Raw genomic sequence first — 132416 nt, forward strand, 5'->3', positions numbered from 1 at the left:
CACATCATCCTTTTCTGTCTGCTCTTTATGATTTTCATTTTGTAAATTCCCCGTCCCTTTTGATTTCTTTTTCCTTTTTAAATCCAGGGTTAAATTCCTAGGCACAGAAAAAAAAGTTTCTTGACTTTTGCACTGAAAAAGTTATCGTTTGCATTCCTCTTGATGATTACTGCTGCATCTTTTTGTCTGAGCCATTCCTCTGTTTTTTTTTTAAGCCCTGGACTGTAATTTGTAAAAGCAACTGTTTTGAAGAAAAAAAGGGAAGTTTAAATTGAATCAGAATGTTGCCCTGGAGGTTTGACAATATGCTCCAGACCCTCAGTTGCCCACTAGTTACAGAAGCCTTTGAACAGGCTGATGGACACCACATGCTTCCTCTCCAAGGACACCCAAGCACATATGTAAGGAAAATGATAGGCAGCTGGAATGAATGACTCCATCACCAGCTTAGCGTTGTCCTATATAGATAACAACTATAGATTTCCCATTTGTGTTTCGTAGTGCATAAAATTAATATATGGGAAGCAATCTGGAGTTTAATCTCGCGTGCAATTTTTTAAAAAAATGCATTTAACTATGCACATTTAAACTATCTTTATAAAATCTGTAGTTTTTTATTGAATTGCGTTTGTCTGGGAAATGTGCTTATTGGCATGCTGGAGGAATTTTCATGTGAGATAGACGTGGAATTTTCTTTATCTCCTTTGTTTCCTTTTTTGATGGGGAACTGAGTTATGTGGAGACTGGAGAGGCTAAGCTTGTTCTTTATGGAGCTGGAAATGTTAATGTGAGCTTTAATAAAGGCATTCAACAGGAGAAGAGAAGCAGGTTTCATAAAATCATAGAAATTAATGACGTGCAAAGAGCCTATTCTGTCCATCATATTAACCGATAAAGCTACTCGGACTAAACCTACTTTGTAGTTGCCAGATTTTTATTGGTAATTGGCGTCTCGTTGCCAGATGTAACGAGATATGGTGAAGGGGCAACATTCCAAACAGTACCTCGAGGCAGTTCAAAGGGTAATAACAATAACTGGCTGCAATATGACGTTGCAGCAACGGAGAAAGTGCAGTGCAGGTAAACAAATGAAGTGCAAGGGCTTTGACGAGGGAGTTGGTTAGTGACCATGATGAGTTCATCGGGTTTTTTTTTAAGTAGGATGATTTTTTTCTACCTCCATTATTACCCTTAGTCGCAGTGAGATTCCACCGCCCCTAGAACTCCCCTTTAATCCTTCTCTTTATGGACTCCTCCCAAGCTTCTGAAAGGAGGAAGGTCCACCGGCAGGAGTTTCACAGAGTGTTGGAGGGTTGCGGATACAGTGTCAAAGGCAGATGCTTGTTACAGTGCCTGTGCCTTTAAAAGTTTGCCCGTTGCGTAGAGCTTCATGAATGAAGCCACATGACAAAACATCATCTGACGTCTGGCCTCGGCACAAGCGCAAACAACGAGTGGGGGGAAATTCCTTCAATTGCAAAAGGGGGAAAAACAGGCCTTTTGGCTGTCCAGGTCTGCTTCAAACCCACTCCGAAGGGTCGGGGAGCTTCTCAGGAGTCGGTGAGTAAGCGAAAGGTGGGGTTTGGTGGGATTAAGGGGACAGAAAAGGCGCGGTGTTTTGCTGAGTGTGCAAACGCAATGAGTGTGTGTGTGTGTATGATAGGGAGGGAGGGAGGGAGGGAGAGAGCTGCTGACTCATCAGCGGATCACAGCAGCCTGAGTCAGGCAGCCTGGCCACTGGGTTTTGCAATGGAGGCAGAGCGGGGATTGAGACTGCTTCACACAGAGGGGCTACTCCTCACCACCCCGTGCCCTCCTCTCTCGTTTCCTCCCCTTCCCGCTCTCTCTTCCTTCTCCTGTCTCTCCCTTCCTCTCTCTCTTTCTCTCATGCCTCTGCTCAGTCTGGAACACACACGTTGGACGAGAGGCTGCTGCCTGACTCCCGAGTTCCCTACACACTGAAACCAGTTACCATTCCCGATCTTCAGTGGAGAGAGAGTAGGGCACAGACAATGTGTAATGTGATAGCACTTGCCTGAAAATACATAACGTTCACAGGAGAGCTGCTGACTCAGGGTACCGACTCTGGCAGCAGACTGTTGTCCTATTCGGGATTAAAAGGGGATATGATCATTCCGGTAACTGATGTGCATCTGACTGGGTTCCTTATCTGTCAGGTGATTTTTGAAGTAACTGCACGGAATAGTTAATTTTTGAGAATATGGAGTTCCTTTAGGGAAAACAAAATCATTCCTTTATTGGGAAAAACACACCACTTTCTGGTGTAAAACTGATCAATGGGTTATGTCTCAGTGGGGGATTTTATGTGAGCAAAATACACCAGCTGACTCAGCACTGATTAGTGAAGGTACACTGAGTAATGGATTCAGTTAGATAGTTCTAGATTTGTGACAATGGCACAAATATGAGGGTGGATATTGGATGGGGAAACGTAACTTGTCTGCTGGGTCTTGTGATAATATGCTGTAATTGGTACGGAAATGTGACCCAGTGCATGTCTCAGTTCAATTATTATTGTGACTTCAGTCTGGCATTTTATAGTGCCAAAGTGAAAATGATTAATTATTTGTGTCAATACTTCAAATGCACTTTTTGGTAGATACAAGAAGTGATTCTCACTAAGATTTCAGGATCCTCTTACTTAATCAGAAGCCTTGTTGTAATCAGTGAACAGGTAAAGCTTGTACCAGTTCAATAACTTTTGTGTGTAATGAATTCTCTTAATTGATGCATGTTACAATTTTACACTTCTGTGTGTATTTTGAAGTTGCCTTTTCATAAAAGGTACTCCCAACATTTTGATTCTTAAGCCTCCGGTGTGCCACATGTTGGCAGCTATTAAACTCGATGCCTTTTTTTTTGTGTAGCACGTGTTCCATTGGTATGCAAGAGTAGTTTTGGGAAGTCTTAAGAGATTCTATTATGGATTTGTAAAAGTATACATAATATATTTTTTCAAAATCTAACTATAATGGTGAGGGAGCTAATTGCTGTAATTAGATCTGCAGATTTTGCTGACACTAGTAAATTACATGTGTTTCACTTGATCAGTTTGATATAATCCTTTCCACTGAGTGAATTACAGCCTTATAAAATTTCCAAAGCATCTGCTTTTTGAAAATGATGGTGAGGAAACTGATTGGTCTGAACAATAGCAAAACTTAGTAAATTCAGGCAAAGGGGGAAAAAAATTGGTTATGGCTGGCAATATATCAAATATCATCCCAGGCAATATGTTACTTCCGTACAGAGCCATAATGCTGTGCAGCTTCATATTGACAATTGACGCTCTTTCTGATTTCAAATCTTAGAATTGTATAAATTGTTTTCAAAATTAATGTTAGCTGTACTTATTGCACGTGAAATTGATAATAGATTTATAATTTGTTCTTAATATTATTATAGCTTTAACTAGAAATGATCTGTACCCCAAATTAGGCATTTACATTTTGACATGGAACCAAGCACATTTAGATTTAAAGTGTAGCATGGAGCTTCTTAATTTGCCTTCATACCTTTTAAAAAAATTTCTGTTTGGGGCGTGGCTGTCACTGACATGGCCAGCTGTAGTTGTCCAGCCCTTGAATGTGCTGAACTGCCATTGAAGAACCACCATCGTTGCTGGTCTTGGAATGATGGCATTCTGATGATGGCGTTGGTAAATTACAGGATTTGGACTCAGTAACTGGGTGAAGTCCGGCAGCTGTTCAGTTTGGAGAGCAGCCTGCAGGTCACGGTGCTCCTGATAGCCTCTTGGCGTTGTACTTGGCCTTCTTGTCCACCTGTATCTTGGTCAGCCTGTAATTCTGTAATGCACTATAATTCTGGTTATGCGGTTGGCGAAGAAGCCTACGTGATGATGAGGTGGAGGAATAAGTTAAATGGGCAAGGAAGGAAAATTCCCAGGAGTGCCACTCAGAATTGCACTGGGAGGGAAAAGATCTTGTGACTGAACTGTTGGTAGTAAGTGAAGGAAAACTCTTAAATGGCTGAATAGTAGCAGTAGTATCCCAACTATAATTGACAATTGTATTTTGAATTCTTAGTGAGAAAAGATGGGGGAATAAATAGGGTGTAGATAGGGTTTCATTTTGGGCCTGGTGAGAGTTTTGCAACCCTCTGTTGTTCTCACATAATCCATTTGGCTAATGGACTAGGGTGTGATTCTGAATGTAAAGTTTGGACTTTGCCCATGTGAAGGAGGATAATATTGAAATGAAGCTATTGAGAAACTGAAATACAATAAAAGGCAATTAATAGTCACCCTTTATGTAAACATAGATGAGGTAACTGAGCAAGAACTAAAACAGTAGTTATTCATTGCAGCCATTGGGGTTGAGTCGGAATACCTGAATCCCAGCCAACAGGGTGTTGATGTTCAGCAAAAGGATTGGAGGATATAATAACCCTGGTAACATTTCCCTGACAAATGTCAGCATCTACAGTGGAATAAGGAAGTTGCAGAGAAATTAAACAGTTGCCTTTTGTCTTTGCAGAAAGTACAAAGACCTTGAATTAATGGACAATTGGGGAATCTAGTGTAAATAAGGAAGTAAAAGTCAATAGTTGTTGAAAAAGCTACAAGAGGAGTTGATGGCGTTGATAAAACAGAATTTCAGAATCCAGTAATCTACAGTATATCCTAGAGCAGAGGTCCCCAACCTGGTGTCCAAGGACCCCTCGGTTAATGGTATGGCTCCATGGCATAAGAAAGGTTGGCAACCCCTGTTCTAAAGTTTTGATAGAGATTATGGATGCACTGGTTAAAATAATTTAAGATTCTACAGATTGTAGAGTAACTCCTGTAGATTGGACACTAGCAAATGCAACTCACTGAAGGGTAAGCCAAATTGGGAGCTACTGACCTGTTGGCCCAGGGGTTCCCGACCTGGGATCCACAGAGCCCTCGGTTAATGGTAGGGGTCCATGACACAAAAAAGGTTGGAAACCCCCTGATGCATATGGTTGGGCATACGTTAGAGCCTATTGTAAAGGATGTGATAACATTATAGTTAAAGATAATTGAGCTGAGCCAGCATGGGTGTTTTTGAAAAGGAAATCGTATTTCACTAATCTGTTGCCACACAAATTACTGGAGGAACTCAGCAGGTCAGGCAGCATCTTTGGAGAGGAACAAGCAGTAAATTTTGAGCAGAGATCCTTTTTCAGACTAGGAAGGAATACCAGTTGGTAGGTGATGAGTGAAACCAGGTGAAGGGGAGGGCAGAAGTGAGAAGCTGGGAGGTGATAGGTGGAAGAAGGAATTTGATAGTAGAGAGGACCATGGGAGGAAGGAAGGAGAGGGGCACCAAAGGGAGGTGATGGGCTGCTACTGAAGAGGGTTAAGAGGGGAACCAAAATTGAAAAAGAAGAAATTACTAGAAGTTAGAGAATTGTTTAGTCAGAGATCAGAGGAGAAGCAGTGATAGAGGTCTTACTGAACTCCCATTGAAGAGAAGATTTAAATTTTGGGGGGGATAGGCATGCCTCGAAGAGACTTTGGAGTGGAGCAACAAATCAAGCGTGAGATTTACATCAGCAGAATCTCGTGTTACTAATCTGAAGACAGCTATAGATAAGGTTAAGCATGGACTTTGCAGGGGAGTTTTAAACTAGAGCAGGGCAAATTACAATAGCATTAAGCAGGAACTAGGGAGAGTTATTTGGGAATAACTGTTTTTGGGCAAATTCTCATCAGATGCGGATGGTGTTGAAAGGCCAGCTGCTTGGAATACCGAACAGGTATGTTCCAGTCAGTATGAAGGACAAGGACGGCAAGCTAAGAGAACCTTATGTGGAATGGGGTGATGAATTTTGTCAAGAAGGAAAAGTATGTAAAGTTTAGGAAGCTAGAATCAAACAGAGTCCAGGAGGATTATAAAGAAGTCACAAAAGAATTTAAGAATGGGATTAGGAAAGCCAGGAGGGGGCCATTGAAAGTCCTTGGCAAATAAGATTAAAGAGAATCCCAAGACCTGCATCCAAAGCAAGAGGATAACAAGGGAGAGGGTAGGTCTGCTCAAGTAGGACGGGGGGGGGGGGGGCAGAACATTTGCTTTGATGCGAAGCACGTGAGTGATGCCCTTCATGTATACATCATTATTTACAAAGAAGGACATGGAGGATAAGGAGATCAGTGCTGCAACTGTAAATATCCTGGGGAATTTAAAGTCAAGGTGAAGGTACTGTTGGGTCTCTTAAAGTGCATTAAGGTGGATAAGTCCCCAGGGCCTGTTGGGATATACCCCAGGTTACTGAGAGAGGCAAGTGACGAGATTTCTGGAGCCTTGACCAATATCTTTGAGTCCTCTCTAGCCATAGGCGAGGTACCGGAGGACTGTCGAGTAGCTAATGTTATTCCGTTGTTCAAGACGGAAACCAGGGATAATTCTGGAAACAATAGACATGCCAGTCTCATGTTAGTGGTGGGGAGGTTAATGGAAAGAATTCTTGGGGGTAGGATTTATGAGCATTTGGAAAACCATGGCCTAATTAGGGAGAGTCAGCATGGCTTTATGTGGGGCAAGTCCTGTCTTACTAAATTGAGGTTTTTTGATGTGATGAGAATAATTGATGAAGGTAGAGCTGTGGATGTTGTCTCTGTGGATTTTAGTAAGGTGTTTGAGAAAGTCCCTCGTAGGAGGCTTGTCTAAAAGACTAAGATTCTTGGGATCAGTGGCGCATTGGCTGTTTGGATTCAGGACTGACGTTCTCATGGACAACAGAGGGTGGTGGTGGTCAAAGGGACTTATTCTAGCTGGAGGTCTGTGATTAATAGTGTCCTGCAGGGATCTGTGCTGGCACCTTTGTTATTTGTGATATATATAAATGACCAGCTGAAAAGATAAGATAGGTGTTCCACAAAACTAATACCCAATAAGAATAACCGTGATGGGTGGATGCTGAGACTATCTGGTTTCGTTTGAACAAATGGACCCAGACTTGGTAGTTCCTTCAAAACACACTTTATTGTTAATACAGAGAAGAAAATGGAGAGTTGCGAGAAATGCTTTATATTGTACACTACCTAGACCACTAATAAGTAGGGCTAATTTAAGCAACCCCTAGTAGTTTACACCGCTGAGTATACTTAGCAATGTCTGCGTGGTCCCTGAAGCAGGCGATTGATCGTGGACTGGCTAGGGTGGTGGTCCTTGGCGCCAGTTCAGCTGCTCGGCCTGAAGGTGGGACCCAGGCGAGTGGTCTGCCCAAGAAAGAACTTTCCCACTTTTATAGCACTATTGTCACCTCCCAGTCCAGCTGGAAGGGGCTAGGCATCCAATCCAACGCTTGGTCGAGTGATCTGTTAAAAACCGGCCTTTGCCCCCTCAGGGACAATGCATCCTATTAATCTCACAACCAAACAATGTGAAAAAAAACATTCTTTAGAGACAAGGTGATTAATTACTTTTACACAAATCAGCACTTTTAGTTTGCTCTCAGGCATGTTATCCGGTAGACCAGAGTCACATATTGTTCTCCCCTTGTCTAGTATCAAGGGTTAATCTGCCCAGCAACCTAACAGGCCCACAAATTCCTAATTGTTAACCATTTCCCTGCCTTCCAATTTTCATACCCATACACCATACACTTACCTATACAATAGGTTTTCAGATGATAGAAAGTTTGGTGGTGTTGAGGATAGCGTAAATGGCTGGCAAAGAATATAGTGGGATATAGATCAGTTGCAGATACGAGTTGAGAAATGGCAAGTGGAGTTTAACCTGGCCAAATGTGAAGTGTTGCACTTTGGTAGGTCAAATGTAAAAAGATGGTACATTACGGGCAAGACCCTTAATGGCGATAAGCAGGGGGACTTGGGGTCTAAGTTCATAGCTCCTAGGAAGAAGCTGCACAAGTTAGTAGTGGTTAAGAAGGCTGAGGGCAAGCTTCCCTTTATTAGTTGAGGCATTGAGTACAAAAGTCAGTGTTGCAGTTAGGGTGCATCTGGAGTATAGTATACAGTTCTTTCCTCCTTTCCCACCCCCCCAATATAAGAAGGATGCAAAGGCTTTGGGGAGGGTGCAGAAGAGGTTTGCCAGGACACTATGTAGGTTAGAAGGCTATAATGAGAGCTTAAACAAACTTGGGCTGACTTCTGTGGAGTGGAAGAGACTGAGAGGAGATCTAGCAGAGGTTTATAAGAGTATGAGACATAGATAAAATCTTTTAGTATCTTTTTCCAAAGGTTGAAATGTCTAATACTAGAGGGCAGCATTTAAGGTGGGGGGGGGGGGGGGAGAGTGATATTTAAAGGATATGTGAGCAGCAAATTTTATACACAGAATGGTGGGTGCCTGGAATATGTTGCCTAGAGTGGTGGTAGGGGCAGATGCATTAGATCTTTTTTTAGATAGGCATGTGAATGTGAGGAAATGGAAGGTTATGGACATCATGTAAGCATAAGAGATTAGTTGGCAATGTGATTACTGATTTATCTGGTTCAGTACAACATTGTCGGCCGAAGGGCCTTGTTCCTCCACTGTACTGTTCTATGTTCTTTATATTTAGTAGAGTTGATAATGGGGGACAGATCTATATGGTATGTTTGGATTTAGAAAGGTTTTTGATAAGACCTCGATTAGGAGATTGGTGAGCAAGGTTAGAGCATGTGGAACTGGTGGTAATGATCTGACAAGAGTTGGTAAAAATTATCCATATTGGTAGGCTGTTGCAAGGTTTGGTGCTTGGATCCCAATCGTTCACACTGAATATAGTATGTACAATTTTGATAACATTAAACTGTGAGAACTTGAGTCCCGATGAAGATACAAAGATTCTTCAAGGGAATACAGACAGACTAAATGAATAGGCAGCAGCCTGACGAATGAAGTGTAATGCAGAAAAAGGAGATGTTCACTTTGGAAGGGGAAATGGTCAATATACTTAATTGGTAAGAGATTTGTGATATGGTGCAACTCAAACTACCTGCGTCTCAATGTCACCAAGACCAAGGAGATGGTGGTGGACTTTAGGAGATCTAGGCCTCATATGGAGCCAGTGATCATTAATGGAGAATGTGTGGAGCAGGTTAAGACCTACAAGTATCTGGGAGTACAGTTGGACGAGAAGCTAGACTGGACTGCCAACACAGATGCCTTGTGCAGGAAGGCACAGAGTCGACTGTACTTCCTTAGAAGGTTGGCGTCATTCAATGTCTGCAGTGAGATGCTGAAGATGTTCTATAGGTCAGTTGTTGAGAGCGCCCTCTTCTTTGTGGTGGCGTGTTGGGGAGGAAGCATTAAGAAGAAGGACGCCTCACGTCTTAATAAGCTGATAAGGAAGGCGGGCTCTGTCGTGGGCAAAGTACTGGAGAGTTTAACATCGGTAGCTGAGCGAAGGGCGCTGAGGCGGCTACGGTCAATTATGGAAAACCCTGAACATCCTCTACATAGCACCATCCAGAGACAGAGAAGCAGTTTCAGCGACAGGTTACTGTCGATGCAATGCTCCTCAGACAGGATGAAGAGGTCAATACTCCCCAATGGCATTAGGCTTTACAATTCAACTGCCAGGACTTAAGAACTTTTTTAAAGCTATTATTAATGCTTTTTGAGTTAGTGATTTAGATGCATATCATATTATTACTGAGTTAAGTATTGTATGTAATGAGTTTTTGCTACAACAAGTGTATGGGACATTGGAAAAAATGTTGAATTTCCCCATGGGGATGAATAAAGTATCTATCTATCTATCTAATGATGTTCAATGGAATGAAGGTGTCATTGAAAGTTAGTGTGCAAACACAGCAAACATTTATGAAGGCAAGTGTCATGTTACGCTTTACTACATGAAGTTTTGAATGCAGGGGTAAAGCTATAACAATACATTGCCGAATTGCGATGGTATCGGAAGTACTGTATATAGTCTTTGTCTCATTGTCTAAGGAAAGATGTACAAGACGGCATGCAGAGAAGGTCCAGGATTGGTTTCTGGGATGGCAGGTCTGTCTCATGAGAAGGAATAGAACGGGTTCTCTGGAATTATCTTTTCTGCTTCGTGAATGTCTGCAAAGAGTAAGGTTGTATGCATTCACTGATATTAAATTGCACCATAAATTCTTACTTCGGGAGAGCTGACCTCACTGAAATGTACTGAATTCTTGGAGGGCTCGATGGCATGCATGTGCATTCTTAAAAGCTTAAAAGCATGTACCAACAGCTTCAAGGACGGTTTCTATCCTGCTGTTATAAGAATATTAAATGGCTTCCTAGTACGATAAGATGGATTCTTGTCCTTAAAATCTACCTTATTGTTCACCTGCACTGCACTTTCTCTGTGGCTGTGGTACTCTATTCTGAATTGTTCTTGTTTTACCTTGTTCTACCTCAGTACTGTGTAATGATCTGATCTGCATGAGCAATATGCACGACGAGTGTTTTATTGTATCTCAGTACATCAAAGTTCAAAGTAAATTTATTATCGAAGTACACGTGTATTGATTTCCAACCTTGTAATTCATTTTCTTGCAGGCAATCACAGTAAATATATGAAACACAATAGAATCAATTAAATCTGACTCTTGAGAAGGTGGGTCAGAGACTCTATGTGTAGGCCATTTATGATTGCGGGAAGAAATTTCTTGACTGAGATGGGGGTAGGAGGTAATGTTGGTAATCCTTTACCCCAGAGATCTGCAGAGCCTCAATCATTGTTAGATTGTTGGAGGAATTAAGGAACATGGGGAATACTAAGAAGATAGTGTCAAGTTAGAAAATCTACCATGACGTGCTGAATGGTGGTATCGGCTTGTTGCTGCTTCAATTTCTGATGTTTTTAAAAAGCTAGATTATTTTCCAACACCTGTACAGCTGCTTGTTAATGCAAATGCATGAAAGCATGCAGACATGGTCAAGATGTTCAGTAGCTTTTTTAAATAAATATCAGAATGGAGAAGAAATGCAATCTAAGTGATTTTGACTGTGGAACGATTGGTGCTGGATGGGTGGTTTAAGTAGCTCAGAAGCTGCTGTTCTCTTGAATTTTTCATGCACGTTTTTAGAATTTGCAGAGAGTTGTGTGTGAAAACAATAAAACACCAAGTGAGTGGTTGTTCTGTGAACAAAATGCCTTGTTAATGAGAGAGATCAGAGGAGAATGGCCAGACTGGTTCAAGCTGACAGGACGGTGACAATAACGCAATTGACCGCGCGTTACAACAGTGGTGTGCAGAAGAGCATCTCTGAACGCACAACATGTCGATCCTTGAGGTGGATGGATGACACCAACAGAAGACCTTGAACATGCACTCAGTGGGCCCTTTCTTGGTAACAGGATGTAACTAATAAAGTGGTCACTGATTGTATCTCTGCCATTCACAGCTTTACGTCCAGCAAGCTTTCATTAAGGAGATTACTTAATCATCTTCATTCGAGAAGCACTGAAAATCTATATAGGCTTTAAATAAAACGGCAGGATATCCTGAATGTGCAACTTTGAAGATGAACTAGTTTGGTAGTGTTTTCAAAGTTGAAAGTAAAGGTCAAAGTACATATATATCACCATATGCAACCCTGAAATTCATTTTCCTGTGGGCATACTCAGCAAATCTATAGGATAGTAACTGTAACAGGATCAGAGTGCAGAAGTCAATCAACTTTGCAATTTATTTGTATTTGCAATAATTAATGAGGACATGAGCTAATGAGATAAAGAGTGCTTAAAGTGAGATCATTGGTTGGGGGAACATTTCAATGATAGGGCAAGTGAGTGTAATTATCCCCTTTTATTCAAGAGCCTGATGGTTGAGGGGTAGTAATTGTTTTTGATCAGGGTGGTGCGAGTCCTGAGGCTCTTGTACCTTCTACCTGGTGGCGGCTGTGGTGGGATCTCGGATGATAGATACTGCTTTCCTCTGACGGTGTTTCATGTAGATGTGCTTAGTGGCTGAGAGGGCTTTATCCCTGATGGACCGAGCTAAATCCACTACCTTTTGTAGGACCATTCAAAGGCATTGGTGTGATGCATATCAGAGTGTGATGCAGCCAGTCAATATGCTCTCCACCAGACAAGGATGGAAGTTCGTTGAAATTTACTATTCTGTTTAAGAATGTAAAATCTAAGGTGTGTAAATGTTTATCAGTTTAAATTCCGTGAACTAGATTACAAAATTGGCTTTTGTAGATCTGGTTTTGCTCTTGAGTTTTGTTTTGGAGAGATCTTTGATTTGGAGAAGGTTTGCAGACTGAAGGTGCTATATCCTACAAGTGAAGAATTGATGGCCACCTATGCAGAGCTTGTGCATTTTCTGTGGTTTTTTTAAATCCATGTGAAAGGAAAAATCAATTTTTGGAAGTTTGATTAATGAGAAAAGCCAGAAGATAGGTGATGAGGAACCAGAAAGTCTCACCTCAGAATCAGATTTATTATCATTGACATATGTTGTGCGATTTGTTGTTTTCTGGCAGTAGTACAGAGCAAGTAAAAAAAAAATCGCCAAGCTAAAATAACTAAGTAGTGCAAAAAGAGGAATAGTGAATTACTATTAATGGATCATACAGGAATCTGGTGGCAGAGGGTAAGAAGCTGTTATTAAAATATTGAGCATAAGGTTTTCACGCTCCTGTACCTTCACCCTGATGGTAGTACTGAGAAGAGGGCAGGTCCTGGATGTTGAGATTCCTTAATGATGGATGCTTCCTTCTTGAGGCAGCACCTCCTTGAAGTTACAGTTGAATGTGTATGTGTTTGGGGGGGGGGGGGCGGGGGGTTGTGCCCGTGATAGAACTGGCTGAGTCTACAACTCTCTGTGGCCTCATTAGAGTCCCTACCAGATGGTGATGCAACCAGTCAGAAAGCTCTTAATGGGTCATTTTAGAAACTTGCTTAAGTCTTCGGAGACATACCAAATCTCCATGAACTCCTAACGAACGCTCCTGGTGTGCATTCTTCATGATTGCATCGCTGTGTTATGCCGAGGATGGATCCTCTGAAATGTTGCCACCCAGGAACGTGAAGCTGCTCATACTTCCCACCACTGACCTCTAACTGGGGACCGGTGTGTGTCTGAAACCTGAAATCTGCAGTAGTGCTGTCTGTATCCTCACCGACCTTCAGAGTGTTTCCAGCCTTTCATATCTAACGACTTGCACGCTTTTTGCATTTTGTTTGCTTCCTGCAGGTTCGAGGTGATTGGTCGAAGCTTCTATACAGTATGTGGTATATGTAAATTCACTGCAAAAACACTGGTATTCATGGAGCGAACATTAAATTTTGCATGTGTGCAGTTGATAACTGCCTTTGTCTGTCCTTCCTTCCTTCCTGAACAGCAACAGATAGCAGTTTCTGTTTGGAGGTTTTGCATGTTGAGCTACAGAAACTAGATGTGCTATTGTTGGGGCCCCATTTTCAGTTTGAGTTCAGAGAGGGTAGTAGAATAATTCTTCTGGATTCCAGTACTTTCTTTTTATCCCCTTACTGTCCTGCTCCCTATTATTTCAAGTTTTTATAAGATGCTGGCATGCTTATCTTGCTTTTATTTGAAATGTAGATGAGGTGTTCAGGATCTCCAAAAAATATCTGTGCAATCCACATATCATGCTTTCAATGTTCTCACACCAGAGAGCGTAATTATAAAACATGTATATTTTACTTATTAGATAATATTGACTTATCTAAAGTTTAGTGCAAGTTTGTTTTAATTCTGAAAATTCAATGGGAAACCTGGAACGAATCACTCGCGCAAATAACAGATACAGAATGCTGGAGGAACTCAGCAGCACCTATGGGAAGAAATAAACAATTGATATTTCAACCCAAGGCCCTTCACTTGTTTATTGCCTGACCTGCAGAGATCCTTCAGCATTCTGTACGTGTTGCTGTAGATTTCCAGCATCTGTAGAATCTCTTGTGCTAATGCAAACTAAAGTACATTCTTGTCATAGTTGCTGTACTATTTCCACTTCATCTCATCTGTATGGCTGAGACAGGAGAATGAAATACCTGTGCACTATTTTCACTTTGCCTCCTGTTTCTTGTGTATTTATATGCCAGTGAAAAATCTATTATTTTCTCCCCCCATTACCACTGCTTTCCCCTTGCAGTGAGACGTGGCTGCGGTTTTCTGACTCGAGCAACACTTGATGGATTTTTTTGAAATCACTTGACGGGCTTATTGAAGCTACTCTCATTTTATGACTGATCCAGCTAAGTCATTTCACTGCTCGAACTTTGCTATGTCTGGTATCAAATTTGGTAATTGGTGCATCATGAGAAAATGTAATGTAGTCTGTTGGAAAAGCCCAGTATTGGTGTTGTAGGAACTGGGAAGGGGCATGAAAGAGATTTTAAAAGTCTGTAATAATATTCTAGTGATTTAGATGTCTTTGTCTTTTGCTGCATCATGTTGTTCTGAGCAAAAATAATTTGAGGAGCATCACAAAAATACAGTACTGTGCAAAAGTCTTGGGCACATACATATAGCTAAGGTATACAAGACATTTGCACAGTATTGTGGTAATTTTATGTATTGCACAGTATTTCTGCCACGAAAGAGAAATTTCATGACCTATAAACCTGATTCTGATACGGGTTTCTGTTGTGGACTGAACGGGAAAGGGGGATCACGGATGGGAAAAGGGGAGGGGAGAGAGTGTAAGCGCCAGAGAGAGATCCTGTAACAGTCAATAAACCAACTGTTTGGAATCAAAAAATGACCTTGCCAGGTGTCTCGGGGCTAGATGAGTCTGTAACCCAAACCATCATCTGCCCCTGCCACCTGTCCCTCACCCCTTCTGTGGCGCTCCACCCTTGCCATTTCCAGCATCCTTTGCCCCCGCCAGATTTATGAACTTGCTATCTGCTCCACATTGACATATATAGTACTGTGCAAAAGTCTTGGGCACTATATATATTTAGAGATATATAATCTCTAAATATCTATCTCTAAATATGTATCTCTAAATCTTAGACATTTACAAGGTATTTTATCTTTTATATTTTCTTGTCAAGTGTTGGCATACCATTGTACTATATTTGCGGGGATTGCCTCCAAAACACAATTGAGGATGGGACATAGATACAATATTACCCCATAGCGAAGGACTCTGAATCGTTTTCTGTTAATGAGCTAGTGTTTCTATTATAGTTATAGGGATCAGCTTCCTTCCTTAAAGTGGAAGAAAGGACAATCTTTTCATTTGAGAATATTCTAACATTCTTCTTGCCCTTTGATCTTGACTCTGCATCTAAGGTGTATTGGAGAGAATAGGTTATGTTTGTGTGTTAATGGAACAGTAGATGCGAAATAGAATATTTAGGTGGAGTTGCTGATTCATTTGGATTGCACAATTCAGCAAATGCCATCCAACACTCCACCCGTTCAATCTGCACTGAAAGATTGCACAGTGTTTGGAATGTGATGGTGTTCATTTATGTAGAGTCTGTTGGAGCCTCTTGACCCTCCCCAGCTTCACTGCGGGGTCCATCTTGCCCCATCATTCTTTGTCGACGCGACTACAAAACCTCCTTTCCAATCTTCTGGACTTGAGGGCAAGTACCATTCTGTCACTTGTTAATGGTGGGTGAGATTGCTGATACGGATTGAGGTTGAACGACGAATAAGCAAGCAAAGGAAGTCTTCATTTTAAGGGTGAGCTCATGTAAGGCATATTGAAGTAGTGGTTTTAGGCTTTGCAGGAAATTGGCTTCCTGTGATGCATGTCGCTGGCTTTCATGTAAACTATTGGGTGCAACGTGACTCCTTTTTTTTTCCACAAACATTTGGTTAAAGTTTAAATGTTTACCTCAGATTCTTGTGCGCTTATTTTCAAGCGAAAGTGTTGCTCAGTCTCAGTGGTTTTAAGACTAAACTATGATCAATAGTGGAGTTAAGTTCATCTGCTGTGATATTACTGAACGGTGAAGCAGGTTGGATGTTCAGATCTGGCCCTACTCTTTTGTATGTAATACAATTTCTTTTTCTGAATCCCTTGAAGGAAATGTTTGATTTGAAAATTATTGAATGACTTGTTGTGATGATTGTGTGCAAGAGGTAAGATATTGCCGTTGCTGTGGGGCATTTGAACTCGTGGTTTTACTTGTGTTATTTACTTAGATTTGGTGCAGGGAGTGTCCCTTGGTTGGCAGGTTTGCATTTTGTCATAACGTAGCCTTAAACGTGTGTTCTAATTGTTGTGTGGCATTTATTTCTGAATTCAAATTTCAGCTTCGAGTAGAAATGCAGTTGCTCAGCCAAGCCTGTGAGTCAGCAGATTGTGGTTTAAGACACAGGCCAGGTTTTGAGGCCATAATCAGAGCTGACCCTTCAATACCCAGGCAGTTTGGACATGTTAAACCGAGGCTCTGTCTGCTCAATCAAGTGGACGTAAGTTCTGCTTTTCTGAATGGTCCCACAAGAAATGCAAAGAAATTCAGGTCACATGGAGAGCTTTTGGAAAATTTACTTTGCAATTCTTAAATGTAAAATAAAAGATATGGCAGACAAATTTGTGCATAGGAAGCTCTCCTAATATAAGATCAAATTCTGGTTTAGTAAGATGATGGTTAAGTAATTAGAAACATAGAAACAGAAAATCTACTGCTCATTACATGCCCTTTGGCCCACAATGTTGTGCTGACCATGTAACCTACTCTAGAAGCTGCCTAGAATGTCCCTGCTGCATAGCCCTCTATTTTTCTAAGCTCCATGTACCTATCTAAGAGTCTCTTCCAAGCACCTTAAAACTATGCCCCCTCATGTATGCCAATTCAGCCCTGGGGAAAATGCCTCTGGCTATGTACACAGTCAGTGCCTCTCATCATCTTGTACATCACTATCAGGTCACCTCTTATCCTCCGTCACTTCAAGCCAAGTTCACTCAGCTTACTCTCATCAGGTGCGCTCTCCAATCTCAGCAACATCTTTGTGAATCTCCTCAGCACGTTCTCCACAGCAAATTGCTCAGATTAATTTTTCAAAAGAATATCATCAGGTGTAAGTGGCAGAGACTGTTAAACTCATGAGTAGAATACAAGAGTTGTGCTATTAATTGGTTTGTTCACAGAGTAGCACACACTTAACTGGACTGACAGATATCCCTCAACTAACAGATTTTTCTGAGTCTTTTGTCAGACTTGGCTGCCACATTTCCCTTCAGCACAAACTACTGAGTGCCCTACATCTCTATTCCATTTTATCAAATCCCAAGGTTAACGTAAGCATCTTTGATGTGAGTCCTCCTCGAGGCTCTGTTCCTGAGATCCATTCAAAATCTGATTCTTTCTCAAGTTGGAAGCAAGACCACGAGCTGAGTTCCCACATGGCAGAAGATGCCTATAGACCCTTGGCAGCTGGCAAATCTATTCGGCCAGTCTCCCCAATGCACAGGCTGAACGTGAGGTGAGGGCATCCATCGGTCAGAGTTGACCATGCATATGGCACCCTAGCTAGGGTTTACTCCTGAAGCCTTGCCCGTGAGTGGATGTAGCCACAAGACAGCAGAGGTTTGAGATCAGAGTTTTCCTTCCAGGTGAGCTGTCGACCATGGCTGCCAAGTCCCATCTGCCCGAAGCGACTGGTTTTAAGCCGCCAGTAACCCACCGTTGCCCTTTCTCCTGTCAGTGGAGAGGGTACCACCAGGCGTAGTAGCTAAGCTCCATGTGAAGGCCAGGAGCTGGACTTGCTTGTCGGAGGCTATTTGAGGTGCATGCGATTGGGAGCATTTAATAGGTAGTGGGAGCTTGACCCCATTACCACCACCAGAGGAACAACAGGCTGAATGCAAGTTAGACATCTGTTGGCTGGGCAGGACCTGTAATTACTTCATTGAAATTGCACACATTCTCATCATTATTAAAAGTTGGTTAACTGATGGAATTATTTTGATTTTTGCTGTAAAAGTCTCAGGTTGGAGGAGAAAAGGGCTAAAGAAATTGATAACCTGTGTATGTGTGAATATGAGGGCATGAGATAAAGCTGTGACGGTAATATGCAATGCTGTTCCACTGTATTGGTAACCCACACTGGGCATGTGCTTGTCTCTGCCACCCTGTGGCCATAATGCTTGAGTATTTGCATGCTTAATAAATAAGGCCCTCCGTTAATTCATCATTAATGAGTAATGCTATATTATTATCATTGTCGCTTGATTCATAATGAAGACAGTACAATTACTTATCAATATAATCACAAGCCACTTGTTTCTGGTCATTTTTGTTTGACTTGAACTGTTGAGAAGATACAGTATGGCTCTTTGAAAGTGTTAACTAATAAAAACAGGACTCACTGTCAGCTAAGTTACAATTTAAGCTCCCCAGGACCCCACAAATATTTGAAGATCCTGATGCTTTGAACTGTTTTAAAGTCTCTATGTAAAGAAATATTTTTTTCGCCAGTTGAAATTGAGAAGAGTTGACACTGATCTAGATTTTTTGGTCATTTTGCCTTGAGCAGTTTATTAACCGCGGTTGATTTGGGGAGTGCTGTGCAGCTGGGAAATTGTTTCAGATCTTTTGTGTTTAAACGGAGATTTGCTACAAGCTGCAATCCCCCCCCCCCCCCCCCACCACCACCACCTTGTGTTGCTTTTGTAATTGAGACTGTTGCTTTCAAACAGATGCTTGGTGTTATCTACAGTACCTTTTTAAAGTGAGCTTGTGTAGGTAGCCTTAGCCAATTTAGACATGTGGGCATTAATTATATTTGTCAGATCAGTTAATGAACAGGTGGACTTCCCTGTTTAAAATTGTTTTTTTTAAAATTTGGCACAATTTTGCACCAGAGGCCTGGATTTGCTGCTAAAGTGATCTCCGAAGCAAAGTTTCAGTTTCATTTGACAAAGAGTACTGTAGGAAAAGACACGTGTGCAAAAACACAACCCCACTTAGGGTTGTTGATCTGCTGGGCTGTTTCTGTGCTGTAATGTTCCGGCTACTAAAATCTTTCAAGGCTTATTATACAAGATGCCAAAGCGGAGGCACATAAATGTTCCATTGATGGATGATATATCCATTCTAAGCTTCTAGTAATATGGTGATTTTATTTAATTATGTTGTTTATGGAAACCTACAGTTGAAAGGGGGTTGAATTTTCCCATTTTCCCCCTTCCCCTGCTGTTCCAATTACTTCATCCCCTTGAATCTTTTGAGTCTTCTACTGCTTCTAGATCAAGTGAACCTAATGCTTTTTCAAAAAAAAATCTGGTCTTTTTGCTAAAGCATGAAAATAAAGTCTGCATTTTTATTTTGAAGCTATTGATAAAGTTGGAATTTTCTCAATGATTTGACTTGGGTGTGCATTTTAGATTACGTTTCCAAATTTCGTTGATATGCTGGGCAAATGCCCACACACTTTTTTTGTTGTTAATCCTCCAGTTCAGTGTGTTTCCTGTGGGGATTATTGTCCTGGTTTAATTTGAAGTTCATTCATTTATTTAACAGGATCTGTGTGCATGTAAATTTTACAGCCCGAGTCGCTGCAAATTAATGTTAGAATCTGTAATGTGAACATTTTTGCTCTGTGTTCATGCAAGTGCACTTCATTTGGTGTTTCCTTAAAAGCACATTTGGGATCTGCTTGTGCTCTTTGAATTCAAAATTAAAAGCACCTTGACCCACTTCTCAAAACTGCAATGTCCTATTTTAATAGCTTAGATGTCCTGCTAGGCATCCACTTTGCCTTCAATCAATATCGTATAGTTTTTAAACGTGTTATACTGTCAGTGCTGGTATTATATTCTTGAGCACATTTTGGCAATTTTAACTTGTGGATATCATGTAGCGTGGTGCTAGTAACATTCCCAGTAGAGTATACTAGGCTATTCTTAGTAACTGATGCCATCTTTTCCTTGTGGATCCAGTGTTCTATTTGGATTTTGAGTTTGAGCTGCATTTTGGCCTCTGTTTTCTTTTAGTGGATGTAAATTTTGCACACTGATCCAGAATAATTCTTTATAGGCTGATTGTACCATAAGGCATAGGAGCAGAATTAGGCCATTTGGCCCATTGAATCTGCTCTGCCATTCAATTCTGGCTGATCCTTCCCACCAGCCCCACTCCCCAGTCTTCTCCCCGGAACCTTTGATGCCGCGTCCAATCAAGAACCAATCAATCGCTGCCTTAAATACACCCAACGACCTGGCCATTCTGAGGAGTTGGGTAATCTGTCAATATGCCCTGCCATCCCCAGGTCCATAACTGGACCTTTCGAACAGAAAATGTGGCGCCAACATCCAAAACAGGATTTGAGGACAGCAATAAGTATTGAAGAGCTTTAAGTGTTCACAGGAGAAAGTGACACAGGCAAAGCGTGTTTGGAAGAGCAATCTAGAGCAGGACCCTTACCATTAACTGTTGGGAACCACCGGTCGAGATCTTAGAACCTTGAGAGTTGAAGGCACGGTGTATGAAACGGCACAGTATGTGTATTGCAAATCCATCAAAATTGAAGGATTGCAGGTATCTGGGATTTGGAAAGAGTTAGATTTGTTTTATTTCTCACATGTATGTCGAAAAACAATGGGGGGAAAAAATGTCATCTGCATCAACAGCCAACACAGTCGGAGGATGTACTTACTGGAGGCATTCCGCAAGTGTTGGCGCTAGAGTCACGGTGACATGGCATGCCTACAACTTACTAACCTGACCGACCGTCTTTGGAATGTAGATGAAAACTGAAGCACCCGATGGAAACCCACGTGGTCACGGAGAACTCCTTGTGGGCAGTGCTGGGAATCGAACCCCAGTCGCTGGCCCTGTAAACTGTTCAATTGAGGAATGGAGAGGTTTTAAAATTGAGGTATTGTAGATCATGAAAGGAGTGTTGGCTGAAGGAAATTTGATATGGGCTACAAGAAGCTGTATTGTTTGCACTCATATTTATGGAAGAAGATCAGCCATGATGGACTTTTGCCCAAGAGTCTTTTTCCATAGTGTATCATTCAGTTTCCATGGTGGAATAGTCAAGGCTTGGATGGAGGTTTTACCAGCAGCTCAGCAGAGGGCAAGATGGTAAGACAATGCTATGAAGGTGAAGGTTGACCCCTGGTGCTAGTGCTGATATGTGGGTAGGGGCTTCTCTTGGGATCTGTGCATACTTGTACAGAAGATGGTTCTATCTCCCATTTGCCAGGTTTGGGGATGAAGCTGCTGGTGTGGAGCACGTATTGTGTAAGGTTCCAGTGAAAACGGCTTTGACCTTTTCAAAATCCTCAGCTGAAGAGAAGTATGTGAGGAATGGCAACTGGATTTGTTAGTGAGAGATGATGCATTTGGGACATCCAAAGCTGGGTAGGACTAGTACAGTGAATGGCAAAATACTGTCGAATGTTGTGGATTAGAGTAAATTGGGAATTCACTGCAAGTAGACAGTGTTGAAGAAGGCATTTAGTATGCTAGCTTCCATCAGTCACGGCATTAAGTCGGAACATGATGTTGCAGTTATACAAGTTGTTGGTAAGTTTGCACTTAATAACCCTGTTATAGGAAAGATTTTGGCAAGCTGGAGAGGGTGCAAAAGAGGTTTACAAGGATGCTACCTGGACTAGAGGGCCTGGTAGGGTTTGGCCACTCTGGATCTTTATTCCTTTGAACATAGGAGAATGAAAGGAGAGCCTCAAAAGATTATAAAATCATGCGGGGTATGGAGAAGATGCATGATTATGGTCCTTTCTACCAGGGTTGGGGAGTCCAAAGCTGTAAGAAAACGGGGGAGAGATCGAAGAGACCTGAGAGGTAACTACTTTACACAGTGAGGTGAGTACCTGGAATGAGCTGCCAGAGGAAGGGTTGAGGTGGGTACAATAGCAAGATTTATTAACAAGCCTTTGGATAAGTACCGGTACTTCATTTGGAGGGATGGGGGCTGTGCACAGGTAGCTGGGACTAATGGCAAATGCTGTATTTGACACGGATCGGTTGATCCAAAGGGCCTGTTTCTGTGCTACGACTCTGTAAGGTTATCCATTAGTCTGTGACTCTATAAGAATATTCATACTGGTCAGCTTCGCCAGAAGGGAGTGTTGGGTGTTGGTTCACTGCGATTGTTGCGGGAGAAGTAAGAAGTGCGTCTGATGGACAGGTTGATGTGAAGCGAGAAGGGGGAACAGGGTGACTTGGGTGTGAGTGCAGTGGGTAATTCTATATAATTTTACCAGAGTGTGGGGTAAGGGAGAGCAATAATGGCCATTAAGCCACTTGTTTCCATGTGTAAGAAATCCATAAGCTCCTTGTAATTGTTGATGAGGGAAGAAGGGGCAGAGAATGGGGACTTAAAGGTTTTCAGTAGAGGAAAGAAGCCAGGAATTAGTTTTTCATTCCAGGATGATCCAAAATCAGCGATCTTGGCAGACAAGGGCAGGATCCATTACTGCTTTCTTTGTGTTCCAGCCAAATCTGATGGGGGGGGGGGGGGTGGGGTGGGAAATGGCTGCCATTTCTTCAGGTCTTAGCCTTGGTCTTGAGAGAACTGAACTGAGGGTTGTACAGAGGAAAGGGCCGAGGTAAGATCAAGTGGTTTAATTGGATCAAAGGAGAGAGATTTGGCAGATGCAGAAATAACATAATGACTGAAGGGCCCAAGTTTGGAAAATAAGGATTTTGAAAATACAGTTCCTAGTTGGAGAGATTTTCCCCTGGAGGCTACTGAAGCAGGTATGGAAATAAGTGGTCATGGTAACCACATAAATAATCATCATAAATTCATTCTTCTATCCCCTTAACTAAACAATCATAATTATTCTGTTTCATAATGTGGTGATAAAATAGTCAATATGCACAAACGATGCATCCCATACTTAAAGCAGCTGCTAATCTGCACGGTGGGCTAAACTCTACGTGTTAAACACCCAAGCATTCTGAGATTTAACAACTTTCACCATTCATTTTGTATTTCACCATCTGCATTGCGGATGCACAAGCCATGAGTCTTTTAAAAAAAAAGTTAAACCTTTTTGAGGTTGAAACAAATCCTGTACATACACATCCTTACATAAAGATGTTCTGTTCGGAGAGAACAGCATTAACCCTTTGTGCCATGGCACTGGCTTTGATATGTTTGAAGAGTGTCTGGGTGGTCTCTGGCAGACAACTGTAAGGTTCACACTACGTGACCTGAGAGCAAAGTACATCGCTCAGCAGAAACCCCCAATCTAGATTGTTGAAGAAAACAGATTTTTAAGAAAAATCTCCCTCAGCTCTTGAGAATAAAGTGAAAACAATTGTTTATTTGAGCTTTCTTGTTCATTTTAGTTTCGAAGTTTGATGACCCAACTTGAAGCAACTATTGGTCGTTTTCAGGGGTGTATGGAACTTAGCATCAGTTGTCCTCTGAACTCATCAGATTATCCATCTGTGCACTTGGCAGACCCGCATTTTACCTTTCTTGATTAATTCCGTTAAGTATAAAAATCATTGCTGCTTCCTTTTAGTTTCAAACTTCTCTTTTTCTTTCCCCCACTGAGCAACCAGCTGCATAAGCCAGAATAAGTTTTTGAAAGAACAGGATTTTTGCTATAAAGAATTTTTACATTTTAATGCAATTTATTAAAATGTCCTTGGTTCCGCAGGAGCTGTAAACAGTTTGAGCAAACTAAAGTTTCCATTTGGCAGTTTTTTTGGGTGGAAATTATGTGAGAACCCTTTGTAAGCTGTGGGTGCATTTTTGTTTTGGGGAGATGTTTGCAAGAAGACATTTAAGAATTCTTCATTCCTCCTTGTATTTTGCCACACTTTAAAAAAAAAATTAATTGTGCATAACTCTAATGTAAAAAGTGAAAAGAAAAGGCTTTGCTAAGTTTCTCAACAACATGCATTTGTATGAATCAAAGGGAAGCAATTGTCCTAGTTAAATTTCCCTTGGCCCAGATAGAACCAATCTGTTGTCAGACCTAGAGATACAGCATAGGAAATAATTTTGAGGAAAGGTACTCAAGAAGACTGTTCAATGTCATTTCCATTACACAAGTGTAAAGGAGAATAAAATAATTTGTTATTCCAGATCTGATGCAGCACACAAAGAACACAATAATAAAAATGATAAATATAAATACATAAGATGGCTTGTTATACGTTGACTGTGTGTCCACGAAGTGATGCCAGGCACAGGGGTGTCTGTACATAGGGTGACTCGGACAAGAAATGAAGTAGTGGTGTGGAGGGTGGGTTAATGGGTGGAGATGTGTAGTGCTATAATTTAGTGAGAATGTATTTAATCGGCAAAAACCAGTTAGTCCTGTGGCACAGATTCCATTTTGTGTGTAAAATGTTGCAGATGAGAAGAAGAAAGAAATTAATTGCAAAGGCTTTGCTAAATTTGTGACAGGGCTACATCTTTTCCTTGCTTCACTGTGAATTGAGCCATTTAACTTATATAGATGTCTGATGTTAATTACTTTCATGGCTGTAGTGCTGAACTACTTACCAGAAACTAAAGATCTAATATGCTTCAATGATAGAAAAAGTGACATTTAAAACTTAATTTTTTCCCCTTGAATAATGAGGATGCAATATTGACTCCTGCAAGTGGAGAGTCGGGTGATAACTCAGTTATTCTGAACACTTCTCTTAAACTGGGATACCTTGGTTTAAAAGTGATTAATACTGTGATGTGGTAGTGTGCACAGTTTATATAATCTGCATAACCACCAACCAGCTTTCAACCACAGATACAAGTTTACTGCCCTGAACTTAAACTGTCCTTGGGAGTTTTTTTTTAAAGTTCTTGCCTGAGCCAACGCTAAGCTCCCTGTTTGTTTCCTTGACAATATTTATTGCAACTGCTTAAATGCATGGCAAACATTCATCACTGAACACAATGGTAAACAATATTTTGTTGAGTTTGGTAACAATGATTCTTGTCATTTGGAAAACCGAGCCAGGCCGATCTTGAATCAAATATCAATCTCTGCACGATGGGATTCTTGCTTGAATGGCAACAAAGGCTGTTCCATTAATTTTGCAGCCCTTTTATTGTATCGGGTCAAAATGAAACGTGTTGAAGAGGCTGACGTGATAGAGCTGTATAAAATTATGAGAGGTCTAATCCTCTGGTTAGACACACTTTGTGTATATGGGCTCAGTTCAGGAAATGCTATGGTTTCCAGGGGTTTTCCATTTCTAGCCCTGTCGCACATAATCACCTTTTTTTACCTACCACGTTCGATTCAGCATTCCATGTTTGGTACAGGAAGGGCATTAGACATTTTGAAGATCTCTTCATTGATAACCGCTTCGCTTCTTTTCAACAGCTCTCTGTTAAGTTCAACCTGCCTAACGCTCACTTTTTCAGATATCTCCAAATCCGACACTTTACTGCTCCTTTAATTCCTAACTTTCCTGAAATGCCTGCGAAAAATGCTATGGACCTATTTCTCTCCATTAATCCACTAGGTAAAGGTTTAATTTCAATTATCCAAGATAAACTAGCAGCCTTACGACGGGCCCCTGTGGATAAAATTAAAATGGCCTGGGAGCAGGATTTAAATATCTCCTTATCCAAGGAGAGCTGGGACTCAGTTCTCAAATCGGTTAACTCAACCTCTCTTTGTGCTCGCCATTGTCTCTTACAGTTTAAGATTGTTCATAGAGCCCATATGTCTAAATCTAAACTATCTCGATTCTACCCTGGCATTAGTCCGCTCTGTGATAAATGCAAGAGGGGCGTGGCCTCTCTCATCCATATGTACTAGCTCTGTCCTAGCTTGGAGAAATTCTGGAAAGATGTCTTCACTACGTTATCGGGTATTCTGAATCAGCACCTAGAACCTAACCCCTTAATTGCTCTGTTCGGTTTTTGGGGCGAGACAGATTTATGTCTGGGACAGACCAAATGCCGAATACTATCCTTTGCCTCTCTCCTGGCGAGACGCTTGATCCTCCTTAGATGGAGAGATGTTGCCCCGCCCACTCATGCGCAATGGCTTAACGATGTTATAGCCTGCTTGGACCTCGAAAAAATTCATTATTCAGTTCTCAATTCGGATTTAAAGTTCCATAAGATCTGGGGGCCTTTTATCGAGTACTTTCATAACCTTCCTCTTGACTAGGGTTTTTTTTTCTTTTCAGTCCCTTGCTTTCAGCTCCCTTTTTTTTCTGGTAGTAGGCATTATTATCCTCTGTTGCTAAGTGTATCCACAGTCTGGGAGTTTGATTGTCCTGACTTATACTCTCTATATTGTGTGGTGGTTGGTCTGGAATTGTTTTTTTTTCTTGTGTTGTGGGGTTTGGGGAGGACACTCTCACTTGTCTTTAATTTAGGTGCTTTTTTGTTAAATTCTCTTCCTGTGTAGCATATTGTTATTGTATGCTTAACCTTGCTCTGTATTAATGCTCCTCATTGGGATTTGGGGTTTTTAATTTTGTAAAATGTTTTGAAAAACTAATAAAATTTAAAAAAAAAAAAAAATAAATTATGAGAGGTCTAAATAGGGTAGAGAGCCAGAGTGAATATCCCATGGTAGGGGTGCCTAAGTCTAGATGGCACAGGTTCCAAGTAAGACAGAGGCAGTTTAAAGGGGATCTAAGGGGTTAATTTTTCATACAAAGTAGTTGGTATCTGGCAAATGCTGCAAAAGGAGGTCATGGAGGCAGGAGAAGGAATAACACTTAAAAGGCACCTAGACAGGTACATGAAAAAGTGAAGTACGGAGAGCTATGGGATTAATTCCGGTTAAGTGAGATCATCACAGTTAAGCAGGCATGATGGTAGGCACAGACCAAGTGGCTGGAAGACCCTTTTTCTAAGCTGTACAAATCAGTGACCCTTGTCTTTTTTCCCCAAGTTTTAAAAAAGAACTGGTGTACAAATTTGCAGGATGCTGAACGAAAGGGGGCTTCTTACTTTGGGTTTAAAGTACATGGTTGAGTTTGTTTATTTGGAAAGAAACTGATGACTGATCAATGTGACATAGGAGAACAATGTGTCAGCTGGTTCAGTGCTTTAATACCCTGAAAGCTTTTTTAAATAGATGACGAGATGTGCCTTGCATTACAAATCTAAGCAAGGGACAGGCTTTTGGAGGGCGTCAAAATGTTCAATTTTGCAACCTCAAGAAGGGGACCTATGAAGTTGTACTTCTGAAATACTATTGATGTAGTGTTAATGGAATGTTGCTATGTCTCTGTAGAATTCAAAAATGAGCAACCTATGTAGCTCAGAAGCAATATGAATGTTGTTCATGTATGTGCTCCATTGTAAAGTACCCCCTCCCACCACCACCACCACCATTCTGTCACAATGAGCCTGTGTTACTGCCAGCTATTTTTAAAATGTATTAATTTCCTGTGGCCCTCCCAGAACATTCCTTTTGTGAGCTGTGCACCAGGTTCTCAAGGAAGCAAGAATTTCTTCCATTAGGAAAGGTATTAAGGCCATTTGGTCCATCGTATCTGCTCTCCCATTTGACCATTTTCCCCCACAATCCTGTTCTCCTGCCCTCACCCCATAACCTTTGAAGTCCTTACTGATCAAGGACCTATTAACCTCTGCTTGAACGTACCCAGTGACGGCCTCTGCGGCCATCTGTGGCAATAAATTCCACAGACGCACCACCTTCTGGCTAAAGGGATCCCTTCCCTTGGCCCGTGTGCACTTGATGTTCCAAACAAACTTTGACAGACATTTGTGAGTACTTGTGTCCTTTGCCAACAACTGAGCTAAAGTGTGAAGAGGCAAACAGAATGAAAAAATTTTTCAAAATGAAACGAGATGCTTATTGCACTAGCATAAACAAACACAATTGAGTACTTTATCATACACAGGACCATTTAAAATTGACATGCAGCTTAGGTTTGGGAATGTGTATACATTCATGATCCAGCAGTGATAGGGAAATGATTGAAAAAGATTCTTTGGAATAGGATATACTTGAATTGGAGATAGTCAGCATGGCTTTCTGCAGAGGAGATCATTGTTATACAAACCTGAGTTTTTCAAAGAGGTAATAAAGATGATTCGGGGCAGGGCAATGGATGTTGTATTCATAAATGTTACTAAAGCACTTGACTCCTTATGGAAAGGTGTTCCAGAAGATTAAGGCACATGGGATCCATGGAGATTTGGTAAACTGAATTCAACATTGGTTGGCTTGGCCATAGAAGACAGTATTAATAGAAGGCTGTTATTCTGTCTGTTGGGGCGGGGGGGGGGGGTGGTGGGTGGGTGTCTGTGATCAGAGGTGTTCAGCAAAGGTTAATGCACATAAATGATTTGGATAAAAAGGTAGGTGGTCTGAACAGTAATATTTCAGATGTGTTTCATCAGGCACATGAAAAGTTGTTAGAGTTGTGCATTGTCAGGGTGGTTTTTTTTCCAAAAGGTCCCACAGGCTATAAACCATTTGGGAATGGGGGCAGAGAAATGGCTGAAGTAGTTCAGTCATGGCAAGTATAAGATGTATTTTGGGAGGGTCAGGGGTAAGAGGAACATATCTAGTAAATGGCAGGACCTTTAGGAGCATTGCTGTAAAGAGGATCTTGCAATGCAAATTCATAACTTCCTGGAGCAGGCAGAAGACGTGGATAAGGTGATAAAAAGACAGCATACTTGCCTTCGTCAATCAGAATGCTGAGTACAAAAGTTGAGAAGACATGTAGTTGTACAAAACTTTGGTTAGGTCACAGAGTTCTGCATGCAGTTCTGGTTGTTGCATTACAGGATTAGGGGAGGTGGAGGGGTTTTGGAGAGAGTTCAAGAGGTTAAACACAATGCTGCTTGGATTAGAAAGGATTAGCTGTGAGGAAAGGTTGAATAAACTTGGAATTGTTTTCACTGGAACATCAAAAGCTGAGGAGTAATCTGATACAAGTATACAACACTGAGAGGCACTGGTAGGGTAGATAGTCTTTCTCATGGGTTTGAAATGCCAAGTATTTAAGGGCGAGGCTTTAAGGTGAGGGGTGGGGAATTTTTTTTTAAAGAGTGGTATGTGTCTGGAATGTGCTGCCTTGGGAAGTGGTGGAAACTGACTGAACAGTAATATTTCAGATGTGTTTCAACAGGCACATGAACATGCAGGCAATGGAGGGTAGACCAATTGAGTTAGTATCCTGGTCAGCACAGACACTGAGCCAAGGGGCCTATTCCAGTGCTTGTTCTATTTTCTATTTTATCACTGGGTTTCCCTTGCACAGAAACAGAACTAGGTTCACTCTGGTGTGTGTTCCATGTGTGTCTTCTGTCATTGTTTAACATTTTAACTCACTGATTGGCCTCTTGTTTCTTTCTTCCAAAGACTTGCTACTCTGCACCCTCTTTAAGCCACTCGCGTTATCGCTGTTACCAAGTGTGAGTACACAGTGGCCACTTTATTAGGTACATCTGCTCGCTCACACAAATGTGTAATCAGCCAATCGTGTGGCAGCAACTCAGTGCACATAAAAGCATACAGACATGGTGAAGAGGTGCAGTTTTTGTTCAAACCAAACATCAGAATGGGGCGGAAATGTGATCCAAGTGGCTTTGACCGTGTATTAATTGTTGGTGCCACATCAGGTGGTTTGAGTATCTCAGAAACTGCTGATCTCCTGGGATTTTCACATGCAACAGTCTCCAGAGCTTACAGAGAATGGTGATGGGAAAACAAAGACATCCAGTGAGAGGCAGATCTGTGGCCGAAAGCGCCTAGTTAATCAGAGAGGTCAGACTGTTTGAAGCCAACAGGAAGGTGGCAGTAACTTAAGTAATCACGGTACAATAGTGGCGTGCAGAAGAACCTCATTGAACGCACACCATAGAAACAGAAAACCTACAGCACCATACAGGCCCTTCAGCCCACAAAGCTGTGCTAAACATGTCCTTACGTGAGAAATTACCTTGGATTACCCATAGCCCTCTATTTTTCTGAACTCCATATACCTGTCCAGGAGTCTCTTAAAAGACCCTATCATATCCGCCTCCACCACCGTTGCCAGCAGCCCATTCCACGCACTCACCACTCTGTGTTTAAAAAAAAAACTTACCCCTGTCATCTCCTCTGTACCTGCTTCTAAGTACCTTAAAACTGTGCCCTCTCATGCTAGCCATTTCAGCCCTGGGAAAAAACCTCTGACTATCCACAGGATCAATGCCTCTCATTATCTCGTACACCTCTATCAGGTAACCATTCATCCTCCGTCGCTCCAAGGAAAAAAGGCCGCGTTCACTCAACCTGTTCTCATAAGGCATGCTCCCCAATCCAGGCAACATCTTCGTAAATCTACTCTGCACCCTTTCTATAGTTTCCACATCCTTCCTATTAGTGAGACATGTCAAACCTTGAAGTGGATGGGCTCCGGCAGCAGGAGACTGCAAACGTACACTCAGTGGCCACTTTATTAGGTACAGGGGGTACCTGATAAAGTGATAACTGTGTACGTTTGGCATTCTTGCTGTGCTCAGAGTAAAGAGTTCGTCCTGATTAGTTTATGGATGTATTTGTGATTGTGGCGCATTGTTCTACAAGCAGAAATGGCCCCCTCGCATTTTGCAAATCCTTTTTACATCTGATTTCTCAATCCAGACACTTTTCTGATCAAAGCTTTCCTGATTTGTGTAACTTGTTGTGTAGGTCTATTAACTGGAGACAAGGTGTTAGTAGTTAAAATGTAGTCCAAGATTTTATGCAAGTTTAAACATAATTCTTGTTTTGAACCGCTGTGGAAATCAGCTGGCTGATAAGTTATGCAAATATAACGTTATTGTATAGCAGAATCAGGTGACTTATTTCTATTATTTTTGTAAGTGTGTAATTAAAGTGTGGAGGGGATTAGTAATCAGGTTATCAGCATTCCGCTCTGGGGGTGGGGGAGAAAATGAGCCAGCTACTAATTAGCAAACAGTGGGCAAGTTCTAGACTCTGTTATTCAAAGTAATGGCACACTAAGAAACCAGCAACAGAATTGGGCAGAACCTCGCTGATTTGTGAAAGGGAAATCATGTTCGGCAAATCTGTTAAAATATTCGGAGATTGTAATCAACCAAATAGATCAGTGTGAAAGTGGATGTGGTGTACTGATCTTCAGAAGGCCGCCAATTGGTTGCCAAACAAAATCAGAATCTGGTTTAGCATCACTGACGCATGTGGAGAAATTTGTTTTGCAGCAGCAGTACATCGCAATGCATTAAAAACTATAAATTACAAAATAAAAAAATATATAAATAGCTCGTGCAAAAAGAGAGCAAAAAAGTGAGGTAGTGTTTGTGGGTTGGTTCAGTGTCCATTCAGAAATCTGATGGCGGAGGGAAAGAAGCTATCTCATTATCCCTGCATTGTGTCTTCAGGTCCCTGTACCTCCCAGATGGTAGTGTTGAGAAGACCGCCCGTCCTGGGCGGTGGGGGTCCTTAATGGTGGATTCCACCTTTTTGAGGCATTCACACACAAAATACTGGAGGAATTTGGCAGGTCAGGCAGCATCCATAGAAATCAATAAACAGCTGATGTTTCAGGCCAAGACCTTTCTTTGAGGTATTGCCTTTTAAAGATGACCTCTGCTGGGGACACTGGTGCTAATGATGGAGTTGGCAGTGTTTGTAGCCTTCTGCAGCTTTTTCCAATCCCGTGTAGTGGCTCCCCCCAAGCCAGACAGTGATGCAGAATGCTCTCCACAGTACATCTGTAGAAATTTGCAAGTGTGTTTGGTGACATAGCAAATGTCCTCAGACTCCTAATGAAATATCCAAGTTCAAGTCACTTTTTATAGTCATTTCTACCATAACTGCCGGTACAGTGCACAGTAAAAACGAGACAACATTTTTCAGGACCATTGTGTTACATGAAACAATACAAAAACTACACTGAACTACGTAAAACAACACAAAAACTACACTAGACTACTGACCTACCTAGGAGTGCATAAAGTGCACAAAACAGTGCAGGCATTACAATAAATAATAAACAAGACAATAGGCACAGTAGAGGGCAGTAAGTTGGTGTCAATCCAGACTCTGGGTATTGAGTTTGATACAGCCTCTGTCATGCTTCACGTGGTTGTATCATTATGTTGGGCCCAGCATAAAGCTTCAGAGCTGTTAATGCCCGGGAATTTGAAACTGCACACCCTTTCCAATGCTGATCACTTGATGAGGGCTGGTGGAGTCTACCCTCAGCTTCCCCTTCCTGAAGTTCTCAATCAATGTGGAATCAAAAAGACCAACAATATGCCGGGGTTGGATCTGTTGCAAATCATTTTTGGGAGGCTGTGAAGAATGAGGTGCAGAAGGGACCAATGTCCCAGTTGTTCACAATCAGTTTCAGTAGTGTGGATGAGGCGATCAAGTGTAATATATCAAGGCTTTGCTATGAGGTAGGTACAGAGGCTTTGAGGAGTGCAGAATGAATTGGGAAGGATATAAAGTGGGGAGAATGCCTCCATCAGTTTTAAAGAAGGAATTTCAAAGACATGACCCTTCTGTGAGAAGTACCGTAGATTCCGGATTTTAAGCCGCTACTTTTTTCCCACATTTTGAACAGCTTTGAACTTTGCGGCCTTTAATCCGAAGCGGCTAATGCATGATTTTTTTCATGCCGCCTCGTAAACATTTTGCCTCATAACAGTAGACCAATAAAATTGATGAGTAGTTCACAGAGGTCCAATGAAATTGTACGATAAATCAAGCGCACTTTCACAATTAAATTATTGTAAATCAGTCATTTGTACTCACCCTCATCAACATGGAAAACACTCGAAGCATTGTGCTGCCTTATGGCATACTTAGTTTATAATATTTTCGCTTAGTAATTCATTTTCTAGTTAAAGTTAGAAGAGTTTTAACTATATTTGTTTTCTGTACTACATCGCGGGATGCTATGACGTCACACCCGGTTTCGCGGTGTCTTGTGGGAAAATGCCGGTTTGCGATGAAACGGGACGGAGGGGGGGAGCGCATTACGCGAGCGGCTTTGGATCTGAGCGAACGCTGCTTTTAAGTTAAAGGTGATCAATAACTTTTCCTGGTAGGCTGTAGTATATATATTTTTTACCAGTCGTTAGGAGATATTGGAATGTTGTTCAGTAAAGAAGTATACGCAACGTATTTAAAAGTAGCCGCATTACGGGCACGGTTCGAAAAAAAGCATTTGCAATATGTATTTGTTTTTGTTACCATATGGATTTAATTAAAAGTTAAAAAATCCTCACGTGTAATATCTTTCTGTGTAAATATCTCATATTACAACGTGGGACACCTGCGGCCGAAAATCCGGTGCGGCCTTTACAATTAAAAAATTGATTTTATTTCTAAAATTAGAGCCAGCGGCTTTTAATCAGGTGCGCTCTGTAGTCCGGAGTCTACGGTAATCACTTTATCACCTACTCAAGTAGCCTTGCCCTCTGGCAGTGAAGTTTCAGGTTGTCCCACAAGACAAGTGTCTGCAATGTCAAGACCCTCGTCTTGTATGTTTTACTTGGTGAAAGGATAAATAATGTTTACGGTACAACTTTAGGATTTAATTTGTCGCTAAAGTGACATTTCAATTCAGGCATTTGCATTGAAGTTTTTTTAGGTTTACAAGGGATTTAAATAGGAATTCTTGAGTCTGAGCAAGCAACTAGAACCATTACATTGAAACTAATGGGTAACATGCTTAATGTTTTCCTGGATGGGAGCTGCCTCGAGGAATGCCCATATTTCATGTGTAATGTCATCTAGAGTGTGGTTCTGCTGTTATTGGTGAAATCCCAAAGTTGCTCCGAATGAATCATTGCTTCCAGGATGTGCTCCACAATAACCTCCACAAATCAGCCAAGTAACAAGGATTTTGGGTATTTTAAATTATTCATGATTCCAAAAAAGTATACTTTATTGCATGAGGTTTTAAAAGCCAGTCAAAGCAATTAGCAAAGCTTTATGGGATTAAAATTATACTAAAAGAAGCAAATGCCTAGGTGGTCGCTTTCTAACATTATGTCAAAATTTTATTCTTGTGAGTGGTTTGATTCAGGATTATGATATTTAAGGATCTGACTTGTTCTCGTTTATGCCCGTTTCTACTTTGTGAGACTTATTCTGTGCAACTCAATTAATGATTGCACTGTGGCTGGGTCCCAGAGACTGCTTGGAGCTGGTAGCTGCTGATGTCATGGGAAGGACTCCATCGCCCAGAGATCACAGGATCTCTGTAACACAGGGCAACTGAATAGGAGGCCGGCAACTCGTGCTAATCATAGAACCAGAGCCAGAAGCTCTTATTCAAACTCAATTGGTGAAAATGAAATTCACCCTTTACTCTTGGCAGAGGATCGAGCAATGTAAATAGTCGTATGTTCAGAAATCTCTCCTCTACTTGAGGCACCTGATATGTCGCCTTGTACATTGTTGGCTCCGAAGTGACTAGAATTTCACAGGCCGAGTTTAATGTTCAATAGCGACGTATTGTCCGTCTAGGACATGCTAGTTATTACTCCTTTGTCATTTCAAACTTAGTGTTTTTTAAAACTGGAATTCTGCAGGTAAGTCTGTCCCAGGGGAGGGATATAGCAGCCTGAATCGAATTTACTAATATCCATCAGTTCTGATGGACTATCTGCTCGCTGGCTGTTCCCACCTCTGCTCTTGAGATCCAGTGCAGGCCCAGCCAAATGCAGAAGTTCTATACAAGCTGGTGGTGAAACGAGTGAGCATACAATTCTTGCTGTGACACTGGATTTGCCATCGAACCCAGTGGTGGACCAGTGGCTTGCTTAATGAAAGATCTTGATGCGTTTGGCATTCAGGTCCTCATCTTTATGATAAGGTGGCTGGGGTACATACAGCAACCTCTGCATTCTTGTTATATTACATCTGGCTGTCCCTAACACAGCTGAGAAAGGTAACTGTATCTAAGTTTTGAGTTATTTCGACCTTCATTGTATTTTAAATTAGAATAAAATAATTACAAATAATTCGATTGTTAGACACATTTAAAAAATTAATAGCCATTGTGATGGTGAGAAGCAAGGAATTCTGGGTGTGGGACCACACCAAAATACATGGTGGGCCTAGTTTCCTGGTGGATGAAGATCAGCTTGCTTGGTCTGTGATTATATGGAAAAGGTAGGGGTGAGTGGTGAATATCTGCAACAAGCAGATTTTACCACTGTCTTGCCCGAGGGAATGAGAGGTTTGGAATATTAAAGTACCATTGAGTGACCAGGAATATTATTTTTACAACAGTACTCCTTTCAAGATCCTTAATTTTTTATCTGTTGCAATACTGATTTGTGTTCTGAATAGGTTTGTGAGCAGGCAACAAAGTTGTGTATTTGAATAAAGAAATTATATTTAATGTTGTGATGAGCAGGAATATTGTGCTCTGAAGATTGTATATTTTTAAAATTTATTCATTTATGGAATGTGAGTGTTGCCAGCTAAGCCAGCATTTATTGCCTTTGAGAAGGTGGTGATGAGCTGCCTTCTTGAACCGCTGTAGTCCCTGAGGTGTAGGTACACCCGTAGTGCTGTTAGGAAGGGTATTCCATGATTTTGGCCCAGCAACAATGAAGGAACAGCGATATGTTTCCAAGTCAGGCTGGTGACTGACCTGGAGGGGGATTTCCAATTGGTGGTGTTCCCAGGTATCCTTCTGGATGGTAGTTGTTGTGAGTCTGGAAGGTGCTGCCTTGGGAACTTTGGTGTGTTGTTGCAGTGTATCTTGTAGATAGTACACACTGCTGCAACTGTCTCAAGTTCTTGATGCTAAAGCAATTCTGTATTATTAATTGATTGAAGTGGCCATTGGTCTTAAAAACCAGGTCTTGGGTAAATTCAGTCCATGGAATTTAAAAAGTAAACTTTCAACCTGGCAACAAGGAAGGGTACAAGAAAAGCTCGAGAGTTGCTACGCCTTCAAGGGGAGTATTGATGGGATATGAGGGCTGTCAACAGACAAAGAGCATCCAGGAAATCTTGATTTATTCAGGGAAAAATATTTCGGGTGTCAGACTCGCCTAGCCAGCAGCATGTGTGGTGAGAGAATCATCAAACATTTCTCTTCCTCAGATGATGCTTCATTTGCTCACTATTTTCTGGGTTTTTTTTTTGTTTTTAAATTTTTGTTTTCTGGCATCCAATTTTTTTCAAGTAAAAATATTTCTATTGCTTAAATGTATGGGTTATTCTGTAATGATTATATTATTCTTAAAATGTGTCTGTCAAATTGCTGTCTTGCTGTTTAATTCCATTCAAAGCCCAAAGGGACCAGTGATGATTTCTTCTATTGTCCCAGCAGTTGTGCTGAATCTTCAGTGCTGGAATTCTGGCACTTGAGTCAAAGGGACTCCCACCTCGAGGGCACATGCATTGGAATGTGGTTAATGGTAAATGTTGTGGTCCTTAACCTTGCGTGACCATTCTGCACACTGCTCGAATTTATAGAGGCCTAAATTTGCAGTCAGCTTCAGGCAAGCATTTGGTTGCCTGATTATTCCAGGAGTATTACACCACATTGTCAATGACACCTTGGGGGAATGGGCTCCATCCTGGAATGTGGAAATAGATTAAGCAAAATAAAATGTACTAGATTAAGTTCTTGTGGGGGGGGGGGGCACCTAGAATAACTGCGCTTACTTGGGCTAGGTGCACAAACTTCTCTCTCCCTCTGGCCTTGCATAATCCCTGACCCAGTGGCTTGATCTACACAGACTAGGCCTTGGGAGTGCAGCCAAGAGGCCTGACTTTTGACATGTATTGCCACTTAGACAAAAAATATCTTTTAAGTGTATGCCATTCAGATTTTTAGAAAGTTTTAAAATGAATTACTTGGAACACACGAGAGCTCTGCTTGTTTTTTTTAAAAAATGCAGCAAAATGTCACCTCACTATAGGAAGGATGTGGAAGCATTGGAAAGGGTACAGAGGAGATTTACCTGGTTTAGAGAGTATGGATTATGATCAGAGATTAAGGGAGCTAGGGCTTCTCTCTTTGGAGAGAAGGAGGATGAGAGGAGACATGATAGAGGTGTACAAGATATTAAGAGGAATAGACAGAGTGGACAGCCAGTGCCTCTTCCCCAGGGCACCACTGCTCAGTACAAGAGGACATGGCTTTAAGGTAAGGGGAGGGAAGTTCAAGGGGGATATTAGAGGAAGGTTTTTCACTCAGAGTGGTTGGTGCGTGGAATGCACTGCCTGAGTCAGTGGTGGAGGCAGATACACTAGTGAAGTTGAAGAGACTACTAGAACGGTATATGAAGGAATTTAGGGTGGGGGGTTATATGGGAGGCAGAGTTTGAAGGTCGGCACAACATTGTGGGCCGAAGGGCCTGTAATGTGCTGTACTAGTTATGTTATATGTTCTAAAATCTTTTCAAAAGAACTGTCTTCCTCTCTTGCCCTCAATCAATGCTCAACAATATCCATTTAACTCAAAAGAGATTTTTAGATGTAACAAGTGATTTTGACCAATACTGGACCTTGTTTGGTCCAGGGTTTGGGTAGGGTGGTTGAAAGATGAAGGCTGAGCAGTCCTGGGTCCAGAATTCCGTGACCAATTTTTAGTTTCAGTGGCTAAATGCTGTGGGTTCTGGTCAAAAATGCATGGAAAATGTCAGCGTGATCTAGTCCACAAGACGTTAGCTGTTTCTCTCCTAAATAGCCACTAATGTTTTGTGAGGTGAGGCTTTGGGAGCCAGCTTGCTAGCTGATAAGGCAGAGTGAGAGTTGAGTTGAGCCTTCGTTTAATGATGCACTGGTCCTCGACTAGAGAGCCTCGGAGCATTGGAATATGTATCATTTCCCATCTTTTTGGCACTGGAGTGTCTTTTGGAAGCTCAATTACTGTCTGAAAGAAATGGGCTAATTCAGTATGGGCAGGATCCAAACTGAAAGCTTCTGTTTTTCCTTGCACTGCACTAGCTTTGCCTTTTCCCACTGGGTCCAAGGAATAGTTAGATTCTAGCTTTCAGCCTCATTTATTAATCAATAACTTGTGCGGTTGGCAGTGCTTCTGAAGATACAATGACACTTCATTGGAGCTGATCCTAAATGAGTCATCATTGTTAATAATGAAAAACAAAATGCCTTCATGTTGGAAAGATGAAGGTGCTGTGGATTTTGGGATACATAAATACAAACTCCAGTGGTTGCAGGAAATCTGCATCCAGCCACTTTGGGGGAGTTGTTTGAAGGTCATTTTTTCCAGGAGTGCTTGATGAGGCCATAGTGGCTTGCCCCGTAAATCTCTCGTGGTTGGGAGGTGTAGTCACCTTGTCAGCGTGCACGGAAAATGCTGACTCATCATGAATCCTGAATTTGCAGCTAGCCACTGGTCAGCATTTGATTCTGCTATGATGATCAAGCTAACAGGAAGTTCCAGCTGCTTGAGTGTTGTGCTAAATTCTACATGTGAGTTTTGTCGAGAGTTGGCTGCCGTGTTGGATATTCTGAATAAATTCTCAGAGATTGCTTCTGTTAAGCTATCTGTAAGTAAGATTTTTTTTTTCTTGAATTGTCTTGGAGTTAAGGACAATTAAATTTCCCAGGTGAAATCCTGGAGAATTCTGAATATTGTTATGTTATATGGAAGTATAATGTCATTGGGGTTGAATCTTCCAACTCAGAATAAACACACTGTGTAGTTTGCACATTATGCTCCACTTAATGAAAGTCACTTGACTTTGGAAGTCATTTAAAGAATAGGAGGAGTACTTCAATAGTCTGCATGTTTAGTTTGAGTGACTGAATTTCCTCTCCATTATCTCTAAGCTTTACGCACTCTACAGAAAACCGCAATACAAGTGTAACAAGAAAATGCAATGCTAACCTTAAGTGCATGATTTTCAAGTTAAAAAAAGTTCATGTGCTGCTTCCATTTCTTATCTTTTTTTTATATAGATAAGTGGTTTTCCTTCCTATTGCATTTCTCCCCAGCTCTTTTCTCCTGCAGTTGTTTTCATCCATATTATATAGATGGAGTACTACAGCACAGAAACAGGTGCATCAGCCATCTCGTCCGTGCTGACCTGATTTTTCTGCCTGCTCTCGCGACCATATCCCTCAAAACCCCTCCCATGTGTGGCTTGATGCATCTGGTCAAACCCTTGATTACATGACCAAATAGTGGTTTTATTCATCGCTATTGACCTTGGTTAATGTTCTCAGGAGGTGGGTGTCATTGTCTTTCATCCTTGTTTGGAATGCACGTCAGTTGTACCATCCTCACTACTTGGCACAGATCAACAGTCTAGCCTTCAGTCTGCTTTACCTTCTCAATGAATATGTTCTTTAAATAATAATTGTATTTATCGCTGCCAAATGGAATCTGTTTTAGCAAAGGAGTTATTTGATTCTTTTTGCTTTCTATATAAATAAAAGTTCTCAAAGTAAGTGTACATTTTGCTTTCCCACAGGTTTACGTGATTGAAAGTGTGCCGTGGTATGACGACTACTAACAAGGGAAACAAGGCCTTAAAGGTACATCAGACATCCCTTTAAATATTTTATATGCAAGGCTCTGTGTCCAAATGGATAACCTTCAAATATGGAATGTTGATCTTGCCAACTTTTCCACATTGAATTTATCACTCTTTGTAACCTGTTATCAAATAGTTGCTTTCTAGATTTTTTAAAATTTCATCCTTGAATTATAAGTGATATTGAAGCATGACATGACTTAACTATGTTTTAGTTTTAAGGTCTATTCAACTTCAAGCTTTTCTTTTCATCATGTCTTTTTCCAGGTACAAATCTGGATGGTAATGTGTATAGGAAAGGAGATGCAGTGAAGCTTTGGTTGATGTAGACAAAGCTATGTGAATGGGCAAGGACATGGCAGATGAAATAGAACATTAAAAATAAAGTTGCCGTCTTCTTGAGCAAGGGTAGAAAAAAAAAGACTGAAATGTGTTGTTTAGGGAGACGTGTGTGTCCTTGTACACAAAGCATTAAAAGTTAATATGGTTGTCTAGCAAACATTTACAAAGGTAACCCACGCAAGAGGATTTGAGTATATTAATGCAGATAGATGTCTTTTTTAAAAAATATAGTCATGGTGCACTGCAGCACATAAACAGGCCCTTCAGTCCATCTGGTCCATGCTGGACTATTAATCTGCATAGACCCATTGGCTTGTACCTGGACCATAGCCCTCCATACCCTCCCATCCATGGACCTATCCAATTTCATATTAAATGTTGAAACTGAACCTGAATCTTCCACTTCTACTGGCAGTTTGTTCCACACTCTCACCACCCTCTGAGTGAAGAAGTTCACTTCAATTTTCCCTTAAATATTTCACCTTTTTCCCTTAAACCCACAATCTCTAGTTGTAGTTTCACCCAACCTGTTTGCATTTACCCTGCTATGCCTCTCATTTAGGTGAGATAGCATCTGAAATATTGTGTAAAGGTCTGATCTCCCTATCGAAAGAAGGGTATACTTAGATACAGTGTGTAAATTAGTGGAAGGGTGAAGCGGTTTCTCCTATTGAAGAGTTAAGTAAAAGACATATACTCTTGATTTTTTAATTTAACTGTCTAAAATTCTTTCAGGGATTGGCAGAATAGATTTAACAGTGCTCTTTTCTCCACCTAGCATGTCTGAAACCAGGGGTCACTGTATCAAACTAAAGGTTTAATCATTCGGGACTGAGATCAGAAGAAACTTCATGCAGAGATTAGCGAATCTTTACAATTCTCTTCTAAGTTGTGTGGGACTCTGTCATTCAGTAACAACAATATCGATATTTGGATGTTAAGGGAATCGCCGCATATGGAGATAATCCAGGAAGATTGAGCAGAGGCAAAAGATTAGCCATAATCTTATTGAGTAGGCTTTGGGAGGGGGGAAAAAAGACTACTCTTCTGGTTTTCAAGTTGAGTTGCCCGCGTTCACACCCTCTTTAATGGATTTTGTCTGTCAGAATGTGGTTTTAAGGTCTCAGCTATCAGTTAATTCCTCATCTAAATAGGCAAACTTCGTGCAAGAGTTTTAACATGAAATATAATTACAGGAAATACTACAGTCAAGATAGAAGCATTTTTCACTTTCTTATGCTGCTAGCTGAAATTTGAGTTCCTTTTCCCTCATGAACTAAATGTTGTGAAGAGTTAACTTTTCGTATGTACAATATTGCAGTGACATTTAAAAACTGAAGTAGTTTTTTTCTTGTGGCCACACATCCTGATGCTGCAGTGTATTTAAGTACCCCGGTGTGAATACCCTGTGGTTTGAAAATCTGTGGGTAGATATTTGCTTACGAGGTAGTCTGAGTACTAAATTTTGCCAGTGGTGAGTAGTGATGCCTGACTTAATAAACTAACACCAATGTGGTCAGAGTTGCCAATAAATCCAGAAAGGGGGATCCAAGCTTGCAATTTCTACCACCTGTAAGGGTTAATGGTTAGGCAAGACATGTATCAAGTTGGCTAGGAAATATACTGTTACTTCATTAACGGCAGGTCCAATTCTGAATCTCCCTATCCAACTGTTCTGAAGGAGAACCTTTTTACTATGTGTACTGCAGAGATTTAAGGAAGGTACCGGTATATGGAGGAATTTAAGGTGGAGGGTTATATGGGAGGCAGGGTTTAAGGGTCAGCACGACATTGTGGGCTGAAGGGCCTGTACTGTGCTGCATTGTTCTATGTTCTAAGTAGCCTTTGGATGGTTGGCCTGGGGACTTGCATTTGGCTGTGACAACCATGCCCGTAAAAAGTAATTTGTATCACATTCTCTCCACGGAAGCCTGGATAATAAAACATAGCACAGAAACAGGCTCCTTAGCTCAGCTTGTCTGTGCTGACCAGAGAGCCTGTTAGCACTAGTCCCATTTACCACCATTTGTCTACATTTCTCTGAAACTTTCCTATCCAAGAACCTGTCTAAATGTCTTTTACACAATGTAATTATACACTTCTAGCATTCCTTTGGCTGCTCATTCCATAACCCAGCGCTGCTTCTGATGCAGCAAAATATTTATTCATCAGCACCCCCCCACCTTTTTTTAAAAAAAAAAATCTTCCTCCTCTCTCCTTCAACCAATGTGCTCTAAATTTTGACTTCCCTGTCCTGGGGGGGTGGGGGTTCTGTGATAACAGAACAATGACATTTAAGGAGTAATAAATATGATCTTGTGCTAGAATACAATATACTGAGCTTTTGAATTATTTTGGAATCCTGTAGCTGGTTGGGATCATTCATAGCTAGTTCAATTTATTGCCAACAAAGGGTTCTTGTCCCTGGGTTTCACTATCACCTTTGTATCTCAAGACTCTGGACATGGTGATCCTCGAAGTTATTGCTCTTGGCTGTAACTTGTAAGTAAACTGGCGATTGTTCAATCTACAGTATCTTCTGATCTCCTTAACCAATGTTCCATTCTAAGTTGCTTGACTAGCATGCAGCTCTAGATCAGCAGAAACTTTCAGTTAAATAAGTCTTCTCCAGCCGTCGACTCTTCGAAACTGAGTCAGGCCGTTTGTTATCTTGAACTCCAATACTGAGCTACAATAGTGGAGAGCATATTGACTGGCTGTATCACAGCCTGGTATAGAAACACCAATCCCCTTCGATGGGAAAATCCTACAAAAAGGAGTGGATACAGCCCAGTCCATCACTGGCAAAGCTTTCCCCACCATTGGGCACATCTACACAAAATGCTGTCGCAGGAAAGTAGTATCCATCATAAAGGACCTCCACCACCCAGGACATATTCTCTTCTCGCTGTTGCCATCAGGAAGAAGGAACTGGAGCCTCAGGACCCACACCACCAGGTTCAGGAAGTTATTGCTCCTCAACCATCAGGCCCTGAACCAACTTCACTTGCCTCATCACTGAACTGTTCCCACAACCTATAGAGTCACTTCCAAGGGCTTTTTCCTCATGTTCTTGATATTTATTGATTATCAATTATTCTTTTTGCTCAGATTGTCTTTCGCACATGGCTGAACACAGAAGTTGTTGAGGTCTTTCATTGATTCTGTTACGGTTGTTATCATTCTACAGATTTAAGTATGCCCACAAGAAAATTAATCTCAGGGTTGTATATGGTGACATATCTGTGCTTCGATAATAAATTTACTTTGAACTTTGAGCTGTGGGATCATGTCATCACTAAAACCCCTCATTTCTAATTCATATTCCACCCTACTTATTCATTGGCAAGGCCCTCGTCCTGCCATTGCTATCTTTCAGACTTGACTATTCCAGTGTACTTCTGGATAACTTGCTTCATTATGAAGTGCAGATATTTCAGGCTTGCAAAGGCCACCCAGAGCTCGGCTGTGAGGCTGTTAACTCCCAGCAAGGTCAGTTTATTAATCAGCTTTTTGATATATAATAAAGCTTTCCTCTGTTGTGAAAAAATTCTTGTCCTTCAAATCGCTCCAATTACCTTGCCCTTCTCTTTCCTTTTGTAATCTCATCCATCCCTGCAACCATTGCACTAACTTTGGCCTCTCGCTCATTCTGAAAGTTAATTACTTCACTATGACACCAGTGACTTAAACTGCTTTGTTAAGGCCATAAACTCTGAATTTCTCTTAAAATTCTTTGTCACTCCATCTTTTTCTTCTTAAGACGAGGGTTCCCAACCTTTCTTTATACTATGGACCACTACCATTAACTGAGGGGTCCGTGAACCCCAGGTTGGGAACCGCTGCTCTAAGATCTATCATCGAGTTACCAGGATTTTATGGATAATCTATTTAGCATTGATTTGAATCATTCGCTGGCATATTGTGGGATGTTTTGAGTTTAGTGTAGCAAGCAACGAAACAATTATTTTTGAGCAATAATAAAATACTATAGTATAACTGAAGGTGCTGGTTCAGATTTTGATGTTGTAATACAGTAACGTCATTTTCCATCTGTTATTTTGTTGGAATATTTCAAATAAATGATACCTGCTTTAAATATCAATCAAAAGAACTCCAAATAAAGTTCAATGATTTGTTTGCTAATCACACCAACGGCAATTTCCACTCTTTTTTTTTACACAAAGTACATTTGGTGGAACATTGCTCGGCTTAATCATAAAGTGAAACTTCATTTCATTTTCACAAAAATTACTCATCGCTCCTGTTTTTATGAACTGCTGCAATTAGTCATCCTCTTTATTGGTCAGCTACGGCCTGAGCTGAGTAATAGACAGAAAATGGTTTTTGTGGCAATCTATGGAGGAAGTTGATTCAGTATCGGAATGCAACAGCAGAGAGTCAGGAGGAATTGTCTGATTAAAATCTGGGCTAGAAGTTTGTGTAGACGGAGCTCCATTGTATCGCAGGCTAACACACCCAGTGCAAAGTTTATTGATGGTGCTTTACTACTGGAAACTTTCACCTTAAAGGAAACTATTTTTAAACTTTTCTTGATCGTCAGTGGTTCAAAACTGCTCCAACGATCAACCCATAAAAGGCAATAATCACTCCCGAATCTTGACAGCACTTCCATCATTTTACGTGGAGAACCCAATTTTGGGATATCGCAATCATGTTTTTAATTTTTTTTTAAATTGTTGCATTTCTGAAATTAACTTGATAGAATTCACATAGCTGTGGTTTCTGCGATGATCGTGGACTAGGAGGGTGAATTTTAACACTTTTACAAAGGATAGCAAGTATGTGGAATGTTTTGTTTCGTTGGGGTTCTGCACAGGTTGGATCGTGAAAGAAAATTTGATTAATTACCAAGGGGGAAAACGTGGTAGAGGTGTGGGATGTAAAGATCTGTAGAAATTTGAGCCTAGTTGAAGCACGTTTGTGTTCTTTTTCAGTTGCTGGCCATACAAAAAGTTTGCTATTGGCAAGTGTGGTTCGCAACCTGACTTAACAGCTGCAAATTGACAACCACTTGACAAATCTGCAAACTGTTCCCACTCTCTGCAATTGAACAAGGCATCAAGTGCCTTTTTGTCACCACCAGGCCATCTTGAACAGACTTCTGCTGAGCAATTCAGTTGTATAATAATTTTTATTTTTAATGTTCACTTGAAAACCTTCCATGTGATAATAACCATTTCTGTGTGGTTTTGTGTTATTTCTGGGACTTTGATCAATCAGGAGTTGCCCTGGCACCACTCTTGTGAATTTTCATTTGAGTACTAAAACTTTGGCATAATCCCCAAATTATTGTGAATTTCAATGCTGAAAGATGATCAGAGAAAGACATTTAGTCCTTCAAGTCATTGAATTGACTTTATTTCTTACATCCTTCACATATCTGAGGAGTAAAGATCTTGATGTTGTGTCTCCATCTAAATGTGCAATATGCAATTTATAGTAATTTGTAATAGATGGTATGTACAACAGGACAGTCAGTATAGCATAGAAATACAATTGTGTCAGCATGAATTAATCAGTCTGATGGCCTGGTGGAAAATGGTGGAGCCTGTTGGTCCTGGCTTTTGTGCTGCTGTATCGTATCCTGGACGGGTAGCGGCTGGAACAGTTTGTGGTTGGGGTGACTTGGGTCCCAGTGATCCTGCCATTTGCTATGTTCATGACAGATCTGTGACCTTACTCCACATAAATGCCTGTGCTCTGCATTACAGGTCCTACCCATCTTGTGAACACCGAGCTTTCAGTGCCTTGAAAAAGCAGTCAACCCCCCAACCTGTTGTTCACAGAAATGAGTATTACAACCAGGGATTTTGACTAATGTAACTGAGAATGTTTATTTGTGAACCACATGCTCCTTTTTTCCACACTAACGCACAGTATTAGATTAATGCCACACACAGTGCTAAAAAGGAGCATATCCGTGTCCGAGAAGACTTTGGGAAGCGTCACTTAGAAGATACTATAGAGATATAGAAGAAGGTCTTGAGGTCGGATGAGACTAAAGCAGAATTTCTTGCCCTTGTCACTGAGCAGTACGGGTGGCGTAAATCTAATGTTGCGCATCAGCCAGGTAATGCTAACCCAATTGTAAAGTATGGTGGAGTTAGCACCATGCTCTGGGGATGTTTTTCAGCAGCAGGGACTAGCAGGGATTGATGGGAAGATGAATCTGCTGAATACAGAGAGATCCTGGACAAAAACCTGTTAGCCTCGGCCAGAAAGCTTAAACTGGGGAGGAAATACGACTTTCAGCAGGACGACAACCCAAAGCGCACTGCCAGAGCAAGCATGGAGTGGCAAATGAAGAAATTCGACATCCTTGAGTGGCCCAGGCAGGGTCCTGATCTTAAATGTGATCTGGCAAGACCTAGAGATTACTGTCCACCGCTGCTCCCCAACCTGGCACAGTTTGAGCGATTTTTGCAAGGAGGAATGAGCAAGTCTTGTTCCATCATGTTGTGCAAAGCTAATAGAGACTTAACCAAAAAGACTACTGGTTGTAATAGCTGTGAGACGTGGTTCAGCTAAGCACTGAGCAAAGGGGGATGAATACTTTTGAACTGTTGACATTTCAGTTTTTGATTTTTAATTTTTTTTTCATGCTTTACAATTTCCCCGTTATTTGGGTTCTGCTGTGTTTGGGGGGGGGGGGGAGCAATGCGATTAGCAAATTAAAACTCTGTTACATTGATGAAAACCCCTGGTTGTAATACTCATTTATGCGAGCAGAGGGTTGGGAGTTGAAACACTTTTTTTTCAAGGCACTGTAAAGGACAGCCTGTGCAGATGAGCAAGTGTTTTGGGAGTTTGGAGCGAATGGGTTTGCCAGCTGCTGTGGGGCTACTGACATCTTCTCCCATGTGAGTGCTCTATTTGCAGCCATATTTCCAACTTGTGAACTGTTCGGGTAATGAACAGTTCACAAAAATGGAACCCTGTTGTGATCTATTTGGTTTCCAAAAAAAGAAATCTGTCCATCAGTATTGGAAAATTTAAAAACCAGACTAGTGGTTGGAAAATCGCACAAAGTTCCATCTCTTTTACAATATACAAGTATCTTCTAGTTTTACTTGTGTTTGGCCTTTTAAAACCATGTATAACAATTGGGTATTGAGTCTCTGAAAAGGGTCATTGCCTAAACAGAATTTGGACATTTGAATTTTCCTGTAAAAATTTCATTTAATTTGTACTTTAAGCCATTTCCAAGGGATAAAACTGAAGTTTGTGTCACTCCTGCCAAATTAACCATTTGAGCCTGGGTAACATTCTAATAAATTGTAAGTGAGGTTCCACCCATTATCATTGTCTTTCCCAGGGTCTAGTTCTGTTGCTGTTCCCTTGTTTCTCGACAAACAGGAGAATATCTGCAGACGCTGGTAATCCAAGCAACACACAAATTGCTGGAGGAACTCAGCAGGCCAGCCAGCATCTATGGAAAAGAATACAGTCAGTGTTTCGGGACGAGACTCGTCATCAGTCCTGCTGAAGGGTCTCTGCCCGAAACATTGACTGTACACTTTTTTTTGCCTGGTCTGCTGAGTTCCTCCAGCATTTAGTGTGTGTCCCTTGTACCTTGAGCTCTATTAAAGGGTTGTTCTTTAATTGCTGTTCTTTTTAAAAAAAAAATCAATTTGCTTTCATTATTTTCAGAATTCCACAACTTTGTCCACAACTTTGACTTGCAGACAGATTTTAGTAGTCTACTTTGAAATAACTGTGTGTGTGTGTGTGTTTTAAACCCATTTGCTCTGTTTGTTTATGTCATTTTGTAAGCACTGCAAGACAAAAAGATTAACAATTTTGCCCATCTCTGTTGACCAATTCAAATGATGGGACAGAAAGCTAATTTGTGTCAGATTGCCAAAATGTCAAAATGCCATTGGACCTTTGAGGGGCATTGCCAGTCACATCTGGCTATTTAATGTACTTGCCCATCATCCTGACTCCTTGCTGCTCTCCCAGCTTTCTAGATAAGGCCAGTTCCAGAATCTTAAGTAGCTAACTTTCTTCTGTGGGGCATGTGAACCAATTCTTTAGAAAATCCGAATAGACTGCAAGATGTAACTAAAAAGGAATTGACTCACAGATAAAGTCTGAGGGTTTTCCTGGGTGGGTGCTTTTTTGAATGTAGGTTTTGGTAGCTGAATTTTTCTTGTAAAGATGTGTGCAAAGTTCCAGATGTGGACAAGCAACAGTTCCCTTGCAGTTGTGAAATGACTGTGCATGTTTGATTGATGCAGATTGTTTCATTGCTAAATGAATGTTGCAATATAGGTTATGCTGAGAAAAAGTATTTCTGTCCCGCTAATATTGGGGCAGAACTAGCTGCTGTATTAAATACAGGTTTGCTTGTTGTCACCTCTCGCCCTGCCCCCCTCAACAGCGAGGATATGCAAACCTGTAACATGAAGAGACTAGAATAACTTTCTAAGTGGCTGAAGGCTACTCAACCACTGGGAAAAGTATAGTCCTAGATTGATAGTGATTTTTGGAAATGATTAAAATTAATGAATGCAATTGAAAATTTTAAAAAAAACATCAAAGTGCAAAAGGTGTTTAAGCAACTTGAAGAATTAATGCAAACTCAAATTTATTAAAACCCAAAACTACATTTTTTTTAACCTGCCTGTTTACCTCTTTTACTGAAATGAATGGAGTTGCTGTCTCTTCAGTGGATATAAATTCCTTTCCAGTCCTGAAGAAGGGTCTCTGCCTGAAATGTTGACTATCTATTTATTTGCATAATGCTGCCTGACCTGCTGAGTTCCTCCAGCATTTTGTATGTGTTGCTTTGGATTTCCAGCACTCTGCGGACTTTCTTGTGTTTATAGTAGATATAAATTGCTTTGTGTGCACAGGGTAGATTCCCCAGTACAAATATTAGGTTAATATGGCATGTTTGTTGAGCACATCGTTAAAGTGTATCCTGGTGATTGGCAGGCTCAGCATTTCTACATTAAAGTGGGAGGCTCAAACGTTGCCCCTCAGGATGGGTAAATGCTGGTAGTTTGATGTGGAACTTCGGACATTTACCAGCAAGCTCCCTGGATTTCCAGCATCTGCAGATTCTCTCTTGTTCGTGACGAATCATGCCACGTTGGTTTATTGTAAAGATGCGCCCCCCCCCCCCCCATCATAACGAGGTAGTTCTTCATGAAATCCAGATGGCCAGCCTTATTTACCAGTAACCATCTACCAGTCATCCCGGTTCCATTGTACACATGCTGTCTCAAGGCTATAATTTCATTGTCCTTTGACAAAGTTTGGTCAAATGGTATGAATTAGTACATCCTGCACCTCAGCAGAAAAATAAATGACTCAGCCAACCAAATTGTGCATTGACATAAACCATAAAGCATTTTGGGAATTAATGGCAACTGTTTCATTGTCTGTTACATACAAAGCTAAAGCCATTTATGCCAAAAAGAAGCAATTCTAGATTGCATGAGATTCAGCCATAGCTCGCTCAATTTGTTTATCTTTCAGAACGGCTGCAATCCTGTGATGAAGATGCTCCCACACTGCTCTTGTTTAGGCAAAGTTGGTGGTAAGGTGGGGTGCTGGTGACGATGAAGGACCCTCAAACTTTCCTAGTCAAGGTTGCGTATGGCTTGGGGGGAGCCTGCAGGTGTAGGTGCTTGTATCTTGTTGCTGCCCTTGGTCGTCTTAGATAGAGGCAATGAGTTGGGAAGGCACTTCTGGAACAACCTAGGCAAAAAAAAACTGCAGAGTAAACTTTGATCGCTACTCAGCCACTTTGCACTGTTGGTTGATGGTCTGAGTACCTAGGGTGGTGGACTAGATAGGAGTCAAGTAGGCCACCTAGTACCAAATTGTCTGAAAGTTCTTGGGAGTTCTTGAGAATGTGCACAACCAGGCATGTGGAGAGTAGTTTATCAGACTCGGAACTGGTGCCTTGTGGATGAGTGAAGTCAACCTTTAACTTGTTTTTGTATCACTCTATGGTTGTTTCAGCTCAAGTTCTGGTGAACAGAGACACTCAAATTCCACCCCCCACCCTTGCACGCATGACAACTCAATGATAGTAGTGCCATTGAATGTCAAGGATAGGTAAGTGGAGATGGTCATTACATCCCACTTTGGTAGTGTGAGAATAGTTTGGGAAAAATTGGAAGTAATTATTTGGCCCGGGGTGAATAGTCTTTTGAAATTCTTCATCCTACTACATAACCAATATTGGTGGTGGCTTGGCCATTGAATACTTTGGTTATAAAGTGAGGGATTATTGCAGGAAAGTGATGCTGAGGTTGGTTGTAATCTTTTTGAATAGCGGAAGGAGGCACAAATGATTGAGGGATCTACTTGTGCTTCCATTTCTGATCATTGTTTTTCAATAACTTTAAAATTAATGCTATCGATAACACAACTAAAGCTGTTTAGACCTGGGAGCAAGTTAACAGCGGTGCCTTAGGGCTGGGATATCGTACCTCTGACAACCGCAACCAAAGTTCAAAGTAAATTTTATTATCAAAGTACATGTATGTCACCGTATACAACCCTGAGATTTATATTCTTGTGGTCATATTCAACTAATCTATAGAATAGTAACTATAACAGTGGAAGACTGCCCAACTAGGGCGTTCAACCAGAGTGCAGAAGACAACAAACTATGCAAATACAAAAAGAAGAAATAATAATATAAATAAATAAGCAATAAGTTTTGAGAACATGAGGTGAAGAGTCCATTGATAGTGGGAACATTTCTTCCTTTTGTTTTCTGAGTATTTTTTATTTGTCCATTTGATGATCATTGACCTCACTCTCACTGGGGGTCTTGGATGCTGTATTTCATTAGAATGCTGCCTGGATGGTCATTCTCAAATCTCCTCAGGCATCTGACTTGGGTCTAGAGCCAAATAGCTCTGGTTTCAATTTGAGCATAACTGGATTTGTACTCAAACTGAGTGAGGATGGGCTTCTGTGGTGGTAGGGATGTCAAGTGGAGTTGTCAGGACTTAAAGTTGGATTTATTTATCACATATGTTAAAACATACAGTGAAATATTTCTTAAAAACCAAGCAAGGATGTATTGGAGGTAGCCCGCAGGTGTCGCCACAGATTCAGGTTCCAACATGGCATGACCCTGGTATTCAGCAGAGCAACAACAGAATGAAACAGGGCACCAGCAAAACAAAGCACACAAAATGCTGGACGAATTCAGCAGATCAGGCAGCCTCCGTGGAAATGACCAAGCACTCCGTTTTGGGCTGAAGCTCTTCTTCGGGACTGGAAAGGAAGGGGGAAGACGCCAGACACCGGGACAGCAAAACAACCCCCCCCCCCCCCCCCCCACCCCGTCCCTTCATACACACAGGTAGGCATCCAACTCCAGGACAGGATGCTTCCGGTCCTTACCCGCTGGACTTTGATACTCACAGATATCAGGCCTTCAACCTCCAGTCCCTGGTGTGGCCTCGCAGGCTCAGCCTACGGGCCTCTATTTCCAACTCTTTGATTCTAATTTTGACCTTTTTGGGCTTTCGACATCGGGACTCGTCGAGCTCTGGACTTCAGCTTTGCCCCTGGGACTTCGGGTATCAATCCCTTGATTTGATGTTTGCGGTTTTGACCCCAGAACTTCCAGGTCAGAGGTTGACCTTCGGGCTTTGATCGACCTGACCTCCAGATCACTGACTTCTGACTGTGGAGCTTTTTGGACCTGGACTTCTGGACTCAACCAGATCTACGATCCCAGTGGTCTGGGGGTAGGAGGGATTTAGTCACTGCCCCTTGTGACTCCTACCGTGTGAATATCCAGCTTGGCATTCACAACTCCTCATCACTGGTCAATTATGTTTGTCAGCTTGCTCTTGGTGCTTAAATGCCGTGGCTTTAGGTGGTGATAATCTTGGAGCCAGCTCATCTTTTTCACCTGCCCACACCAGCTCTTGCTCCACCCCATTTTTATACAGGCTATCTCAAGAATGATTCTCCAGATAAAGATCTTCCGGTCCAGGTTATGTGGTTTCAACCTGAATTTTTGACTGTCCATATCCTTACATAACTTCTGCCTGACCCACAGTGCTCATGTTTTCTCTGCACTCCCAAAGTCTGCAGTCTCTTGTCTGCTGAAAACAGACAAGCTGTTGCAAAACTGCAGAGTTCAATCTAATCCATTAGTTGTGGTGCTGCTGAGCTGTGCTCATTACATGCTCTTAAGTAAGCAGGTGATGAGCTGCTTCAGGTGGGTATCTTCCATTCTCAACTACCACTGGTGTTCCTTGTGGCTTCATTTCCCTGCCTGGCGATTCACACTCCTCATTAAACCACAGTTGATCCCTTGATTTGTTTCTAATGATAAAAAAAAGTTATATTACATCAATGAGATTACAGACTGTAAAGGAGCATATCCCTGTTGATTAGTCTACAACAGATACCTGGTTTTCAGTTCTGAAACGCCGAGCCTGCTGTGTCCAGCTTCTTTGGCACTTTATTGTCACCAAACAATTGATACCAGAGTCTACAATCATCACAGTGGTATTTGTTTCTGCACTTCGCGCCCCCTGAAGTACAAATCGAATTAAATATAATAAAAATTTAAATTATAAATCATAATTAGAAAAGGGAAAGTATGGTTGTGCAAGTCAGGTCTGGATATTTGGAAGGTACGGCCCAGATCCAGGTCAGGATCCGTTCAGCAGTCTTATCACAGTTGGAAAGAAGCTGTTCCCAAATCTGGCCGTATGATTCTTCAAGCTCCTGAACCTTCTCCCAGAGGGAAGAGGGCCAAAAAGTGTGTTGGCTGGGTGGGTCTTGTCCTTGATTATCCTGGCAGCACTGCTCCGACAGCGTGCGGTGTAAAGTGAGTCCAAGGATGGAAGATTGGTTTGTGTGATGTGCTGGGCTATGTTCATGATCTTCCGCAGCTTCTTCCAGTCTTGGACAGGACAACTTCCATACCAGGTTGTGATGCACCCTAGAAGAATGCTTTCTACAGTGCACCTATAAAAATTGCACTACGGTAATGCCACAAAATCTGGAAGTCCTTGTTGAGAAGGCAAAACTTAGTCACCTCATTATAGGAAGGATGTGAAAGCTTCAGAGGTACGGAGATTTACCAGGATGCTGCCTTGATTAATGAACGTGTCTTATGAGGATAGACTGAGCGAGCTAGGGTTTTCCCTTTTGCAGCAAAGGAGGATAAGGGGTGTCTTGATAGAGGTGTGCAAGATGATGAGGCATAGAGAGGACAGCCAGAGACCTTTTCCCAGGGCAGGAATGGCATTTACAAGGGGACATAATGTTAAGGTGTTTGGAAGAAGTGGGATGTCAGGGGTGATTGGTGTGTTTTTTTTACACACGGCGATGGGTAGATAGATAGATAGATACTTTATTCATCCCCATGGGGAAATTCAACTTTTTTTTCCAATGTCCCATACACTTGTTGTAGCAAAACTAATTACATACAATACTTAACTCAGTAAAAAAATATGATATGCATCTAAATCACTATCTCAAAAAGCATTAATAATAGCTTTTAAAAAGTTCTTAAGTCCTGGCGGTAGAATTGTAAAGCCTAATGGCATTGGGGAGTATTGACCTCTTCATCCTGTCTGAGGAGCATTGCATCGATAGTAACCTGTCGCTGAAACTGCTTCTCTGTCTCTGGATGGTGCTATGTAGAGGATGTTCAGAGTTATCCATAATTGACCGTAGCCTACTCAGCGCCCTTCGCTCAGCTACCGATGTTAAACCCTCCAGTACTTTGCCCACGACAGAGCCCGCCTTCCTTACCAGCTTATTAAGACGTGAGGCGTCCCTCTTCTTAATGCTTCCTCCCCAACACGCCACCACAAAGAAGAGGGCGCTCTCCACAACTGACCTATAGAACATCTTCAGCATCTCACTACAGACATTGAATGACGCCAACCTTCTTAGGAAGTACAGTCGACTCTGTGCCTTCCTGCACAAGGCATCTGTGTTGGCAGTCCAGTCTAGCTTCTCGTCTAACTCGTTGTTATGTGGAACTCGTTGCCGGGGTGCTGGTAGAGGTGGATGTACTAGAGGTATTGAAGAGATTCTTAGATAAGCACGTGGATGATAGAAAAAGAGGGTTATGTTGGAGTGAAGGCTTAGAGTAGGTTAACAGGTCAGTACAATCTGTGGGCTCAAAGGCCTGTAACCTGCCATACTGTTCCAGTCTGTATAAAGTAGTGGTCATTCTGACCAGTCCAGTACATTGTGAAAGTTCAAAGTAAATGTATTTTATCAAAATACAAATCTCACCATGTACAACCCTGAGATTCGTTTGCTTGAGGGCATTCACAGAAAACACAATAGTATCAATGCAAAACTGCCCCCAGTAAGACAGACAACAACCAAACCACACATACAAAAAGCAAGAAAATAATAATCATAAACAAAATAAGCAATAAATATTCAGGAAATGAGATGAGTCATTGAAAGTGAGTCTGTAGGTTGTGGGAACAGTTCAGTAATAGGGCAAGTGACGTAATCTCCACCGGATCAAGAGGCTGATGGTTGATAACTGTTCCTGAACCTGATGGAGTGGGTCCTGAGGCCCCTGTGCCACCTTCCTGATTGCAGCAGTGAGAAGTGAGCCTGGCCTGGGTGTGTTTGGGGTTGGGGGGGGGGAGCCGTCCTTGAAGATGGATGCTGCTTTCCTGCACTACCGTTCCATGTAGGCATATATGTCAAACTCAAGGCCCGCGGGCCAAATCCGGCCCGTGGTGGAATTATCTTTAGCCCACGAGATAATATCTAATTACTATTAAAGCTGGCCCCAGTAATCGAAGCGCCTATGGCGTATGATATGGCTAATGCTGAGTTTATTCAGGTACCAGGTTTTCAGGGTTTTTAGTGTTTATTCGGCAGTCTTGCTCGGCAGTCTTCTTCATAAGAAATGGAATTTGTAAAGTTAAACACTTTGTAGTTATAGCAGAGACTGAGACACATGAGAGCAGGCTGAAAAAACGGAGGCAACGAAAGCTGCGTTCGCACGTGTTCGACTGATCCAGCCCGCATGAAGCTGCATTTTGCTCAATCCGGCCTGTGACCTAAAATGAGTTTGACACCCCTGCATGTAGGTGTGCATAATAGTGGGGAGGGCACTACCCTGATGGACGGGGCTCTATCAGCTACCTTTTATATGCTTTTTCGTTCAAGGGCATTGGTATTCCACACCAGGCCATGAAGCACCAGTCAGTATACTCTCCACCACACTGAATAATAATGGTGTTGGACCATTATTATTTCCTTTGAAATGATAACACCGGGGGGGGGACATCACGTGATGACGTAGGATCGAGACACAGAGACCCAGCTCTCCCGTAAAAAGTTAATAAATTAATGTTTAAATGAAGAAAAGTTAGTCAATACTTTCTAAAAGTTACTTATAAACGACTCCGGACTGTGTCAAGCTATGCCTCAAGGAAGGAAGATGAAGAAAACTAATACCGGGAAGACTACGCAAGTTGGAACAAGAACAAGGCCCGCGTTTACCGAGGAACCGCGGTCTCAGGTACATTATACCACCGGCGATACAGAACAGGAGACTGTGGCAACACTGGCCACTTCCAAAGGAAAAAACCATCATGAACTGCACAAATGCGAAGGATGGAGCATGCGCAAACGGGAGCAACAAGAACTACAAAGCCCAGCTACCACTGCAACTGAAAGTGATAGCGAATTGGAGGGAGAGTCAAATCTCTCGGAAGGATCAGATGAAGAAAGAGGTAAAAGTCCTTCTAGAAATATAGAAAAGACCTTGAGGCAAATAATGCGTAAATTAGACACATTAAAAGTAATTAAAAATAATCAAAAAATACTCGAAAAAAAAATGACCAAAATGGAGATTATGCTTGATAAAATGACAAAGAGACAGGAAAAAATGGAAAAAAGAATTACGGACTTGGAAACTACAACGGAAGACATGGTTGAAAGAATGGACAAAATGGAAAAGGAAAATACTGCTTGGACATCAGAAAGAAAACAATTTATGGAAAAAATTGATAAGCTTGAAAATCTCAGTAGACAAAATAATATTAAAATTGTTGGACTTGAAGATATAGAAGGAGAAGATCCAATAAATTTTTTTCAAAAATGGATTCCTGAAAAATTGGAAATGGAAAGAGAAACTCCAATTGAGATTGAAAGGGTGCATAGATCTTTAAGGTCAAGACCTCGAGCTGATCAAAACCCACGATCAATTTTGATAAAATGCTTACGATACCAAGACAAAGAAAAGATCCTGAAGGCCGCTGCCCATAGTGCCAAAAATAGAAACGGGCCACTGATGATAGCAGGGAAACCAATTCATTTTTATCCTGATATAAGTTACAACTTGTTGAAGAGAAAGAAGGAATTTAACCCAGCGAAAAAAGCCTTATGGGAAAAGGGTTATAAATTTACAATGCGTCATCCAGCAACACTGATAATTTTTTTGGAGGAGGGAAAAATTTTTTTTTCCGATTATCGAAAAGCAGAGGAGTTTGTACAAGAACTTCCATCTATTCGCTAATTACACATAGAGGCTTCCAAACGTAATGGATTAAAGATGAAGATAGACCCAAGGAACAGAAGTGATGGACATTTATGGATATTATAGAAGAGAAAAGCAAAACTTTAGAAATACTAAATGAGAATAGTATTTTTTTTCTCTTCTTATACATATACTTTTTTATGTTGCGGGGGGGCTGGGAGGCCGTGGATCGGTTACTGCGGGATTCACGTGTGTAATCATGGCGGTTGCCATGACCCGTACAGCAGAGGGGGGTAATGTTGTGTCTTTTTTCCACAACATTAGTAGGGGGGTATTTTTTTTTTCCTTTATATTTTAATTTTTTTCTATCTTTTTGCCTGGATGATTGGTGGGGACACACATAGCAACATGGAGATTTTTTATAAAGATTTCCCAGGATACCACGAAAGTGGAAAGATTAGGTATTATTATAGATTGGAGTAATATAATAAAAAAAATAATGACTAATCTACTAAATTTTTTAAGTTTTAATGTTAATGGGCTTAATGGGCCAGTAAAAAGAAAAAGAATTTTAACATATATTAAAAAAAATGAGAACTCCGTGGAGCATGTGGGGATCTTCCAACATCCAGGCATTCCCTTTTTTTTCTTTCTTATTTTTTTAATAGGGATGTTAGGGGGGAGGGGTTAAGGGGAGGGGGGCTGGGTAACACTTTTTTTTCATGCACATTTATTCTGTAACTATTTGAAAACAATAAAAAAAAGTTTAAAAAAAAAGAAATGATAACACCAAGGAATTTAAAGTTATTGACTTTCTCTTACTCTGGTCTAATGAGGACAGGCTCATGGATCTCCAGTTTCCTCAGCCTGAAGTTATTAATTATCTCCTTGACCTGTTGTGGCACCACTTAGCCAGATTTCCAGTCTCTCTCCGCAGCACCTTTGATTCGGCCAACGAGAGTGGTGTCATCAGCAAACTTGAATATGGCTTTGGAGCTGTGCTCAGTCACAAGTGCAGCAGGGGACTAAGCACAGAGCGTTGTGGTGCACTTGTGCTGATGGAGATTGTGCAGGAGATGTTGCCAATCCAAACAGACTGGGGTCTGCAAGTGAGGAAACTGAGAATCCAATTCCACAAGGAGGTATTGAAGGTATAGATTAGTTTTGAGGGGGATGATAGTATCGAATGCTGATCTGTAATCAATCAAGAGCTTCATGGTTATTCATCTTTGCTGTCCGGATGTTGGAAGGTTGAGTGAAGAACCACTGAAATGACATCTGCTTTTGACCTTTAGTGATGGTAGTTTGTTCGGTACCTACCACATAACTAGTCTGGTAACAACTGTTTGCTTCAGACCCAGTCAGCACAGTCAATGGTGGTGGTATTATGAAGCCACATCTGGTTATTTGTATTGAAGTCTCCACCCTGGGTACACCTTGTGCTCTGATATCTCTGGCATTTATTCCAATTGTTGCTCGGCTGCGATGACCACTGATCGATCAGCTGATGGAAGCTGATAAATGGGAGGTTTTCCTGTCCAGTTTTGATGAGTCTATGTTGAAGACTGCCAGAGGTACAGACCTGTATAACCATCTCTGCTGGGATGTACTGAGGCTTTGTGTTGGAGGAATCTGGTGTATTATCTCTAACACAAGAAATTCTGCGGATGCTGAATATCCAAGGCACCACACACGAAATGCTGGAGGAACTTGGCAGGTCAGGCAGACTCCATAGAAATGAACAAACAGTCGATGTTTCGAGCCGAGGCCCTTCCCGAAACATCAACTCTTTGTTCATTTCCATGGATGCTGCCTGACCTCCTGAGTTCCTCCAGCATTTTATGGATGTTATCAGTAACGTACGCTTCTGAGTGCAATTATATTCAATTATTTTGCTTCACTTAATTTGTAGGACAGCTCTTCTACTTCAGAAGCAGTCCTAGAGGAATTCACCAAACTGACTAAACTGGAGGTATCTCTGCTTTGCATGAACTTGGTGGTTAGGTTCGTTGCTGTAGCAGTTTTAATACGACAAGGTGGCTTCCAAGACCATTTCAAAGGAGAGGCAAGTGTCAGCCACAAAACTGTAGTCTGAAGTTGCATGTAGTCAGACATGTAAGCAAGTTAGATTTGTATTCTTTATGTAACTGGCATTACAAACGAGAAAATCTGCAGATGCTGGAAATCCAAGCAACACACACAAAATGCTGGAGGAACTCAGCAGGCCAGGCAGCATCTAAGGGGAAATTAAAAAAGTACAGTCGACGTTTCGGGCCTGAGTCCTGCCGAAGGTTTCGGCCCAAAACGTCAACTGTACCTTTTTCCATAGATGCTGCCTGGTCTGCTGAGTTCCTCCAGCATTTTGTGTGTGTGTTGCTATAACTGGCACTGACAGATTTCTTGGGTTGAGTGCGATTGACAGTATTTGAACATGAGGTAATCTACATTCGAAGGACACCGTAATATATTTTAAGGGACCAAGAGCTACTGAGGAACAAAGTGATTTTGAAGACTCATTGCATTGATATCAACAATGCTCAATGCAAAAGAAAAGAACATTGGATTTCAGGAGTAAGGGCTGACAGCTCAGTTGCTCAATATGGAGGCTAGATTTTCTACATTCAGTTTTGACTACCAGACTTAAGGAAGCTTCAGTTGGCACTGGAGGGTCACAGCTCTAGCCTCTCAATCCAAATGCTCCCTTGACAGTCTAAAGTAACTACACAGTACAAACCGAATATTAAAATCATTGACGCTCATGATTTTACATGGATCAGTATCTTCATAAAATTACAACAATGGGTTGATTTTTGAGGCACCAGTAACCCACTTTTGCCCCTTCTGTCAGTAGAGGCTGTTCCGTTGGGCTTGGTAGTTAAGCCATATGTGAAGGCCGGGATCTGAACTCGGTTGTCGGAGGTTGTTTGAAATGCATGCTATTGGGAGCATTTAATAGGGGGAGCTTATCCCCACTACCACACCTGGACATAACAACCTTAAGGAACTGACTGGTGTTAAATACTGGCACCTTAAAACCAACTGTTTTGAGCAGATGGAGCTCGTCATCTGTGGTTGGCAACCATCTAGAAGGAAAACTCTGATCTCAAACTTCCTCTGCTTTGTGGCTAAACCCACTCACGGGGAAGGCCTCGGGAGTAAACCCAGAGGGAAAAATCTGGAACTGGAGTCCCTAATGCAGTCCTACATTGAGTTCCATGCTGACCGGCAATTCCTGCGCTGTCACTGCTGACAAACTGTATTGGTCTTGCGATTCCTTATGGATTCACCAGCTGCATGGAGAGGGAGGCCTACTATGTGGGCAACGACTTGCTCTGCATATCGTACTACCCTGGCTTGCATATCACATAGACAGCTGCGACACAACATCCATGGTTGACACCAACCAATGGAAGGCCTCAAGTTTGGTTTAAAATTTGGTTTGTATTCATTTAATTTACTTTAGATTATCGAGGGATCTTTTGGGTCGAGAGGCAAGAACTGTATCCTTTGCATGGGGAAATTCCAGAACAAGGATATTTAATCCTTTTTTTTAAAAAAGGACACTACCCTTTATAACCATATAACAATTGCAGCACAGAAACAAGCCATCTCGGCCCTTCTAGTCCATGTTGAACGCTTACTCTCACCTAGTCCCAGCAACCTGCATTCAGCCTATAACCCTCTGTTCCTTTCCTGTCCATATACCTATCCAATTTTTAAAAAATGACAATATCGAACCTGCCTCTACCACTTCTACTGGAAGCTCGTTCCACATAGCTACTACTCTCTGAGTAAAGTAGTTCCCCCCATGTTACCCCTAAGCTTTTGCCCCCTAACTCACAACTCACGTCCTCTTGTTTCTTTAATGTGGAGCTCTTTTCTGTCTACTCTCCCAGATAACTGTATTGCTAAATTTGACGATGGAAATGACAGTTTTGATGGATTGGAGTATCAAAGGGAGAGGATAGGATCAGGATACATACTTCCTACAGTCTAATTCAATGTCTGAATGACGTTTGGAAGAGAATTAGCCTGCGTTACCTATGTTGTCAATTATATTCTCAGTATATTTTTATTCAATTTGTCTTCTGTCAGTCTTTGTGTGTAGTTTTCATTTATTCTTTTGTATTTCTTAGTATCTACTGTGAGTGTCTGCAAGCAAATGAATCTCAAGGTAGTATATGGTGACATGTATGTACTTTGATAATAATTTACTTTAAACTTTTGATCAGGCAGCTGTTGGATTGTCTAGGTGCCTATCTACATTATTGTCTGGAATGGTTATACTTCCTGTACTATACATCTGATCAAAAGAAGCTTTCAACGGATGGGCCTACCACAAAAAAATTGTGAAAATCAATGAAACAAGGAGGAAGTATCTAGGATATTTTTGGTGTGACAGTTTTGGAGAAGTGTTGTGCAGAATATGACTGTCAGCCTGGTTGGGTGAAAGCTACTTCCTGCCCTGTGCCTGTAAATGGCTTTAATATCCAAGATTTTAGGATGCCATCTCAAACCTGTTTCTGCATGACTTGAGATTGCACAGGGTTTGCAGCTTCTTTGGGAAATTGATTGGGAAATGAGGATATCGAGGGACCAGTTGGGATAAAGGTCTTGGACAGCAACAGTTAGTGAGGGGAAAGTAATGTATTACCTACTATTTCATATATCCCCAAGAAATGGAGTGGAACATTCCCATTTCTCTGCAATAATCATTCATGTAGATAGCTACAAAAACAAATCTTTACCATTGTGGTGATGTTTGGAGGACAATGTAAGCAAAAATTGGCCCAGCCCTCTGAAGACTAATGAAAATAGCAAGCTGCACATACTCAGTGACATGGGGGGGTGGGGGAGACAGTACTAATTTTCCTTTTGTAGATTTAATACTTGCCTCAGTTCTGTATCACCCATAAAACCTCACTATGGAATGAGCGTCATCTACCCACAAAACGGTTGCCAAAAATATTTATAGTCTTAAAGTTATCCTCTAAACTGAGCATCAAAATGAATTATTTGTTTATTATTCTGGGAAATTAAGGAAATCATTCCACAGTCAAGTTTGTTGTTCCTGCTTTTCCTTTTTGCTGACTAGCAAAAGTGTTACACGAGAATGTGTAGTGTCTTTTCCCCCCAGTGAATGACAACTACAGGTTATTTTAATGTGCATGATCGAAATAGGGTTTGTCTGGAATGTCGATCTCCACTGGGTGATAAATGATTAAACAAAACAGACATTTGTTGTAGATACCTAACTTTTAGATTTCTGGCTGCCAAGAGGTTTTGTGTTTTTTTTTTGGTGTATGGTATTGGCAAATACTCAACTGCAATGATAAACTTCTATTTGGTTGGATGAGATGGCTATCTCCAGAGGGTTTGGATGAGCTGTGGTTACCAAGGCGAATGTAGTCCTTGCAGGTCAGAGGAGTATGTGGGACCTTGTGACATTTGAAGTCTAGGTTAAATTAATGGATATTAAAATAAAAGTAATTTTGTGTCATTGGTAAAATTACTGCATAGTAATTTGGTTAAAATAGCCTACCTTTCTTTCTCTTTTATTTCCCATAATTCTCCACCTTCCCCCTAGCCCATTTTCCTCCAGCCTATCACTTCCCAGCTCTCTACTTCATCCCTCCCCCCACTTCTTATCCCCCCTCGACCATCCCATGTTACTTCACTCCTGATGAAGGGTTTTGGCCCGAAACGTCATTATTACCTCCTCCCATAGATGCTGTCTGGCCTGCTGAGTTCTGCCAGCATTTTGTGTTTTTTATATATTATGCATGATTGACTTTCGAATTTTTGCGAAAAATATTAACTACTTGGGGTAGGTGATTTTGGGTACAGTGAGGCAGTTCAAACTAAATTGTTTATCAATGTGTGTATATGTTGCCATATAGTACTTTAAGATTCATTTACTTGCTGGGGGTGTACAGGAAAAATGTATGTTAGAAATTTATTTTAAAAAAAACTAAACAGAAAGACTGACAAACAACCAATGTGCAAAAGAAGATGAACAGTGCAAATAAAAAAATAGTTCTGAGAACACAAGTTATAAAGTCTTTGAAATTGAGTCTGTAGCTCATAGAATCAGTAGAGTAATGGTAAATGAAAGTATGTCGATTTGTACCCCTAATACATTTTGTGCACTGTTATGCCACTTGACTTTAAGTGCTTGTTGTGTTTTGTTGGGATTCATCAGAATTTATTGTTCTGAATGCCCTGCCAGGGGTGGTGGTAGAGGCAGGTAAAGTAGAGGCAGTTAGGAAGCTGTTAGTGTCTCTTAGTTAGAATCGATGTATATGTATGTTAGCATATACTACTGTAACATTCATTTGCTGGCATTTACAGGAAAAATGTAACTCTTAAGTACATGGACGATAGAAAAATGGAGGACTATGAAGGAGGGAAGGGTTGAATTGATCTCGGATTAGGTTAAAAGGCCAGCACAACATTGTGGGCTGAAGGGCCTGTACTGTGGTGTTCTGTGTTCTATAAAATGACTTCATTGCACCCTGTAACTTTTTATTACAAAACTGGTAAAAGGTGAATGTTTGGTTGACATTAAATCTTCAGCGTCAACAGTGCAGACAATTATTAAAGTGGCCAAAATAAAAAGATAATGCTCAAAATCCAGTACCAAAATGTGTATTACATACTGGGGAGGGTAGAGATCTTTTATATAAATAGGGTTGGAAGAGGGGTTAAATGTGTTTTGAGATGAGAATAAATGGCAGGTGCCTCTGAATTTGATCACGATCTACAAAAAGCATTATTGTTTTGTCAGATCTGCAAAGATGGATTTTATGAAAGTGTTGACGTGGCTGGTTTGAGCATTTCAAGTAGTGTGCAAACTGCATAAAATGTTATGTGGAGTAGGCTGCAAGTGTAGATGACGTGAGGGGTGATAAACACCTTGAAGTTGATTTCTCTTCTCCCCCCACCCCCCAACAAGAGCCGAATGTGATGGAGATCTCTTGGAAGAGAATGCCTGTTCATTGACGGATGGGAAAATTACATGGACTTTGTGGATGCCCGTTCCTTTTCTTCGAAGCAATGCTATGAGTGACTAAACTTAAGCTTATTTTTCTCTGCCACTCGGAGAACCCTAGGGCATTAATGGACTATTCAAAGCCAACCTTTCCAAAGTGAGATGATCAAGCAAAGTTTGGATGATTGTATGCCAGTTAAATCATATTACATTGTGTTGTTCTCCCCAATACAACGATATTGTGGAAAGAATAACTGGGGTAACAGGAGCCCTGTTTATCATCAAGAATGTGTTATGCAGTATTTGGTCAGCATTTTCTGCTCTTGGAGTGACAATTTTCTGCTCAGCAAGATCCTTCAGGATCTTTCCATAAAGGTTATGAAATATGGTTTAAAGCATTTTCTGTGCAGTTAATATTTTATGCATATCTCTAGAGTGAAGATAAATATTTTATAAGGAAAGAACTATTTCCCCAGGAATGAATGATAGTGATAAGGAATTGGTTCACATTCGGGTTGCAAGCTTTTAATATTTTGTTTATGGCACGTCCTGCTGCCCAGGGAATTTGGCAAATCCATTTTTTGGACTACTACATGCAACTTTGTCCTTATTATTTAAAGGGATATATTTACATTGGAGTCATTTCAAAGAAGGCTAACTGTTACTTCTTGAGGGAAACAATACGACTCATTAGAGATTGTTTAGCACATTGGGCTCATGTTTATTGCTTGCAGTCTTTTCCAAGAATGAGAAGGTGAGATTTGATGAGGTAGACGCTGAGAGAATTTCCTCTGATGAGAATCTAGAATAAGGGAGCATGGATTTCCTGTCTGAGATGGAAATGAGAACATCTTTTTATCAGAGGATGACGAGCCTTTTACAATATTGTGTCAGTGAGAATTGTGAAGACTGAATTACTGAACCTGTGTAAGGCTGAGAAGGACTATTTTATTTAATCTCTCTGGGAGTCGAGAGTCAAAGGCAATGGACAGGGAAGTGGTTCTGGCATCCAGATCAGATCAACTATTACCTTATTGAATGGCAGTGCAGGCTCATTCATGAGCTTTTTGCCTGACAATTCCATATCTATCTGGAGGCAGTATCAAAAGATTTTTGTACAATAGAGCAAACTTAATTATTGAGCTGCCCCATTTTTTTGTTGGGATCTTCCTCTGAAAAACGTATTCCTGTTCCATCACTCTGATGTTTTCTCAGAAAGGAACAAATGGTTAATAAAAGAAAACATTTTTGTTTTGGTTTATTGATACAAATTCTGAATTTGACATGTTGTGTTGGTAATACATTGAATTTTAATGGCTTTTTATTTTCAAATTTGCCTTCCTGTTTTATCAAATTATCCATCTTGATAAGCGCGTAATTATTGCTGTTTGTCTCAAATCTGGTAAAATGCTATCTAGTGTTCCTTGATGCAGATTCAAACTTGTTCTTCTTTGCCTTTTGTGATGGATATTCATTGTCCAGGGGGATTTTTTTATCGGTCAAGCTCAGCTTTCTGACATAGCAGCTAACACTTCCAGAGATCAGAGTTGTTTTTGAGCAAGTTAAACTTCCAACCAATATTCTTTGTTCAGCTTCTTGTCATAAATGGGCACCAGTCTTCAGTTACTAATGTAAATACCAAGCAATAACCAGTCTGAAGTTAAGGACAGCTTTGCAAACAAACAGTATTGTCTACAGAATACAAACCGATGGCCCACAGCACGAGGCCGATTGCTTAAGAGATTAATTGTAAGACAATGGGGTTGTGTTATTTGGGCCTGTATCAAACAAGACAACACTGGCTAAGTTATTTAGTTTAAGGAAGTTTGCAGACCAGACTGATATAATTACCTAGCACATCAGATAGTTGATCTATCAATAGTTAGGTTTCTGTACTCAAAGGATCCATATTCGCAGCATTAACTTCGGGAACGCTTGTCGCCAGAAGCTTGTAGGCAATCTGTCTGAAAAGGTATCTGAAAAAAAATCACATGTTTTATGTCACTCAAGTTGCAGAAACACAGTAGATGAGGTGACTAGAATCCATTCTTCTGCCTTCAATTTCTGCGACAGATGACTTGTTTGTCTGCAATTCTTTGGTGTATATATAGGAACTATACTGTTGTTCTGGAAATCCTTTTGAGTTTTTAAAAGTCATTTGTAATTTGAAAATCTTTTATAAGATAGAAAGCCTCTGAGTTTTACATGTGTTAAGAATTTTGTCTGGATTTCAACATGTATCATGAAAAATGGATGAACTGTGTTTAAACTAGTTTGTTAGCTGGAAGTATCTCCTCTTTGGTAGGGAATGGAGGACCTACTGCTCAAGTAGTGGGAATTGGCAGCTAAACTCACAGTGAAGGATAAACAGGAAAGTATAGATGGCCTTTGAAGAGTAGGTGGCTGCAGTATAACCTCCCTTTTAGTGAGGATACTCGTAGCTATTTATATTGGATAAGGCTTAAGATCATTTGAGTTTTGAACTTGGCAGTCAGTAAACTCAATACCATCCCACTTTTTAATAACCTTATTTCAAAGGTCATTTGATCTATGACACCTGTGCCAATCTACAGAGCCATCTGACTGGGCCTCATCTGTGTTTTCTTGAAAGTCTTTTTAACTTCTGTTGTCACAGCTCCTGCCTCCATCATTGGTTTCAAATAAGACAAGCTAACCATGTTGTGCATGTTATTTTTCCATCTGTTACTTTCTGTGGTAATCGTTTTGTGTCATTTTATTGTTAATCGCTTAATAATAAATCTAGATCAAAAAACTGCTGTTTAATGTTAAACAAAAACAGAAAAAGTTAAGAATATTCAGTGGGTCAGGCGTCATCTGTGGAGGAAGAACTTGATGAAGACTCTCAGACCCAAAATGTTAATCGTTCATCATAAAAATAAGCTACCTTAACAGAACTCAATCTTATAAAAGAAAAATCATATCTTCCCAGTGCACGAACGTTTATGTTCTCCTTCCAGTATTCTGTGCCTCATTATAACTGAAAAATAGCTATGCTAGTTAGGGAGTTTAAATAGTTCTTAATACAAAGGCCAGTAAATCTTGCAGGCAGCTCTTGTATTGTTTTGAACTCACTAGTGTTACCTGTGTCAGTACTGCAGCTTCCCGAAAAAGAGAGACAGTTCCACTATGCATAAGCAGCATTTTGCTTCTGTAAGTAGAAATTTTGATTATTGGAGCTGGTCAAAACCATGGTTTGAGTCATTTTGTGATTGTGTTGCCTAATCTTTAATATGCCCTAGGAAATCTACAGTTACATTGACAAGTAATTATCAAATGTTAAAACATTCTAATAACTGTGTTGCATTTGTGTTATGAACATGAATAAAACTGAGTCCTGATGAAGGGTGTTGGCCCAAAACCGATTGTCAATTCCTTTCCCTTGATCCTGCCTGACGGGCTGAGTTCCACCAGCATTCTGTGTGTTACTCTGGATTTCCGGTGTCGGCAGAATCTCAGTTTTTTTAAATAAGCAGTTGTTTGCAAATTTGATAAAATAAACTTGGCATTGAATTAATAAAATAGTACATGACTGAATTAAATATTCAGAGTTAATGTCATGTATCTACAATAATTTTGCATTTAAATTTAAATCCCAAATTGTTCCAAACTTAAGTATTGTAAGTAAGTTCCGCGCTGCGCCAATGTGGAGATCGGGCAGCAACCTTGCCATTTTTGTTTAGCATTTGTCTGTTTTACGAGGCCAAGTTGCTATCTTGACTTTCAACCCAGCACGAGTAGAACTATGCAACGAGCCAGCCGGATTCGAACCCGGGACCTCTCCGAAGCCTGGTGTGGATGCCACTACACCACTGGCACAGACTATGCATGGCAAATATTCAACATTTTTAAGTGCAAGTCTGCTTTTCAGAGCCAGTGTGACAAAAAAAAATTGTTTCCATAATGGACATATTAGGAACCTCCTCTGTCTTGATGTCTTGGCGTTTTGAATGAAACATTAGTAATCACTGTTGTGATCAGTGATCCTGTCAATCTTGCTTTCCCTGAGATAACCAGGCTTTAAGGTCCACCTCCCATCTTGTTTCTGTTTTACTTCCCAGTTAAAACACCCCTCCATAAACTCATTTTGCTTTTAATATTTTCACTTTTTCATCTCCTGTGGTTTGAAAGATGACATAATTGAAAGGTGTATCAGTACTTTAATGTGAGTGGCTACTGTCCCTGAGTACCTGTCTTTAGTGTAACAGCAACGGATGAATTCCATGGGTTTTAAGAGTGAAAACAATTTCTGGTGTTAGATGACCTTGATCTGAAAATCATTATATTATAAATAACTTGTGAAATCAGCAGTAATGCTTCCATTGTTTGCTATTTTTATGGTGGACTGTAAGCTAGTTCTTAATTGATTTAATACCTGCGCTAATTGATTAAAAACAGCTAACTCATTAAGTAAAGGTGTATTGAACCATTTAAATGTTTAAATGTGGTTAACTTGTGGGACGAAAAGTCCCAACTGGTGAGTCATTATTTCTAGATGCTTTATTTTTGGATTGGTTCTGTATTTTGGTTATTCTGTGCCAGTCTCCTGCAGTCTTTCCTCATAATCTTTTTTTCTCCCCCACCCTTGCAGGTGAAGCGGGAGCCAGGTGAAAATGGAGCCAGTCTCACAGATCAGGAGCTTGTCTCGATGTCTGTTCGAGAGCTGAACCAACATCTGAGGGGCCTGACCAAAGAGGAGATCATCCGGCTGAAGCAGCGTCGCAGAACACTCAAAAACCGCGGCTACGCAGCCAGCTGCCGGGTCAAGCGGGTGACTCAGAAAGAGGAATTGGAAAAGCAGAAAGCCGAACTTCAGCAAGAGGTGGAGAAGCTGGCATCCGAGAATGCCAGCATGAAATTGGAGCTAGACGCCCTGCGATCCAAGTATGAGGCCTTGCAGAGTTTCGCCAGGACCGTGGCCAGAGGACCCGTCATGCCAGTTAGAGGTCCCATCACCTCTGCCATTGGCCCCATTATGCCAGGCAAAGTGGCTACCACAAGTGTCATCACAATAGTCAAATCCAAAACTGATGCAAGATCTTAGTATATACTGCTCTAGACGTAGGCCAGAGCCAAACTAGTCTGTAGTAAAACTGGTTAATTCATGGAATTAAACACAAGGTTTTAATGCTTTCTCCACCACCTACCAAAACAATCATTTGAATTGTATTATTCTACAAGAGCACACAGGTTGGTGACAAGTGTACAAGCAAAGTGTTAGTTAAAATAGCCAACCCAGATCGTCATAGCAACCTAAACCTTTGGCTTGGCAGCATAAAGTTGAGGTCTTTATTATGCACACATATCTGCACAGGCCTCCAATTCTAACTGAACATCATGAGGACAAAAAATTGAAGTGTGTTGTGGTACCCAAATGAGTGCTCTACCTTTTTGTGTGAGTAAGTGGAGAGAGCTTCGTTTACTTCGAATGTCTTGCCACTTGACGCAAGTTTATTTTTCTTGATTTATATAGAAATGTACCACAGCAAAAGGCCCTTCCAGCCTAACAAGGCTGCATCACCCAATTACAGCCATGTGACCAATTAACCTACGAACCTGTGTGTCTTTGGAATGTCGGACATGCGGACCCCCTATGCGGTCATGGGGGTGAATGTACAAACTCCTTGCAGCAGCAGCAGAATTGAACCCGGGTTGCTAGCGCTGTAATAGTGTTACGCTTAACACTACGCCACCATACCATCATATAGATCAACCCCACAGATTCATTAATGCTTTTCATCACTAATTTGAATAAAGTTGGCAAAACAGAAACCTTTTTTTTATTGGTGCATTTTAAAAGTGACCTCATTAAATGTTTAAATAAACCCCAAAGTTGTGTAGTACAGTAATAGTCGACCAATTAGGTTTGTGACAGTCTGTTAATCCAGAGGGGTGCATATTTATTGGTGTTGTTATTTCACATCGAAACCTTGTGGCTAATTTTTGTGCATTGACCAGTCAACAGCTTCTCATATTCATGCACATCTGAACACGGTGTACCGTATCACCATGGAGTAAGGTAGTTCAAATGACCTGTTCATATGGTTAAGTATTCCTTTCTATTCATATGTTACCATTTTTATCTTGACTAATTTAGAGCATAAATTAGAAATTTTGGATTTTAATTTATATTTTTTAAAACAATTTAATATGCACAGTATTTAAAATCTTCAAGTGGGAGAAGGCAGAGTTATGTCCTTTTGTAACTGAGCTGCTCCAGCAGCCTTGCATCTGTCTGCCGCAATCCGAGTAGGTGAAATGGTCATCTGTACGATGAGTTTCTCAATCGTTTCGAAAGTGCAGTTTCATTAGGAGCTCTTGCTTTGGATATTTCAAACAGACAGCTTCTGGTAACTTTAACCTTAACATTTGTAAGCTGTTAAATCACAATGTACAGTTGATGACCATCTTGGAGGCAGAAATTGAACGTCAGCTGAAGTTTGTAATTTTAATGCATTGCTGATCTCAACAAGGAGATGTTTAGTTGTCTAACGAATGCATATACATAGCAAGTGGATGAACGGATTACCACTAACTTGAAGTGACCTCATTTGCTTGACCCAGTCCCATTGTCATAGTACCAAAGTGTTTTATGTTGCCTCCAAAAACTTTAGCTGAAGTGGTAATAGAAAAGCGGTAATCCAAGCTCCAGAAAGGAAAACACTATTACCTGTTCTTTAGCACTTAAGAGGGTTTTGTCCTCTGAATTGTGACTCATTGTTTATTCTGCTGACTACAATCAGTTGCTGTTAGGCCTTCCAACCCTTGAAAATGACTGCTGTGTCGAACCTTTTTGCTGAAACTGCTTTTAAAGAGCAAGTGTGAGTAGAAGGGACTGATTAACCATATGAATGAAAATATATTCAGAGAATCTTTGATAGTAAAAGTTCCTCTTTAGTGTATGTATACAAAGTATCTTTGTCAACATGTAAGGGTATTCGAGTTTAATTTTTATAAGTACACAGATTATCATACGATATTTATATACAAAAAATTCAAAAAAAATTGTTTAATAGCTTTTACAGATGTTTCTAGAGTGGCTTATTGAAATCAATAGCTTTCTAGTGAAGCAGCGTGTTAAGTGAATTCGGGGTGATGTATCTGTGATGTGTTAATATGCAGGTTAGTGTTATTTTACAGTTTAGTTCTGTATTTATTTGTGTGTGAGCACAATGGGGTTTGTGTTGTGTGTGTTTTCTTTCTGTATTTCCTCCACTTCACCTGCTGCACATGTGAATTTACAAAAGAATTCGACCGACTTTAAGGGCGTACGCGAACCTCGAGTTTGGTTCAATCAGCAGTCTTGGCTTCTGAAATATTCTTTGCCCCATTTTAACCCTACCAGAAATATCAAACTTGGCACAGCATCTATTGTTAAACATTTAAAACCTGAATTCATTCTGCAGTTTTCTTTAAAATGTGAGGGTTAATTTGTGATTAATCTTGAATTCTTTGAGAGTTTGTTTTTTGTTGGCTTGTACACTGCAGTGGTCTGCAAAAGGTACTCCCTTTGTATTTTCTGAACTTTGCATTAATTTGTGCATACTTACTACCAACACAGACTAAAGGATTTCTTCTTTGGTTGTAGTGAAGTAGAATGTATATTACAAAGATTTGGAAATGCAAAATGTATTCAGTGTCTCATGTAATTTTATGTTGATTGTGAAATCAAAGGTGCTGTTCAGTTGTTGAGTTGTTATTGGAGTTGCTCAGTGTTTGTTGTTGAATGGCTAGCCTAATGTTTGATTGGAAATACAAATCTATTTGGCTAAACTACATACGACTTCGGTTTCTCAAACACCACAATCTAATTGTGATATTGTAATTGTAAAATCGCTGTTCTTATCGCAATAGTTTAAGTATGAAAGAATTATTTTTTAATTGTCAAAAACAATTTGTATCTGTGCCATGAAGGGCTGTGCAAAGTATTCTCAGCATCTCATCTCAACTCTGACTAATCTTTGAAGGACTGAATCCCTGATCATAATAGTTGACCGTGAGCTCTTGTGGGCGCAATGGGCGGCAACCTTAAAGTTTATTTAGCATTTGTCTGATTTTTACGGAGCCGAGTTGCTAGCTCGGCACTCAACCCAGCGCTGGTGAAAAGCGTGCAAGGAGCCAGGACCACTCACCTTGAAGTCCAGTGCGGATACCACTATTCCACCGGCCGGCTCTTGGTTAGTATCCCAATTAAATCATATAGCTTGTACTGAATACATCTGTTAATTTTGTTAAAATGAAAATTTTTGGAATGCAATAATACATATGCATCTTATTTTTAAATTTTTATAGTTCATGACAATATTGATCAAAATAGCTCCAAATCTCCACACAGTAGTTCTAAAACATTGCATCCACATTTAGCCCATGCTCTATGGATGTCCATTTGAGATGTTGAGTGGCTGGTGCTGAGATCCTGCCTGCCTTCGGCCAGCTTTTAGTGCCATGTGTAAATGTTTTGGAAAAATGCATCAGCTGTGTTGTGATTACTTCATCACCCGACTACACAGCAACTTACTGCTAGAATTTAAATTTGAGTCGCATCTCCTGAGCATGCCGTTGAGTGTGGAATCATACGGACAGGTGTTAAGTGACAACAAATGCATAAATGCATTTGGTTTGAGTTTCTTTTAACACTAACTCTGAAATTGATCAAAACTATCTGATTCTAGAAGCCTTTTAAACTTAAGCGAAGCTACCATTCTTAAAATGGATGCTATTCAATCACAGAGCAGTTTTGAAAGTTGAATTTGAAACAAATGGTACATTTGTATATCTTCGAAACTTCCAACATTACCACCCCCCCCAGCCTCCAGAGATTAAAATGGAAGTTTTATCTAAATATGTAGACTACCTGTTTAATTTTCAATCGGGCAAACCTATTTCAAAGCCATTTTGGGAAGTAGAATTATGACGTAAATTGTAATATTTGACTGTGCCTAACCAGCAAGGATTAACTAAGAATTATGTAGTTTCCCACAAGAGGGAATTACAAGTTGGGGAATATTTTTTTAGGGACATGAACAATAATCCTAAAGCAACATTTATCTATATTTGAAGCAGAGGTCTTATACCAGAAAAGAGGAAATTGCACTAGAATTACTGTATGGGCTGAAGATTACTTTCTCAAAGGGCTTTTAGAATGCATCAGTTCGACATTTTGAAAGAGAAACTGTTGATTATCAGGAGAACCAGGTGTTCATGATGATGCGTCCAACGCTATGGGAGTTAATAGATGTGGAGTATTACATTGTTTAAAAGAAATATATTTTTAAAGACATTTTGTAAACGAGCTAATCAGTGTGACACCGGTAGGTAAAAGAATCACTTCTCCCTGACACTTCCCTGAAGGGACACAAATGTAACTGAAGCCTTGTTCTGATTCCCATTCAGATGCTGAAGTGATTTGTTTTTCATTGTTAATGCTCTTGGTCTGTGACGTTTATTCTGTGAATAGTGTAAGTGCTTGTTTTAGCAAGTGCTTTTGTACGTGAGGTGTGTGGCGTACGTGCGTACGGCTTGGTGATTGTAGTTAAAGTGAGGCTCTTCAAATATGCAATCAGCAATTTGTTTCTAGCACAACAGTGCTGGAATAGTGCCCTACAGATAGCTAGGTGACTACTCATTGTACAAATAATGTATCGATATAAGGGCTAAAGAATTTGTATTACAGGAGTGTGAGTGTATGTGTGTGTGTGTGTGTGTGTATGTGTGTGTCTGTGTTTTATAGTTTTCAAAGTTATAGACTGGAATAAAACAGGCTAAAGGTCAGTTTTGTTAATATATTAGCACAGATAACGAAGAGACATGACTATTGCATTTAAACCCTTTGGTTTGGATCCCATGTGAAATGTTATATTTCGCACATGCTAATGAGGAATGTTTTATTTCTTGCAAAAGCGTAACCTTATGATGATATTAGACTTGATCAGAAATTATGAAAGCAAAAAAAAATCAAGCTATGAATCTTTGGGTGATTACCTGATAATTTCCACACAATTATTCAGTTATTTGGGTGTGCTTCCCAACTTTGCAAGCAGTTCTCCTCCTTGCTTGCTAAATGTCTTGTTGGTTAATGCAACAATGCGACTGGACAAGAGATAAAATATCCTCATTTTCCTTATTTGATGGTCGGCACTCCGGGATGCATATCCAACACCTTGCAGAGAAGTGCTCACGTTTTGGATTTGGTTGGGCAGGTATTTTGTTTTGCTATTGTACTCGTTGGCAGAGTGCTGCATTCAGCTTTATATTTGTTACAGCCCTTTGACCAGATGCTGGAAAACTTTAGAATGCATTACCAGCCATTATGGGCACAATATTTGGTGATTGCATGTCACTGGGAAGTTAAACATAAGGAGATATTGTAAGAATCAGGAATGTGGAACCTCGAAGTTTTGCTCCTTTGATTATTTGAAATGAAGCCCTTTCTCTGGACATGTTTGGGAAGTGAACGTGCATCAGAAGAAAATGCTGCTGTAGATTTTGCTTTTACGTGGGGCTAGTCTAGCTGTAATATTATAGTTTTTTTTGGACAAATTCCTTTGATGTGGCTGCCCGTTCTACTCATCTCTGAATCTTTGAAACGTTAATACTTAATGCTGGCTCCTGGATTGATTTTAAAGCTGCTTCAAATTTACTGCCCCTCCACAAGATCCATCTCAATCTTTTGGAGCCTACGTATCTCAAATTTCAGAAGTGTAAATGTGTTAGCTATAGAACATGCACATCAGTATCAAAGAATGGGTTGTTAGCAAAAGTACCTAGCTGATCAAATTTGTTAAAGGATCCATGTAAAGGGGGGGAAAAAAAGAGTGGTTTTTACTTCCCAGAGGGATTGTAGTCACACTGAAGATTGAATGTTGTGAGGAGATTTACATGCAACCACGTGGAGTGATGGGAGATTGTGCAGTATCAGGTAAACTAGGTTATAGCTCTTCTGATGACTTTGCTGCCTGTATCAAATTCTGGCCCAAAGGGTGTAATGAATCACTCTGTTGTCGTACTTTGTATAAAGAGTCCATTTAATAAGTATTTATTACCTAAATTATTGTACTTTATGATCTGTAGATAAGTATGTATTCATAACTGCCATGAAAATTAACTGTATCAGTTTCCATTGGATGCATCATTAATTTATTTCTGTATATACTGTATGTTTGTTGAGATACAGCTTACTTTATTTTGTATATGACCAATAAACACCTTTTAAAGTGATCCAATCTAGTCTAATGGAAGTTCTGTCTTTCATGTATGTAGACTTTACTGGAGTAGAAATATGTGAAGATGTCAACACAGAGCAGTTTAATGTCCTTATTAAATGCATTAACAAGTGAAGCCAGTTGGTGAGCTGAAGAACATTGGGACCAAGAGAAGGCCACAGTTCCCTTAAGCCGATTTAGCTTTAATAAGATCATGGTTGAACTTTACATCAACTTTGCTTTCCTGGCACCTTGTCGTGTCCTTTGATTACCTCATCTCTAAAATATCTATGGATCTCAGTCTTGAAGTCACTTCACAAATTAACATCCATTATTGCACGATCCCCCGAGTAAAGAAATCTTTCTATTTCAACACAAACGGGCCAAATCATAGGTTCTAGAGACTCCTGTCAGGGCAAATTGCTTCAAAGCATCTTTCATGTCAACCGTACCTCAGAATGTTAGAATTGTTCTGAACTCAGAAAATGTAGCCCTTTCTCTCCTTATGGCAGAGCCTACCTTGTGAATTTTGATGTTTGCCATGCTGCAGGGACTCAATTTATACTGTGGATGTGACCCTGCCACTGGCCCATATAACTAAAGGAATCATTCTGTACACTTGTGATAATTGCTAACATAGCATGTGTTTGCTGAACCTGCACATTGGTTGTTTATGGTCTTAATTACATCCCAACTCACTAATTGTATCTATCATTTATCTTTAAAGAAAATGCCCTTCCTATGGGTGAATATTTACTCCATGCTCATTTTGCCCAATCATTTAGTCTATATGTTTGGTTTCCTCTAGGTTGACTTTAATGCCTACCTTACCACTTTTGAATAATCACCAAACTGATTTTTCACTCAATTTCCTGATGCAAGTTATTGGTCTAGATAGTAAATAGTTTTGCCCAAGGGTGCACCTTCCTATCCCCAAATAATCCATTTTTTTTTGTGCAGTCTTCTCTCCGTTAGACAATCCAGTCGGTACACCAGTGGTTATGGGATTCGTGACAACAATTTGTGCTATCTCTTTGAATGCTTTCTGAATCTTTACGTTTCCCATTCTGATTCCTCCTTGGCTCTCCATCCAGTTTTGCCATCAAACTCCAGGGGGTATGGCGAACACTTTCTCTGCCATAAAACTATATTGATGCTATAAAATCACAGCACAGTTAGCAAAATCGAGTGTTAAACCTTTTTTCAGTAGTCATGCACTGTCAAGCAGTTTTCTCCTTGAATTTTGAGGATCAGCTGGTCACGTGTTCCACCAGATGATTTTTTTTTGAGGTAGAAGCTAAAATCCCAAACTTTGGAGATCAAAATCAACATACATCTAAGCTGTTAATGCAAAATGTAAGTAATGTTTTTATTTTCAAGTCAACTGACACTGAAGAGTGTTGGAAACCCAATTAAAAAGGAACTGCTATTCAGAAATGTATATAACCCTGGGGCAAAATTATTCAGGGGGCTGATGTTGTGCAGATGAAGAAAGTGGCCTGTCCAATAGAGCCAACTGATAATAGGACTTCAATACTGGGAATGTTGCTCTCGGAGAAGATGCTGACATGAATTTATTTATTCTCCCAGGGAATTTGGAGCTTTTTGTGAAAGCAGTGACATTTTCTTTCAAGAGCTTTGTGTTCCCTGCTCTAGGTAGTTCAGATCTTACGTTTTTAACTCAAAAACATAAGACTAAATGAAAGGGAAACACAGGATCCCAGGATAACTCATGTATGTTTAGTTTTACTTTAGTAAGGTGCGCAAATATGACGTGGTGGTGTGATGACATATGCCATTCACGTACTTTTACATATAACTCATAATGAATTTAAACAAACAATGCTTACTCAAACAGTATGTCACTAAAGATCTCAGAAGTCAACTGGAGGGAAGGGATCTTTTATTTAAGTAAGATTTTCCTTAAAAGTCCCTGGTGCTTTGAAGGTGAGTGAATTTTATCATCCATATTTGTCATCACTGAGAGGCAGCTCCTGAGGTATGGAAAATGGTCTGCATTTTCTGGGGCTGTTCCACCAATCATTGTATTTGGAGGGCAATGTTGTGCAGCAGGGGCGGTTTGCCAGCGTGTGTTGTGTTGCCAGATGTTCAGCACAAGGTATGCTTTACTGAAGGTTCTGATGATCAACTGGTACTTGCCCTTTGTCAACAGGCTTGCATTCTACAGCTCAACTACAGGGGCTAGTCGGCCTTGGTTCTGGCATGCACTCTCTCTTCAGTTTTGAAGATTAGCTCCAGATCTGCTGGAAATTTGTTGTGGGAACAATACAACATTGTGGCAAGAAATACTGAAGTGTTTGTGTCAAATAAATATACGTTGTACAAAGTAAAAGAATAACATTTTAATGACTTGAAGGCATACACTCAACTTGGAAGTGATGGCAATAGAAGCTATTACTGTGACAAATCTGGGATGAAGTAAATTGGGGAAAATAGTAAGGAGGAGAGGTGTTACTTTGATGAGATTGCTTCCATGATGAAGTGAAAAACAGTGGAAAGAGGAGTCTCATCACTCATTGGCCTCAGTGACCTCGGAAATAAAGTGGAAAATTCTGAGGGCCTCCCTCAAAGCAAGAATTAAAGACTAGACAGATTTAAGAAACAAGAATTTAAGACTGGTATGAGTTGTATTTGGGCACTGCAGTGGCAACCAGGAAATGGTGGAATGTGTGTGTACTGTGGTTCAACTATAGTGTAAAGGTTTCAATGAAGCAGTTAATTTTCTTATGATTTGGGATAAACAGATTTCTTTTAGATTTTCATGCAATGCCCATATTGGATTTACCAGAGGGTAATGAACCACATGTAACTGTCAACCAAAAGCCCTTGAAAATGGTATCAATCATATTTCCATGTTAAATAATATTGTTAACGAGGGGGAAATGAAGAGATACTAGAATCAAAATTTGGGAAGGCCTGGTTTCTATGCTGAGACATTTTGTCAATGGTGAAATAGGTAATCCATTAATGAGCAATAATAAAAAATGGATTATTGGGAGTTCTTCAAGTTAATTTGTCAAGCTAAGGGACCAGTTTATAAGGCGCAACATACTTAAAAGCCCCAACAATAGAGGAATGTGAAGCTTAAGAAGGTCCTAGCAAGAGATCACCAGTCACAAACAGCTGTCCAAAGTGACTGTAAAACAAGATTCTAAAATCAGCATCACTTCCAAAAGAAATGGGTTGGTGTTACATGGAGGTCTTGGAAATCCAGATTGCAATCTTGCAGTTGAAGTAAGGAAATAAGTGGAATTACTTCTTTAGCATCAGTGTTTATGATAAGATGCCAGACATCCCAAGGAAATTAAATTTGATTTGACGGTGGATTCTCCCCAAAATCAACATCGTCCAGAAGATGCTAACCTCTGGAAATGTGCCTTTCAGTCTTTAGAGTCATTCAGTAATTTTGTGGTGGGTCAAATGCCCCTTTTCATTATCATCCAAAACTACAGAATTTCAAGTATCTCAATATGGCACTTTGACACATTTGGATCCAGTAATAGATCTGCTGATTTGGCTGCCCTTTACTTGATTTCTAAGTTACCCATTTTTTTGAAGTGTAATTTTTGCTAAATACAATTTTTAGCTAACATCTTGCACATGTTCCTAGTGTATATTTTTCATTAAATTCATAGATTTATTTTTTTGAAATGGGGTCTGATTGTCGTCACTGCCATTTTCTCCCCCTTGTTTCTCTGCCCAACACCAATTTTATATTGTAGGAAGGAAGAACCAACTGTGCTTGGCTGGCAGAATCCTCTTCAGCACATGCTGATGAAGTGTTATCGGGGCCGGATTTGCCATTTTAGCTGGAGGACTGAGTAAACAGCCGTGACTTCTCTGCTCAGCAGGGCCATCTGGAGGCCATAGGCAAGGCCAACATGTTAAACTTGAAAATTAAGTTATTTCCTTGTGACCTAAGAGGCGCAGCGGTCTTTGTGTCTGAAGTATTTTCAGTGGCCTCTTTATTAGGTACCTCCAGCGCCGAATAATACTCACTGAGTGTATGTTCGTGGTTTTCCGCTGCTGTAGCCCATCCACTTCGAGGTTCGATGTGTTGAGCGTTCAGAGAAACTCTTCTGCAGGTCACTGTTGTAACATGTGGTTATTCGAGTTACTGTCCTCTTCCTGTCAGTTTGAACCAGTCTCACCATTCTCCGCTGACCTCCCATTTAATAAGGCATCTTCACCCACAGAACTGCTGCTCACTGGGTGCTTTGCTTCTCCCCACACCATTGTCTGTAAACTCCGGACACTGAGGGTGAGAATTCAGCAGTTTCTCAAATGCTAAAGCTATCCTGTCTGGCACCAACAATCACCCAGAGGTCAAGGTCACTTAGATCACATTTCTTCCCCATCCTGATGTTTGGTCTGAACAACAACTGAACTTCTTGACCATGTCTGCATGCTTTTGTGCATTGAATTGCTGCCACATGATTGGCTGATTAGGTACTTGCATTAATATGCAGGTGCAACTGACAAAGTGGCCTCTGAGTGTACTGTGCCACTGATTTGGGATAGATCTCATGGGAGTTAACACCAGAACAATTTAAGAAGGGAACTGCATGATCTGGTAGAATTAATAAAACATTAGAAGTGCAGACTAAAATGTCAGCTTAAATTGACTCTTATAAACAGAGAACTCCATGATGTCCTTTTTACTCCACACGTCCTTTTTAAGGTTGGGGAGCTAACCTTGATTATACATGTAATCAATTACATTTGACTTCATCACAAGCATTAAATGGGTTTCTCGTTAGTGAAGGGTTTATTGACTAATGATTAACTAGTGAATTACAATGCTGACAGGCAGTTCAGTTAACATCAGCGTTCACAGAACAAGATGCCCTTTGTTTAAAATGCTCCATTGCATCTTGGAATAGGTTTCAGATAAAATTAATCTGAAACAAAATGAGTATGCTATTTCATGTAGGTAAAATATCTGGAGTGTATTTTGGTAGGAGTTTACCAGTGGCAAAATACTGACATGACACTGGGTGCCCTGTTAACAGCCCTCGCTGTCGACTAACGACATGGTTCCAGTCAGTTGCTCTTGCATCCTGACTTCTCTTTGTGGATTCACAAGGGCTGATATTTTTTCTCTCTCTTTTTTCAGCATTTGCCTACATCTTCAGGCTCAAGTTAAGCCTTGCTTAACTTGAGTCAGGTTTAACCCCTCCAGGGCAGGGTGTGGACTCACTTTCAGGGAAGTGAAACCACATTTATAGCCACGAGTTTCAAAACCTTCAACTGGCTTTGTAGTTTTTTTTTAACATTCAAAACCACAGTTTAAAGATGGTGGATACTACTAAAAATTGTTAGAATTTTATTTAGTAGCTAGAACTTATTAGAATTTTGTGATTTTTTTTTACTAAATTTACTTTGTTGGAAATCCTTATGCAATGAGCTGAGGGATCTTGGGGTCCAAGTTGATAGTTCCCTGAAAGTGGCTGCACAGGTTGGTGGGGTGGTTAAACATGCTATATGCCTTTTTGCCTTTATTAGTCAAGGCATTGACTTCAAAAGTCAGGAAGTTGTGTTGTAGTTTAAAAAAAAACTCTAGACTGCTTCTAGAGTACTGCAAACAGTTTGGTCAGCCTCATTATAGGAAGGATGTTGAGGTTTTGGAGAGGGTGTGGAAGAGGTTTAATAGGATGCTGCCTGAGTTAGAGGGCATGTTCTAAAACAAGAGGGTGGACAAACTTGGGATGTTTTCTCCGCCGCAGCAAAGGCTGAGAGGAGATTGAGAGTCATAGATACAGTAGGCAGATGGTATCTTTTGCCCAGGGGTGAGATGTCTTAATACCAGAGGGCATGCATTTATGATGATCTCCGAGGAGATCCTAATTCCAATGGCAAGATCAGTGAACTTGTGGCACAAATCAGTGCAAAGAGGTATGATTTAGTGGCCATTGCAGAGACATGGTTGCAGGGTGGAGAGGACTGGGAATTAAATATCTAAGGATATCAAGTAATATGGAAGGCTAGGCAGGAAGGTAAGGGAGGTGGGGTAATGCTCTTAATTAAAGATGAGATCAGGGTGATAGTGACAGATGATATAAGATCTAAGGAGCAGGATGTTGAATCCATCTGGGTAGAGATTAGGAAAGATAAGGAAAAAAATCACTGGTGGGAGTTGTCTATTGGCCACCAAGTAGTACAGTGACACAGGCAATAAACAGACATATCTGAGGCATGTTAGAATGGAACCGTAGTCATCATGGGGAACTTTAACTTGCACATAGATTGGGTGAATCAAGTTGGTTGAGACAGTCCTGAGGACTTCACAGAATGCATCCGTGATGGCTTTTTTGTACAGCATATTACTGAATTTACAAGGGAACGTGCCATCTTAGATATGGTCCTGTGCAATGAAACAGATAAAATTAGTGATCTTGTAGTTAGTGATCCTCTTGGAAAGAGTGATCACAGTATGATTGAGTTTCTCATATAAATGGAGGGTGCAATAGTTCGATCTAAACCAGTGTATTATGCCTAAGCAATGGAGACTGCAATGGGATGAGGGGAAGATTTGGCTACTGTAGACTGGAAACACAGGCTATATGGCAGAACTGTGGAAGACCTGCAAAGGGATTGTTCACGGTGCTCAACAGAAGTATATTCCAGTTAAAAGCAAAGATAGTAAGGATGGGGAGAGCCAACCTTGGAAAACTAAGGAAATAAAAGGCCTCAAATTAAAAGCTCATGCATACAAAGTCACCAGTTGTAGTGGGAAACTGGAAGATTGGTACAATTTTAAAAAGCAACAAAGAACCACTAAGTGAGCAATAAAAAAATAATCTAGCACAAAATATAAAAATGGATAATAAAAGTTTTTATGATTATATAAAGTGTAAAAGGGCGGCTAAAGTGAATGTAGGTATCTTAGGGCAGGGGTGTCAAACTCATTTTAGGTCACGGGCCGAATTGAGCAAAATGCAGCTTCATGCGGGCCGGATCAGTCGGACGCGTGCGAACACAGCTTTCGTTGCCATCGTTTTTTCAGCCTGCTCTCATGTGTCTCAGTCTCTGCTATAACTACAAAGTGTTTCACTTTACAAATTCCGTTTCTTATGAAGAAGACTGCCGAATAAACACTAAAAACCCTGAAAACCTGGTATCTGAATAAACTCAGCATTAGCCATATCATACGCCATAGGCGCTTCGATTACTGGGGCCAGCTTTAATAGTAATTAGATATTATCTCGCGGGCCAAAGATAATTCCACCGCGGGCCTTGAGTTTGACATATATGCCTTAGGGGATGAGAAGGGGGAATTGATATTGGGTAATGAGGACATGACAGAGGCTTTGAATGACTATTTTGTGTTGGTCTTCATGGTGGAGGACACGTCCAACATGCCAAAGAGAGACGTTATGGATGCGATGGGAGGTGAGGACCTTGAAACAATATCTATCACCAAAAGGGTAGTGCTGAGCAGACTTGTGGGTCTGAAGATGAATAAGTCCCCTGGTCTTGATGGAATGCATCCCAGGGTACTGGAAGAAATGGCAAAAGTTATTGTAGAGGCTTTGGTGATAATTTGGTGTGGTGTGTGGCCAAGTGGTTAATGCATTGGACTAGCGATCTGAAGGTCATGAGTTCAAGCCCCAGCTGAGGCAGCGTGTTGTGTCCTTGAGAAAGGCGCTTAACCACACATTGCTCCAGTTCACCCAGCTGAAAATGGGTTCTGGCAAAATGCCAGGGGTTAACCTCGTGATAGATTGGCGTCCTATCTTGGGGGGGGGGGTAGGGGGGTAGTCTCGCACTCTCAGTCGCTTCACGCCACGGAAACTGGCATAAGCACCAGCCTGATGAGCCTATAAGGCTCGGGACAGACTTTAACTTAACTTTTTAGTGATAATTTACCAAAATTCTCTGGACTCTGGGCAGGTCCAGGCAGATCGGAAGATGGTGAATGTCACACCACTGTTCAAAAAAGGATGTAGGGGAAAAGCAGATAACAATAGGCCAGTTAGTTTAACATCTGAAGTTGTGAAAATGCTTGAAGCCGTCATTAAAGAAGAAATAGTGAGGCATCTGGAAATAAATAGATCCTTCAGGCAGAGGCCGCATGAATTCAGCAAAGGCAGGTCCTGTTTGACAAACTTATTGGAGTTCTTTGAGGATATAATGAGTGCAGGGGATAGAGGTGAACAGATGGTTGTTATTTACTTGGATTTCCAGAAAGGCGTTCGATAAGGTGCCACATAAAAGACTTATCCATAAGATGGGTTGCATAGAATTGGGGGTGATGTATTAGCATGGGTGGAGGATTGGTTAACTAATAGCAGAGAGTTGGGATATATGGGTGTTACTCTGGTTGACAGTCGGTGAGCAATATCCCTCAGGGGTTGTTGCTGGGCCTGCAACTATTCACAATATACATTAACAATCTGGAAGAGGGGACTGAGTGTAATTGTATCTAAGTTTGCTGATGATACTAAATTGAGTGGAAAAGCAAACTGTGCAGAAGATACGGAGAGTTTGCAGAGAGATATAGATAGGTTAAGTGAATGGGCGAAGATCTGCCAGATGGAGTACAATGTTGGTAAATCCGAGGTCATCTACTTTGGAAGGAAAAATGGAAGAGCAGATTATTATTTAGATGGTAAAACATTACAGCATGCTGCTGTGTAGAGGGACTTGGGAGTGCTTGTGCATGAATCGCAAGAGGTTGGCTTGCAGGTGCAGCAGGCGATCAAGAAGGCAAATGGAATGTTGGCCTTCATTGCTAGAGGGATTGAATTTAAGAGCAGGGAGGTTATGCTGCAACTGTACAGGGTACTGGTGAGACCACACCTGGAGTACTGCGTGCAGTTCTGGTCTCCTTACTTGCAGAAGGATATACTGGCTTTGGAGGCGGTGCAGAGGAGGTTCACCAGGTGGATTCCAGAGATGAGGGGGTTAGACTATGAGGAGAGATTGAGTTGCCTGGGACTGTATTTGCTGAAATTCAGAAGAATGAGAGGAGATTTATAGAAACATATAAAATTATGAAAGGGATAGATAAGGTAGAGGCAGGAAAGTTGTTTCCACTGACAGGTGAGACTAGAACTAGGGGACATAGCCTCAAGATTTGTAGGAGTAGATTTAGGATGGAGATGAGGAGGAACTGCTTTTCTTAGTGGTGAATCTGGAATTTTCTGCCAAATGAAGCAGTGGAGGCTACCTCAGTAAATGTATTTAAGACAAGATTAGATAGATTTTTGCATAGTAGGGGAATTAAGGGTTATGGGGGGAAAGGCAGGTAGGTGGAGGTGAGTCCATGGCCAGATCAGCCATGATCTTATCGAATGGCGGGGTAGGCTCGATGATCCAGATGGCCTACTCCTGCTCCTATTTCTTATGTTCTTATGTTCTCATGAGATATGAGGACCAAGTATTTTGAGTTGTGGGTGCCCAGAATGCACTGCCTGGGGTGATGGTAGAGGCTAGCCCAGCACCCCATTGGGGACTTTTAAAATACATCTTGCTGGGCACATGAATGAGGAAAATGGAACTTTATGGGCATTGTGTAGGCAGAAGGGATTCATTTAGTTGGCCATTTGATTTCTAATTTTGTGGTCTGGCACAACATTGTGGGCCGAATGGTCTGTTCCAGTGCTGTATTGTTCTTTGTTTTTCTTTAAGTTAATTAGTATTGAATAGCCAGGAATCTAGTAATTGTACGCTAAATTTATACATGAAGTTTATTTGTGGATTTCAGATGATGTGGCACATCATTTTACATTAATAGTTCAATATAAACTCTTTTGGTGCTATTCTTAAGTTAATCATTGTAAACACCTGGATTCTATTGTATCAAGCTTCAAATTCCTTGGCATCCACATTTCCGAGGATCTCACCTGGTCCCTGAACTCCTCCATCCTGATCAAAAAGGTGCAACAGCGTCTTTATTTCCTGCGGAGCATCAAGAAAGCTCACCTCTGTCCCAGGATACTGATGGACCATTGAGAGCATACTCACCAACTGCAGCTCAATGTGATATGGCAATTGTCCTGTATCGGACCGCAAAGCACTGGGATCCCACCAGTAATCGCATTTCGCCCTCCGCAATCCTTTTTGACTTCTGCAGGGGCTATCCGCTCATCCTTCCCCGAATCAAAGGCACCTTCCCTTGCAACTGTAGGAGGTGGAATGTTTATTTCTGCACCACCTCCTTCATCAGAGTCCAGAGACCTTTCCAGGGCCTCCTCTAGACACAAAACCACTTTGCAAAGCACCCTCACTCTTCTGTAAAGGCCATCCTGAGTTTGCTGTTGCACACCATTTGAACTTCCTTTCCCTTTCCTGCACTTAACCCGATGGCCTTCACTGCTGGGGTTAAGACAGACACAAACTAGAACAACAGAATTGGAATCAGAAATGCCGAAAAAATTATGCTGATGCTGGAAATCCAAGACCAAGTCTGGATGAAGGTTCTTGGCCCGAAATGTCGACTGTTTACTCTTATAAACTGTTTCCATAGATGCTGAGCTCCTCCAGCTTTTTGTGAGAATTGGAATCGGGTTAATTTTCACTGATGCACGTCGTGAAATTTGGTGTTTTGCGGTAGCAGTACAGTGCAATGCATAAAACATGCTATAAATTTTAAGAAATATGAAATATATCATTCAATATACATCTCAAATTAAATATGTAAATTTAATTTTAAAAGTAGTACAACAAGAGAGGAAGGGGAGTGTTTTTAGATTCATGATCTGTTAAGATATTTGATGGTGGAGGGGAAGAAGCTGTTCCTAAAATGAGTGCATCTTCAAGCTCCTGTACCCTTCTCTGGTAGCAATGGGAAAAGGGCACGTCCTGTTGGTGGGGGTCCTTAATGATGGATTGCATCTTCCATTCGGTTACCCATTTGCCTCTGCCTCCCAACTCCACCCCATCTGTCTATCATACCTCAGTGCTACTCAATCCACCTCTCACCTACCGGCCTGTCTCAGTCCTCCCCTTCTCTTTAGACCAATTACCTTCCCTCTCCAGCTGTCTCTTCTGATGCAACCTATCAGTCTGACAAATTGACAATTCCCTTCCCTCCACAGATGCTGTTTGATCGTCTGAGTTCTTCCAGTGGCTTACTTGTTGCTCCAGATTTATTTATGGAGAATGTCATCAATGTTATTTTTCTTAAATGTCTACTTAAAGAGAATCATGGGAACTGTAGTTCCAGGTACCCTTTTATAATAGGTGTCCTGGGTATTTGTTGGGAAGGAGGCAGGTTTGAAACTAATTGGTAGAAATAATATTTGAGTGGCTGGATTATAGAATAACTTCTTGAAACAAACTATATAATTTACATTCTAGTTAGACTTCATTCAAGAAAGAAATTAACTTGGGAAGTATTACGTGAGTGTTTAAAGGTGCAAAGTGTGGTGAGTGGAAATATTTGGGCAGAGAAGGTGACTTCGAACCTATGAGTTCCTTTAAATCAAAGATTACTTTATTCGTTATAACTCTAATGTTGAATAGCACCAATATTTCTATCTGCCAGTGCATTGGTTAAACATCTGGGCTTCAGATATCTCATTGAATCTTAGTGCCATAAAGGAGGCCATTCAGCCCATCATGCCTATTCCAACCAAAATATTTAGGTTAAACAAATCAGCAAGTAACAGTGTAAGCCCATGCTAATTTTAACTACTGGGAATATTTTAGCCTGGGACCATTCCACAATATCTCATTGCCAATGTGTCCCTTTTACACTATTAGTCACAGAAACAGGCTCTTTGAGCTAACCAGTACGCACCAGTCTGGCCTTCTGCCCTGTCTCATCTACCTGCACCCAGACAAAATCTCTTCAGACCACTCCCATCCATGAATTAATCCAAACGTTTTAATGTTATATTAAACCTTAGTGTACTGTACCAGTTGACACTCTCAGCTTGTTCCACTTGCACTACTCTATGAGTGAAGAAGTTACCCCTTGGATTACTCTTAAATATTTCACCTTTCATCCAAACCCATGACCTCTAGTTCTAGTCTCACCCATCCTGAGGGGGAAAATCCTGTATGGGTTCACCTTGACTATACCCCTCATAATTTTGTATACCTCTACAAGATCTCCATGCACTCTCCTATGTTCAAGGGAATAAAGTCCTAACCTACACTTAGCCTTTCCCTACAAGCGAGGTCCTCAAGTCCTGGCAACATCCTCGTAAAGCTCTGCATTCTTTTGAGCTTATTGAAATCTTTCCTGTATTGATGGAAGTAATTTACTATACATCTTTATTACTGTTATAACTATGCCAACCTATTTCATTATGTGAGCGTCAGGGGGAACTGAAAGGATTAGCTTCTTTTTGCCCAGCAATTTCCTTGTTTCTAAAGAAATTTCTAGGTGGTTGGTTTTACGGACTAGTTCTTAATCATGAAAATTGTGGAATGTCTATTTAAATGAAACATTCTTTTGTTTGTCTTCTACAGGCATGACGTAAGAGTAAAACTACCGAGAGAGGGTGAAGCTCTGCCAGTCCTGAGTTGTTCTGGGGAACCGTTGACTTGAAGGATTGGGTCTTTTGTTCTCTCTCAATTCTATGTCGAATCACAATCAGGTTTATTATCACCAGCATGAGTCATGAAATTTGTTAACTTAGCAGCAGCAGCAGTACAATGCAATACATGATAATATAGAAAGAAGAAAATAAGTAAATCAATTACAGTAAGTATATATGTATGTTAATTAGATTAAAGTAGTGCACGAACAGAAATTGTATATACTTTTGAAAAAGTGAGGTAGTGTTTATGGGTTCAATGTCCATTTAGGACTCGTATGGCAGAGGGGAAGAAGCTGTTCCTGTGCTGCTTGAAGTGTTTAGGCTTCTGTACCTCCTTCCTGATGGTAGCAATGAGAAGAGGGCATGTCCTGGGTGATGGGGGCACACCATCTTTCTGAGGCACCGATCCTTGAGGATGACTTGGATACTAAGGAGACTAGTACCCAAGATGAAGCTGACTAACACACACACAACAGTCTATAGAGCACCTGAGGTCCATAGACACCTCTGTTAATTGTAGGGGGCCATGGCATAAAAGAGGTTGTGAATCCCCTGCTCTAGAATTTACAGAGTATGGTCCAAAAAAAGAACATCCTGTGAGCGACATTTCTGTGGGGAAAGTACCCTGTTAATGAGACAGGGCAGAGGAGAATGGCCTGACTGGTTCAAGCTGACAGGAAGATGACAGCAGCTCAAATAACCACACGTTACAATAGCGGTATGCTGAAGAGCATCTCTGATATGCACATCACATTGAACCTGGAAGTGGATGGGCTACAGCAGCAGAAGACCACGAACATACACTCAGTGGTACCTAATACAGTGGCCACTGACTGTAAAGCTCTCCATTTCAGAGCTCATTTCAAGTAAGCAATACCCCAGGATCCTAATGATGTACACTTGCTTCAAGGATTCTTAGTTTGGGAAGATGGTCTTCCAGTGTTCCTGTGAAACCAAAGAGCTGATCATTGATGACAGGAGGAAGAAGCAGGAGGTCCATGAGCCCAGTCATCATTAGAAGAATGGAGATAGAGAGAGTCAGTACTCCTTGGCGTTATTGTATAAGAGGATCTGTCCAAGACCACCAGCCTATTAGTTATAGAATCATAGGCCACTGTAGCAGATCCTTCAACTAATTCAGTCCATGCTGAACTGTTATTCATCCTAGTACCATTAATCTTCACCCAGACCACAGCCCTCCATACCCCTCCCATTCAATGTGGCAGTCGGATCAGCATCCACCATCTCCGCTGGCAGCTCATTCCATCATTGCACCACCCTCTAAGTCCAGAGTTCCCAACCTGGGGTCCACAGACCTCTTTCTTCATGGTATCTGTCCATGGTATAAAACAAGACTGGGAATCCCTACTCTAAGTGAAGAAGTTCCCCCTCAGTTTCACCTTAAATATTTAACCTTTCACCCCTAAACTATAATCTTTAGTTCTAGTCTCATCCAACCTCAGTGGAAAAAGCCTGGCTGCATTTACCCTATCTATGCCCTCTATAGTTTTGTATGCCTCTATAAAAACTGCCATCGTTCACCTACATTCTAGTGAAACATGACCTAACCTAGAGTCATAGAAAATACAAAACAGGAACACCCTTCAACTCATCGAGTCTGTACTGAACCATTTAAACTGCTTAGTACCATTGGCCTGCACCCAGACCATAGCCTTCCATACCCTGGCATACTTGTATCTTTCCAAATTTCGCTTAAATGCTGAAATTGAGCTTGCATGCACCACTTGAACTTGCAGCTCGTTCCACACTCTCATGGCCGTCTGAGTTTCCCCTCATGTTCCCCTTAAACTTCTCACCTTTCACACTTAACCCATGACCTCTAGTCGTAGTGTCACCCAACCTCAGTGGAGAAAGCCTGCTTGCATTTAACTCACCTCTAGCCCTCATAATTTTGTATGCATCTATCAAATCTCCTCGCAGTCTTCTATGTACCAAGGAATAAAGTCCTAACCTATTCAATATTTCCATATAACTCAGGTCCTCCAGACCTGGCAACATCCTTGTAAGTCTTCTCTCTATTCATTCAATCTTATTTACATCTTTCCTGTAGGTAGGTAACCAAAACCATACACAATAATCGAAATTAGGCCTCAGCCACGTCTTGTACAACTTCAATGCAACATCCCAACTCATGCCCTCAATACATTGATTTCTGAAAGCCAGTGCACCAAAAGCTTTTTTATGCCCCTATCTACCTGTGTTACCACTTTCAATGAATTATGGACCTGTATTCCCAGATCCCTTTGTTCTACCACATTCCTCAGTACTCTACTATTCGTTCTGTAAGAGCTTCCCTGCTTGGTCCTAGCAAACTAGTACACCTTGCACTTGAATGCATTAAATTGCATCTGCCATTTTTTTCAGCCCATTTTTCCAGCTGGTCAAGAGCCTGCTGCAAGATCTGATGGTCTTCCTTGCTGTTCACTACACCCCCAGTTTTGGTGTCATCCACATATTTGCTGATCCAATTAACCACATCATCATCCAGATCATTGAAACAGGTAACAAGCATCAACGGACCCAGCACTGATTGTCAGCAGTCCACTAGCCACAGAGAGGCAACCATCTATTACCACTCTCTGGCTTCTCCCGCAGAGCCAGTGTCTAATCCGATTTACAATATTAGGTCGGCACAACATTGTGGGCCGAAGGGCCTGTACTATGCTGTACTATTCTATGTTCTAACATCTTGAATGCCAAATGACTGAACCTTCTTGACCAATCTCCCATGTGTGATTTTGTCAGATGCCTTGCTAAACTCCATGTAGACAACATCCACTGCCTTGTCTTCATCATTTTTTTCTTGATAACTTCCAAAAAACTTTTTATGTTTGGTTAGCCATGATCTACCACGCACAAACCAATGCTGACTATCCCCATGTCCATGTCTATCCAAATATTCAAATCTGGTCCCTTAGAATACTTCCTAATAACTTTCTCACTACTGATGTCCAGCTCGGCGGCCTATAATTTCCTGGTTTATTTTTAGAGCCTTCCTTAAACAGTAGAACCACATTAGCTATCCTCCAATCCTCCGGTACCTCACCTGTTGCTAAGGATGATTTAAATATCCTTGCTAGGCCCCCTGCATTTTCTGCACTTGCCCCCCATAGGGTCCAAGGGAACACCTTGTCAGGCCCTGAGGATTTATATACCCTACTTTGCCTCAAGAGCAATCACCACCTCCTCTGTAATCTGTATAGGGTTCATGACTTGGCTGCTGCTTTGCATCACTTCTATAAACTCTGTGCCCATCTCCTGAGTAAATACAGATGCAAAAAATCCATTTAAGATCTCCCCCCCTATCTCTTTTGGCTCCACACAAAGGTTACCATTCTGATCTTCCAGGGGACCAATTCTGTCCCTTGCGATTCGTTTGTTGTTAACATATCCCTTGGGATTCTCCTTCACCTTGTGTGCTAAGGCAACCTCATGTATTCTTTTAGCCCTCCTGATTTCTTCTAAGTGTTCTCTTGTGTTCTCTCATTTGTTCCTATCTGCCTATACCTGCTATTCAACTCCTGCTATTCAAGCTTTGCCAGAAAACAGCTTGTCCCAATCCACGCTTGCCAGATTCTTTTCAATACCATCAAAATTGTCCTTTCTCCAACTTAGAATTTGAACCCATGGACCAGTCCTACAGTATCTTTTTCCATATTTACCTTGAAAGTAATGGCGTTATGATCACTCGAGACAACTTCTGTCACCTGCTGTCTCAATACCTAATAGGAGATCAAGTATCACACACTCTCTTGTTGGGACTTCTATGTACTGATTAAGGAAACTTTCCTGAACACATTTGGCAAGCTCTATCCCATCTAGTCCTTTTACAGTATGGGAGTACCGATCTCGGGTTCCTTTCTTCAATTTGATGCAGGTCCTCAAGTCTCAGCAATGTCCTTGTAGATTTCCTGGTTGTCAGTCTTTATCTGTTTACCAATTTTTTTGTAAAATTCTACTGTCTCTTTCTTTCCCTATAAATGCCTGCAAGAAAATATATCTCAAGATAGTATGTGGTGACATATGCATACTTTGATAACAAATTTACTTTGAACTTTGATTTTTTGTTCTAGAAATTGGCACTTAAAAAGCAACCTAAGCCCTTAGTGTGGGCCCAAAGCTCCCAAAACTTCCCAAAACTCAGAATTGAGTATTAAAATGTTTCTTAATGTTCTGGCCATATTTTATTACACAAAAGATTTTGAATTGGGACTTTGATTTTTATGGAAATTTAAAATGTTTTCTTGGAGCTTTCTGTTTGGACATGGTTCAAAGGCCTTGCGAATACTTGTGAAATCTAGCTGTTATGTAAGTAAACATTACTTTCAAGTTCATGATTCTTCTCAGTTACAACTAGATTAGGAGGACCACAGCAAAACCAGTAATGAAACTTAGAATTCCGTCATTCATCACTCCACCTCAGGATCCTCTGGGCAAATCATATCACATTCCATGATCTCATAAAGCATGGAATTAAACAGTGGAACTTTCATTGGCACACTTATCTTTATGCTTTATTCCGAACTAACAAAGAAATCATGATAATTGATGCACATTGCATCATTAAATATGTTAGTATGCTATGAAAATAAATGACTTTACAATGATTGCTATTCACATTCAAGAAAATGAGCTATTATACTAAATAATTATTATGGTTTCACTTAGTGTAATGGTGCATTAGAAAAATCACTGGGACATTTGGAATAGTAATTTCTTTGAGGACTGGACAATTCCTTCATTTGGTCAACAGGGAATAGATTCAGACATACACTTGATTCAATGTAAGGTATAATGTGACATTTTTTTAAAATTTGGCCGGTGGCACATACTGTAATGTGAGTTTACTGACAGAAAGTAGTTTCATATTGTTTTAGATTTTCCAGTGAGTGTAATAAGTTCCAAACTTCATTTGATGAGACCATAGATATTTGTTTTACCCATATTAAAATAATAACTGACATGTCTACATAGGAGATTGGTGGGTAAAATCAAAGCTCAGGACATCGGGGGGAAGGCACTGACATGGATAGAAAACTGTTGGCAGACAGAAAGCAAAGGGTAGCGGTGAATGGGTGTTTCTCGGAATGGCAGGTGGTGACTAGTGGGGTGCCACAGGGCTCGGTATTGGGACCACAGCTGTTTACCATTTACATTAACGATTTGGATGAAGGCATAGAAAATAACATCAGCAAATCAAGGGATATGGGGACAAGGCAGGAACCGGGTATTGATAGTAATTGATCAGCCATGATCTCAAAATGGCGGTGCAGGCTCGAAGGGCCGAATGGTCTACTTCTGCACCTATTGTCTATTGTCTAATCTTCACAGTGCTATGATTTTAGAAAGTGAAATGTCTATTACATTTAACGTCTTCAGCTATGAACTTATTAGCTTCAAGAAACTAATTTTGAATAATGCCTAATTTTAAATCTCAAGTCTAATGTTTCAAGGGTTGTATAATCGACTAGAAAGTATAATAATTATAGGCCATTATAAATGGTGCCACCTTTTTAATTTACTTTTGTTCAAAAACAAGTCACAGCTGTGTTGGTTTTCCATCGCCTGTCCCCTGGGCAACCACAGGTAATTCTACGCAAACAGAAAATTACAATCTTATTTGCAGATGATACTGCTTGGTAAATATGGTTTTACGTCCTTACTAACATTACCATCAAGGACTTATTCATTTATTTTATATATATATATCTATATATATATATAAAAAAAAATTCTTAAGGGCTGCCAAGATTCTTTGGAATCAGTTCTTAACTTCACAGTAACAAAAATCCCAAATGGCCTTCACTGGAAAGTATGAATTGGAGAGTCAGGAAAACTTTGAGCAACTCATGAAAGCTCTGGGTAAGTTTCAATGGTAGCTCATCTAAAAATGTGTTTAAGTGCATTTATGAGGGATATAAATAAATTACTGTGATGTGCAATATTGTGGTTAAAATCAGTCCGCATTTGGGTGCTAAGTAGAGGACTGATGATAGCTCACTTATTTGATTTGACATTTTATGTTCTACTTAGTTTTCTTTCCATCTGATTTTCATTGCAAGCTGCTGCATTAGAAACTTGTTCTGGAGCTGAAGCAAGAGACATTTTATGGGACAATAACTACTTTGAGCATACAGATTTCAGATTTGTAGAGATAGTTGCTAAGTGAAATATTGATTTGGTTGTAGTGTTGCTTTGAGACACAATAATTGAAAAATGTATGTTATTTGGACAGGCTACTGATAACTGGAAGTAATTATCCCAGAAAATAAAATTAAAGGGTTTCTGAGTTGAATATGATGAAACCAGGGATCCACTTGAGAACTACATACAAATACTTTAGCTCGGTATTTTGCATTGTGGCACAGTAGTTGTATTAAAATAACAAAGATGAAATGCAGGATGAGAATGCTGATGTTTTAACCTATTTCTTAAGAGCCCCTTCCCACCTATTAGTATGACATCCCATTTTGTTGCTGAATCCTCTACAGCTAAATCTAATTTCTCTGCTATTGACTCACTCCTTCAGTTTTGAGTTGGATAATTTTTCAACTTGACCTAATCGGTCATTTAATGCAAAATGGACAAGGTATTAGGGTTCTGTGCTACCAAAGGCAAAAGGCTACACTGTACTCACATTTATTTGATTTGCTGTAGTTTGTCTTTAACTAGCTTCTGCATCATTCTGTTCCCTTATTTCTTCTCTCCCCAATTAGTGGCTACAGCCAAAGTTCCTTTTGTTTCTGTGAATGTTTGCAGAAGGAACTGGATGTAATACTATGCTGTTATTCATTCAGAAACTATGGGTCACCATAAGTGAGTTTCACGCACCACTTAGAGCACACAGGAATGATTTTAAAAAATGGTAAGTTGGTTTATTGAGGAAATGCAGTTAATACTTGCAGTTTTCTAAAACCCCATCTGAAAGGGGGCTTTAATTTGAGAGGGAAACTAACTAGCATTAAGCAAAGTAGCAGCATTGCTTTCGAATGATGTACTTGATAAAAAAAAATCAGGGAAGAGCTTTTTTTTTAAAAAAAACATAGTTTCACCAGTATTTCATTTTTGAAAACCCATTATGCCAAACAACATGTATACATTACACAAACTCTGGAAGGGATTATGGAAAATGTTATGGTGGCTGGCAAATTAGCAGGCACTGGTGCACCTGCCCCTCCTCCTTTACAGCAAAGAAAACAGATTGTTTTCTTCCCGACTATTGAGCCCCAGGAAGATCCTGATAATGGGAGTGGAGTAAATAATAGAATTATGCAGTTGAACTGGTCCTCTTAAAGGGATTAAACTCCATTGTTACTGATTTAAAGAGCTTGACATTGTATTTAGTAATATGTATGTGAGTGGCATACTGTGAAAATTAAAAGTTTCCCCAAACAGAGTGCTAACTCCTAGTCTTACTGTGGTCTGAAGTGCAGCACTTGCATTGTTCTAGGTGGAATTAAAGCAAAATACTTCTATAAAGCCACTCACAATAACAACATCAGGGTTCTTGGTGTCAATGTGGATATATGCCCTTTTCATATTTATTTTCTTGACTTAAATACCTCAAGTAATTGAGACTAAATTTCACTGATAATTGTGACACAAATTTCAATATTGCAACTTGTGTTTGCTTCAATGCCAATTTATTTTGCATTTGTAAACAACTTTATGTAATGGCCCCTCTATAGTCTGCAATCCAATACACTTCCTTTTAATTCAGACAATAAGAACCTAGTGTGCCTCTCTCCTCGGCAGCATCTATGGAGAGTAATAAAGAGCTGACGTTTCATGCCAGGATGCTTCATCTGATGAAGGGTCTCAGCTCAAAATATCAGCCAGGCCTGCTGAGTTCCTCCAGGATCTTGAATGTGTTGCTCTGAATTTCCAACATCTGTCGAATCCCTTGTGTTAATGATGTGCCTCTCTCCCTCCCTGATTTGAAGGGTCTGACCTCCCATGAGAAAGCAGATGAGGACTCTTGTGTGCTTGTACCGAATCACAGTAAAACATTCAAACTCCTTCCATGTTGGTGGAGAACATCCTCCATCCTGGCTTCCGCTGCAGTTAACAGATCTGAGGGTGCTTTTCACTTTCCTGTGGATAGTTACTGAATTATTTGTGCATTTGCTTTAATTAGGATTCTCAGATGATATCATAAAGAAATACAAGGACAAAAGCAGCGCTGTTGAGTTTTCTCAGGATGGCGATTCCTTTCAATGCACTTACCACTTTGGAAACAGAGTCATTACAAACAATTTCACCATTGGACAAGAGACTGAATTCGTATCTTTCACGGGGCATAAAGTTAAGGTAGGAATGCTCACATTTTTAAAAAAGGAAATAGTTTCCAAAAACAGCTATTAACCTACTTAATTTCAATTATCTTCATTTCTGAGTCTTGATCAGGAGCAGAATTAGGCCATTCTGCCCCACCCTTCCATCATGGCCAATTCATTATTCCTCTCAACCCCATTCTCCCGCCTTCTCCCTGTAACTGTTGATGCCCCTACTAATTAAGAACTTGTCAAACTCTGCTTTAAGTATACCCAACAACTTGGCCTCCACAGCCATCTGTGGCAAAAATTTCCACAAATTCACAACCCTCGGGCTAAAGAAATTTCTCCTCATCTCTGTTCTAAAGGGATGTCTCTCTGTTCTGAAGCTGTGCCCTCTGGTCCTAGACTCGCCCACGATAGAAACCATCCTCTCTATGTAGGCATTTTGATGTCAAATAGGTTTATATGAGATTCCCCCTCTTTCTTCTAAACTTCAGTGTGTACAGAGTAAAACCACAGGTCATATTTCCCAGAACAAAATTTGCTTTGTTTCCTTGAAGCTCATTAATAAATAAGTGGATTGTTATATATCATGAGCAATTTCTCAGGTAAAACCCAGATCAGCACTCCACGGTGTATTTTATTACATCTCAGTTATATCTCTAATCTTTTCATCCATTTTTAATTACGTTTATTTTCTCCGGATTTGGATTTTTTCATGAGCTTTATCGGTTTATTAATCATCACCTATTTGTTTTGGAATCCTGACTTCTCTTGTAATCCCATCCTTTGAAAAAGAAACCCCTTCCACAAGTTTACATACACTGAAGAGTTCTGATGATCACACCTGAAAGAAATCCATTGGCTTTTACTGAAGTAAAATCAATGTTTAACATTTATCTTAATAGATAGCTCAATGGGGTGAAAAAAACCTAAAAGATCTTGTATTTTGCTGGTGGGGGAGTGCAAGGGAGAGTAGTGTGCTGATCTATTGATCATATTTCATGAAAACTACTAAACATGGCCTCAGGATTCAACAAGCCAAGATTTTACATTCCAAGAGTGCTTTCTATATATAAGACTATAAGATATTGGAGCTGAAGTAGGCCATTCGGCCCATCGAGTCTGCTCCGCCATTCAATCAGTCATCCCCACTCCCCTGCCTTCTCCCCACAGCCTTTGATGCCCTGGATAATCAAGAACCTAACTATCTCTGCCTTAAATACACCGAATAACTCGGCCTCCACAACCTCTTGTGGCAACAGATTCCACAGATGGACCACCCTCTGACTAAAGTAATTTCTCCGCATCTCTCTTCTAAATGGACGTCCTTCAATCCTGAAGTCATGCCCTCTTGTCCTGGACTCCCCTACCATGGGAAATAACTTTGCCATACCTAAACTGTTCAGGCATTTTAACATTTGGAATGTTTCTCTGAGATCCCCCCTCAGTCTCCTGAACTCCAGGGAATACAGCCCAAGAGCTGCCAGACATTCCTCATATGGTAACCCTTTCATTCCTGGAATCATTCTTGTGAATCTTCTCTGAATCCTCTCCAATGTCAGTATATCCTTTCTAAAATAAGGAGCCCAAAACCACACACAATACTCCAAGTGTGGTCTCACGAGTGCCTTATAGAGCCTCAACATCACATCCGTGCTCTCACATTCTATATCTCTAGAAATGAATGCCAACATTGCATTCACCTTCTTCACCATTGACTCAACCTGGAGATTAACCTTTAGGGTACCCTGCACAAGGACTCCCAAGTCCCTTTGCATCTCTGCATTTTGAATTCTCTCCCCATCTAAATAATAGTTTGCCTGTTTATTTCATCCACCAAAGTGTTTTGAAGGGGTTTATAACAATAATTTTCTTTAATCTTTTACAGTGAATGATGGGATGGGTTTACATCACCCTGTTTGGTTTTCTTTAGGCCTTGACCAGACTGGAAGGTGAGAATAAGCTCGTTGTCACCATGGACGGGTTGACTGTAGTCATGGAGATGAGTGGAGACAAAATGATTGAAGTAAGTCACTATTACTACTGGCTTCGCTGCTGAAGGAGTTGGAGCTGTTCTTCGCGATTGCTCATAGTCTTATCAAAGGCCAGATTCTGTGTGTGCCAGGAACTCTGACTTCATCAGATTTCTGGAAACCTCTCACTAAATCATGGGCTTGAATATTCCCTTCCGAGGTTTAAAGCTGTCTAGCCAGACATATAACACCTAATCAATTTATACAACTTAAAAAATAGAGAGTGAAAAAATAACATTCCACAATTATAAACAATTCTTGAGATATTATCATTCTACTCACCGAGAACAAATGGCTAAAAACCATAGTCAGACTGAAATTAACAGAGTTAAGAGGAATGTTTCAAATTACGGTACTCAAAATAGCAGATTGCCTGAGGCCTTAGCCTAGGATCAAAGGTTTAGACTTACTTAAATTTCCTAACTGAAGGAGTGGTGATGAATTTATTTCTGAATTAAAGGCCGTAGAAAAAAGTATATTCAATGAGGATTGAAACAGTGCTATCTACACCAATTAAGAGAGTTTGCGCAAACAGTATGGCTGATGGATTAGTGCTAAACGAGCTGCAAACTTGCTCGTCCAGGTTCAATCCTGAATTTTGCAGCTGTTTCTATGTGCAGTTTTCATGTTCTCATTCTGGCCATGTGGTTTTCCCCAGCTGCTGCTGACTCATTTTGGTGTCTTTGAACCTGCAAAGGCCAGACAAACATCCACTGTCCCAGCTGAATCTCATTAGCATAATGGCACGCAGTCACATAGCACAGAAATAGACCTTTGATTTACTGACTCAGCTCTGGACAGTCAGCACCCATTTACACTCATTCCACTGTATGTTTCCCACATTCCCATCGAATCCTCCCACCGATTCTACCACTCAGCTACACATCAAGGGGAATTCATAACGGACAACTCTTCCAGTACGATGGTGGTGCGTTCCGATGCAGTGGCCTGTCGGGAGCCAATGAAAGGTGCTTTTTCTCTTTGTGAAATGTTTTTTATGATTGCGTGACTACACTGGACGACAAGAACTTAGGGTACAGCAGGTCTACAGCACCAGTGAGCTACTTGTTGATCGGAGCAGCTGGCAGGTCAGTGAAGGAGCCGGATTAGGTTCAGAGGAGCCGATCTAGGTACAGACCGTGCTACTCGAAGGCATCGGAGTTGGTGCACGAAGGTGCCGTGCAGTGTAACCATGGCTGACTGTCTTGGACATTTCTCTTGTGATTGCAACTCCTTATTGGACATTGATGATATAAGTTGACACAGCCCTGTTTCCCTTGTTTGGCGGGAAGACAGGCTGCGTAGCCTCGGTTTTACCGAGGACTGAGCCTTCAAGTCACGGGCTTGCCTGCTGCTGCAGTCCGGATGAGGAGATTCCGGATGAGGAGATGCCGGATGTGGTGCAGAGAGGCGTCCATGCTTGGTTGGGCACTGGCCTCTCCCATCGCTGCAGTCCTTCAGGGTTTGATCGGTGGAATGACAGGCTGATTTGCGGGAATTGTTCCACCAATTTGCGGGACACGTCACTCAAGTTTTTTTGTGCAACTTTTTTTTAGCTCACTGCTGTGTAAGTTTTGCACCTTTGGCTCCTGAGAAACACTGTTTCATTTGGCTGAATTCATATATTGTTGAATGATAATTAAATGATTTGATTTGAGACCAACTTGCATATCTTTGGGATGTGAGAGAAGTCTAGAGTTCCTGGACAATCTCACAGAATGTGCAAACTCTGCAAGGACAGCACTGGCAAATGGATTGAATCTGGGTTACTGGAGCTGAGAGATAGCAGCTCTGCCATTGAAAAGTGTTTGTTTCAGCATTTCCAGTATTGATATTATCAATATTAACAGTCCAATTGCAAGGCAGTGAATTCATTGTGAGTCTTGTGAGATTTTTCAACTTGTAATAAGATGTTATCTTCATTCTTGGTCCATAATCACTTGCAACAGTGAATTTTAACACCAAATTCAAGATATTAAAGCAATTTTCTTAATTTTTGTAGTTTTTTAAAGATTAGCTGCTACACATTAACAATTATGTACAATAAAAGTGTTGTTATATATGAGCCCTAAGGCAGTCAGCATTCAATGGGATTGTAAAATCTCTGTAGATTGCAAATTAAATAAAAAACCGCTTTCATTTCACTTTGATTTTACCAACTTCATTTGCTGGAGTTTAAAACACTGGGGGGGGGGGGGGGCGGAATTTCATTGAAATCTGTCGAATATTGAAAGCCCAAGATAGAGCTGCCATGGATGTTGCCTGTAGTGGGAGAGTATAGGACCAAAGTGCACAGCTTCAGAATAGAAGGATGTCTCTTTAGAACAGAGATGAGGAGGAATTTCTTTAGCTAAAGGACATTGAATCTGTGGAATTCATTACCACAGATGGCTGTGGAGACCAAGAAATTGGATATATTTAAAACTTAATTAGTAAAGTGTCAAAGGTTACAGGGAGGTGGGAAAATGGGGTTTAGAGGGATAAGTAATGAGTCATGACTGAATAGCAGAACAGATTCAATGGGCCAAATGATCTACCGGTAATTCTGCTCCTACGTCTTATGGTCTTATAGAATCCCGATCTGCTGATGAAGTTACTCTGAATCAATAATCAATTTTTATCTTTTCAGATACTTGCAACTAATCCTGTAATTATAGCTGGTTCTGATCCTGCCTATTTTGTGATAAGAATGTATAATACTTAGGTATTTCACTTCTGTACCTTGCTTTCTTTCAGACTTTTACCAATGGAGAAGTTACCTTCAAGAAAATTAGCAAAAGAATATAAAGTACAGAATTAAATGAAGCCTGAACAGCACTGTGTTAATGAAATGAACCCAACCACTTTAAACTCTGATACAAATGGATTGTTAGTTAATTAATTCTGTGAAAAGGGTTTTTAAAAAATTCTGTCCATGTTAAGTACATAATGAATACATTACACTCTGAAAATCTCGAGAATCTGGTTAAATGGTTTACGGAACAATTTTAACAGTTGCCTGGAAGGAAACATATCCCTTATGTAATTATTTGTTTTCTGTAAACTGAATAATGACAATTGCTTTAAAGCATTATAAAATGAGTTTAGCCAGATGCTGAATTTTTTATATAAAAAAGCAAAGTACTGTAATAAAAACAGATAATTGATGTCAAACATTAGTGAGGCAAAGATTTTGCCTAGTCTAAGTATTCCAGAATTGTCTATAATTTTACGCAAGTCACGACAAAATGAAACAGTCAGAATGGCATCATTTTTTCCTTCTGAACATTTTTTTGTTAAAATTATTCTCATTAGATAACGTAAGGATATTTCTTAAGGAGTGAAAGGTAATAAATTACAAAGGGCATATGGATAATTGGTATAAATAAAACTCTTGTGTATTGTTTATGGTCAATTTGCAATTAGAAATATTCTTTTCAAAGTATAGAGAGAGTTGTGCTCAATAAGACACCAAGAGATTAAAATTGAAAATCTCTCCCATTGTCTCCTGGTTTTGTTCGAATACCTTACTGTGGCCGCACTAGATCAGGTCTTTAACAGTTGATGTGGTTTTGAACACATACCAAGAAAAATAAAATTATGAAATATTCAATAGTCCCCACATTTTAATTTTTGCATGACTTCAACAAAAGAAGAACTCATCTTCTGGATTTATTGGGCAAGTTTTTCCATGGCCATTCTATCTTTATGGTGGAGCACACCCTACCACCATGTCATTTATGAATGAAAAATTAAGTACATAAAATAATTATTTAAGTAGATCGTCATTAAAAAAGAAACAAATAATTTCCATTGTGTTGTTATACTGACCCTTTCATCATGAAGACCAAATAACACTTGCCTTCAATGATTGCACAATTGATTTTTGTATGGGGGAGAAAATGAATTAGCTGGTGATTTGAATCACTATAGAGCAATATGTTAGATTATTGAGTATTTGTATTATGTAACTATATAGCAGTGAATCAAAAGAAACAGACCACATTTTCAAAATCACAAATGGAACTTTTCCCATTTATCACTCTGGCAAAATGTTTCTCTTCTTTTGCTGATATACTTCCAGCCCATTGTGCTGTTGGCATTTAGGGCAGTAATGAAGGTCCTCCATCTCTGTCTGTCCTTGGCAGCCAAGCAAGTCCCAGGTGGAGACACACACAGATGTAGAATGATTCTTCATTGCTGTTTCTAGCTTTGTTTGACCACTCAAGGTTGTTGGCCATGAGCTGAACCCCCGAACCTGGAAGACCAGTGGACCACTTTTAGTACGGACTCCACCCTTTTACTTGACTGGTATGGGTGACGCTACCAAGAGCCAAGACATAAAGCCTTGATACCAGCCATCATTGCTCTCCGAGTCATTGAGGCAAACAAGCCTCCAAACTAGACAAGGTTCTGGTCATCTTGGAGGTTTGCTGAAATGTAACATTGTAAAAAAAAACTATTCATGGATTTTGAGTGCAAGAGAGAATTCTGAATACAACTTTAACATACCATCCCATCTCCTGTACTCAATACTTTGACTTCTGAAGGCTAATGTGTCAAAAGCTTTCTTTACAACTCTATCTCCCTGTAAAGCCACTTCCAATGGATTATGGATCTGTATTCCCAGATCCCTCTGTTCTACTGTACTCCTCAGTGCCCTACTGCTCACCATGTGAGACCTACTCTGCTTGGTTTTCCAACATGCGGCACCTCACACTTGTCGCACATCTGCCATTTTTTCAGCCCATTTTTCATGCTGTTCCAGATCCTGCTGCAAGCTTTGATAGTCTTCCTCAATCCTCTACACCCCCATTCTTGGTGTCATCTGCAAGTATACTGATCCAGTTTTCCACATTATCATCCAGGTCGTGGATATAGAGACAAACAACAAAGGACCAGACACAAATCCCTATGGCACACCACAAGTCACAGACATCCAGTCAGAGAGGCAACCATCTGCTACCACTCTCTGGCTTCTCCTGTGGAGCCCATGTCCAATCCAAATGCCAAGTGACTGAACCTTCATGACCAATCTCTCATGTTGAGACATTGTCAAAAGCGTTGCTAGAGTCCATATAGACAACATCCACTGCCTTGTCTTCATCAACTTCCCTGGTAACTTCTTCAAAAAAAAAAGCATGATAAAATGTGCTAGACACAACCTAGTGTGCACAAAGCAACATTGACTATACCTAATCAGTCTCAGTCTATCCAAATACTTGTATATTGGTCCCTTAGAATGCCTTCTAATATCTTTCCCACTACTGATGTCAGGCTCACCGGCCTATAATTTCATGGCTTAGAGCCTGAAGGAATATCTTGTCAGGCCCTGGGAACTTATCCACCCTAATTTACCTCAAAACAGCAAACACCTTCTCTCTAATCTGTATAAAGTCCATGACCTTGCTGCTGCTTTGTCTCACTTCTACAGACTTTGTGTGCAACTCCCAAGCAAATACAAATGCAAAAAAAAATCCATTTAAGATTTCCTCTCCTTTGGCTTCATGCATAGATCACCATTCTGGTCTTCAAAGGACCAATTTTGTTCCTCGCTATCCTTTTGCGCGTAATATAGCTGCAGAAGACCTTGGGATTCTCCTTCACCTTGTCTACTGGAGCAACCTCATGCCGCCGGTTAGCTTGCCTGAGTTCCTTCTTAAGTGTTCTCTTGCATTTCTTATACTCCTTCAGTACCTTATTTGGTCCTACCTGCCTACGTCTGCTGTGCACCTCATGCTTCTTAACCAGGACCCCAGTATCTCTTGAAAACCTGTTGTCCTTGCCTTTTATTCTGACAGGAACATACCCACTCTGTACTCTCAAAGTTTCACTTTTGAAGGCCTCCCACCTGGCAGGTACACCTTTGCTAGAAAACAACCTGCCTCAACCCACACTTGCCAGATCCTTTCAGATACCATCAAACTTGGCCCTTCTCCAATTTAGAATTTCAACCATGGGACTGGACCTATCCTTTTTCATGATTACCTTGAAATTAATGGCATTATGGTCACTAGATGCAAAGTGTTCCCCTACTCAAAATTCTCTCACCTGCCCTGTCTCATTCCCTAATAGGAGATCTAGTATTGCACCCTCTCTGGTTGGGACCTTCTTTGTACTGATCAAGGAAGCTTTCCTGAACACAATTGACAAGCTCGTTCCCATTCAGCTCTTTTACAGTACGAGAGTCACAGTCAAGATGTGGAAAGTTAAAATTACCTGCTATAAAAAAAACTTGTGTTTCTTGCAACAGTCTCTGACTCCTCTACAAATTTGCTTCTCTAAATCTTGCAGACTGTTGGGTAGTCTATACTATAATCCCATTAATGTGGTTGTACCTTTCATATCCCTCATTTCTACACATAAAGTATCACAAGACAAACTCTCCAGAACATCCTGTCTGAGCAGTGCTGTGACGCTTCCCCTGACTAGTAACGCCACCCCTCTCCCTTTAATCCCTCTCACTCTATCACATCTAAAACAACCAACTCTGGAACCGCTTGCCCCTCCTACAACCAGATCTTACTAATTGCTACAATATCATAATTCAATCGGCTGAGCCATGCCCTAAGCTCCTCAGCCTTGCATTGAAATATATGCAGCTCAGAACACAGGTCCCACCAGCTTAACTTTTGATTCCTGACTTTGAATGTAGGGTTCTCCACAACCACTCCACTATCTGTTCCAGCACTCTGGTTCCCATCCCCCTGCAAGCTCTCCTTTCTGCACAGGTCCCACCTTCCCTGGAAGAGAGCTTAATGATCCAAAAATCTGAAGTACTCCCTCCTACACCATCTCCTTAGCCACATGTTAAACTGTATGATCTTCATATTTCTGCCCTCTCTAGCATGTGGCATAGGTAGCAATCCTGAGATCACTACTGGTGATTCTGGCACTTAACTTAGCACCTAACGCCCTGGGCATGGAGCGACCACTCTCTGCTGAACATCGACGGCTCCTCGGTAGAGATCGCTAACAGCACCAAATTTCTTGGTGTTCACCTGGCGGAGAATCTCACCTGGTCCCTCAACACCAGCTCCATAGCAAAGAAAGCCCAGCAGCGTCTCTACTTTCTGCGAAGGCTGAGGAAAGTCCATCTCCCACCCCCCCATTCTCATCACATTCTACTGGGGTTGTATTGAGAGCATCCTGAGCAGCTGCATCATTGCCTGGTTTGGAAATTGCATCATCTCGGATCTCAAGACCCTGCAGCAGTTAGTAAGGTCAGCTGAGAAGATCATTGGGGTCTCTCTTCCTACCATTACAGACATTTACACTACACGCTGCATCCGCAAAGCAAACAGCATTATGAAGGACCCCATGTACCCCTCATACAAACTCTTCTCCCTCCTGACATCTGGGAAAAGGCACCGAAGCATTCAGGCTGTCACGACCAGACTATGTAACAGTTTCTTTCCCCAAGCCATCAGACTCCTCAATACCCAGAGTCTGGACTGACACCAACTTACTGCCCTCTACTGTGCCTATTGTCTTGTTTATTATTTATTGTAATGCCTGCACTGTTTTGTGCACTTTATGCAGTCCTGGGTAGGTCTGTAGTCTGGAGTAGTTTTTTTGTATTGTTTAACGTAGTTCAGTGTAGTTTTTGTATTGTTTCATGTAGCACCATGGTCCTGAAAAACGTTGTCTCGTTTTTACTGTGTACTGTACCGGCAGTTATGGTCGAAATGACAATAAAAAGTGACTTGAACTTGAACTTGAACATTGATACTGACATGAACCATGAATCCTAGCTGCTCATTCTCCCACTTAAGAATGCTGTGGACTTGATCTGAGATGTCCCTGACCCTGGCACCTGGGAGGAAACTTATCATTTGGGAATCTCATTTTCATCCACAGAACATCCTTTCTATTCCCCTAACTAATGAATCACTACAAATCATCTCTTCCCCCCCACTCCCCACCTACCCTTCTGAGCCGCAGTGACAAAGACCTTACCACTGTGGCTTTCCTCTCCTAGGTCATTCCCACCCCCCCCCCCACCCCACAGCATCCAAAATGGTATATCTGTTGTTGAGGGGAATGGTCACAGGGGTTCTCTGCATTGGCTGCCTATCCCATATCCCCCTCCTGACCGTTGTCTGTGTCCTGCCTCCATGCAACTCCATGTGTGTCCTATCTATCAACTCCTCAACCTCCCAAATGACCCAGAACTCCTCCAGTTCCAGCTCCTCTGTTAGAAGCTGCAGTTGGATGCATTTAATGTAGATGTGGTTGTCCGGGACATGGAGGTCTCCTTGCCTTCCTATATCCTGCAAGAGGTGCATTCTGCTACCCTGCCTGGCATCCCCACTGCTCTAAATGTACAATAAGAAAGGAGGAATTAATAAATGATGAAAAAATATCTACTCAAGTCCTACACCTCTTCTTGCCGAAGCCTCAATGAGCCAAAGTCTCAACTGCCCACTCTAACACTGGCCCACTCACACAATGGCCGCTCTGCTTAAACTTAACTTTTTTTATTGGATCTTGCCAAGTGCTTGATTATGTGCAATCCAATTTTCTCCTCAGGGACTGTGGCACACAAAATAGGATGACTGACCCACTCACTTCTTTTAAACTCTCTCTCCCTCGATGTAATCCAATACCTCATTGGGAACTGTGGCATGCAAAATATGCCTGCTGTCCCCACTCACTTCCTTTAAACTCTCTCTCCCTCTGTGCAATCCAATGCCTCCTCAGGATAAGGGGTGTGCAAAATGTAAGACTGTTCTCTCAATTTCTAAAGAAACAACTGATAATTTCAGATTGGCTTTTCACCCAAGATGTTGTCAATTCCTTTCCTCCATCAGATGTTGCTTGACCTGCTGAGTCCTTCCAGCAGATTGTTTGTTGCTCCAGATTTCAGCATCTGCATACTCATATCTTCAGATCTAGTAAACTGGATGGTCAAATCTAATCAGTAAAGATGGTGGTGAATGTACTAAAATTATCATTTATATTAAAACTATCATTTGGGATAATTGCTTACAAAACAAAGGATTAAACTATTGTAGAATCCTGAAATGACAGACCTTTTACCTTATTTTAGGGAGGTACCTTCAGAGGATAAGATATTTTTGCTTTGCTGAGGCACTAATTCACCTTGGGAGAAGATCACACTCAACAAAAAGTCACGCAAATAAATAGTCATGAAAAACATCACACCTGGAAATAAGGAAGCAGGAATAAACGGGATTTTTAGTGAGGCGAAGAATCATTGTGAGTTATAAAAGAATTCAACATTGGCATTACAGTTTCTTCCACCTACACAATTTTTTTTGCTATTTAAGAAAAAAGCTGTTTAAAGGACATAATTCTGAGGTGTATTTTCAGTTGTGAAAATGATATCAATGAGAAGAGTGGTAGAATTAGCTTTCTTCAGGAGGTACTCATTCAATACAAATGAGGAACAATTGGGAAGTTGGAGAAAATGTGGAAGATAAGGGCGAATCATTAAATATTACACCTTTAACAAGGCAGATGCAACTACCTTTAAATTAGTTTTCCAGGCTGAAGTGTACATGAGAATGAAATGAGACCCTGAACCCAAAGGTGTTGATGTTAGAAATGTGTTTATAGCTGGGAATAAAGGAAAACAATGGAGTCTAGAATCAGAGTGCAAGCAATGATACAGATCCACTATTCTCTAGGGGCAGAAAGTTGAGGGGAAAATCCCCAAGGTGGCACTGAAAACTTATCAGAGAAATGAAAAGACACTATTGGTGGTTAGTGTGACATGCATATGATTGGGACCAAATAGGCCCAAACCAATGAAGGTAAAGGTTGAAGAAGAATCCTGACATTAATAGTGAGAAAAAATGCAAATATATCAAAGTGACTTGCAATATTACAGCACACAGTGTTAAAACAGGAAGTAACCAGTGCACATACGCTCACATTTATTCATAGATCTGCAGTTTTGAGGTCTTCCCCCCAACAGATGGCAGTCTAGGATAGTTACTTGAGCAAGGGACATTCACCTAACATTAGAACTCCCTAAAGCCAGTAGGACAAATGGAAATTCTGGTGTGGATTATATGAATACACAGTATTGACTAAGTAGATTGGGGGGGGGGGGGGGGGGGGGAGGGTGGAAACAGTTCATTATGTGTGCAAGATCATAAAATTAACTCCACATTGTGAAATTCCTGAATGCGTTGGGGTCTGTCAGAAAGTAGAATGACAGGTAACCAGCTTCAGACTTAAATTTTAATTTCAACTTCATGTCCTTTCAGATTCGCTACAGAACATCCAAATCCTTTTTAAAATCTGAGTTGAAGTTATGGTCACAGTAAAACACACTATGTTTCAAAGTCTTTTATGTAAAACATTTTTTGACTTTCCTGAAAAGGATTGACTGGATAGATGGCTGTTTCATCAACCTGGATCGGGGCTATACACTTCCGATAAGGAGTCAGCCTTGATGAAGATAAGTTTCTTTCCCCTGATGATTGTAAGTCCAGGTATTCTCTGTCACAGAGGACCGTCAAACATATGTAATAGATTTTAGAAACTATGGGAATCTAAGCTTATAGATACTGGGATGGAAAGTGGACGATGTGCATCAAAGTTGAGTTTACTGTCTTATGCACATGTACACGTACGCACAGGTGCAATGATAAACTTAAATTCAGCAGCATTACATCACATCAGATAGGAACATTCACAGGAAAAAACATAAATCAAACAAACTTTGAGGCCCTCTTTTGATTGAGAGTCAACTGTGGATATTGCATCCCAGCTCTCTATGTGATACGCAAGCCAGGGCAGTATGATATGGAGAGTGAGCTGTTGCCTATGTGTAATGGGCTTGGTTGATTAGACCCAAACAATTGAGCGTCTGGGGATGAAGTAATAAGCATACAAACACAACAAAGTAACTTAAGCCTAATTTATTATTATAAAATAAAAAGCACAAATAACCCACACAAATGCTACGTAGCAAGTCACAAAGATCTCAGGGTTCCTGATTCTTAGTTATCACTTGATCGTCACTGTGGTCAGGGGTGCTCTGAAATGTGACTCACTTGTGAAACTACCCCTCGGTCATAGGCACCGATCACGATTTCCGGTCCTTGGTTGGAGTCCAACAAACCCAGGGAAAGTACCCTAATAAATATGAATTCCACAAGCACAGAGAGACACACAGAGGAAGGGAAACTCTTTGATGTTTTGATCTCATGCCATTAACTCAGCCTAGTTTCTTTCATTCAAACACAGTGTTCAGCAAACCCTTTTAAGTCAATTAGACACTTTAATGGTCACTCTGTATCCATCAGTCCACCGATGTTTTGGACATTCCTTTAGTTACAAATGAACATTAATATTACATATAAGCAATAAGCCCAAATCGAAAAAAGAATCCATCAAGTCAATTTGACAGACACCAAGAAAGAATCCATCAAGCTACCTCTCAAAGTGACTGACAGACATTTAGACATTAACAGACATCCTCATGTTAATGGTGCCTGAGACTAAGCAATGATCCAGCTGCTATCAACAACGTTAGACATTAACACAACTGCAGTGCTTACCTTGTACAAACACTCTACATGTTACAAGCTCAGGAAGAATTAAATTGCCATTTTGAACTGTTCAGATATTCATTCAGTGTTTTACAAAATTTAATAGAACACACCATGTAGCAGGATCCCCTGTCCACGCAGCTGATGCATCCAAAGGAACGGCAGAGACCGATACAATTTGGCACCAGGAGTTGCCAGTTAGCATTAGAACTCAATGTAGGACTGCCTTAGGAACTCCAGCTCCAGATTTTTCCTCTGGGTTTACTCCCAAATCCTTCCCCATGAGTGGGTATAGCTGCAAGGCAGTGGAGGTTTGAGATCAGAACTTTCCTTCCTTCAATGAGCTGTCAATCACAGCTGATGAGCCCCATCTGCCTGAAGCGACTGATTTTAAGGTGCCAGTAACCCACCTTTGCCCGTTCTCCTGTCAGTAGAAATGGTTACAACAGGCTTAGTAGTTAAGCCAGAAATGACGGCCAGGAACTGGACTTAGTTGTCAGGGGCATTTGAGATACATGACATTGGGAGCACTTAATAGATAGTGGGAGCTTATCCCCACTATCACCCCCGGCCATAACACCTTTAAGGAACTTCAGCAACTATGCACAACTTTTACAATAAAGAACACAATTATAAAATAATTGAAATCCATTTTAGTGCAAAATAATCAAAGTGGTTAGGGTGTTTGGTGACAAGCCAAACCTCTTCCATCTCCTCAGAAAGTTAAGTTGCTGGCACACTTTCCTTATGATTGCATCGCTGTTTTGTATATACTTGACACATATAACCATTGAATGATGAACCAGGTTCAAAGGGGTATATGGCTGATCTCTGCTTTTTTAAAAACTATGTCCTTATGTTCATAGTTTTTCCAGAAGAAATATTTTTTTCTTCTCAATTATTTTCAATATTCTAAACCACTTAGCTCCTTCTTAAACTTCCAATACGAGGAGCCTAATTTCTAACCTTTTCTTCATAAACACATGTCATATCACTTGTGAAGCATCATAATATGTGTACCCTCAATAGGGAATTTAGAATTGTAAAGTTTAAATAATTTCTTGTACAGATTGAATATAGCATTTGTTTTACATTCATTATCCCTGCTCCCTCTCCAAGACTCCTATTTGATTTTTCATGGCTTTGTAACGATTCATCCATCTGCATCCCGAGATATTTCCTTTCCCCCACTTTAAAGTGCGTGTACATGTGTGTGCATGTAAATGCAGTTTTTAAAAAGCATGATTACTTCCACTAAGAATGTAACAGTTTCTTCCCCCAAGCCATCAGACTTCTCAATACCCAGAGTCTGGACTGACACCAACTTACTGCCCTCTACTGTGCCTATTGTCTTGTTTATTATTTATTGTAATGCCTGCACTGTTTTGTGCACTTTATGCAGTCCTGGGTAGGTCTGTAATCTAGTGTAGTTTTTGTGTTGTTTTACGTAGTTCAGTGTAGTTTTTGTGTTGTTTTACGTAGTTCACTGTAGTTTTTGTATTGTTTCATGTAGCACCATGGTCCTGAAAAACGTCGTCTCGTTTTTACTGTGTACTGTACCAGCAGTTATGGTCGAAATGACTATAAAAAGTGACTTGACTTGACTTGACTGACAATTTGGACGGCTATATGAGAATTAGGCTCCGATTGAACTGGGTTGCTGGCTGGCAGCGTGGCTTGGAGGGCCAGAAGGGCCTGTTCCACACTGTATATCTAAATTAAACATGTACATATGTACTCATATATTTATGTGTGTGTACACTGTGAACAGAAAGAGGTGTGTTAGTACTCCACAGACTGTCTGCACCCCTCCCTATCTATTAAAGTTTAGCTTTGTCACGTACACATCAAACATACAGAGAAGTGTGTCATTTTCATCCATGACCAACACACAGTCGGAACATGTGCAAGTGTTGCCATGGTTCCGACGCAAACATAGTATGCCCACAATTTAGTAACCCTAACCCGTCTTCGGACTGTGGGAGGAAACCGGAGCAGCCGCGGCGAGAAAGTACAGTTTCCTTACAGAAAGCGGCGGGAATTGAGGCAAATCCGTGCTAACCCTCCTTCTTCAATGCTGAGGCCAGCCCCCCTTTGGATGCATCCTGTGCAACCTGCTCTCACCACTGCAGCAGCAGCAGCAGCACTTCACATGCTTACACACTCCACAGGAAGAGAGGTACCCCCTTGCATTTACCACTTAATTTAGGGGTGACTGTGTTGTATTTCTGCCCTTGGCTGTCCAGTGGAAACCCATTCTACACCTAAAACAAAGTACTGCTGTGCATCTGAAATAAAGCGGTCACCATGCACCTGTGAAGGGAGTTCTAATGGCCGGCCACTCTGGTGAAACATGAATTGAATCCTCGCTTTAAGATCCTGACTTGCCGAGTGTTTCCAGGATCCTGGTTTATTATTCTTTATCCACCGTAATCTTTCATAATCTTCAACAAATCTGCGCCGGGTCCCTTTTAAGTTGAAATCCCAGCGTCTTCAATTTCTTCGCGGTTCTGCTGTTGTTGCAGTAACCGGACATGCTTGGCTGTGTTGAGAGGCTGACCCCACTGACTGGGAGTGAATCCCGTTCTGCTGCCTCCGGCTCCGGCTCCGGCTCCGGTGATTGTAAGTTGCCTGGAGAGAGGGGCGGACGCTGGGCACCAGACCGGGAGTGAATTCGGTTTGTATTGCTGGGTGGCTCGAAATGATGCCTTCCTAGTTGAAACTGCACCAGCCTACCCGGGTGAGCCGGAGGAAAAGGAGCAAAGCGTGTATTTCTGAGGAGATGCATGCAAGGTCTGTAATCCTGCCCTGACACCTGTCAATTATGACACTCCGATGTCATTGGTTCGACATAACATCCTGGCAACACCTAGGTTCCGTTTCGTGCTTTGCACAAACTTACCCAAGAAACAAAGCACCTAAGGAAAAGGATGTAATTATTGCTCAGGCTGGAGTAAATGGCTGGATTTTTTTTTAGCGTTTTACTACTTGCCATTGCTACCGCCCCCCTCTCCCCACCCCGCAGCCACAAGTGGCTGGGTTCCCAATTTCTATCCTCTAAAGACCGAAGGTCAGAATAAAACTCTGCTGCCTGTACCCCAACGTGCACAAAGGGCCATTCATCTGTCTCGCCAGTTTTATAATTCTCCTAAGTCTCGCTCCTTAGTCTCCAGCAACCCTTGCAACGCTCAATCATGCAATATTGTCAGACTTTAGCTACCAGGGGTCCAGACTCTGGCTCCCTATTCTTCAAAACCCTCCTTAAAATCTTCCCCTTTAGACCAACAGTTTGATCTTCTACCTGAACATCTCGGTGGTGGGGTGGAGATATGTATCTTCCAAAGGAGGTGGAAGGCACTCCTACCCTCAACCCCCGCCCACTGCTAGTCTGCAGGTCACCCTTGGGCAAGGTATTCTTAACCCCCCCCCCCCCGCAAATCAGGGTGATCAGAAGCCTTGGGAGCAGCTAGTGCGTATCACAAGTCCTGGTTATGTAACCACTGATGCCAGACAGAAAATCTTTGAAGAGAATTGGTATGGTTGGGGTCACCTGTCTTGTAAAGACACTGCCCAGAAGAAGGCAATGACATACCACTATTGTAGAAAAAAATTGCCAAGAACAATCATGGTCATAAAGATCATGATCGCCCACATCATACATGACACATAATGATGATGATGGCCTGAATACCAGTTTGTGGGGCAATGCCAAAAGTTATTAAAGTTCTGTAAAGATGCTTGGGTCGCTTTGCTGCTTTGAAGAAGCAGCGGATGGTTTTGTGAAGTTGTTGCATTTGATTTGATGTCGAGATAGAAAGGCTACAGAGTATTTGGTTGAAGGATCGGGTACTATTTCTAGGGACTCTTGGGTAGTTTGGACTACCATCCCTGATAACGAGCATAGCCTGGCCAATAGCATGCCGAAAAGCAGGTCCTCCAACCTGACTGCAACCTCTGCACTGGACAACCGAAGGGAAGGAGCAGGAGGTAGAAGTGCAGCCAGAGCGAGGAGAAGCTCCACATCATGGAATCTTCAGCATGCTTGCCGCTGGTGAAGAGTTTACTCATTCTCTTCATGACCCTGTGCATTTCCTCCAGGTGCTTGGATTTCCTCCTGCATCCCAAAGGTGTGTGGATCTGTGAACCAGATACTGTAAATTACCCAGGATGGAATAATGGCCACGGAGTTAATAGGGCTGCTTGATTGATTAAAAGCTTCCTCAGATCCTCCTCACTTTCAGCCATTAGAGTAGTATCGTCTGCATATCTGAGATTGTTAATATTTTGTCCAGCAATTTTGATTCCACCATTCGAGTCCATTAGACCAGTGTTCCTCATGATGTGTTCAGCATATAGATTAAATAAGTAGGGTGACAGAATGCAGCCTTGTCGTACTCCTTTCCCAATCTTGAACCAGTTTGTTGTTTCGTGTTCAGTTCTAACTGTTGCTTCTTGATCTTCATACAAGTTTCTGATAAGGAGGATCAGATGTCCAGGTATCCTCATTTCTTTAAGGATTTGCCATAGTTTATTGTGGTCCACACTGTTGAAGGCTTTAGAGTAGTCAATAAAACATAGATAAATACTTTTCTGGAATTCCCTCGATATCTTCATTATCCAGAGTAGGTTAGCAATTTGGTCTCTAGTGCCTCTGCCTCTTCTAAAAGCAGCTTGTACATCTGGCAGTTATCGCTCCATTATTGCTGCAGTCCTGCTTGCATGATCTTTAACATTACCTTGCTAGCATGTGAAATTAGTGAAATCATTCGGTAATTTGAACATTTCTTTACATTTCCTTTCTTGGGAACTGGGATATAAACTGATCTTTAACACTCTAAAGGCCATTATTGCGTTTTCCACCTGCCGGCAAATTGCATGCAACACTTTTACAGCATCATCTTTTAAGGTTTTAAACAATTCAACTGAAATCCTGTCACATCCTTATTATTGGCAATGTTTTCTACCGCCTATTCGACTTCACTTTCCAGAATGTCCGGCTCTAGATTGATGAGGGAGTCATTGCAGGTGTCTTTGCTGTTGGGATATTTCCTGTATTCCTGCCATCTCTTTCTGATGTCTTCTGCTTCTGTAAGGTCCTTTCCTTCTTTGTCTTTTACTATACTCATTTTTGCATGAGATGTTCCTTCGATTTCTGAAATCTTCTTGAATAGATCTCTTGTTTTTCCAATTCTGTTGGCTTCTTCAGCTTCTTTGCATTGCATCACTGCTTTAAGTAAATTTCCTTATCTTTCCTTGCTATCTTCTTGAACTTTGCATTCGGTTAGAGGTATTTGTTCCAATCTCCAATCTCCAGCGATCTTCTCTTCGCCGCTCAGCCACTTGTAGAGCCTCTGCAGAAACCCATTGTGCTTTCCTGGCCTTCTTTTTGTTTGCAATATTTTTTGTTGCCACCTCTTGCATAATGCTCCTTACTTCCATCCATAGTTCTTCTAGCTTTCTCTCTACCAGGTTTCATCCATTGAATCTGACCTCCACCTCCATGGCATATTCTTGGGAAGGAAGTGGAAGCAATGATGGATCTTCTCTTCTTCGGTTCAAAGATTTCTGCAGATTTAACGGCGCTTACTTCTGGGGAGGGCAGCAATGGCAAATTTAGATAAAATACTGAAGAGCAGAGACATAACATTGCCCATGAAGATCTGTATTGTCAAGTCAATGGTATTTCCAGTTGTGATGTATGGCTGTGAGAGCTGGACTATTAGTAAGGCAGAATACAAAAGAATCAACGTCTATGTACTTGGATGTTGGTGGAAAGTGTTAAGAGTTTGTTGGATAGCAAGAAGATCCAACAAGTCAATACTTGAAGAAATACAGTCAGACTGATCACTAGGAGGCTTGATTATGAGACAAAAGCTCAAATATTTTGGCCACATCTTGGGAAGATAGGATTCCTTGGAGAAGACTCTTGTGTTAGGTAAACAGAAGGTAAAAGAAGGAGAGGCTGACAGAGGCTACAATGGATAGATAATATTACTCAGACAACGTGTATGACCTTGGGGCATCTTAGAGAGGCAATTTCCAACAAGAAGGCTTGGTGTGCAGGAGATCATGAGGTCATGAAGAGTTGGACTCGACATAACAACTGAGCAACAACAAAGAGTAATGACCAAGACGATCAACAAGGAACCGATGGGCGTGGGTGAGGAGAATGAATTACCAATAAAGAAAGAGGAATGGGAATCAAATTCAAAAACCTGCTGTAAGTCCGAAATAAAAGCGGAAACTGCTGAAAACGCCCAGTGGATCAGACTGCATCTGTGGAAAGAGAAACAGAGTGAATGTTTCAGCTTGAAGAAGTCTGTTCCCAATTTTGTGTATAAAATTTTCTGTTAATTTGACATCGTTGATTGTGCCCCCTTTGTCACCCAGGCTCAGTTTCCCAGTTGGTAATCTTTATCGCTCTCAGCACCTGAGGTTTAAGTACAATGAGTGGCAAACTAATGTCCAGTTTCTTGTGGGCAGCACAGTGGAGTAGCAGGAAGAGCTGCTGCCTTCCAACTCCAGTGACTAGGTTTGAACCTGATTTCCAGAGTGTGTGGAGTTTGCACATTCTCTCCCTGGGCACATGGTTTTCCTCTGGGTGTTCTGGTCTGCATCCACATCCTAGAGACAACATACAGGTTACTTGGCCCTGAGTAGACAGTTGGCAGCAAAATCAAGAGGGGCTTGATATGAGAGAGAATATGTTACAGGATATTAAGTGGAGGCATAGGATTGATAGGAATTCTCTGACAGCTGGCATCTTGGGCCAAATGACTATCTTCAATGTCATAATAAAATATTATTCTGAGAAAATGACTATGAATAATTGTGCGTATGCACTGATTAAAATTTTATCTTCCTAGGAAGTTGATTTCATTGATACTTTTCAAGAAGCACTTTCTAAATAAACCTCCTGACTCCGCGCCACCAGTGAATTTAATATACGCAATGTTTTTTGTGCAGAATGGAGAGCTACGAAGAGTTCTGCAAAGCTCGTCTTGATCAAATCAAAGCCAAGGTCATGATGGAGGAAGGTTCGCTGCCAGCAGCAAGCTCCAGAGACTCTTTGATTCGGTTCCATGGTGTCGCCATACTTTCACCAATGGCAAGTGATCATGGGCTTGCCATGAGGTTAAATTAGTTCCTTGTTTATTTGTAGATTTAATTGACTTGTGTTCAGAAATGTTTGATTGCAGTGTTATTATCTTATTATAATCATGAATAACAAGATGTTTGAAATAAAGAGAATATTTGTCATTTTATTTAAAAGTTACAGTAATTCCCTGCTACCTAGTACTATAAGACATAAGAGCTGAATCAGGCTATTCAGCCCATTGAGTCTGGTCAGCCAATCAATCATGGCTGTTTTTTTCAACTCCATTCTTCCATCTTCTCTCCATAACTCTGAACCCCTTTACCAATCAAGAACCTATCAATTTCTGCCTTACGTACACCCAAATAAATTAGCCTCCACTGCCTTCTGTAGCAGCAAATTTGACAAATTCCCTAATTTCTAACTGAAGGAACTCCTCATCTCAGTTTTAAAGGGACATCTCTTTATTATGCGGCTGTGCCCACTGATTATCGACTGTCATACTAATGGAAGCATCCTCTCCTTGTCCACCCTGTCTAGATCTTTCAATATCCAGTAGGTTCCAATTCTGAATTCCAATGTGCACAAGCCCTGAGATAATCAAATGTTCCTCATTGGTTATGCCTTTCATTCTTGTAACTCCTCTCTGAATCCTCTTCAGGGCCAGTACATCTTTCCTCAGATACATGTCCAAAATCGCTCACAACATTTCAAATGCTTCAGCAAGCCTCGGCAACACATCCTTGCTTTCGTGTTCTAGCCCTCTCGAAATGAATGCTAACATTGCACTTGTCTTCTTTACCACTGACCAAACCTGCAAGTTAACTTGAAGGGAATCCTGAATCTTTCCGTCTCCAATTTCTGAATTCTTCCCCCATTTAGAAAATCGGCCCCGGTCTTTATTATCCCTACCAGATTCAGGTTTCTTTATCACATGTGCATTGAAGCGTACAGTAAAATGCGTACTTTGCGTTAACAACCAGCACACCCAACGGCACCCATGTGTCGTCACAAGTTCCAGCACGAACATAGCATGCCCACCATGCTTGGCAGAACAACACAGCACACAACAAAACAGAACGTACTGCAACAAAGCAGCTTCCCTGAGGACAAACTATTCACTGCAATTTTCCCTCTGCAGCCCAGCCTCAAATGGAACAAAAGGGTGTGTTTGCTCATCATTTTCTTTTACTTCTGTGTGTATTTTAAGCTCTTTTACCTTTACGGTTTAGCTTCAAGTTTTCAAATGGTCTTAACAGATTTTGAATGTCTAAAAAATGTATGAGGACAGCACAGTTAGTGTAACAGTATTACGGTGCCAATGGCCCGGGTTCAATCATGCCACCATTAAGGAGCTTGTACATCCTCTCCACGACCGTGTGTGTCTCCTCCCATATTCCAAAGTCATATGGATTAGGGTTAGCAAATTGTGGACATGCTGTGTTAGCGACACTGCCCCCAACACATCCTTGATAGAAGACGCAAACAACGCATTTCACTGTAGTGTCGATGTTTTCATGTACTTGGGACAAATAAAGCTAATCTTTACGAACAGAAAAGAATCTTGATGATTTTCAGAAACATCGGGGCCTGACAAATTTTAATCATCTTTGAGGACATAAGACCATAAGATATAGGAGCAGAAGTAGGCCATTTGGCCCATCCATTCTGCTCTGCCATTCAATCATTGATGAGAACACTGTATTAGATAGCACAGGTACTTGCTGAGGTAGAGCCAGTTGTCTCTTTAGCTTTTGGTTGTCGGAAGAAAATTTATTTAGACATTGCTGTCTGCAGCAGGTGTTTTGCTCTAGATTGTGAAATCTAGCCCGTTGATTAATTTTATTAACTTTTCAGAATCTAGGTGCTCCTGGCAGAAGAGTACTTGTTACTCATCCCAAATTGTCCTCATCCTTGATCTCCTGCACTATCTCTTGTGAATGTGTTCTCACTGTGCTGTTGAGTAGGAGCTTCCAGGATTTAGACCCAGTAAAGGAACAATGATCTCTTTCCAAATCAAGATGGCATTTTCAAGATGGCCGTCAAGAGGGGAACCTGCAGCTGATGGTGTTTCCATGCAACAGTTGCCCGTCTGGCTGATGACAGGGGTTGTGGAATTAGAAGGGACCATCAAATACTAATGACTGGCTGTAAAGATAAATACTTACTGTCTGATACAGAAATAAACTTAGGAGAAAGGGCAGCAGAATGGTTTAGGAAGTAGAGTGATAGTCTCACAGCTCCTGCATCTCAGGTGCAGTCCTGACCTCCCCGTTGCTGTCTGTGTGGAGTTTGCATGTTCCTTTTGAATGGAGGTCGGTGACCAGTGGTGTTCTGCAGGTATCTGTTCTGAGACCACTCTTCCTTGTGATTTTTATAAATGACCTGGATGAAGAAGTAGAAGGGTGGGTTAGTAAGTTGGCTGATGACACAAAGGTTGGGGGTGTTGTGGATAGTCTGGAGGGTTGTCAGGGGTTACAGCAGGACATCGATAGGATGCAAAACTGGGCTGAGAAGTGGTAGATGGACTTCAACCCAGGTAAGTGTGAAGTGGTTCATTTTGGTAGGTCAAATTTGAGGACAGAATATAATGTTAATGGTAAGACTCTTGGCAGTGTGGAGGATCTGAGAGATCTTGGAGTCTGTGTCCATAGGACACTCAAAGCTGCTGCGCAGGTTGACTCTGTGGTTAAGAAGGCATACGGTTCATTGGCCTTCATCAACAGTGGGATTGAGTTCAAGAGCTGTGAGGTAATGTTACAGCTGTATAAGACCTTGGTCAGACCCCACTTGGAGTACTGTGTTCACTTCTGGTCACCTCACTACAGGAAGGATGTGGATACTAGAGAGAGAGTGCAGAGGAGATTTGCAATAATGTTGCTTGGATTGGAGGGTGTACCTTATGAGAATAGTTTGAATGAATGTGGCCTTTTCTCCTTGGAGTGACAGAGGATGAGAGGTGATCTGAGGGAGGTGCATAAGATGATGAGGGGCATTATGAGGGTGTGTGGATAGCCAGAGGCTTTTTCCAGGGGCTGAAATGGCTAACATGAGGGCGCACAGTTTTAAGTTTGCTTGGAAGTAAGTACAAGGGGGATGTCAGAGATAAGTTTTTCACACAGAGAGTGGTGGGTTCATGGAATGCACTACTGGCAGCAGTGGTGGAAGCAGATACAACAGGGTCTTTTAAGAGCCCCTTAGATAGGTACATGGAGCTTAGAAAAATAGAGGGCTATTGTGCTGGGGAAAAGCTAGGCAGTTTCTAGAGTAAGTTACATGGTTGGCATGACATTGTGGGCTGAAGGGCCTGTAATGTGCTGTAGATTTCTATGTTCCTCGATTATGGGGATTTCGTCCAGGTGCTCCATTTTCCTTCATATGTATATTGGTAAGTTATGACTTGCCCCTCAAGTTTAGGTAAGTGGTAGGTTATTAGGGAGAGGGGGAGATAATGGCAGTATAGAGTGAATGCTACATGGAGAATTTGTGGGAGGGGTGAAGTGGTGTCTGATATGTACTTTTTATTTTTACTTAGGGATACAGTACAGGGACAGGCCCTTCTGGCCCATGAGCCCTTGCCACCATGTGACCAATTGACGTACCAACCCTTGCGTTTTTGGACTGTGCGAGTAAAGCGAGAGAACCCAAAGGAAACCCACATGATCACGGGGAGAATGTATAAACTCCTTACAGACAGCAGCGGGAATTGAACCCAGGTCGCTCGCATTACGCTGACTGCCATGCTGCTGTGCGGCCATGCAGAGACATCAATCACATCATACTAATTCCTTCCAGCTTTCCTCAGAACAAAAGAAAGAGATGCGCGAATATCAGATGAAATCCAGGAACCTCAGTGAGACCTCAAACGAAAAACTGCCTGAAACGCAAAGAAGTACACTGATACGGAACGTGCATGCACCATCCAACAGGGAAGCATGCAAGCTGGTTTGTAGTTTGCCGGTGAGGCCTTTTTGTTTGTTATTTAAATCGACTAGGTAGAAGGTATGTTTAACAAAGTCTGTGAATACTGAATTCATTGAAGGCACTGTAGATGCCTGTACTCACTAATGTTAGCATGGGCAAAGCAGTGTTGACGGATATGGCCTTGCAGTGTTTCCAGGGATGGAAGGTTTGTTGCATGAGGACATACTGAGTGAGTTAGGCCTCTGCTTTCTGAAGTTAGAAGAGCAAGAAGGAATCTCACTGAACATAAATGGCGTGCTGTATGCCATATTTATCTATGGACTTGCCATTATCTGTAAACTTTGCTCATTTTCCCTTCCAGGAAGCATGCAAGACCTGTTTGAAACATGTCTTATAATTTGTTTTAGATGGAATGCTTTTATTCTCTCCCAGGGTAGAGACCCTTTCGCACTGTACATGCCTGGCCATGGAGGAGCACTCCTCCAGCTCTGAGCTATGACTGAGCCTAGTTAATAGTTTTGTTTTAGTCACACAAAGAGTGAAAAATTGATGAAATTTGGGGATATTATTCATTTCCATGCCTGTTGGTTTGCATGCATAGTTTGTCTGTCTGTATCTACTTATCTGTTAATCTATTGCATAGACTTCTTTTGCACATCGTTTGTTTATCGGACTTTGTGTGTGGTTGTTCATGGATTCTATTGTGTTTCTCCGTTCTGTTGTGAATGCCTGCAAGAAAACAAATCTCAAATAGTATATTATAACATATATGAATTTATTTTGACTTGACTTGAATAACTGAGCCTAACTTTGCCCAGGTCACTGATGAGATTGGAGAAGCATGCTCAACAAACGTTGAGAGAGATCCTGTAAAAATGACCTCTGACCTGATTAAAATAAAGTCGGGTATTTCAAAATACCACATCGGATCTTCCTGCTTGGATCAACTGGCGAGGAAGGGTCCAAGGGTCAGCAGTAGCAAAAGTAGTGAACCTGAATCAGGTGGCTTTCAAAGGATAGCTGATCGTGCTCTTCGAACTGTCACCGTACGTAAAACAAAAAGGGCAAAACATAAAGCAACCAGTTCAAAAGAAGCACATGTACGTCGGGTTCAGAGCGACGACTCTGAAGTAATACCCAGGGACAATGAAACTAGTGGTGCTAACTTGAATCTCTTCCATCTTGCTGCTAAGGAGATCAGCCTGAATGGGGATTCACCTTCGGAAACAATTGCACCCAGCCTGCAGAGCTTATTGAAAAAATCAAGAGAGTATCGAGATAAGCAGAGACAACAAAAACTGCAGAAGAGTTTACATTTCAAAGGGGAAGCTGTAAAGCTTTCTGATAAGGAAGTTATTTTATGTGCAAGTGAAGTTTGCAAAAATACCAGGGAAAGAAGAACTGACTTAGGAAACTTTATGCCGCAGAACACCTTATTAAACCCTGATCCATCTCTGTCATCTGCTTCCTCATTGCCTTTTAATCCTGTTTCCAAACACAATTATATTTCAGCAGCCAGGAATGTGAGCCCTGCAAAAACAGCTGAATTGTTGTCCTACTGTGACACCCTATCCGAGGAGAATAAAAACGACAAAAGAAATGATGTTGATCTAATTAGTAAACTTAAAGTTTATTGCTTTAATAAAGAACAGCCTAAAGGAAAGAATACAAGTTCCTGCTCCAAGAGAATTCCAGTCTGTTCCGACTCTGGAGGTCAACTATCCCAGTGTCAGAAGGGAGGGAAGCAGGTGAACCACTCACTAAGAAGCCACAATAGAGGTTTCATGGTTCCCAACATAGCTCTGAGTGAAAGTCCAGTATTGTCAAGAAAGTGGACCCGTTCTTCACAGAAGCTGCTTGTAAATGTCCCATTCGATATGGGCAGTGAAATAATTGAATAGAAGGGCTGTAGGTCAGATTCGTCCAGAGATCGACCACAAACCAACCAATCTCAGTGACTGGACATCACTGAACTGGAAGTGAACTTGGATAGTCTGAAAACTTGGATAACAGGTTTGGAAACTCCATTATCTTCATCCTGCAATGTGACAATGAATGAACAGTTAACTGAATGGTAAGGCAACTGCTTTGTGGACAAACCGGGACTCTTTCGACATCAAGTGCACACAGAAGAAATGTGGAATTTCTGACAGTAGCTGGACTAATTTGGAATAACGATGCTGATTTGGGTTCCCACCAAGTGAAGATTCAACCCCACAAGCTGTTAATAGTGCACTGGCTACATTTCAGTCCAATGCAGGATTTACAAAAAACAAACTACAACAGTTATTTGTACAAAATTCTCCCAGTGTGTCAGCCCTTCAGATGGGAAATCTAAGGCTTACTTTTTCTAGAAGAGTAAGGAATCCGTCAACTAATAAATTCTCAAGTGTGGATTTAAACTTATTTTTGGACACAAAATTTTAAGTTAATTCAGGAGACGGATAATACAAAACTCAAGGACTCTCCAGAAGCTGGACCAAATATATTAGATCACAGAGTCAAGTGAAAATTAATGATGGACAGTGCCAGTAATGACAGGAACAGAAGTCCACTGCCCTGATGCCGAGATGCTCTAAAATATTGTGGCGAGCATTCGGTCTGTGATGACAGATGAGAAAAGCTCGTTTAACTTGACAGACGTTTTTATTGCGACAAGCACAAAAACAGACCGAGGGAGAACGTAGTCACATACAGATGGGGGAAGTGATTATTACACAGTCCGGTTACAGTCAGAGGGACCCACAAATACACAAGCGAATAACTGTATAACCCAAGCTAAAGTGTAACAAACAAACTGGAACATCCCACCATAAACCCACAAAAGCATTTAAAATCAAGAACAATACTAGCGCTGGCCACTAGGAACGCTGGTGTGGGTTGTCAACTACCCCCAGAGTACCACAACATAATTACCTTTATGTAACTGGAATATTTATGTATCTCTAAGATAAAAGAACTTTAGTTACATGATACTGGAGAAAAGTTATTGACATAGAAACAATTTTGATAGAATGGGAAAAAAGTGACCTCACATTCTTTTGTATTTAATATCTTTCTCAGATGTTTAATAATGCATATTGTATTTTTAATTTATCATTGGGCTAATAAATGATTTAAATATCACCACAATCTTTTGTTGTTACTGGAAGATTTTTCTCAACTTCAACTGCAGAATTGTACACATCAAAAAAAATCTTGTTTAATTCACAGAGAGCCTTGTGCTGTGAGGATGGTTTTCTTTGAGGTGATCCATTAAATGCCTCTGCTTCCATTCTGGGTAAATCCAACACCTTGAGCAGGATGTCAGGTTTGATAAAAGACCATAAGATATTAGAGTTGAATTAGGCCATTTGGCCCATCGAGTGTGCTCTGCCAGTTCATCCTGGCTGATCGATTTTCCCTCTTAGCCCCAATCTCCTGCCTTCTCCCCATATCCCTTCATGCCCTAACCAATCAAGAATCTATCAACCTCTGCCTTAAATATACATAAAGACTTGGCCTCCACTGCTGCCTGTGGCAAAGAAATTCTTCCTCATCTCCATTCTAAAAGGATGCCCCTCAATTCTGAGGCTGTGTCCTATGGGCTTAGACTCTCCCACCATAGGAAACAAACATCCTCTCCACATCCAATCTATAAAGGCCTCTCACCATTCGACAGGTTTCAGTGAGGTCATCCCTCATTCTTCTGAATTCTGGTGAATACAGGCCCAGAGCCATCAAACGCTCTTCATAGGACAAGCCATTCAATCCTGGAATAATTTTCATGAGCCTCTTTTGAACTCCCTCCGGTTTTAGCATATCCTTTCTAAGATAAGGGGCTCACAATACTCCAAGTGATGCCTCACCAGTGCTTTGTAAAGCCTCAACATATTACATCCTTGCTTTCATATTCTGTCCTCGTGAAATGAATGCTAACATTGTATTTGCCTTCCTCACCATAGACTCAGCCTGCAAATTAACCTCTAGGAAATCCTGCACAAGGACTCCCATGTCCTTTTGCACCTCAGTTTTTTGTATTTTCTCTCCATTTAGAAAATAGTCAACCCTTTCATTTCTTCTACCACAGTGCATGACCATAACTTCCTGATACAGTACTGTATTCCATCTGCCACTTCCTTGCCCCTTCTCCTAATCTGTCTAAGTCCTTCTGTAGCCTCTTTACTTCCTTAAAACCACCTGCCCCTTCACCCATCTTCATATCACCTGCAAATTTTGCTACAAAGCCATCAATTCCATCATCCAAATCATTGACATATAACCTAAGAAGAATCGATCCCAACACAGACCCCTGTAGAACACCACTAGTCATTGACAGCCAACCAGAAAAGGCTCCCTTTATTCCCACTCTTTGCCTCCTGCCAATCAGCCACTGCATTATCCATGCTAGAACCTTTCCTGTAATACCATGGGCTTGTAGCTTGTTAAGCAGCCTCATGTGAGGCACCTTGTCAAAGGCCTTCTGAAAATCCAAATACACATCAAGTGATTCTCCTTTGTCTATCCTGCTTGTTATTTATTCAAAGGTTTCCAACAGATTTGTCAGGCAAGATTTTCCCTTGAAGAAACCATGCTGACTATGGCCTATTTTATCATGTGCCCCCAAGTACCCTGAGACCTCATCCTTAATAATTGACTCCAACATCTTCCCAACCACTGAGGTCAGACTAACTGGCTTATAGTTTCCTTTTGTCAGCCTCTCTCTCTTCTTGAAGGGTGGAATGACATTTGCAATTTTCCAGTCCTCTGGAAACATTCTAGAATCTAGTGATTCTTGAAAGATCATTAATAATGCCTCCACGATCTCTTCAGCCACCTCTTTCAGACCCCTGAGTTGTAGTCCATCTGTTCCAGGTGACTTATCTACCTTCAGACCTTTCAGTTTCCCATGGCTCCAAAACAGGACAATTTCATTGCAAACTCATTCTCCTCACGTTCCTCTTGAGTGAAGTTCTCCACCTAAAACGTGATCGATAAACGTCCTGTTGTGTCCTATAATAGACAGGCGCTGGACTGTTTCCAAGCAGGAAATACCACTGCAAGTTGGCCTTGGGAAATTAGGAAAATAATCTTGGTCAATTGTTTGTTCGTTACGTTCATTATATGCCATGTCTTATGACATAGGCAATGATGGTCTTACCATGACCGTGGAGATCGTCTGCCTGGCGTCAGTGGTCACATAACCAGGACTTGTGATATGCACCAGCTGTTCCTACGACCATCTACCACCTTCACCCATGGCTTCACATGACTTTGATCAGGGAGCTACACCTTGTCCAAGGGTGACCTGCAGGCTAGCAGAGAGAAGGAACTCCTTACACCTCCTTTGGTGGAGATGTACCTCCACCCCACCGCCCAATAGTTAGTATACCCACTTAATTGTGGGATATGGACAACTCAGAAAGATCTTTGAAAACTGGTAGTCTAAAAAAGGATGTTCAGGTAATCCCAAAACCATTGCTATGGTAGGTATATACAAGCAGAGCATTTGTCACTAGTCTCATGTTAAAAAATCTCTTCTGTAGCTACATCCTTGACCTCAGCATCTCCTGTGAGATTTCTACTTCTCTGATTTTGCTCACCTATAATCACTGAACAGTTTCTAAGGCATCATTATTTTTTATAACACTCCGTGGATTATAATGGAAAAAAAGTTGTTTCTAAAATTCCTCTTTCTTAATTTGCCTTTTCTACATAAGCTTTTGGAACCGAATTCGGCCATTCAGGCCATCGAGTCTGCTCTACCATTTAATCATGGCTGATTTTTAAAAAAACCTGTTCTCCTGCCTTCTCCCCATTACCCTTAACTTCATTCTAATCAATAATCTATCAATCTCTGCCTTAAATATACCAAATGACAGGTCCTCCTCATTCCCTCGGTGGCAATGAGGTCCACAGATTCGCCAGTCTCCTGTAAAGATTCCTCCTATCTCGGTTTTGAAGGGATGTCCCTTTATTCTGAGGCTCTTCCCTCAAATCCTAGACTCTCCTACTAATAGAAACATTTCCTCTACTGCCACTCTATCCAGACCTTTCAGTCATCAGTATGTACTTTTAAACAAGTAATACTACATAATTGAAACTTTTCGAGCAGAGCTTAATAAAAGAATTTTAAAAAACAAATTAAATACTATTATTAAAGTTTGTATCATTGGCAATTATTTTGATGGGAGTGTTTTGATTATTAGCAATAATTATTGAAGTAATTATTTTGATGATTCAGCTTGGATTAGCTCTACCAACAGAACATTCTTCCAGCATTATCATCAGCCAATCATATGGCATATAAAATGGTCTGGAAGTTTGCGATTTATGTTATAAAATTTTAATACAGAAACAAATTCATGAGTCAGAATGGATCTCCCTCCCACTGATCCTGCAGGGCACCTTCCTGGGATGGGGGTGGGGGTGAGGTTCAGTATAAGCCCTTGCCCTCACTGGCCTTCGTCTACAGTGCTTGCACATCATCACTGGAGGTCTAGACTCTGGCCAGACCTCTAGCTCCTCCACATCCCTGTTCCTAAACTCTAATCTGACCCTTAAACATCTCCCCCCCACCCCACCGTCCCTAAAGCTATCCCTACGAACCTAAAACACAACTAAGTCTGAATCATGACTTTGAATCAAGTCTGAATGAATGCGAAATGATAGGAGAAGACTGGAGGGGGTGGGATGAAGCTAAGAGCTGGAAAGGTGATTGGCGAAAGTGATACAGAGCTGGAGAAGGGAAAGGATCATGGGATGGGAGGCCTCAGGAGAAAGAAAGGAGGTGGGGGGGGGGAGCACCAGAGGGAGATGGAGAACAGGCAAACAACTAAATATGTCAGGGATGGGGTAAGAAGGGGAGGAGGGGCATTAACGGAAGTTAGAGAAGTCAATGTTCATGCCATCAGGTTGGAGGCTACCCAGCCGGTATATAAGGTGTTGTTCCTCCAACCTGAGTTTGGATTCATTTTGACAATAGAGGAGGCCATGGATAGACATATCAGAATGGGAATGGGACGTGGAATTAAAATGTGTGGCTACTGGGAGATCCTGCTTTTTCTGGCGGACCGAGCGTAGGTGTTCAGCGAAATGGTCTCCCAGTCTGCGTCGGGTCTCGCCAATATATAAAGGGCCACGCTGAGAGCACCGGACACAGTATACCACACCAGCCGACTCACAGGTGAAGTGTCGCCTCACCTGGAAGGACTGTCTGGGGCCCTGAATGGTGGTGAGGGAGGAAGTGTAAGGGCAGGTGTAGCACTTGTTCCGTTTACAAGGATAAGTGCCAGGAGGGAGATCGGTGGGAAGGGATGGGGGGGACAAGTGGACAAGGGAGTCGTGTAGGGAGCAATCCCTGCGAAAAGCAGAAAGTGGGGGGGGGGGGGGGGGGAGGGAAAAATGTGTTTGGTAGTGGGATCTCGTTGGAGGTGGCGGAAGTTACGGAGAATTATACGTTGGACCTGGAGGCTGGTGGGGTGGTAGGTAAGGACAAGGGGAACCCTATCCCGAGTGGGGTGGCGGGTGGATGGGGTGAGGGCTGATGTGCGGGAAATGGGAAAGATGTGTTTGAGAGCAGAGTTGATGGTGGACGAAGGGAAGCCCCTTTGTTTAAAAAAGGAAGACATCTCCTTCGTCCTGGAATGAAAAGCCTCATCCTGAGAGCAGATGCAGTGGAGACGGAGGAATTGTGAGAAGGGACAGAGTGGGAAGAGGAATTATTTAATTTGTTTTATGATAGTTTATGTTACAGTAATTTAAAAAGAATGCTATGAACTTTGTGGTTAAAAACATTTCATGTCATTGCTATTTAGATTGAAAAATTGGATTGGAATGGAGATGTAATAAAGAGAATACAGCTCAGTAAAGTTCACACTGCAGTTGAGTAGTAATCTGACCAGCCCTTCTGTTGTTAGAACTCCTTCATGTGAGAAATTCGTGGTGATAATAGTTTGTCTCAGTGGGTACGAATCCTGCTAATCTGCATGAAATGCAGTGTTTGTGGCTCTGAATTGATTAAATAATCTTTACAAGTTGTGGTATAATAGAAGTGCTCCACAAGATGTCACTCCATAGCTTTTGACAGCAGAGCATGTAAATGTTAACTAACTACCGTCTAGAATAATTGATACAAAAATGATAGCAGAATCTTATGATTTTCTAGTGCTCCCTCCGGTCAGTTTTCCAGTTTGTTTCCATGGCCTACAATCTTCACTTCCCATGATAATCTGCTTTATTCAGTGCACGTTGTAGAACATGTCAGTGGAGAGTGCCGATCTACACCTTAACCATATTTTCCTTGTTAATAAGATCCTTGTAAGAACTCCATGTGGATCATTGAACCCTCTGTCACTGCAGATACTTCCCTTAATTTCATTCAGATACAGCTGGGATATGATTTATAGTATGTTGCCAACTTTTTTTTTTAAGCAGCCCCCCTTAATAGAAGGACAACAGCCAACTTTGTTCTTCAAAAATAAGAGACAGATTGTGGATAGAACTGACTTTGCCTCACTAGGGAGGATTCCGGAGGATCAGTGTTCCTGCTGAGATGATTGGTCTGAAATCAATTGACCATTGTAGCTGTTGGCTGTTTCTCTTTTTTCTATTGATATGAAGTTCAGCCCATCAGGTCCATGCCAGCTCTTCGAGCAATCCAATTCCTCTATTTATTTCCCTGGAACCGATTCTCTCTCACCTGCCCATCAACTCCTTCCTGATCTTCACTTCAATTCACAGCAAATTTAAAGCATGCCCAGATGGGTGAGAGCTCTTTGTCAACAGTACCTTCAATCTCCTTGCAAATTCTATCTCACGAAGCTCCCATAGCGTGAGACTATCCTGTCGCAGAAAATTGCCTGGGGCTCATGCAGAACGACACTGTCATGCAAAGCTATATGGGCAGTGGTCAGCACAACACTTTACAGTACCAGCAACCCGGGTTCAATTCTTGCTGCTGCCTGTAAGGAGTTTGTATGTTCTCCCCGTGACTGTGTGGGTTTCCTCTGAGTGCTCCAGTTTCCTCCCACGGTCCAAAAATGTACTGGTTGGTAGGTTAACTGGTCATTGTAAATTGTTCTGTGATTAGGGTAGGCTGAGATCAGATTGTTGGGTGGTGTGTCTTGAAGAGCCAGAAGAGCCTGTTCCGTGCTATATCCCAATAATAGACAATAGACAGTAGGTGCAGGAGTAGGCTATTCGGCCCTTCTAGCCAGCACCACCATTCACTGTGATCATGGCTGATCATACACAATCAGTACCCCATTCCTGCCCTCTCCCCATATCCCTTGACCCCGCTATCTATAAGAGCTCTATCTAACTCTCTCTTGAATGCATCCAGAGACTTGGCCTCCACTGCCTTCCGGGGCAGAGCATTCCACATATCCACCACTCTCTGGGTGAAAAAGTTTTTCCGCATCTCTGTTCTAAATGGCCTACCCCTTATTCTTAAACTGTGGCCTCTAGTTCTGGACTCACCCATCAGCGGGAACATGTTTCCTGCCTCCAGTGTGTCCAATCCCTTAATAATCTTATATGTTTCAATCAGATCCCCTCTCATCCTTCTAAATTCTAGTGTATACAAACCCAGTCGCTCCAATCTTTCAACATATGACAGTCCCGCCATTCCGGGAATTAACCTTGTGAACCTACGCTGCACTCCCTCAATAGCAAGAATGTCCTTCCTCACATTTGGAGACCAAAACTGCACATAATACTCCAGGTGGAGTCTCACCAGGGCCCTGTACAGCTGCAGAAGGACCTCTTTACCCCTATACTCAATTCCTCTTGTTATAAAGGCCAGCATGCCATTAGCTTTCTTCACTGCCTGCTGTACCTGTATGCTTGCTTTCATTGACTGATGTACAAGAACACTTAGATCTCATTGTACTTCCTCTTTTCCTAACTTGACTCCATTTAGATAGTAATCTGCCTTCCTGTTCTTGCCACCAAAGTGGATAACCTCACATTTATCCACATTAAACTGCATCTGCCATACATTTGCCCACTCACCCAACCTGTCCAAGTCACCCTGCATTCTCATAACATCCTCCTGACATTTCACACTGCCACCCAGCTTTGTGTCATCAGTAAATTTGCTAATGTTACTTTTAATCCCTTCATCTAAATCATTAATGTATATTGTAAACAGCTGCGGTACCGAGCCTTGCGGTACCCCACTGGTCACAGCCTGCCATTCCGAAAGGGACCCGTTAATCGCTACTCTTTGTTTCCTGTCAGCCAGCCAATTTTCAATCCATGTCAGTACTCTGTCCCCAATACCATGTGCCCTAATTTTGCCCACTAATCTCCTATGTGGGACTTTATCAAAAGCTTTCTGGACGTCCAGGTACACCACATCTACTGGCTCTCCCTTGTCCATTTTCATAGTTACATCTTCAAAAAACTCCAGAAGATTAGTCAAGCATGATTTTCCCTTCATAAATCCATGCTGACTCGGACTGATCCTTCTACGGCTATCCAAATGTGTTGTAATTTCCTCTTTTATAATTGACTCCAGCATCTTTCCCACCACTGACGTTAGGCTAACCGGTCTATAATTCCCTGTTTTCTCTCTCCCTCCTTTCTAGAAAAGTGGGACAACATTAGCCACCCTCCAATCAGCAGGAACTGTTCCTGAATCTATAGAACATTGGAAAATGATTACCAATGTGTCCATGATTTCTAGAGCCACCTCTTTAAGTACCCTGGGATGCAGACCATCAGGTCCCGGGGACTTATCAGCCTTCAGACTCAACAGTCTATCCAACACCGTTTCTTGCCTAATATAAATTTCCTTCAGTTCATCCTTTACCCTAGTTCCTTTGACCACTGTTACATCTGGGAGATTGTTTGTGTCTTCCCTAGTGAAGACAGATCCAAAGTACTTGTTCAACTCATCTGCCATTTCCTTGTTCCCCATAATAAATTCACCCGTTTCTGTCTTCAATGGCCCAATTTTGGTCTGAACTATTTTTTTGCTATTCACATTCTTAAAGAAGCTTTTACTATTCTCCTTTATATTCTTGGCTAGTTTACCTTCGTACCTCATTTTTTCTTGGCTTATTGCCTTTTTTGTTATCTTCTGTTGCTCTTTAAAAGCTTCCCAGTCCTCCGGTTTCCTGCTCATCTTTGCTATGTTATACTTCTTCGCTTTTATTTTTATACTGCCCTTTACTTCCCTCATCAGCCACAGCCACCCCTTACTCCCCTTAGGATCTTTCTTCCTTTTTGAATGAACTGATCCTACAGCTTCTGCATTATTCCCAGAAATACCTGCCATTGTTGTTCTACTGTCTTCCCTGCTAGGGTTTTGTTCCATTGAACTTTGGCCAGCTCCTCCCTCATAGCTCCATAGTTCCCTTTGTTCAACTGTAATACTGACACATCCGATTTTCCCTTCTGCTTCTCAAATTGTAGGTTAAAACATATCATATTATGGTCCCTACCTCCTAATGGTTCCTTTACCTCGAGGTCCCTGATCAAATCTGGTTCATTGCACAACACTAAATCTAGAATTGCCTTCTCCCTGGTAGGCTCCAGTACAAGCTGTTCTAAGAATCCATCTCGGAGGCACTCCACAAACTCCCTTTCTTGGGGTCCAGTACCATTCTGATTCTCCCAGACTACCTGCATGTTGAAATCCCCCATGACAACTGTATCATTACCTTTGCGACATGCCAATTTTAACTCTTCATTCAACTTACACCCTACATCCAGACTGCTGTTTGGGGGCCTGTAGATAATTCCCATTAGGGTCTTTCTACCCTTAGAATTTCTCAGTTCTATCCATACTGACTCTACATCCCCAGATTCTATGTCCCCCCTCGCAAGGGACTGAATATCATTCCTCACCAACAGAACCACTCCACCCCCTCTGCCAGTCAGTCTGTCCTTTCGATAAGATGTATATCCTTAAATATTCACTTCCCAGGCCCTGTCCGCTTGAAGCCATGTCTCTGTTATTCCCACAACATCGTACTTGCCAATTTCCAACTGAGCCTCAAGCTCATCTATTTTATTCCTTATACTTTGTGCATTCATATATAATACTTTTAATTCGTTACTCCCCTCTCCTTTCATATCAATTCCTATTTCACTTGGCCATACTGTATGATCTCTTCTTGAGCTTTCTACTCCATTGATTCTGTTGTCCTTTTTAACTTTTCTTATTTTCACTTTCCCTTTAACTCCATCATTATATTTCCAGTTCATCCACTCTCCCCCACTACTTAGTTTAAGCACATCCGTGTTGCAGTGGCAAACCTATCTGCCAGAATGCTGGTCCCCCGCCTATTAAGGTGCAACCCGTCCCTTTTGTACAATTCATCCCTACCCCAAAACAGATCCCAGTGATCCAAGAATGTAAATCCTTGCTTCCTGCACCAGTTCCTCAGCCACACATTCAGATCCATTATCTCCCTGTTCCTGCCCTCTCCAGCACGAGGAACTGGAAGCAAACCAGAGATAACCACCCTGGAAGTCCTGCTTTTCAACCTTCTTCCGAGTTCTCTGAAGTTCCGCTGCAGAATCTCCTTCCTCTTCTTCCCGATGTCATTTGTGCCGACATGCACTACCACTTCCGGCTGTTCACCTTCACCCTTGAGGATTCCCTGCAATTGGTCCGTGATGTCCTGGATCCTAGCACCAGGGAGGCAACACGCCATCCGTAAATCTCACCTGTTGCCGCAGAAACCTGTTTCC

At 41.2% G+C, this 132416-nt stretch overlaps 3 protein-coding genes across 4 annotated transcripts; all 3 read left to right on the top strand.

Annotated features, from left to right (window-relative positions):
• Window positions 1-1430: 1430 nt before the first annotated feature.
• Window positions 1431-74373, top strand: mafga (v-maf avian musculoaponeurotic fibrosarcoma oncogene homolog Ga). Of its 2 annotated transcripts, none has more exons than XM_073026207.1 (3): window positions 1431-1560; window positions 39257-39320; window positions 67748-74373. In XM_073026207.1, exons 2-3 carry the CDS (start codon window positions 39285-39287, stop codon window positions 68198-68200), a joined length of 489 nt encoding a protein of 162 aa, XP_072882308.1. In that variant the 5' UTR covers window positions 1431-1560; window positions 39257-39284; the 3' UTR covers window positions 68201-74373. The 2 variants fall into 2 exon arrangements, with proteins under 2 accessions (XP_072882308.1, XP_072882310.1); XM_073026209.1 differs by lacking the exon at window positions 1431-1560 and adding an exon at window positions 15412-15610.
• Window positions 74374-92452: 18079 nt separating this feature from the next.
• On the top strand, window positions 92453-101655 carry LOC140714713 (fatty acid-binding protein 1, liver-like). Its single transcript, XM_073026210.1, has 4 exons — window positions 92453-92755; window positions 95031-95203; window positions 97106-97198; window positions 99942-101655. The coding sequence occupies exons 1-4, from the start codon at window positions 92689-92691 to the stop codon at window positions 99990-99992; spliced, it is 384 nt and encodes a 127-aa protein (XP_072882311.1). The 5' UTR covers window positions 92453-92688; the 3' UTR covers window positions 99993-101655.
• Window positions 101656-111187: 9532 nt separating this feature from the next.
• Window positions 111188-122848, top strand: LOC140714714 (uncharacterized). Its single transcript, XM_073026211.1, has 4 exons — window positions 111188-111505; window positions 115679-115820; window positions 119604-119768; window positions 120551-122848. Exons 1-4 carry the CDS (start codon window positions 111495-111497, stop codon window positions 121631-121633), a joined length of 1401 nt encoding a protein of 466 aa, XP_072882312.1. The 5' UTR covers window positions 111188-111494; the 3' UTR covers window positions 121634-122848.
• Window positions 122849-132416: the final 9568 nt, after the last annotated feature.

Source organism: Hemitrygon akajei, chromosome 22 (genome assembly GCF_048418815.1).
Source record: "Hemitrygon akajei chromosome 22, sHemAka1.3, whole genome shotgun sequence".
Taxonomy (NCBI): domain Eukaryota; kingdom Metazoa; phylum Chordata; class Chondrichthyes; order Myliobatiformes; family Dasyatidae; genus Hemitrygon; species Hemitrygon akajei.

What these genes read in the sequence shown, in the direction of transcription:
- mafga (XM_073026207.1), top strand. Translation starts at nt 39,285, where the DNA reads ATGACGACTACTAACAAGGGAAACAAGGCCTTAAAG. An exon ending in AGGGAAACAAGGCCTTAAAG is followed by an intron (nt 39,321 to 67,747) that starts GTACATCAGACA and finishes CCACCCTTGCAG; the next exon opens with GTGAAGCGGGAGCCAGGTGA.
- LOC140714713 (XM_073026210.1), top strand. Translation starts at nt 92,689, where the DNA reads ATGGCCTTCACTGGAAAGTATGAATTGGAGAGTCAGGAAAACTTTGAG. An exon ending in TCACGGGGCATAAAGTTAAG is followed by an intron (nt 95,204 to 97,105) that starts GTAGGAATGCTC and finishes GGTTTTCTTTAG; the next exon opens with GCCTTGACCAGACTGGAAGG. An exon ending in GTGGAGACAAAATGATTGAA is followed by an intron (nt 97,199 to 99,941) that starts GTAAGTCACTAT and finishes GCTTTCTTTCAG; the next exon opens with ACTTTTACCAATGGAGAAGT.
- LOC140714714 (XM_073026211.1), top strand. An exon ending in TCGCCATACTTTCACCAATG is followed by an intron (nt 115,821 to 119,603) that starts GCAAGTGATCAT and finishes AATTCCTTCCAG; the next exon opens with CTTTCCTCAGAACAAAAGAA. An exon ending in AGCTGGTTTGTAGTTTGCCG is followed by an intron (nt 119,769 to 120,550) that starts GTGAGGCCTTTT and finishes AACTTTGCCCAG; the next exon opens with GTCACTGATGAGATTGGAGA.